Raw genomic sequence first — 144,179 nt, forward strand, 5'->3', positions numbered from 1 at the left:
GAGGCGGTTACCCCCCCTCCCCACCAACAAAGTCGACCGCCCCCTCCCCCCCCCCCCTCTTCCCCTTCTAGGAGGGCAATTTGACATGGGTGGACCCTCCGGTGCACACGAAAGAATGGGAGAATGGCATCCTTACAAATTTTGCGCCCACCCCCCTCCCCCTCTTCCCCTTCCCAAAAAAAAAAGAAAAACAAACAAACGGAGTTCTGGATCCGTCGTTGACCGATCCTCTCTCTCTCCATATTCTAACCCCATTTTAATTCCATTTATGCAAGGAGCTTTCACACTCTTGGAACGACTAACCACACGCTTTTCCTCTGCTTCGTTCATTTATATTTTATTTAAACTTTTCTTGCAATGAGACGATAGATGAACAAAGAACATATTTCATCCGGCAAATAAATGTCCACTTCAGTGTCGTGTTTTGCTAACAAGAGGAAATAAATATATGTAGACGGGTGCGGGGAAACGTGATGTCTGGTACTGCGTAAACCACGTAGGTTGTTTCCCTCCTCGCGATTCTGTGTGTTTAATTTTTATTGAAATCACCGTATTTGTTTAGGCTTCGGGCCTAGCAATATTTGCGTTGTGTGATTTCTAATATTTTTAACAACCCGCAGAAAATGGCTTATCAGAGTAAAAACCTTTCGAGTTTCCTGTCATCACTGCATGTGATGTGACTCATACAAATAGGTCTCAGCACTCGGGTCTCGGCCGGACATTTTTGTGTGGGGAAAGTTCGTTTTAGACACTGGCAGAATAAAAACGGCAGTGCGTGTCTATTGAACTCCCGGCCTTTAGCACACGCCCCATGCCTTCCCCTGTGCTTTGGATGCGCGTGCGCGCTCGAGGTGAACGAGACGCCGAAGAATTATCGAAGGAAGGTCGTTCGCACTGGAGGTGGGACAACTGAAGCTTCTCCTTCTGTTTTCACGTTGTGAGCGACTACAGCATTCTTGGGACTAATACTTTTAGTTTTGTCTTAGTAGTCCAGCCCTTGTCGGTCATCCTGTTTTGTTTCGTCTACACGACAAGTACATTGCCTGTGGAATTTTCAGGGTTAATTTATCATCGAACGTTGACTACAACAACAAGAACGGCAAAAGTATGTGCACCAACAATTGACAGTAAACCGCAAGCATGCGCTCATAATCCAATTAACGTCGCCTAAGTTGTGCTGTGTTTTTTCATGAGCACTGCATTAAAGGCGATACTCTAAAATTTATATTGAGAACAATTGAGTCACTTAAAACAACGTTCCGTACCAGTGAACCGCAGATTTAGCAGTAGAACGCACGATACATCTAAGGCTTGTGTAATGACATCAATATACTCACCACTGACATTTCCCATATAGTGCGAGACGATTTGGAAAACACACTATGAGTAAAGTCATTTTACGTCTTTCTTCGTCTATATTACACAATGAGAAACGCGCGAAAAAATTACACTTGTCAGATTTGGGTCGACACTACAAACGGACATTAGATTTGAGAGCGGGAATGCCAAAATTAAATAGCTTGTGTATGGACAAGTGAATTAATATGTACAGTGCCGATATAATTTTAAATGGTATGCCTCTATTATTTTAGAACAGAGAAGGCTACCATCCTCACACAAACTTAAAGTAGCGAGAGTTCAATAAAAGGGCCGTTCCTGTCTCTTAGTGAAAGGCTAAACCTCAACGCACTCAGTTCAAAACACATCGGACATTCTTGAGTCCTTCCTGCGCCCAGCAGTCATTGAAGTCCTTGTGTTTGACAACATCTTGCAAGATCTCTCTTGCCTGGAACTGAACTTTTTAGGGCAAAAGCACTTGAGCAAGATAGCTTTAAAACCCATCCTAAACTTGCTGTTGAAGAAAGCGTACAGGATCGGATTAATGCAGCTGTTTGACGCACCCAGCCATTGAGCCACTGGCGCAGCGACCTCGATGACGGCTTGCTCAGCACTGCCATCAACCAGAGGTTCTCCAATCTTTAGACGGGCGAAAATGGCGTACAGTGGAAGCCAAGATATGGCAAACACAATCACCACAACGAGTAGCATCTTGGCCACCTTGACCTTGGAGCGTTGTATCATATTCTCGACACCAAAGTCGTGGGCTTCGCCGGGAGGTCGTCTGCGCCAAACCTTGAGCCAGATGAAGATGTAGCACAATGTGATTACGCATAATGGCAACAGATAGCACAGTATAAGGTTGGCCACGATGAAGTATAGCATTCCCATGCGCTCGGTGGGCCAATCTTCGCGGCACACCTGGAGGCTGGAGTTGCTCTCACTTAACATGGGCATGAGACGAAAGAAGAACGTCCAGGGGAGCGTGATGGTCAAGCTGAAAGACCAGATGACGGCGATGATAACTCTACAGACGCGAATTGTGATCTGCCGCTTCATGGGATGGCAGATGGCGAAGAACCTGGGTCAGAAAAAAGAATATTTACACAAGCTATAGCACATGTCTGCGATTAGAATAACTTGCGTTTTATAAGATGTGCATTATTACTGACAGAAGCATAAAAAAATTACTGGTATATTTACCATTAACTTTTTTTATAACAGCAACAAATACGTGCAACATTGAATGGAACAAGAAAAGCCAGTCATTATGGCGTTACCAACTGCAACAGCAAGGTCATTTTGGGTAAGGAAGAAAAATAAAATATATGGGAGAAAGAGGGGTGCGAACACAGTAAAAAAAGCTACGCCACCGTATCGTAGATCGAGCCCTAGACAGCGTAGAAGCAGCTATTGTTAAGGTAAAATGTTGCAGCCATCGAAATCAAATACAATCAAGGAGTGCAATCCCCCAGCTGCCGCTTTATCTTTTGAGACCTACGTGCCACAGAAACACCTGGCATCAGCCATAATAAATCAAGCGCAAAGCGAAGAATCTTAAGACAAATGATATAAAAAATTCAGACAAAAAACAAGCCATTACCTCCTAGAACAAGCAAACAAGATAGAAGATCCAAGACAAAAATAAGTGACAACCGCGATTAAAACGCGAGCACATTGCCGCGTCGCGGTGAGAACAAACAGTATTTCCCCGCAAACCTTGATCCCTTGAGCCACCCATTCAAGATGGCCACGGTCACCTAGAAAATTTCAGAACTTCTGATATCAAGCTTTTAGCCGGTGCCATTTTCAGAACCCACGCGCACGGTGCTCTCTTTCTTTTCTTTGCGAGGCAACAAATACGTAATAGGGCCTTGGATTTGTACAAATTAAGACGTGTATCCGGAGGAACCCTTACCATTTGCCAGGATAACATGAGATTCTTGGGAAACCGTAAAATAAAGGGCATGAGGAAACTGCAGGTGATAATGTTGAGATTCTTTGATATCAGCGCCGAGAGCGATCATTCTCTGCAACAGGTCTTTCATCACCAAATTTGTTTCCCAATGGGGTTCGGAAAATGGCCGCTGTTGTGCGTTCTACTAATAATGATGAGTCTACAGTTCACTCCTCTTTTCTATATTAGGGGGATGAGTTATTACTTGACGGCCATTCCAGCTATAAACGAGGCTATGTCATCTTCAAGAACCTCAAAGAAAGAAGGCATGTATTATTACATCACCGTGAAGGACTGATGTCACAGATGTTTGTAATGCGCTATTCCAGCGACCCGTATAGGGTCGGTTCCAAAATGTTTGCCCTATTTTTGTTTAATATAGTCTAAAATCCTGCGGCGGTGTATTATCGTAAGGTCGCTTCCAGGGTCTTAACCTTCTTTGGAAAGCGATGAAAGGACCGCCTACTGTCCTTCTATTGCACCGATAAACACCCTATGTCTGGTTTACGCGGTTATGTAGGTTGCGTTCAGAGCAACATATGGAGCACTCTGATACGACTGTAACAGCAGAGTTACTGGGACAGTTGTTAGCGCTACACAGCATGACAAGCAATGCGAGGCGCTCCTAGTTGGTTAGGCTCTTATGAGTTATAGTTTTCCCGTGGCCCGGTCGTTGCTGCCGTTTTCTGTTGCGTTGGACTGAGCCAAGGAAACATTTCTCGCTTTATAGCTTACTTTGGTGGGAAGCGCGCCAACCGCCGCCAGCAGGCAATCGCGGAAGCACAAGAGAGAAGCAGGACTCGTGAAAAATGTTGTTCCGGCAAGTTTAATGTTTTTCCACTATGTTCCGTCCGTTTTGCTGGAGTCGCGAATGGGGAAAATTATCGAATACGGAGAATCTTTAATTTCTTACCATACGCCAGTTAGCATGGGTCCTTCTAGATACATAATTTCTCCAGTTCTTAGAGCCCACACAGAATCGTTCAGTGTAGGCACTTTCACTGCTATTTTCTCCCGTGAAAACAACTGTTTTATTCTTACATCTAAAACCGCCGAAATAGTTCGGTGATAAGTTATTGTTGAGCCGGAAAGCACTCAAGGTTTGGTCAATTGTATGCAGACGTTGGGTCTGAGATACTGTACCTAATGAGAGTGACATCAAGTACATAAAAAGGTGCACAATAAACTCTGAAAGTGTGAGGTGTGTTCGCCCAGATGACCCTTGAAATGAACTAGCAGACTTCACTCAACACCTTTGGTATTGCGTTTCTGGTCGTGCTACCGCAGCAATACGAAAGAAAAAGAGCCGACAAGATCCAATTGCGTGTGAAGAGAGTTTCGTCGCCTAGCCCCGATTCCTACAAACGGCCATGAGCTTAGAGTTGCGGAAATATAATGTGGTATCGCTGTCATCGATTTGAACATAGAATTCGTTATATCACTGCTATAGACACTTGCCAGAAAACAGGAAGTGCCTGGGTCGCCTCCTGTCGGCTCGACTGGTGGCCAAGACGGGCAACTTTGGGCAGGACATGCCCTTCACCGATTAGATACGAACAATGTTCAGGGAACTCATACGGGTTCCTCCTGGCTGTTTGTTTTATTTATAACGCACGAGGCGAAGGCATTTTTCAGGACCTGGGAAATGTTGTAACTTTCGGGTCTCAAGCAATCATTAATAATAATATTGATAAAATATATTTATTGTTAAGATAATCGAAAACACCCTGCACCGCTAACTTAAATTTATAACTCGGAGACCGGAAGTGTTGGTTGCAAGGCATCAGTCGTCGCCTTGTTCTTTCATCTGACTCTCAACATGGCGGCACCATAAGAAAAGCGGCGACAATTGGGATGAGTATTATTGCGACTGAAAAGTTTGGGTTTTCCCTCGCTTCGCCTACCAGAGTGTGCGACAGGTTTTTGTCCTTTTTACCTGTTTAAAAGACATTCCAGGCCCACTAAACAGAATACCACTAAAATGAATGGAAATGAAAAGTGACCGGCCGTTTGCAGAGAAAGTACACGCGGCGAGTGCACAGCAAAATAGGCTTCCAATTGGTCGGTTAGCAGACGCGAGCGCCCATGATTGCTGTGATCAATGAAATGAAGAGAGAGAAAGTCAAATGAGACATCCGATTAAAGTCATTCAAAAAGGCAAGTAAAGGACCTTGAATAAGAAAAGCCCAGCGGCATCTCCTCCCTTCTCCACTGGCGCGCGCACCTTTCATCTTCGTTTTTTGCTCTTTCGCACTCGGGCAGCAACGGTAGTGCAATCTGTTCCAATCTAAGATAGCAGGTGGCCTTCCTATACTCGATTTAAACTCGAGTTCTAGCACAGTCAAAGGCTAAAAGACACGCAAACACTTACACATGGGCTAAAGGCCTATACTGTCACGGTGCATACCTTCTGCGTTAAATTGGATGAGCCGCAGAGATTATGCCAAAAGAAAGGCGATGGAAGGCGTGATGTTGCGCAGTCGTTGCTACTTGATTGGCGACATGGCTTCTCGTGCTCTGCTTTCTTCTCATCCCCCATGCAAACTTTTTCACCTTGATTTATTTTTTCTTTGTGCTTGCGCGTTGACGGTAGCGCCGCCCGATCGCTTCAAGATTGCAGGCAGCATTCTTCAAAGGACGTTGTTACGTTTCCGTATAAAAGAGCTTTAGCAAGAACTGCATCTTTATACTATCTACGTCATTGATTTGGGTGGGAGCTTCCACTACGCTTTTTTTTTTTTAATGTTATCCCTGAAAATAAGCCCCTTACCAAGCTTAACCATCAATTAAAATCTCCAGGGATTATTTGCGGTCATTTTAAATAAGGTATAATGCATGAAATGTATTATAGGGAATTGGTCCGAAAATCTGTGTGTCACTTGAGGTATATTTCCCCGCCAAATGTTTCGAGGAAACGGAATGGTTGTATAGGTCACGTGACCTATATTTTCTCGCTAACTTTAGAGGGGAAACTTAATCGTTGTATAGACGTCAACTTTCCGCTGAAGTTAGAAGGAAAACTGAGCTGCCGTTTTGGCCATAAAACGTTTATTAATCCGCTTGAATTTGGCGGGGAAACTTAGTTGACTTATACGTCACGTGCCGTTAATTTAACCAAGAATAGGTCACGTAACGCCACTTTCCCCCAGATTTAGCGGGGAGACTGAATTGGTGTATAGGTCATGTGATGTAAATTTTTCCGCTATATTTAGCGGGGAAATTGGCTTGGTCTGTACGTCCCGTGGCTTCAGGTCACGCGACATCAATTTCCCCGCTACATTTCTGGGGAAATACACAGACGGACGGACGAAAAAAATTTTGGTACTGGGGGTAGTGTTAAAAACCATTTCATGCTTTAAAATACCGATGCTAGGGTTTAGAGGGGCCCCTTAAGTAGCACTTACTATTGATAAAAACTTCAATGCCCGGACATAGTCGGCGCGTTCTCAGAGCTTAAATTTTTTCGCTAAGCAGATAAAAAAAAAACAAAAAAAACATACAAACATGTTCGGTGATAAACGGCATTTACTCGTTGAGCTTCAGAAAATGCTGATTAAGCCGCAGCGGGAGTTTTTTTCTTTTTTTTCTGCATACCACCGTGAGCTCACTTCCGTGATATTACAAGGTAAATGGATTTGTGAGCCGCCGCGGTAGGCGGCGTCACTGTAATTATGTATGTAAAGCGTCAACAATACCCACACCTGTGAGCACACTGTCCGTGTTCTTAACACTCCCCTTACTTTGGTGCACTCTAAATTCATCGCTACTAACGTGCCCTCTGTGATATCACACGGGGAGCACACATTTTTGTTGCCTTCCATATGACGACACACATTGAAAACACCATATTGACGGCTCATATCTGCATTAAGTGACCTATTTCATAATAGTGTCTATATCTTCTCTTTTTTTCTGAATAACAAAATAGCGTAAAGAAACGCTTGGTGCAAAAAGCGTAAAAGATAAAGGCGGGCGGTGTGGTAAGCTTTCAACATCATGGAAATTCGAGGCCGAAGAATAAAAAAGGGAACGACACGTCAGCAGCACTGTACAGATTCTATGCAAGTGGTTTACCTATCGACCGCCTTTTTCTAACACCTTGCATTATAAAAAAAAAATGAAAAAAAGGAACCGACTCACAAAATTTGAGCATCTTTGCATAGAAAATGCTATAGAATATAAATGTTTGCGCGTCCCGCAAGTTTATAACTGCGCGGGCAGAAGATGTCTTTGGAACGCTTTGAAACGCAGCGGCAGTCTTTATTATGTGATATATATATATATTCATCCGCACAAATGTATTTCCACTGTAGCATGCCAAACCCACAGCCAAGCCTCGCAGCTGTTGCGTCAACGTCGAGCATTTACAAAGATTCAAAACACAAGAAAACAAAATAGATCCGATATTACCGTTTCTGCAATTTCTTAATATCATAGGTGCCTCTTCGACCAAGGAACCGCAAGCACAATCCGCGAAGGCGTCTGTTTTCTATTCCCATTTTTGTATGCAAGTCCGCGTAGAATCAAAACCTAGACAAAATTATAAACATTGGAGCGAGCCAACATGCGCCTTCGTCTGAGTTCAGGATATGATAGAACTTGTCATTCGCAAATCCTATTACCGGTTCGTAGAAAAAAAAAAAAAACTTTTGTATAGGATGCTGAATTCGGGGAGCTGTGCTGTTTTCTAGAGTCTAGCGTAATTCCAGCTTTTTTTACACAATATCTTGCACCATTTCGCGCGTGATGTGATGGCCATTGATACTATATATATATATATTTTTTTTTATTTGGCTATATAATATATAAAAAAATATCGAAATTTAAAAACAAATTTGCTTCTTTTTAATCTCCCTTTAGTACCTCAACAAAGATTAGGGACACCAAGGACACCAGTCCACTTCTCTCCGCCATTGCAAATATTGTTTGTAAGGGGAAAAAAAACACGAAAAACCTCATCTGAAGCGGCCACCGCTGGAAGATGGAAGCAACTTCGTTCGACCGGCGCAAAGAGTCTCCTGGATGGCATTGCCTTGTTTGGTTGAATATTAACGAGTGTGCGGGCGAGTTCGTGATAATCAAAGTAGCACTAAAACTATGATGGGGAAAAATGAGGAAACTTTCAAGTCGAACTTGAACTTCAAACTTCAAGCTTTCAAGTCTAGCGAGAAGTTCAAACTTTAAACTTTTAGGTTTTTCGACTTAGAAGTTTCTTAAATTTTGCGCACTACAGCCTGATCTGTTTTATTAAGAGTGGTTATTCGGCTGTTTGTTTTGATATTGTTTTTGACTGCGCTAAGTGCTTATGTGAACATCGCTTTGTTTTATGTATACTAATCGGGCAACAAAGTTGAATTTTGGCAGGTAGCGTCATCTTACGTAAAATTCTAGATAATCTGAGACGTGCAATGGCCACAATTCTTAAATCCGACCTCGTGGTAGAAAAATTTAGTGCCCAGCCAAAATGTAACGCAGCGCTCGTGTTCCATTGCTTGAAGCACGTACAACCCAAAGTGTCCTTTCTTGGTCACCAACTGCGTTGACTAGCAGCCTACTGACGCACATACAATTCCTTGGCCTAGAATTAATAGGGTTCTAATTTCATCAGCGGTAGACTTACGATTAGTTCAGTGACATACTCAAAGGTGAGCGGTCGCTAAATGAAGGAGAAGCAAAAACTGTAACAGTCACTAGTAACTTTATTTATCCAAAAAGTGCATCATAACCTGTGTGATCCATACGTGGGAAAGGTACTCAAGCAATTATAAAATTCGTTTCAATTAAAAACTTTTTAGTTATTATTAGCAAAAAATTTAGTGCAAATAAATTTATTACTTACAAGGTGCGACATGATGTGTTCTGTATGCTTCCAATACGGAATTGTCCGATATAGCAAGGAGGCGTGTCGTACAAGTTCTGCTGAAGCCGCCCTGGTATTCTGAGTTGTTAAAATATAACTCTAGTTCTTCCCCTATATGTTCTCTGCCACTCCTTTCTCCGGAGTCACTCTTATCCAGATTATCAATAAATTATTGAACTGAATAACGTATAGCCTGAATGGGAAAACTGCGACTTTTAAGCAGCATGCTGCTCTTCTTAGTGATGCAATTGTGACCTCAATAATTCTGCAGACAGAATTGACGGTAAAAAAAAAAAAAGAACAAATATTCCGTTTTTTAATGGATGGAACTTTGCAGTGAGCGACATATTCGCAGAAAAGTAAATGAAAATATTAACTACAGTAAACCAACGCGCATAAGTTGACAATCGGACGTTGGGTTTTTAAATACGCCCACTGACCGGCATTATTTTTCTGTGCAGACACTGCAGGCTATTCAATTTTCGAGCTCATTTTTTTGCGCCTCGAACTTCAAATTTTTAGAGATTTAATTAGTGAATTCTTTTATTTACCTTTTTCTGATTCATAAAATGAAGGCTTGATTAGCTGGGTGTTCAGTATGGGGAGCTAAGAATAACGACGCCAAGGTACCATGCACAACAGTTCGTAATCGAAAAACCTATAAGCTGTGATTTTCAAATTGAATGGTAACGTATAAAACATGCCGGCCGGCGTGAATAACCTGACGTCTCCACCAAATTGCAACAAAGTAATATTTTCTAGGATTTTTTTCCAAAATATTTTTCATATAGCGATATGAACACACATCTCCGTGTCTTAGCTACATACGAAGGTACTGACCTGAATAACAAATAATCTCTGATTCACTAGTCTTGTGCAAAACTGTGCTCCAAAAAGCGGCTTAAATGGCAATCGTTCGTTTCATGTGAAAACACAAGAACCCAAAAACGGCACTGGTATATCATTAGCGAGAAATATTTAATGGTGAGCTGTTAATTTGTTTTAAGGAACGGCAAGTGGAACGTTGTTTTTGTTTCTTTTACGCAAAGGGCTATTTCGAAATCTTATTTTATATAACAAATTTTATAAGAGCCATTGTTTTTAAATGGCAGGTTTAAAAGAATAAATATTAATTAAATTAAGCCCTATTAAAATTAGGTTTCTATTATACAGATTAAATTTTGCAAAAACAAATATATATATATATATATATATATATAACAAAACACGTGTTTTTAGAAAAATATATCGCTTGAAGGGGCCCTGCAATCATATTTAAGCGTTTAACTTCTTTTGCGGTTTCCACATCTTTTGGAGTTCGGGCAAGCCAGCGGGCACGGAGAGAGTAATTAAATATCATTTCGTCATATTTTAACCGGACGTTGTGAAGACCTCCACCAACGAGGGCGACCCGCCGTGCCGAAAGCGCGCGATATGTGAAGTATTTTGTCCGGGCCTTACTACTCGTCAGAGTCGCTAAAAGCTTCTGTTTAGTCAAAATACAAAATATAAGTGGCGCGAACCGTTTCAATTATTTATGAAAGTAGTTTTTTTCTTCTTCAATATTTCGGATTAGAAAAGAAACAAATGCCGTTTATAAGGTACTGAAACAAGAAATGACCCGTCGACATACCCTCCACCAAGTGGTGGAAAAGGCGGCCCATACTAGAAAGGGGTAGTGGGATTAGGCACCGACGAGTGGCGAGCGTAGAAATGTCAAAGATTTACGCGGCGGTGCTGCGGTCGTATACAGGCTTGAGGATCCGACCGATTCCGAGCGTTCCGACGACCTTCGGCGAGCAGGTTTGGCTTGCGGTTTCGCCGTTTGGTGGTATGGCAGCGCGAAGTGGCTCTCGTTTCGAACTGATCTTTACACCGTGTTTGCTGTCGTTTGTGGCCAACGAAGTGTCATTCCAAATTACTGTTTAATCTCGCAGCAAATGCAATTCCAGGCAAGAGAGAGGTTAAATGAAAACGCTCGCTTTTGTCCTTGAAACTACACCGCAACGAAGGAGTTTCTTGGCCAACGTCGTTGCGTAGAGTATCTTGAGTCCCATAGTGCCAGTAAGCTCGTGTAAAGCGAAAAATATTCCAATGGAATATTTCTGCTCCTCCCTTTTGGAGCACATTTCATTAGCTAACAAAAAACCTCGAATTATGCTTTTGATGGAATTCAACGTCACTGAAGTTGTGAAAAGATCGAGGGCGACGTGACACAAAAGGGCGTACTCGGCACCGTCTGGGAAGAGTCGAGTTAATGTTGTGTACGTCGTTTTTGTTTCCGTGTCTCCGGTTTCATTAGGCTGAGAAAGTGGTGAAGGTAAAAACGTCCCTCATAATATTGGTCTGACATTCGGTTAAAAAAAAAAGAAAAAAAGAGAATAATGTGTGATGTCTTCTTTCGTTTTTTTTTTTTTTTCTTTTTGGTTAACCTACACGTATTTCATACTTCGTAAATGCATATAGAGTAGAAGCTGTCAGCACCATAATATAATGTACAACTTAATTTTTACGGTATTTTGGACGTTCTGTGGCATGTTTAGCCGCGTACCATCAGGCTGCGTTCGTGTGAAAGTATTCAACCACAGCTACTATTACGAATTTAAAACGCTTAGATGCTGTATTGGTATTTATTACAGTCAGTTTCCTTTCTTATCCGATTATGCTTTAATGCTATTCATGGTCATCGTATTTCTGTAGTGCAGCTTGGTACAAAAACCTTTTCTTGCGGATTTATTTTATCTACACATCACCCAGTGCATAATGTTATTTAAAAGTCACAACTAAACAAACGTAATATTATGCTCCGATTTGAAATTTTAAAGAGAAAGGTTTCTTTCGTCCTTGTGCCTAAAATGCAATTGTAAGGAATTTCCACAAAAGACAGATCCTCTCGCGTTACACTTTTTTTATCTTTTGAGTTATTCATTTGTTATTTATGCATGACGCGCAAAAGCTGCGGGGCGGTTTTCTCACCTGTCTATTGAGATTGCAACCAGGGTGTTTACAGAGGCGCAGACCGAGACTCCTTGCAGGTAGGACACACCCTTGCACACAAACAGACCCAGGATCCATGCTGCAAAGAGAACAACTCGATTAAGAACAACATCTGCATTGAGATCAGTTCCGGTCACAACATTTCATGTGACAAAATAAAGCGAAGAATAATTTTTTTGACTCTCATTTCTAGTTTGAGGATCGGTGTTTTTGTGGTTTTGTTTTCTCTCAATGGCCACCTATCCTTATACTTTTCTGGCATTGTGGAACACATTAGCAGGTGAACATTTGGAAATGGTGATGTGTGGAAAGTCACCTCTTTTTAAGTGCATCATAAATATTAATAAAATATGTTCTATGTTTATCCAGTGTGAAAACGTTTTGTTATCTCAGTGTAGTGTAAAACATGAACTGCAAAATGAAACGGATCTGGCTCACCTGTTTCAACTATAGGGGCCGTGAGCCAGAAATATTGTTTTGAAAAGCGGCTATATCTAAATTGTTTGTGCGTATTTTGGAATTTCTACAGTTACATTTATTTGACCCGATTTCAAGCATGACCCTTCAAGTGCCCTATCAAACGGTGGCGTAGCGCTCGTGTCTGAGCGCTCCCTATTATAGTGAATGGCCACCAAAAAAAACGCCAAGCGTGCCGAGTCCCTATCAACTTATTACCCCTCCGAAGTCAATAAAGGTTAGCCGTTTTTGATAAGAGCAGCAAAGTACGAATTACGAATCAAAAGGCGTGAGCATGATAGACCACACCTGGCGTATCTTAATTGAAACTAAAGCAAGAGTGCAAGCGAGCTGGTTTAATTATGACATGGTAACCCACGAGTGGGGGAAAACCGACGGAGAACACAACACTCTATTTGGAACTTTGCTGTTGTCCGTTCCGTTTTTCCCCCGCTCCTGGGTTAAGGAGTCCGTCTGTTATTGTGTTTTGTGGCTATATGTACTGCTCATGTCTCCCTCTTTGGAGCCACCAGCCTCGCTGACTCGTAACCGAATGTGGCAGCTTTAATCACTTCTCATTCGCTCGAAATGTGCAATCGTTCATTTAGGACCTCGAGCTTACCCGCCGCTGACTAACGAAAATCGCACAACGAATCGTGCTAAAATCATTGAGCTGCCGATTTTGTGCCCGAAACCAGATGCTTGGAAACGCGAATTGTCACTACGGTAAAGTGCTCTTCAATCACAATGAGGAACAAAAGATAATTCCACTTTTTGCTAAAAATTGCACAACGCATGAGTGGTCTACAATAAAGCTGAAACTAGCTGAATCCTGTGGGTGTCTTCTGGTTTAAATATCTCCGTCACCTCCGTGAGCGGCAGAGCAGAGAAAGAGAGGAAACAAAAACAGCACTATACTACCGAAGCAGGCGTCAAACTCATGGTATCACGCTCTTCTAAGCCGAGTATTTTTGGTATCGATTTCCTTAACGAATATGACTGTCCCTGGTCTCATTACTTTAAAGGGATATAAAGAAGTGATTTGTTACTGTTTGTCAGCTTTAAGAAGAAAAAATAACCTCTTTAGAGGAGTGAGTCAATCACTCCAAATAAAAAAAAAACACAAAACCTACCACATATTTTTTTTTTTAACTATTGTGACTGCGGTGAAGTACTCCATTTATCTATATTCGGAGATTTCTACAGGCATGCTAACATGCCTGTAAGAACGACCCGCCAAAAACCCGTGAAAAAACATCCTTTCCCACGAAAAATTTAGTACTGATTCATAGAAACGTAAACATAGAAGGAAAGAAACCACGGTAAAACGCAAAAATGAAGCCTCCCATTTCGCACATTTGGTGGTGCTTTTTATTTGCGTGGCGGTAATAATGGGGCAGGTAAATAAAACGTTCTCACTTCGTTAGTAACAGAACATAAAAATGTGGATAAAAAACGTATGCACAAAGAACTTTCGATATGTTTAAGCTTAGAGGTAATGAACGTGTACAGGCTATGCTCTGATTAAGTACTTTAATACCAAGCTCACATTAGCAATCCACAAGTAGTTGTGCGTGTGTGTATCTGTGTGCGTGCTGGCGTGAGTGCGTACGTGTGAGTTCGTGTGTGCGTTTATGCGTGTATGTGTGCGCATGCGTGTGCGTATGCTAGCTTTATATTTTATATTTTCAGTTGGTGCATAGAGCACCAGAAATTCTCAAAGTGCCTATTGACGACCAACCTTACTTCAATCAAAAAATCGACTGCATCTCCACGTGGTGAATGATTCTGATAGGGCGAAGCTCTGGTGGTGCTGATTCTACTGATTTTGTTCATAGGTAGCGCTGATGGTGCTGATTTTTTTTCCATGTCAGAAAGAGAATGTGTGGTGTGGAATGTGGTTACATGCGCATTTGAGCATTTGACCGCACTACCCTCTCGTCTATCAACGTTGAGCCAATGCATGCAAAGTTCAACGCGATTAATTACGCATTTGACCGTAGTGCCCTCTCCTGTATAGACGTTGGGCGGCTACATGCAACGTTTCATCCATGACAGAAACCCCAGCTCTTGAGTTACTACCACATCTCAGAGCCCCCTACTCGTCCCGCAGTCGTGGCCGAGGGATTAAGGCGATGGACCAGAAATCTTGGCCCCTAAAAGCGAACAGAGATTCAAATGCTATTTTAAACTGAAGGGTTGACGAAAAAGGGCACGCACTACAAATGCACCTATTCAGTACCCAAGATGGGTTTAAGGTTTTTATCAAAAAGGTCAAGGGACGCTGAGCTATTTTCAGTTTGCGCTAAAAATCTAATTTATTAGAAATTTGTGTTGTTTTGTTTTCAGGCTTAACACTATGCTACCTCTTATTTATTTACTCGACTATTGAAAACTAGTTTAAACTCACATTTCTGAAAAAAAAAAAAAACGATATTAAAATTTTTTGACGTGCCCGTTGCTTCCAAGCGTTTTTCCTGTGTCTATATGAGCCCGTATAAAACGAATTGCTCTACCCTCTAGCTAGAGTAATGCACTATAATTTTTTCTTCTTATTTGTTTCAATTTACATACATCTTTGAAAGAATCGGCATTCTAATACAGAGTATTTGCATTCCATCACATTTATTGCAGTTTTTTTCGATGACTTATTTGTATTTCTGTGAGAGTGTTGTGTCCCTTCATTGAGCTCAAAGCGCCCTTCTCCGCCCACTGATTTCCTTCCTTGCTATTGCAAACACTCCTGAAAACAAGTCGTGTCCCTTGTGATTCAATCATTCTAAGTGCCCCTCAAGGATGTCATAGGAAGAAATAAGCGTCTTATATATATATATATATATATATATATATATATATATATATATATATATATATATATATATATATATATATATATATATATATATATATATATATGTGTGTTTTTTTTTTTTTTTTTTTTGCGAACATGGTCCAGTAGGTTTCTAGGTACCTTTTATCTTTCAATCCAGGAAACGAAAACAATCGCCTGATTCTCAGTTCATGAGGAGTGTTTGTACTAAAACTTCGGACAAGTGGCGCCTCTACCTGTAAAAGGTAAGTCAGTGGTGGAAGGAGGAGGGGAAGAGGAAGCAAACAAGGCTAAAATATTGAGACAATACTTTTATGCTGTGGATTCTGCAAAAACGAATTCACAAGTATTTTGCAAGTAAAAATACATGATTCCAACTTAGCCGAAGAAAGAAAGGTACAATAAATTGGGAGATGTTCAAAAGAATCATATACTTAACGTGAAATATCAGTACACTGATAAATGGATGTCCCCGAAAAATATCTGCAGTGCCTAAGAACATGAAGCGCTCACCAATCTCTGTCGCAAATTTTGTTTGCTTAATACAATAATAAACTACAAGTCCTCTTTGTCGCTAGCATTCCACAAACCCCTTTTTTGTAGCTTCCTCTCTTAAATTTAATTAAAAAATAGCTTAATGCAGCCGGAGCTGGGTCACGTCAAAGGGGGGATTTCTTTAGAGCGGAAAAAGACCAAGCGAGAGGTGAAGACAAAAGTGAAAAAAGAGAGTTATGGGAATGAATGAAAAAGTATGTCCACAGTGTTTGAAAGTTTCGCTCTCCAACCAGTCAAAATGGAAAGCAGATCTTTCTTTCGCCGAAGAAACTCTTCACATACCGGAGCGTATATTCAGAATATGTCACGTGGTGACCTTGAATTCAAGTGTAGTTGTTTTTTGTTTTTCTTGTTTTGGCACAAGCACTTTAGAGATGGGATAGTTTTTTTTCTTTTTTTCTTTTTCTTTTTTTGGTTTTGAGAAGCGTTCAGCACTGGGAAGTCAGCTATTTCTCGCATTTTACTTTTCTTTTTGTTTTTGTTCTTATGAATTTTTCTATAGAAATTGCCACAATCTGATGAAAGTCTGGTGAAACAAAATCATCCACACTTCCGGCATAGACAATGTGCTCTTTGCGTTCTGATGCCGCTCACGTGCCGCACGACGATTTAAGATAAAACACAAACGACCTGGTTTTTTCTAGCTTCTGCTTAGCACTGCACTCTAAGAAATGCCTGCGTGTCTAGTTACCCGCAAAACACTTTAAGAGCCAATCTCTGCGATATACGAAATCAGCTCAGCGAACGATGAGGCGGAACATCTGTTTAGACCTCAAAATTAAGTGTGCGCTGTGGCATAACGCAATACAAACATGCCACTTTGTATTGCGTATTGCCACAGAGCAGACTTCATTTTTAGGTCCAAACGGATGTTTCGCCTCATCATTTGCTGAGCTGATTTTGTATCGCAAAGATTGGCTCTTTGAGTGTATTGCGGGTAAGTAGACGCGCAGGCATTTTTTAGAGTGTAGAGGCTTTGCTATGGTTTCACAATATTGCGCATTGTATAACAAGCTGCACGTGACCTTGAATGGCGCAAAAACGCAAACAACTTTCTGCTGAGCTGCAACTGCACGCTGCTGTTTTGAATGAGCAGGAAGTTACGAAACGCCGGCAACCACCTACAAGCAGCATCAAATGATTGAACCGTACAAATTCACAGGGCTGAAGGATATCTATAAAGAGCCAAAATGCACACGGCCAGTGTGCACACTTGACACGAGCAGTGGGAGTCGAAAGATGCCCTAAACAATCAGGACGTCTAATTTCCCTCAATACACGCCGAACAGTCTATCACTGCAACCAATCACGGCAAATGACGAGACTGGAAATGTACTAACACCTAAAACAAGTTTGTGCAGTGACACGGAGCAGTACTGTCCCTGATCAATATATTGTTTCAAAAATAAATAACGAGTCACGGTTTTTCGTCATTTGTGCTCTAACTCTCGCGATGCTAAAATTAAAATTAACCGTGTCAAAAATACTAGGACAAATAATTGTAAATGCCATTCCCGTGCTGCAGGCTGGACCAATGGCATGAAGAACGAAAAATCTGGCAATGAAGAAAATCTAGTTTGGTTGTTTAAATAAATACACGCCGCGACCCTCGTTGTTTGTTTAAGATCAACGAAGGGAGTAAGATAGGCGTGATTGAAAACGAAAATGGTAAATATGGGCAAGGTGCATCTGGCAGGGAGGGCAACTGTGCTCCCTGCCCGATCAGGAAAAAGAAGTAACTGCACAAATCAATGACATTGTGGTTACTATTTTGTTTATTGCAACTTCTGTGTCATACTGTCTGCGAACATAATTCCACTAATCATTATTATCTTCATTAGATATCTGGCTTTTCATAAGCATCCAGCAATCCAGCAAAGTTGATAAAAAGCTTTCCTTGAAATGGCACCGTATTCCCTAGTTTTAAAAGGAGTAACTTTAACAGGCATCACGCATACAAAAATGCATGCCGGCATAACGCCCGTTGAAATCAAAAGTTCCGAAGGCGCGAAGCATATTTCCGGATGGAAACCATTAGTTCTAGAGCTACGCAGCAAGACACTGCGCACATGTATCGCGCGACGAACAGATATGCGTCTCTGGATATCTGCATCGCTATATGTACAACCCAGGTTCCCAAGAAAGTGAACGCTCTAGTTCGTTGGGACGTCTTCTTGTGAAATGACTACATATTTCCTGATCACTTAAAATATTCAAGGCATTTCGGGTCCTTATTATAGATCAGCGTACGAGATCCTTGCCTCCAGCGATAAAATGGGAAATAATAATCTCAAGCGCAGGCTCTTGTGAAGAAGAGAAGGGCTGCGCATAAAACAAGATACTTGCTTTTTAAAGCACTCCTGGTAATCTGTGTTTTTCTTGAAACTTTGTGACTATGTATTTCTCACTTTCTGGCACTACGATATTAGCGAAGGTTTCTAAAAAAACTAAGACTTGCAAAAAGCGCCACCCCCCCCCCCCCCCCCCTTAAATGTGTCATGGCGTCAGCGTAAACAAATATGGCGCTGCCTATGAAGAGAGCAGACACTGGTCTATATGGCGTTTGAGCAGAGGTTCGAAGCGAATAGAGCAGCGTCATCCCTGGCTTCAACGTGCAAAGAGCGCTGGCACGTCGATATGCACCTTTTCCCTGCGAAGGATAGGGATGACGCAGGGCTATTCGATTCGAACTACTATGGGCCCATTCCTTGTACTCAGCATCTCATTCTTGCTTCACTGTTAATAGGATCCTGGTCTTCGGCGATAATAACGCTCAAGAACGAATTAATAAACAAAAAGTGTGAAAAATTTAAACCCCGCTCTGCGCTTCTTTAAGCTCTCAAAGACTGTGCACCACCGAGATTGCAAGCCGAACCGACAATGATTAAGCAAAACGATCAGACTGTGGGAATAATTTTGCGGCGAATTTTCATATTGGCCGTTATGAGATACATGTGACATATATTTTAAGTAAAGCTTGCGTTATAAATAATGGCAACACCACAATACTGGTCGATACACGATGTTTATAATGTCTGATGTTCCGATGCGATAAAAATAAAATACAATCTTTAAGCAACAAACACAAAAAAAAGGAAACCTGGACAGTTCGTCGACTGCCAGCCGTCGCTGCGTTCCCAAACAAAACAGGGGGTCCCTAACGCTTTGGGTCTTCAACACTTTGGGTCCTGCGGACAGCTTGGGGAAGTCGCACATCTAAAGCGCAGAGGTTCTACGCATGGGCACTGCAACGCCTCAAGCTCCTCCGGGGCGGTGAAATCGTTGGGGCTTCCTATTCCAAAGCTCTCTATTCATAAAAAAAGATAAATCAGCGATGGATTAAATCCGGTCCTATATGCGTGGACCTAGAACCCCACAGAAGATTGGAAACAAAGACAAAAACCGCAAACAAAAAGAAAACAAGACTGTGGGAGGGAACTGCAAAGGAACACAGCGAAGCGTGTCTCGGTCGTATCTGGCTACGCACGAGGAAGCAGTCTGGGTACGCGACACGGATTATGATGAATGCTGGAGGAAGCAGCCGCGTAGAAGGCGTCCGCGTTGATGCCCTTGTTGTCGTCGTTGTCGACGGGAGAAAGTAAACGCCCACAGAAAGCGAGCAGAGTGCATGATATGTGTCAGTCCTCCCTATGAAAGACTTCCTTTTGCCGTGTGTTTTGCTTGCAGCCTAAAAAGAAAACGTGGTCATACAAAACTCATGCAGGCCACGCCTGTGATCCTTCATCAAGACAGTGTATTAGGTCATTCCGGGAAAGACTTATTCCATTAATGTTATTTTTGTACGTAATACGCTGTTAACAATCCAGTAAGCAATTAACAAAACAAAGAAAGCTATACTTTTTTCATGTTTATATGGCCTGCAAGTTTGTCTGCTCTTTGCGCGCCTCGTCCGTTTGTTCACCCCCAGATGCACCACGTACTTTTGTTTACCCTCGACCTGAACAAATGACGGAACGTGCTAGGAGCCTTGTCATCGTGCGTTTACTACACATTATTTATGTTGTCCCCCTCGCGTTCCTATGAGATAAGACGCATTTTGAAACACTTGCTCGCCGTACACAGTAATATAACGGTCTGGTCTTGAGGTATGGGGAACCTCATTAAACTCGTTAGAAGAAGAATTTAGCCACACCAGTGCGACTCTTTGCCTAGGGTTTTTCAAGAGCATCGCGCAGTACTGCACTCTAAGAAATGCCCAGCGGGTCTACTTACTCGCAAAACACTTGAAGACCCAAGCTCTGCGATCTACGAAATCAGATCAGCAAGTGATGAGGTGGAACATTCGTTTAGACCTCAAAATTATATCTGCGTTGTGGAATTACGCATTGCAAGCATGACGCTGTGGATTTGCGCATTGCCACAGCGCAAACTTCCTTTATGTCTAAACAGATGTTCCGCCTCATCATTCACTGAGCTGATTTCCTAGATGGCAGAGATTGGCTCCTTGAGTGTTTTGCGGGTAAGTAGACGCGGAGGCATTTTTTAGAGTGTGATTACACAACAACACGCCGGTATGAGCCTTGTCCACATTGGAGCAGGCAGGGGCGGGAATCGATCACAAAGATCCACCATTTGCAGGAATCGCCGGTTCGGGGGGTTCTGGAAATGAATGTGCATGCGCACCAGGAGTACCGCAACGAACTTTTGGTTGAATCACCTCTTGGCTCTCTCTGTAACGCGAGCGTCATTTTAAACAAGAATCTCTGGAACCACACATTCCTAAAATGGTGGAAGGTTGTTGTTGCTGTTGTTTTGTTAATTCTGCAGCACGAAGCTCCGCTCCGCGTACTACAAGCTGCAATGCGAAAATGCAGTGCGCAGTTGAGCTGACGTACGCTCGTATAACAAAATATTTTACGTAACTAGTGGTTCCATAAGACAATCTTCAGTCAAACAAATTATAGGAGAGTGCCTTGGACAATTAGACATCGCCAAAACAACATCAGAAACCGGGCCCTTCTTGTTATCTCCAGTGTGAGACGCCTCCGATTTAACTCGAATGGCTGGCGTATTGTTCGATACCAGACTTGCTTTATAACTTAGTTTGAACCGCAGTGGCTCTGAATAAGGTTATAATTTTGTTTCAGACTCCAACTATTCTCCTGTTAGACTTTAGGCAGTCACTCAAATGGAAATGCGAGAATGGCGAGCCAGTACGCGCGCACTGACGGCATACAACTCGCTTCAAACTTTCTTTTTGTACATATTAAGTTTTATGTCATTTCTTATTGGAGCCAGACGGTCGTGGGTATAAACGTTCAACGAGTCTTTGTGATATCACTGCTGTTTTTGAATCTTTGGTTAAACAGCTCTGCCTAGAGTAGACAAGGCCGAAGCGCATAAGTAATCTTTCCAGTAAAGTTATCATCGAAAACATCTCTATAAAGGGGATTAATTATCACACGCCGAACGAGAGCGAAGCTGACGGTAAAATCCCACTGGCGCGTCTGGCGTAAAGTCGAAGCGCTTTCTTCTTTTTATGTACGTGAAAGTCCAATTACTGGTAATAAAAGTCCAATCATACGATGATGTCGGAGAACTCCAAATCCCCCGACGCATTGGGTCTATTTGAAAGAGGTTTTGCAAGAAGGCGGAGAGGAAAGGAGAGTGTGTGCGACTATGGTCACTGACGACGTAAAAAACACAGAGCGTGCCGGATCCCAAGCATCTCATTATGACTCCGCAACGAATGGCGTTGCGTCGTTAACCAATATTAAGGCCTAGGAACGAACCAAAACGCCAGACGCCTTAACATAATAAACCTCGCCCTGCGTTTGTTGAGCTGTTTCTGACTTAACACCCGCTGGGTCTTTTATTGCATATTCTTATTCCTCAAAACTTCAAAATAGAGTGTTTGTCCATAACTCTTTCATTGCAAAGAGGTTGTGATAATCAGATTTGCATGTCTTGATTGTTCGCCTATTTTCGTTTTCTTTTTTCTTTTTTAAAGGAGTAGAGGTTTAAGTTGGTAAGTTCTATTTGGCATCAACATCCAAGTAATTTGCGAAAGGTATTCTCTCATTTTCTGTTTTAGACTAGACAAATTTTTTGCGTAATGATTTAGCCCATTTCATAACTGTGTTACTTTCGAAGTTAAAAAAAAACGCGCAGCCATAATTAGTCAGCGCGATAAATATGAACTGTTTTACTGTCCTGGTTAATACGGCGTTCTGCATTGGGGACGCCAGTAAATACATTTGAAAATCGACGTAATTCCACGAGCATGCAAACGCTTTCACATAATATGGCCTTTCGTGATAATTTGAAAGCACCACAAATGGTGACTCCAACGGCAAATTTAACTAAAATGTTCTTAGCAAAACGTGCTAACACTTATCAAAAGGTCAATAATGTGACATGGATAAAAGAACACAGAAGAGCAGTTTACGTTTCAAAACTTATCTGACATAAAACGTTCTGTAAAAGGAAGGTCTAAAATCAACTCGTGTTCAATGTTATAACATTGTTAATATACAATGTCTCTCGACGGTTCGACGGGAAGAAAAGGAAAATGTGATGAGTCATTTTGTTGTCTTTTTACGCCTTCCTACGTCACTTTTTTATAGCGACAGATAGAGTGGCAGAAACATAATCCGATTATGCCTCATTGTGCATTATTTGCACACGTGTCACTAAAACCTTGCTCTCCTGGCCTCACGTGAAAATTAAAGGTAAAACTAACAAACGTGCTTTTCTCCTTCTAGAGTAGAGAGAGTGCGGAATGGCGTTATTTGTCAGCGAGTCCCCGACACCTGTAATATTTACGGACATGCCTATTTTTTTTTTGGTTCGAAAAAGATTTATACTTCCTTAAAAGGTTCATGAGACGCAAAATATACTACAAATTTAATTAGGCGCCGCCGGCATCGATAACATATGCCAAAAAAAAATGTATATCAGGACTTTTCAAACCCCAATCGTCATTACTAATCTTGCAGTGTCTCGCCGAGCAACTTGGTCAAGATAGATGTTTGACTTCCTTACGACTAGAGCCACTGAATGAGCTCTTTTGAGTATCGGCACTTCGATCCCCGATTGTATTGCTGGCGCCACCATTTTGGTCTTTATTTAATGCCGGCACAATTGGCGATAGTTATGATTCAAGAGTGTAACTTCCTGAGTTGTAAATCCGGTGTCAGGGAGCTCAGTCAATAGATTTTTCATCGTCGGAGATTGTCCTAGCATTTCTGGAGGACGGAAAAGCGTTTTTTGTCATTCTAAGTAAACCTTCAAATAACTGGCAACGACGATATTAAGCACCAGGATCACTGAAGTATCGTTACCTTGAAACGTATCTTACTTAATTGCTCCATAACTACCACTACGAAGCCGACACTACAAGCTAATGGAACCAATCAAGCAGCGTCAAAAGTGTAAGTCGCTAGGCCTTCCCTGTACATGATTGGTCCAGCGAGGATAGAACTTGTAAATAAACATGATGGACATCAGGTGGTGAGCTTTTGACGTTTTATGATTTGTCCTATGAGCTCGTAGCGTCGGCTGATCGAGTCTCGACTTAAGTTGAAACAAAGTACAGTTACGACTGCGAGTGGCTGACACATTCGTGATTCGTATGTCACTCACAAACCTCTATGCACCTCAAATTGGTGGCCATGCGGCATACAAAGAACGGATGTCCCGGCGCCTCTCGGTCGCCACTCAACGAACACAATGTGGTGAAACTTGATCAAACGTTACAGTGTTCTAGAGTCTTGCGACTTTGGTGTCAAGAATTTTTATTTTCGTGTGACTGTATTTTTGTATTAAAACCCTTTTACTTTAGGTTGAACCTCATCGGATGATACAAGCCAATAGAACCTATCAGAACACTGAGAGCGTGCCACGTGATCTTCTGTTTGGGCGGGAGCGGCGTGCGGAATGTGAAGTCGCGCTTAAAGCGCCCGATTGGCTCCCTGTAGCATCAGTTGCGGCCTATCTTATCCTGCAATCTAAGAAATCTCTGCGCGTCTACTTACCCGCAAAACACTCGAAGAGCCCATCTCTGCGATCTAGTAAATGAGCTCAGCGAAAGATGAGGCAGAATCTCCGTTTAGACCTAAAAATGAAGTCTGCGCTGTGGCATTGCGCAATGCAAAGCGTCATGCTTGCATTGCATAATGCGCAGACTTAATTTTGGGGTCTAAACAGATGTTCCGCCTCATCATTCGCTGAGCTGATTTCGCAGGTCGCAGAGATGGGCTCTTTGAGTGTTCAGCGGGTAAGTAGACGCGCAGACACTTCTTGGGGTGTGAGACGGATTGTAAAAATTAATTGAAGTGACAAACCAACAAAAAAGAAGGCATTTATTGCTACGTCTGTGTCCTACTTCCTGATATGTCTCTATATCCTTCTCTTTTGTGTGTGTAAGCGACATTTTAAAGTCTTACAAATATTGATTCACTTTTACCACGGATCCCTCACCTTCAACCAGAGAGGCGGCCAACAAACCTCTGAGGCTCTGACTCAAAAAAAGTGAAAGCCGTTTACAACTCCCTGAAATGCCGAACTGGAGCGCAGCTCTTGAGGAGGAGTGAAGGGTACTGAGGGGAGGGTAGACCCCTCCCTCCTCCTCCTCCTCCTCCCCTCGTTCTTTAATATGCTCCGGGGGGGGTCACGAGACCTCGGGGGGGGGGGGGGTCACGTGACTTCGGGGAGGGGGGGGGTCACGTGACCTCGGGGAGGCGTGACCTTGGGGGGTCACGTGGCCTTGGGGTGTCACGTGGGGGGTCACCTTGGGGGTCACGTGACCTTGAGGTATCTTTGGGAGGGGTCACGTGACCTTGAGGGTCACGTGACCCTCCAGGTCACGTGACCTTTAGGGGGTCACGTGACCTTCAGGGGGTCACGTGACCTTAAGAGGGGTCACGTGGCCTGGAGGGGTCACGTAACCTTGGGGGTCACGTGACCTTGAGGTGGCCTTCGTTACGCCGACGGCGACGGCGACGCCGCTCAAGCCGGAAACGGGCGCCTAAGAGCTGCGCTCTAAAACCAGTGCTTCAACGAATTTCGCGCCTTGTCCGGTGTGTTGCTCGTTGATAACCGGTACAAAAATGTATTACGAGAGCAAGCAACGCTTGCTTTCGTAATACACTCTTGTCACCACTTTCGCACCTGCAGAAAGTATGAATTTGTTTGTCACCACTTTGCTTGTCACCATGCTTGTCACCATTTTTGTACCGGTCAGATCGTACAAATTTGCCTTCGTCGAGTAAACAGAGCACTCATTTTCATATGTGTAAAGGTTGTCGCAGGATTATTATCCCGAGGATAGCGCTTCTTTGAACCAGTCTACAACAGGCAGCAATAAAATTATTCAGACCGCGCAATATCAGCTCACATAAGAGGACAAGAAATAAGTTTCAGAACAATGATTAGCGGGACAATAATATCTGTTTCTGCTTCCAGCAAAAACCGCTTGGTAATTAGTTGCTAACTAGAAGACAGCGGATTTATGCGCAGACGTCTACAAAAAACGAAATACATTACACTAACTAACTGCCAAGCTAATCCCGTCTCTGCGCATAATGATACACACCCGGCTATCTCGCTCCCTGGTGGTCATTACGCCTGACAAATTAATAACAACATCATAAATTGTCGCATAAATACGAGAGTAAAAATAGCGTACGCAAATACTTTGTTAGAAAAAATAGCGCCGTCGCCACTGCCGACGTGCCGAGCCCAAACCGCGTTTTCAATTGGCGCATGATGACGACGCTGGTTCTATGCATACGTAAAACTCTTGAGTACGCTTTTCTAAAACTCGCTAATGATTTGTTAAGTAATCGGTTCCTCCAACAGTGTATTATCTGCTGACAACATATTCGATAATTCCAGATTCATTCGTTCATTCAAATAAAGGCGTTTAAATGTAGGATGATATGCAAACAATGCATATCTACACATCTTAAGTATCTAGAAAACTTGCTCCTCAGCTAAACATTTAAACAATAAATTTCAGCGGAACAACTACGAAAATTATTATATTACCAAGACAAATACAGATGGCGATAAGCAATAATTTATATGAATTAAAACCTCAGGAAATTCCTCTTTTGATGTCCAACGTTCTCTCCATTGGGTCTTTTGAACAACGTTTCCAAAGTCATGAATGTCGGACCACCGTAATGAAGAACTAAAATATGCCTCAGGATTCAAATATTGCCGGACATATAGCACGCATGTGAATTAAATTCAACCTTCATCCGGTATGAGGATAGGTGCTATATACAAAGAGATGGCGCTCGCATTGAATCCTGCGTTGCACCTGTGCTCTTTTACATTTTTGGGGGCAAATGTGACCATGCGATATCGACAACTTGGATATTGCACGTGCTTGCCAAGTGTTCCGTTATGTCAACGAGTTTCTTCTTTTGATGGAGAGGTCCGGAAATGCCTCGGAAGACAGTGTTCTTAACGTCGTTGTGAATGTCTTCTCCCGAAATTCAGAAGGGCGCAGGTTGATCCATGAACTTCGCGGTGGTTGTGACGTAAAATTTTTAGATTGGAAGTTAAAATTCAATAGTGGACACGTTTGTTGGTCCTGTCACCCGCGTCCGATGAAAGGTCTCCTTCCGTTTGGCTTGTCACACTCGAAGTTGGTTAAAAAAAAGTATTGCATCCTCATGTATGTGGACGGCTCTAGATAAGTCGTGCCATCATTCGATGTCTAAAAATTTCGGCAGGCAGGTCGAGAGGCTAAGGTCGGCGGGATTTCCGATGGGTGCTTTGTTGCCTTTGTCAGAAACCTTGATCAAGAAGTTGTAGGGGTGTCCTCAAGCGTAAAAAGAAAGGCCCAATGGAGATCACTGGTATTTCCACACCTTCATTAGGTCTCACACAGCATTAAGAAAGTAGCACTGACGTATGATGTACCCATAATGTTTTCGGCATAGTGGAAGTTGGCATAACTGTGCCCCAGAGTTGCGAACAAGAACGGCAATAAATGCAGATGTGCAGTGAACATTAAAAAACAGTATGCAGAATCTGTTGTAGGTGTTGTTTATAAGATATCGCTGACCTGTGGATGAGCGTACATCGGCCAAACAGGAAGATGTGTGAGCACGAGAATGAGAGAGCATGACTGGACCCTCCAATCAACTGCGGGGGGGCCACCTTCCTCTACACTGCGCAGATTGTGAGTGTTGCCCTGATTTTGATAACGTAATCATCACGATGACGTAATCATTATCTGAAGTGGCGGGGATCAAGTGGCCCGAGAGGTTCTGGAAGCTTTCGCCATCAAAAAAGAAGGGGGGAACCAATGTGTCAGCCAAATATCGCTTAATTTACATTGGAAGGAGTCTGCCTTCCTTGAGACGTGTTGATTGACAATGACCGTGTGATTTGTTTTTGTTTTTGGCCGCTGTTAGTCTTTTGTGTTCTTTTCATTAAATGTTTCAATTGAGAATCAGCGCTTGTACTGTGTTTTTTTTTTTTTTTTTACTTTGTGTACTTCTCTTTTGCGCGCTGTGTTACAATTTTTGAAGATATTTCCCGTGATCTTATTGATTTCCCAGGTGCCTTGTATATTTAATCGTCATTAAAAAAAAAATAGCGCATCAACCCCAAGCTCCGATTTTAAAGGAATTAGAAAGAAAGGCTGTCTATTTGGAATGCAATGTTTCTGGACAATCAACTGACGTTGGTTTTTGATACGTAATGAACCTATTATGATAAACCTTATGTTTGATTTAATACAAAGAACTCCAGATGTTTATTTCACTTTTTTTTTCTGCATACTAGTAATTCAAGACTCGGCATAAGTAGCATACAGTCATGTTTCCTTTATATGGACACCTCCGCCCTCCCAAAAAATCTGCCATAATATGGTTTGTCTAAATGAACGAGACAGAAATGCATGTATTTCCCCAGTTTCTTCCTGCAAATTTTATTTATATTACGAGGTAGGGTAAGGTGGGGTAATATGAGACAGAAATTTTTATTTCAAAAATTTTTTTTTGCTTCAACATTAAAAAAAAAACACTACATGGGGATATTCTTAGGCGACTTAATTGACTCTCCATGCTCAGTAAATATTACTTAACTAGAGTAAGTGAAACAATAAACAAAACTACAATATAGTAAAGTCACAAAACGTCTTATTTTGCCTCGCCCTGTGGGGCAAAATAAGACAACGTAGTGGGATACAATGAGACATACATTAATAACCTGATATGCGTTCAGTTTTTGCACTCAAAACACTTGAAATGCACTGTGTGATCCCCAACGTACTCTTTATGATCCCACTCTTTGCATTTCATGCACTCGATCTACACTGAATGCGGGACTGTTTGGCTCCAAAGTTCTTTGCATACCAGGCACTGCCAGTCGTTTGTGGTGTGCATTGCACGGTCTGCAGAACGCTGGGACACTAAGCACTTCCCTGGAGACCACTAATAATCGTCTCTTTGGTTTCCTTTCTTTTTTTTAGGGGGGGGGGGGGGGGGTCATTGTAACGCTGGTCCCTGGTTGCTTCCACCAACGTCAGCTTTGCCTTGTGGGGAGATGATGTTAGAGCAGTCCTGCTCAGCGACCTACTTGTTTTTTTTTTCTATCCTACGAGGTACAGAAAAAATCTACTTGAATCTTGAGGGTTGAAACGTAGGAAAGAACGCACCTCGTGTCGCCCAAACATTTTTCTTTTCTTTTTTTGAAGAACCGGTACTTTGCACATTTTCAGAGTTGTTTAGCTCGCCTTCGAAGCACAGCCATGGTACGCCAAAACGTGTGGCAGCAGTGCGAAGGGAGTGACGCTGTTGCTTGACACTTTCAAGAGCTTTGTCCATGTTTGTTCATGTCACTTTCGCTCTATGAAGCCTTGTTGCTTCCTTTTATATGAATGGGCAATCCCAAGCACCGACAGAGAAAGAATATGGCTAAGGACTTGGGAGCAACCAGGAGGCTCGTGCGTTCTTGACATGACATGTCATAGAATTCCAGATTATCGCGTTTTTTCCCGCCTATATCTCCTCTACGAAAGTACGAACTTTTGTTAAAAAAGCAATCACGGATCGATGAAACTTGGTCCGCATGGAGCTAATAAAGCATATTACTAAAATTAAAGCTTATCTTGACAAAATAGACGGCGCTAACCGGGGTGCACGTCTCTAAGCGAAACCTCGCGCTGAATTTTACGCATTTTTGGGCTGGGGTAAACATATCCACAGTTCTTATTTTACACACGCACTCTAAGAAAAAATGGAGGAAAAAAGTAGCAACAGCGCGTCTTCCTCCCTTCTACCGACGCGCCCCCAAGCGGACACGAGAAAAGGGAAGGAACGAAACGCTGTTCTCCTTCTCCAGGCAGATAGGAGGAAGCTTTCGCCCTCCCGACTCACCTTCTTTTGGTTTCGTTTCTCGAGCAGGTCGCGCACGTTGTTTAATAAATAGCTGTTGAGTTTATTGAGCTTCAGCGGCAGCGAAGGCCGCCTGTAATTCCGTCTTCTAGTCTAAACGTGGAGAAAATTTCGGTTGCATTGACGTTTTTATCACTAATTTTATCAAGCGAGCAAACGAAGTCGCTACAAACAGCAAAGTTCCGGAGCAGTGCCAGCAGCGCCGCGTACACTGGGGGATGGCCGTCTCCGGATTGCGGGACTCACGCGGCACGGAACTACAGTAGCGAAACCACGCGGAACTGTGTCGACGTTTTCGACGTTATGGAAACCGCAGGAACTGCGTCCAAGACAGGCAGGTTTTGCTGCCGTCTGCCTGGGTGCCTTCCCCCCGGAGTTCGGTTTAGTTTTCCGATGCCGAGTGCAACCGGCGTTCAACGTGGTTCTGTGTTTGTGCGTGTCAGCAACATAGCTGCAACATCGTGATGGCAGTGTTGTGGGTTGTGAACAGAAGACAGGAATTATCGCCGATGTGACCGTGTGTTCGCGTATCAGTGGTGTAACAAGAAGATGAGATCGTTAACTGTTGGGCATTGATGCCGCTGGTCGGGCCGTGATCGGAGGGGGCGGGGTGTCGGAGGTTGACATTCCGCTTTACATTAAAAAGTTTAATACCACTTGAGGGATTACGTAAAATCGATCAACGTGCGGATAGTCATGTTGGAACGCTGGTCTGAACACTAGAAGCTCCTATTGTACAGTGGCCAATGTGACTGTCGGAATTGTCTCGTCCCCGAGAGTGATTGCGCTCTGGGGCAAGGACTGAACAGTACGAAATCGTGACGGAAAGTACGTATATTTACAGTATGGAATTTCGGCATTAAAAAAACAATAGTAGGTAAAATCGAGAAAAAAAAAAGCTACCCTTTATTTTGCTGTTTAAATATACTACGGTTCCTGGAGAAATTACCCTCCGTGGCGCGCTGGGATGAGCGCTAGAAGTTTTCGGGCTCGCCACGGCGTAGCTCCGTACACTTAACACCTGCCGCAAGTCGCGGCTTTGACTGCATTCAAGTTGATCGAAAAGCGATTTCTCAGCCCGTGAAGCATCACTTCCAGCTGAGTGAATATCCGCTCTACAGAGATTAATTCAAGACGGCAATTGCAGCTTTGCAGGAACAGCACAAATAGAAAAAACAATAGAAATACAGGCTACGACGTGCCGTGTGGGGAAACAAACTCATGGCTTCGAACCGCATTGGAGCGGCTTGATTTATTGGCTTTCAAATAATTACGGCATGATTGAGCGTTTACTTTTCAATAAGAGATTCATCCCCTGAGCCATTCGAAATACTCTCAAGGGTATGACATTGCTGGGAAAAAATGAACATGCTGGGAATATTTTTTATTGCTTAGGGAGTCACCGAAAAGTTCCGTACGTTCAAAACGACCAGTATAAAAGACGGAAACGCAGCGCACGGGTATAGTGTTCGGGTTAGTGTGGTGTTCCGTTGTATTGATATTTGTGTGTGCCTTGTATGTGCTTGATGTATGTTCACCTGGTGCTTGTAATAAGCGTAATGTGTGTATAGTAGGGGACCCCCAGACGCAGTAGTGGCCTGAGAGAAGCAAATTATTTTTTGTAGAACATGAATTGGGCGGTACCTAGCGCCACCTAGCCTAGCTACTTGCAATTACTCTGCTTGACCCCGGCATCTGGTGGCTAGCAATTTAATCCTTCTTTCACGCTACGCGATAAACAGCGGCTTCGAGTTTGTTCTTTCGAGAGCGGCTTTTGGTTTCGCGGATTGAGTTTGCCCTTCTCCGTGATGTGCGGTTGACGAAGGAATTGTGACTCGAGGAACACCAAAGGTAAGACGCAAAGTGCGCGAAGTAACTGGGTATCGGTTGTCTCCGTTTAACATCGCAGTGCTGTCGACGAGAAGACTGAGTAACTGCTTTCGAAACGCAAGTTTCTGTACCTGTGGGTGGAATCTGGCTTCGGAAATAAACACAGTTTGCGGAAAGCTTGTGTTACGCTTTCATTTGCTGCTGCTCTCGTCCCGTACAAGAAACGTAGCGTCCTCGTCAAGCCTTATTGGGCTCGATTTGCTCGATTCGGGGCCGCCATATTGAGATGCAAGCGACGGAAGAACTTTGCTCCCCTGCTTCAGGGACGAAAGTTTCTCCCTTTCTAAAGAAACATAGGTCACAAGACCGTTCCTCCCCTAAGGGAAGACTACCCATACCCTTTTTTCTAAGAGTGCGGTAAGTGTAGAGATCCCGCACCCCTCTGTGAAGTTTGAATGTACTTTGATTGCTTGTCTAGGAGATGGATGGCGCTAAAAACAAACTGTCGCATTTTGTCCCATGTCTCATTTTACCCCACGTCACCCTGCACTCTAAAAACAAAAAGTGTAAAAGTAGAGTAAGCGGGTGAAATTACACTGCCCTAACTCTCCAACGGGTCAGTACTCTTTCCCCCCCCCCCCCCCCCCCCCCCCCCGTCCTTGAATGCTAATCTCTCTTCTCGGTAAGGAGTTACCCTCAGACCTGAAGCTCCAGAGTAACTCAGCACCCCCGAGAGCACCTGTAGCGAGAGTTACAAACTGTGGCGACAGATGGCGCCTCAATGCGATCTTTTCGGTGATCGGGGCAGATTCGCTTACTATCGGGAAGTTGGAATGTCTTTTTCTTGTCAAAGCTGATGGGTCCATTTAGCTGCTTGTGTACTTATCTGGTGCGTGATAGCTTTCTAGAAATTTGAACTTTTTATTATAGTACGTCGAAACTCAAGAAGAGTACCTTGAAACTTATAGTTGCTTTGCCACAATCGCGCTAACTAAACGGGCAGAAGTCTTAGTGTGTCTTTGAGCTGAAAAATACTTGTAGGTGCAAAACTTCTGCTTTTTTGATCCTGGCTGCCAACTGACCCAAAGTCACGCTCTCGAACAGCTCTTGTGCTCTGTCCTTAGTCTGTTTCAGTACAACATTCACCTGTCTGAAGTTCTTATCGATGGCGGCATCGGCTTTTTGCCAGACATACATTCCGGCAACAGCAGAAGTTTTGCACCTACACGTGTTTTTTTTAGCGCAAAGACACACAAAGATTCCTGCCTGTTTAGGGAAAGTGTGACAGAAAAGGGTACCTTGCAAAAACAGATGGCCTTATACCTTCAAAAACTGCTGTTCTGTTTGGTTATTGCGGACCCGTTTAGGGTTGCCAACTTTTGGTCTGTGTTCGGCACAAGTGCTGCGTCAGATGCCGCCGTGGCTTGGGTTTAATAATAAACCTTGTCTTGTGAGCGATGCCCAAAATCATAAGGATGGCCAACACTTATGTATGGAGTGATGTAAAAGGTATAATCCCGTATATCGCCCCGAAGTGTAAGTAGAAGAAATTAAAATTTATCGAAGAGGAACATGCTTAGAGCTGCTTAATGGTCATTGCATGATTCACTTAGTAGGGGCAATGCAAACTTGTATTTTTGATTTGGCACGGCAACCTTGGTTCCAAATTTCAAGGCACAAAATTATTGTGACTCACTTATTTTTTGTCGTTTTTATAAGGGTGCTGAACCGGGTGCTACGGTAGAGTGAGAGCGCCCTTCATGATTGAATTGCGTCTGCCGCACTGACACCCGCTTCAAACAGCTTGTTTTAGCAGCAGCTATGTCGAATATACTATATTTCCTGTACCAATCATTTATGCATGGAGACATAGTCTTTGGACTAAAATATATTATGCTCTACGCGAAATACTGGCGACAGCAAAGTAACGTAGGTGTCACCCAGGGCTAGGCAGAGATACTCCAAAAAGTATTCGGGAATACAAATACTGATACATATATTTTAAGGCCCAAAATGCAGATACTAAGATACATGTGTTTTTCATGTAACAAGATATCCCTGAGATACTTCTGCAAAACTGGCCAAAAAGTGTTTGAGAATACAGATACAGATACCTATAGAAATACCTTTGTTCCCGAACGGTGCTGCGTAAGAAGGGTGTAGTTCGCGGCGAATGAAAATAGTAATTTATGCTTGTGGTCCTTTTTTCGTGTCATTTTATGCACTTCAGTCTACTTCGAACTCTTTATTTATAATAAATGCTGCTAAAAAAAAAAGAAAAGAAACATCACCGGTGAACCACATAGTTACTGAACGGTAAAGACTGCGTGCCGACCGTGCTTGACAAAATGCGTCTGCACGAAATGGACGCGGCTTTGCCGTGGGGGAGCGTCTCAAACTGCGATCTATATATGCCTCTGAGTATCTCAATAGTTTGGGGAGACTGGACAACAGAGCCATGCCTTTCTTCACTCAACTCCCTTACAGCTTTCGCTCTGCTAAATTGGAAAGAGTAAAGGGTCCTTATTCTGTCATTCTTGCAAATAACTTTGTTTAACCCCCTTTTTAATGTTGATTACTGTGATGAATCATGTTGTAGGGCGGGTTCATATTATAAATGATGAAGCACTTTGCACCAAAGAGATATTTTATCTTTGAAATTTATCGTAAAAACAACAATTAATGTAACGGTATACCTAAGTCTGGCAAAGCATCACGGCAGAAGCGATACATCGTAAATATATTTCAGTACTGATATACAAACGCATTTTAATGCGAAAGCATTAACGGGTCCCATGGAGCGAGCCGACGCCATCAGTTTGAAGCGCGAAAACGGCACCTAGTTTCCCTGATCCCAAAGGTCGCATTGGCTGGCGAGCGTCGACGAGACTCCCATTGGCCGCTGCGCGCGTCACTTTCAACGACCGCCGCCAGATGACGCTGCGTACACGTGCCGCCAACGCGCTGAACATGGCGCCGCCTCTAGCATCCACATCGTCGTCGGTGCTTCTGCTCGTTTCGACGGCGATGAACATGGCGCCGCCTTAAGCACCCACATCGTCAGCGGCGACCACCTCGACAGTGACGAAACCTGCCCGTCCACGCAAGCGAACGAGCGGCTTGCATGCATTCGCATTCACAACTTACACATTTTCCGTCTAACCTCGACCCAGCGCGTAGCGTGCGTAGCCTCGACTCGGCGACTCGGCGCACAGCGGGAATAGTTCTTCCGGTTCTAACACTTCCGGTATGCGGGAGCAGGCCTAGCTGGCTGGCAAGATGCTGAAGTGGTGCGCGTAAAATGGGTTTTGAAGCCCTTGACAGCGAAGTGAGTTGTAATAAGGTGGGTTAATACGTCGATGTATCATGTAGGCGCATATTTGGTCATCGGGCTGCCACTGCTCAGTCGTTGGCTGCAGCAGCAATTTCCGAAAACGGAAGATAGCGCGCGACAAATTGTGCACCGAACACAAGAAGTCGCAAAGAGAATGCGGCTGTAACGTATACACTTTGCATCGCTTCCCCGCTGATATCAGCGGGGAAGCGATGTAATATCAGCACATAAAAAAAAGCAAATAGGCAGTATAGAAACGGACATCTACAAGTGCAATAATAGGCCTCGGCAAATCGAATGTAGAACGAATTTTGCAGCTTGTGGTGCAAATGTAAGACCCTGGGTGTAATGATTGTTATTGACTTCTCAAGTTTTGTTTTTTATTCCGTTCATTCCTACGAGGATGTGCACTACAATCTTGTGTGTTGCTCGGTAGCGACGCCCGTTAAAATACGTCAATGGAAACAATACGAAAAGAGGGCGCAAAATCGTCGTCGTCCTCCCCCTGCCCCCCTTTCACCCCCATCTCCTGAATAGTTCCGACGCATCTGGGCGTCATACGAAGTAGAGATGTCCCGGTAACTAGCGATCGTACCTCGACGGTGCACCATAACAATAAACCGTTCGGCCCGCGTCTCCAACTCCCATTGTGAGTATATCCACGATTAAACGATAATACTTCTATGCCCAGGGTCGCCCTCGCTCGCGCATAGAAACACTCCGTTAGCCATTCGCAGAAGGCTGTCATTCTTCACAAACAACAACACGCGAAGAGTAAACACTGGTAAACGTCCTCAGGAAAAGTGAACATGCCTCCCATTTTGATTACCGGCGACGCTGGTGACGAACCTCACGGCGCTGTTGGCGCAACAACGGGCGCCATGAAGGCGAATAAACACCCCAGAACACAAGAATAATTCACACTTTCAATAACAAAAAAATTAAGAACTCACTAAAGGGAAAACAATGAAGATACGATGCACGGGGTCAATGGGGACAACGCGGGAGCTAGGAACAACGCTGCTCTCCGCATACCAAAATGGGCGCACAACAACCGTACGCCAGACGGCGCGGCTGTCGATGCAACACGCAAGATGGCGACGATTACGCGGGAAAGGTGTATAAGAAGTGCTTAGGTGTACCTTGAGTTTTTTTTCAAATGTATCTCGATACACAGATACATATACTCGAAAGTATCTTTAAGATACTATCGCGGTACATTTGTATTGCTATACTGCCCAGCCGTGGTGTCACCTTCGTAATTGCGAAGACGGTCACCTGCGAATTAGTGTATTTCAATTGTCAACTATATAAGGCGGTGGAGCAATTAAGAGGGTCATGATTTTTATGTCTTTTGTGATTTATTGCGTCTGTACTTGCTGTTTCTCTGCATTTGAGGACTGTAAGGTAAAAGCATCTCTAGAATGCTGCTAAGATTTACAATAACCTATACTTAGGCTCTTTACCAGCGTCCTGAGGCTGCTGCGTGAGACTAGCTAATGTAAACCCTTAAGGGTATAAACCTTTAGAAAGCAATCTCTGAAAAATGCACAATCGTAGAAACCAAAAGAAAGTAAAAGCGCGTACTGAATTATAAAAGTTAGTGATTGAAACGCCAACCCCTAACGCCGTTATTGCTGCGGTGTTAAACGAAATTCTGAGCTTATCAATTCAAAGGTTCAACTTGAGATAGCGAGTTGCTGCGTTCCGTACAGTGTTAGATTTTCAATTACCCCCATACTCTTTTTTCATAACAAGATAAAAGCTTACGGAACGAAACTCCGAATCCGCGAAACCTTATATTTCAAAGCGCGCAAAAGATAAAACGAAACGGTGACACTTCAAAACCTGCCTGCAGTAGTAGCAGAGAAAGAAAGAGAAATGCGTCTTTCTGTCACATTTTAATGTAGTGAGTGTCCTCGTTAAACCGGAAGCCTTTCCAGGGAACGCTTTTCCCGAAACAGGAAAAATTTCTTTCAGCAACATTTCACGTTTACGCTCGACTGATATTCATAGAGTTTCAAAGAAAGTTCCACCGGTACGGTCTCGGTTTTATCTCTTGCTCTCTTCCGTCGGTTTTAGCGAAAATAAAATGTATAAGACTCAGTAGTCAACTTCGCAGACACCTGAAAAAATCGATCAGACTTGCTTCCGTTTTGCCTTTTCTTTGCTTTCTTTTATAAAAAAAAAATGGAAAAGCAAGCTAGGTTTTTAGACATATGATAGCTCAGTTAGGACTCGGTAGAGAGAGGTCTGGAATAAGTATTTGATACTATGGCTACCAAGCTTTGCCAGAGGCGTCTGCTAACAAGGAGGAAGCGCTTACGTATCCTGGAAGGTTCGAGGTAAACGAATACTTCCGGTGGCGACTGCACGAAAACGGAAACGGGTGACATCCAGAGAACGACGTAAGAACAGACGAGACGACTTGGTAGGAATAGCCGGGACGTGCGAAAATATTGTTCTTAGCTAGACGCATTGCGCGTCTGATAATTTCCTCATAGATTATTGTTACATTGCATCTGTATCTATATTTGCCAGGGATAAAAACTGTATAATCGAGCACGCAAACGCTTCGTTTAATTTATTCAAAACTGTTATCAATTTTCAAATAAGAATTCGAAACTCAGGTAGCACACCAGAGAAACGCCCAACATGTCACAAGCGTGGCAATCTTAAGAGGTCTAATTTTGGCTAAATGTAGTTATGCTATACAGCGTTAGTTAACACCAGAGTATACTTTTTTTGGCGTCGTTTCTATGACTTTTCTCTGGCTCGCCACATAACTTCCAAAACGCCAGGGTTGTGTGAAAGATTTCACGTATGAACCGCAGAACGAGTTGTGAAAACTAAATATGGCACTTGTTTTGCAATTTGGGACCCAAGGTTGCCACATGAAAGCCGAACAAATAGAAATGAAGCATAACTGCCGCACTTTGTTTTTTGCGATTTAGTTTCAGAAATGCAAGATGCAGCCAAACTACCAGCAGCAGCAAAGCCCAACTTTGGCACTCGTTTGGTGAATTAGGGCTAACATGCCTAGACTCTGACCAAACTAGGTCAAGTTCGACTCTCCCTTGGCTTCTTTGGGATTTTTTGAAACTATAAATTCTCGGACAAAGACCGAATTTTGTATCAAATAAGTGTGCTACTGGGAAGTGTGTTTGTAACAAAAAGTATATTTTCAAACTTCACTGATTTGTACTTAGTGTTATAGTTCTACTCTCCGTTCGGTTTCTATTCCAACGAAGTTAAAAATACTTTTTCTGTATCATGTCAAAATATGCAATCCACATGTGCACAGAGTTAATGCAGCCACTTGGAATACGACCTATCCTTATTTGAAAAACTGCGCATATACATTCAGGGAAGTCAGAGTAGAAGTTCTACTACACTGTTTTTGGTGGTTCACACCCAGTTCTGGTATGCCATCTGCAGCTAGATTTCTTTAATTCTCCGAATTTAAATGAGTATTTCATGCAGTTTCACAAGTACTTAAAATAGTCTTCAGATAATCAAAATCGAAAAAATAAAACACGGAGGACCAGCACAGGACAACCATGCACGTCCTGTTATTTAGGAACAACGTTAATATTAGGCAGAAAAATTGCACCCTGAACAAAATCCCAACTAAGATAGGGTGATAAGGGGGAAGGAAAAGTGGGAGATGAAAAGAGGGAGGGAGAACCACGAGGCACGGGCAGACCTACAGTGATGGTCTGGTTTTTACGGGGAGTCGCGATATTTTTCAAGTTCAGGTCTGATGAATTCTATTTCCCGTCTTGATAAGGTGACTGAGGCCGATGAAACGTTGCTTTCTGCGTTCTGAATGAGGAATGATTCCATGATTTCACGTCCGTAGCGATTGTGGTGTTCCCCCTTTGTCTTGGGTCCTGCAAAATCAGGTTCGCATTCAATGCATTCGTTCGCGTGAACCACGATCAGATGAATGGAATTATCAGTTCTTAAAGTGGTTAAAAATTAAAACAGCGCAAGGACGCGGACAAGGACAAGAAGTTAGACGAACAAGGCGCTGACTTACAACTAAAGTTTATTCGTGCTAACATCAAGTATAAATACTGAACGTCTTGACAAACAAACAAAGGTAAAAAAAAGATAAAAAACATGTAATGGACGCCACGTGCTCCTTAGCCACCGTTATGCGCTGTCACTTTGTGTCGAGAAAGCAACATTCCTTTTCGGATAAACATACGGAAGGAGTGCTGACCGCAGCTTTCCCCCAATTTTCCAATTTCCCGCGCCTCATTGATTTCTGGAGTGAGCTTGTCCTTATTCTTTCTAATCACTTCACACTTGTCGAAGACAAGAGTGCAGCAGCAGTCACGACAATGCAGGCCAAGGTGACGTGACACAACTCTAAAAACGTTATACTTGTGTTCTCGCAAGCGATCATTGAGGCAGCGCCCCGTTTGCCCGACGTATCTCCTGCCGCACGACAGGGGAATAGAGTGCACCACTCCCTCCACACTGTTCACGAATCGGTCGTGGTGTTTTTTGGTGCAACCCTGCTTTTCTTTAGAACAGGGGTTCACTTTTCTGCACAGCCCAGACAGCTGTTCCGGAGCCAAAAAAACCACATCAACACCAACCCTTCGGCCAACTTTCTTTACGTTGTGCGAGATCTTGTGCAGGTATGGTAAAACAGTTACTTTTTTGTTAACCCTATGAGCCTGCTGGGTCGTTTCCTCACGTGCTTTCTGAAGTAGGCTCTCAGCAACTGACGTTAACAGGCAAGACAGATATCCCGCATATCTGAGCCTTGATGCTTGTGCGTCGAAGCTCTCTTTCACCCTGTGGGGGCAAGACTTGAACAAGGCCTTTCTAAAACAGAGGTTAACAATTCCCATTTTTACTAGTTTGGAATGCGGTGAGGAAAAACGCAAGATGGGTTTCTTAGCCCTCGGCTCATATACCCAGCACACATGGCCATAACCAAGTTGGAGGCTCAGATCCAGAAACCTAATGGCCCCATTTACAGGTACTTCATGCCTCCGCACTAGCGGTTCCAGACACTCCTTAAACGTTGACAGGACAAACGACACAGCAGAATCCATATCTTCCTTGTCACAATCTAGGAGCACCAAATAATCGTCTACAAATCTACAAATTTTTGCCACCTTTCTTCCTTCCAGTTTGCCTGACAGGACTCTATCGTGGAACGCAAGAAATATATCGCTAAGTACTCGGGCTATGCACGATCCTATGCAAACGCCATTTCTCTGAATAAAAACACCGTCATTCCACGTCGCGAACGTCGACTTGAGATAAAAAGATAAAAGTTCTAGAAAGTGACACACACTAAGTCCAGATTCATTTTGAAACGCCACAGTACCATGATTGTCAATACAGTCTTCAACAGATACTAACAGCTCTTTAAGGGGAATCGAATAATACAAATCTTTAATGTCAATAGAGTAAGCCAACAGGCTACGGTTTGGGTGGTCTTTAAAAAAATCTATTATCTGATCAGAGTTCTTCACCCGAAAGGGATCATCAATCTTCAACATATTCAGTTTTGTTTGCAAAAATGAAGACAGATTTTTGCCATGTCCCTTTCTCTGACACAATCAGGCGTAGCGGGCAGTCAATCTTATGCGTTTTGGACAAAAAAAAAATAAATCTAAACCTAAGCCTTTGCCCTGATCGATCGCTTGGCCCAGTTTATCTGAGCTTAGGCGTTTGCAAAGCCTACGTGCTTCAGTTTCTACCTTCGAAAGTGACACGTCATCCCTGCGCTTAAACGTGGCCGTTATGGCGTCTAACGCTTTAGACATAAACATCCCCTTAGGCACCACTACGAAGCCTCCCTCTTTATCTGCTGGTAATAAAGACAGGGAATTTTGTTTTAAGTAGGCGACAGTGGTTTTCAGCGGAACCTTGGACCCCGAGGGTCTGCAATGTAACAACACGTCCACGCCCTCAGATGTACATCTGTCAACTTCAGACTCCGGAGCTCGTCCGGAAACTTGTCTCACCATCGCTAGCAGCTCGGGAGGCGATTTTCTTGGTTCGACTGCGAACTTCGGGCCTTGGCTCAGGACTTGTTCCACTTTACCTGGGAGTTCAACGTCCCCCAACTTGTGAACCAGGTTTCCCGCAGCCGCCGTCGTCTTTGGGATGCTGGCTCGAAGGTGCGTCAAGGTTTGACGCCACAAGAATTCAACAGTTCGGTCGATTGTGTGGGAGAACTCCCGCCAGCTTGCCCCTCTGCCAGACGAATCAGCTTCATCAAGTAGCCGAAGGTACAGGCAATCCCTGTACAGCCGTATCTGTCGTTGATACTCAGCTCGTAGGATTCTGCATATCCTAGTTCCATGGCCTGTTGAGGGTTTCCAACCACCGAACAAGGCCCGAACATCGGGAGGCAGGATAGCCCGGCGGATGCAGAAGGCCAGCAAACGAGAACGACACACAGTTCCAGCGATAACAGCCACCAGAGCACACGTTGAAAAGGGCCCGATGTATTAGAAATGAAGTTGACTAACGTGGAAGATTGGGCTAGTTGGTATTTCATGATTAAAAATTAAAACTGCGCGAGGACACGGACAAGAACAAGAAGGTAGACGAACAAGCCGCTGACTTACAACTAAAGTTTATTGGTGGGAACATCAAGTATAAATACTGAACGTCATGATAAAAAACAAAGATAAAAAAAGATAAAAACATGTAATGGACGCCACATGCTCCTTAGCCACCGTTATGCGCTGTAACTTTGTGTCGAGAAAGCAACATTCATTTTCGGATAAACATATGGAAGGAGTGCAAGCATATGGAAGGAGTGCAACGACGGCGGCTGCGGGAAACCTGGTTCACAAGCTGGGGGACGTTGAACTCCCAGTGAAAGTGGAACAAGTCCTGAGCCAAGGCCCGAAGTTCGCAGTCGAATTAAGAAAATCGCCTCCCGAGCTGCTAACGATGGTGAGACAAGTTTCCGGACGAGCTCCGGAATCTGAAGTCGACAGATGTATATCTGAGGGCGTGGACAAGTTGTTACATTGCAAACCCTCGGTGTCCTAGGTTCCGCTGCAAACCACTGTCGCCTACTTAAAAGAAAATTTCCTGTCTTTATTACCAGCAGATAAAGAGGGAGGCTTCGTAGTGGTGCCTAAGGGGATGTTTATGTCTAAAGCGTCAGACGCCATAACGGCCACGTTTAAGCGCAGGAATGACCTGTCACTTTCGAAGGTGAAAACTGAAGCACGTAGGCTTTGCAAACGCCTAAGCCTAGATAAACTGGGCCAAGCGATCGATCAGGGCAAAGGCTTAGGTTTAGATTTATTTTTTTTCGGCCAAAACGCATAAGATTGACTGTCCGCTACGCGTGATTGTGTCGGAGGAAGGGACATGGCAAAAATTTGTGTCTTCATTTTTGCAAACAAAACTGAATATGTTGAAGATTGATGATCCCTTTCGGGTGAAGAACTCTGATGAGATAATAGATTTTTCTAAACAACACCCAAACCGTAGCCTGTTGGCTTGCTCTATTGACATTAAAGATTTGTGTTATTCGATTCCCCACAAAGAGCTGTTAGTATCTGTTGAAGGTATTGACAATCATGGTACTGTGGCGTTTCAGAATGAATCTGGACTTTTACTTCGTTTCAGCATCGGTCCGAGCGCGGCCGATGTTATGAGCCGAAGGGCCAATGAAACAGCGAAAGAGGCACAACGTCATGGCGTGCTCTCTGCAGTTGATAGGACCAGCCGCTATTCGCCGTTTATTTGTGCCCGCTCCTCCGCCGGCTAGTCCTATCAAGCGCAGAGAGAACGCCATGACGGTGCGCTTTTGGCGCTGTTTGAATGGCCTTTTGGCTCATAACATCGGCCGCGCTCGGACCGAGGCTGAAACGAAGTATAGTGTAGGTCACTTTCTAGAACTTTTATCTTTTTATGTCAAGTCGACCTTCGCGACATAGAATGACGGTGTATTTATTCAGAGAAATGGCGTTTGCATAGGATCGTGCATAGCCCCAGTACTTAGCGATATATTTCTTGCGTTCCACAATAGAGTCCCGTCAGGCAAACTGGAAGGAAGAAAGGTGGCAAAAATTTGTAGATTCGTAGACGACTATTTGGTGCTCCTAGATTGTGACAAGGAAGATATGGATTCTGCTGTGTCGTTTGTCCTGTCAACGTTTAAGGAGTGTCTGGAACCGCTAGTGCTGAGGCATGAAGTACCTGTAAATGGGGCCATTAGGTTTCTGGATCTGAGTGTCCAACTTGGTTATGGCCATGTGTGCTGGGTATATGAGCCGAGGGCTAAGAAACCCATCTTGCCTTTTTCCTCAGCGCTTTCCAAACTAGTAAAAATGGGAATTGTTAACCTCTGTTTCAGAAATGCCTTGTTCAAGTCTTGCCCCCACAGGGTGAAAGAGAGCTTCGACGCACAAGCATCAAGGCTTAGATATGCGGGATATCCGTCTTGCCTGTTAACGTCAGTTGCTGAGAGCCTACTTCAGAAATCACGTGAGGAAACGACCCAGCAGACTCATAGGGTTAACAAAAAAGTAACCGTTTTATCATAGTTGCACAAGATCTCACGCAACTTAAAGAACGTTGGCCGAAGGGTTGGTGTTGATGTGGTTTTTTCGGCTCCGGAAAAGCTGTCTGGGCTGTGCAGAAAAGTGAACCCCTGTTCTAAAGAAAAGCAGGGTTGCACTAAAAAACACCACGACCGATTCGTGAACTGTGTGGAGGGAGTGGTGTACTCTATTCCCCTCTCGTGCGGCAGCAGATACGTCGGGCAAACGGGGCGCTGCCTCAATGATCGCTTGCGAGAACACAAGTATAACGTTTTTAGAGTTGTGTCAGGTCACCTTGGCCTGCATTGTCGTGACTGCTGCTGCACTCCCGTCTTCGATAAGTGTGAAATGATTAGAAAGAATGAGGACAAAGCTCCACTCGAGAAATCATTGAGCCGCGGGAAATTGGAAAATTGGGGGAAAACTGCGGTCAGCACTCCTCCATATGTTTATCCGAAAAGGAATTTTGCTTTCTCGACACAAACTGACAGCGCATAACGGTGGCTAAGGAGCACGTGGCGTCCATTACATGTTTTTTTATATTTTTTTATCTGTTTTTGTTTGTCATGACGTTAGTATTTATACATGATGTTAGCACGAATAAACTTTAGTTGTAAGTCAGCGCCTTGTTCGTCTACCTTCTTGTTATTGTCCGTGTCCTTGCGCTGTTTTAATTTTTAATCATGAAATACCAAATAGCCCAAACTTCCACGTTAGTCATCTTAAAGTGGCTTCAATTTTGTGTCAGTTACGTCGTCAAACGGGAAATAGAATAACTCAGGCCAGAACTTCAAAAATATCGGAAATCCCCATAAACACCACACCATCACTGTAGTTCTGCCCATGCCTCGTGGCTCTTCCTCCCCCTTTAAATCCCCCAGTTTTCGTTTCCCCTTATCACCCTATCTTAGTCGGGGTCTTGTTCAGAGTGCAATTTTCCTGCCCAAAATGAACGTTGTTGCCAAATGAAAGAACGTGGTTGTCCTGTCATTGTCCTCCGTGTTTTATTATTTCGATTTTAAGTATTCACGTTCAACTCGCTCTCCTTTACCAGTCTTCAGATAGCCGTCAATTAGTCAACTTCCTCGTCCTTGCAATAAGTTAGAACAGCTCGTTAGGAGGCCTTCTAATTAATTAGTTTTTTTTTCGACTTGACTGCACGAGTCACAACAGATCGCACCCGTTTACGATTTCTGCGCTTCGAACAATGTTTATGTGAGAACGTTTCGAGATGTATGTTTATCATATGAACCGCGCCTGCAGAAAACATCTTCTTTCTTGCAAATTACATCGCTAACAGGGCATCACGACAGAAAAGGCTCGAGGTACACCTAACCAATTCTTATGAGTTGTGAATGCGAAACCACGCACGCCGCTCTTCTCTCCTTCTTTAATCTGTGGCGTACAACGCGCTGACCTTGAACTGGAAACGGTGGAGACGCTGCCTCGCGTACACGCAGCGCCATCAGGTGAGCGATCGTTCAAACTGTCGTTTGCTTTGAGGCGCGAGGAAGGAACAGACAGCAACGTAGTTCCTAGCAGAACGAACGCCTTGTTTTATTCCATGTGCCGTATATAGACCAGTGTCCGATATCCTAGCCCCCAGCGATAAATATGGGAAATAATAATCTCAACCGCAGGCTCTTGTAAAGAGGGGGGGCTGCGCATAAAACAATATTTTTGCTTTTTACAACACTCTTGGCGTCGGTGCGGTTCTTGGTGCTTCGTGACTGTGCATTTCTTACCTTCTCGCAGTATACTTCGTTTCACCTTATGACCGAGCGCGGACGATGTTATGAGTTGAAGGGCCAATCAAACAGCGCAAAAAGCGCAACGTCATGGCGTGCTCTCTGCGCTTGATAGGACCAGCCGGCAGAGGAGCACGCACAAAGGGACGGCGAATACCGGCTATTCCTATCAACTGCAGAAAGCATACCATGACGTTTACCTTTTTCGCTGTTTGATTGGCTCTTCGGCTCATAACATCGGCCGCGCTCGGGCCTAGGCTGAAACGAAGTATAGGATACGGGCAAAGGTTTCTAAAAGAAACTGAGCCTTTCAACAAACGCAGCACCCCTTCTGTGTCATGACGTCAGCATAAACGAACATGGCGGCGCCCATGGAACAGAGCAGACACTGGTCTATATTGCCACGCGCCGTACAACCGTTAAGAGGCGAGCGAACGCGGCGATCAGTGATAACACAACAGTGTGATAACACAGTCAGGATGACACCACACAAACGGACGCGCAGCGGCCAGTGGGAGACTCGTCGACGCGCGCCAGCCAATGGGACCCAAGTGTAAACGGTGCCGTTGGCTAGCATTGCGCGTGGTTTCATTAAGGTGCCGTTTTGCATGGTTTCAAAGCTGATGACGTCGACTCGCTCCATGAGACAATAATGCTTTCGCACTACTATCAATCAGCGCTCTATCGCTGCGAAGAAGCAATGTTTCTCAGGTTTAGGCAATAATGCAGTGTTTTTTTTTTTAGTGACCCACAAACTTGTTATATTTCAGCTGGATCGATTAACAGCATCATTCGCCCCCCCCCCCCCCCTTATCAGGGAAATGTAGGTCGGTAGCACGCGATGGGGAAACGATAAGAAGTAAACACCAATTTTTTATACCTTGTTCCATAGGTAGACATCAATCGCACGGTCGGCAATAAGATATGCTATGCCACCTATAAATATAGCCTATAAAACATTGCGCTGTAATTGCAGAACTCGATGCCCAGTATTCAAACGAACGAGGAAATATTTTTCCTCTTGCACAAAAAGGCAGCGCTGAAAAACGATCTTACATTTTTTTTTAAGAGACAAAACGTTTACCTTGTATTATGAAATTATATATACAAAATACATTTGTAAGTTTAAAACAATTAAACATATGAAGCTTTTTATATCTGTATTAACTGAAAGTTAATGAAAAATTTGCTAATTCTAATCTGCGAACGGATTTTATACTTAACAATTTTCTCCCTCAGGTACTGTGCTGTTTTGTTCTGGAGCTTCTTATAGCATTCTTAGAAGATTTGACTTCTTTTTATTTCTAGCGGCTGCCTCTCACGTATAAAACACTAGTCGCCTCGAGATCGAACAGGGTCGCCCCCAAGCGGCCGATGTTGGAAACACGACAAGTGTGGACACCGTCGCAAGTCGTCTGCTCTCGGCGCACGTTGAAGCATGGATCCTCGCAACGATGAAGGCTTTTTTTTTTTTCGGCTAAGCTGCGATATTAACGTGGTGAATGCTTGGTTCTACGAAGAGATTGTATCGTTTTACGAGCGTCGAGATACACGAGGTAAGGAATGCCAAGCCGGATACTTACATAATGTTGCTACTGTGGTTGGTGCTGTGATCCGGTTCCTTGTTTCAATTTCAGTGCCATTGCGTACAATCATGGAGTGCAATGCCGACGGAGAGCGGTGCCTCGTCGAAGTCGATTAACTTGCGAATGCCGGGAACATTATTGAGAGCAGCGTTGCAGCCCCGACGACCACGTCGATGGATGTGCACGGGCGGAGTTACGTGCTGCAGAATTGGGCTCTCAGCAAGGATACCCACACTGTGAATCTGAAACTCACGAATGCTGCCACGATTGATAAACCTGAGTGCACTTGCTCTGCCGGGGAACTATTGTTTACAACTCCAACCGCCGGAAACGTCTTTGAGAGAACCGCATGATTTGTCCACCCAATTGTTTTAAACGCTGCATGCGTATAAACCCTTTATTTTTGCGATCTCAGTTATTCGCAAATTAGTCATAGGAACCTGCTCGCGGCCACTAACACTCGCGAATTCTAGAAACTTGAATTCTGACCTAAAACTGAAGAGACATTCCCGTGGCTTTATTTTTCCCTAATTTTGTAGTTCTCAAAATTGGGGGCTCGCGAAAGATCTTGCAGTAGGTGGTGTAGTCACTTCAAAAAAAGAATCACTCCAACTTAATACATCGCACCCATGTCTTTTAGTAAGCTGGCAACTTAAATATAATCATGCCGTTTTCATGTAGCGTGATTTGTCGTTGAAAATTCGTATTTCAAGCGAAGTAACACGAAACCTTCGTCACGCAGCGGGTAAGCAAAATTAATGGAGTGTTAACGAGCAATTGATTAGGGCCAAAAGTCCGCGTGGCTCCTACGATAGATTGACCAGTTCCCATCAGCCCTATTTACCGCGTACTTCCAACCGAACTTGAAGAAGAAATTTTATCAGGTGAGCCCGCCGCACACGCAGACCCTGAGCGAGTCACTTCCGCTGCAGTCGATGTCTACTTTACGGTGTCATAATGGCTCGAAGGAGAGACAATTCTTCAGTGTTTCAAAAGTCGAATTGTCACGCACTAATAAGTTCGTGGCATTCACATCCTCTCCAAAAACACCGCGGAGGGAGAACCCCACACTGAGGACGATCACACTGCCCAGCAGCGAGCGAGTATCAACGCGCACGCTTTACGCGCATTTATAGCTTGGGCCACTCGTGACACTTATTTAAACGGTTTTCTTGTCCCACTTACCTCGGTTGTCATGCACAGTTTGTTTGAAGTCTTCGGCGGTCAAATGTATAGAGCAAACCATAGCGTGAATTAAATGCTCCTTCGCAGACCTCGAATTCGAGAGCCACTCTTTCTTCAGCGCGCAGGCCATTGGATATCGGTGAAACCTGCCCCCCACCTCGGTGTAGTAGGTATTGCGCTGAGATACTGAACAGTATCGGACCATTTTCTGTTAAAATTGCTTTCACAACGATATTGTACGATGAAATAAACGCGATCTTTTTGCAGCTCCTTGGCCGCTACCGCAAGCCGCCTATGGGGCAGCCATCTTCCAATCCACACACGCTGCTGATGATAGTGACGCGAAATAGCGTCACCTTCAGTTCGATCTCAAGGCGAATAGCATAAATTGTCTTGATAGTTCAGAATAAACTTTGTATTCTGTAACTACAAGATATTTTATAAATCGTTGCTTCCTGCGAATCGATATTTAGGTATTAAGTTGGCTTAATACTTCCTTAGTTAACAAAATCGAACGTTTTGTAGGCAATACTTACGACATTACGCTGATAATATACCCAAATATATCCAGGTTAATATGTGTATTCTGTGCGGTCATTACAAAAGTATAATGCCGTGGGAGCGCAAAATGTGTCTCAATGAAAGATTGCTACGCTTTTGGCGGAATATTTCGCCGAGACATCTCTGTCAAGAGTACAATCTGCCATTTAATAAAAATACTTGCCCTTAGCCCGGCACTTTACGCTTCTATGGATTTTAAATTGCGAGAAAAAACGCCAGAGCCAACATTTGTATTGTGTGGACACGGAGACTATAAATCATTCCTGGCGCAATTTATTCATAGGAAGTCATTGCTATTCTAGTTATTATCCAAAAGTTCCTCTGCAAGGCAAAATATATTTTTTGCAAAATTTAGTATTTCAAATGTTCTATAAACGTGTGTCGCAAGCTCACGTAATCAGTAGTATTTACCTTGGTTAACCTTTCGTCTTTCGAAAAAACGAATTCTTTTCTAAATATTTGCGGAAAGGTTTTTGAAGAACTGATATTTATCTGTTCGTCAAATGAATGGGTCTTTTATGATTAGCTGGTGCTCACTCATGGTTTTAGCTTAATTTTTGTGAGCAGTTTATCTTAGAGCTTATCGTATATTCAAACCTTTTGTTCATTTTAGTTATTCCTACCCACAAAAAAAAATATTTTATGGTTTATTCATTGCTTATTTTCCGGACACAATGCTACAAGGTTGAAATTATAAGCGTAGTTGAGGCCCAGGTCTGCTCTTTTACCTCATAGCATTTTCTGCATACTGTATTTCTTCAATTAGCTTATGGCGCAACTACTATAGTTTTTGACCCAGTTGTTTGCCCACAGGTACTATACTTCTGACAAAATTAGTTTTAAGATGCATGCATACCTGCTGCTTGTTTACTTATTTTGTGCTTTGTACGAGATGGTGCAAGTTTTGAGTAGTTAATAGCAATGTGAATAAATTAAGTAACAGAGATGTTAATTGCAAGCTTCTTCTGACTGAAAAAAAACAAAACAAAAACTACCATCGCCGCACCGTTAAAAATGACTAGAGCACTAACGATATGGTGCAGAGTGATGGCATAAGGGATTTCGAGACAACTTGCAAAACGCATCAGAAGCGGAAAACTAAAAGACGGTCATCCTAGGGTCAGTTTATTCATATAAGTAAAGAAAGGCACTGAGCAGCACAATTATTTTTCTGTTCACTTTACCTCACGCCTTGGTTTTTTTTCTTGAAGCTCTCAGTGACCATAGAGCACGGCATGTTGGGGCTAAACGGATTTGCCTCTTGGCAGCGCCGTTGTATTTGGCTCGCGTAAAAGAGCACGTATATACGAAACGCGGAGAGCGTCTGGTAAATATCGGCCACGCGTTGGGAAGGACGCGCGAGATCTTCGATGTTGAAACTTGCTGCCCCTTTGTTTACTCGACTGATTTAAGAGCCCGCGCTGTCCGCGACTCAATATTTACGGAACTGCGCTCATCGCATTACAGCATCCCGATTTGTTTACGCCTAATGTTTGCAATGATTGGAGCGATCGAAAACTTTCTGTAGTTCCTTAACGTAAAGAGGCACGTAAAATAGTTTTAGCGGTTGTTCGTTGAGAGGCGGTGAACGAACTTGCATTCTAAGAAAAAATGGAGGAAAAAGGTAGCAAAGGCGCGTCTTGCTCCCTTCTACTAGCGCGCCCCCAAGCGAACACGAGGAGGGAGGAACGAGACGTTTTTCTCCTTCTCCAGGCAGACGGGAGAAAGCTTTCGCCCTCCCGACTCATCTTCTTTCGGTTTCGTCTTTCGAGCACGTCGCGCACATTGTTAAATAAATGTTGTTGAGTTGATCGAGCTTCAGCGGCAGCGAAGGCCGCCTGTAATTCCGTGTTCTAGTCAGTGTTGTACGGAACGGCGTTCCAGGGAACGGCGTTCCTGGAACGCGTTCCTTTTAGGAGGAACGAAGGAACGCCACCGTTCCATTTTGCATCGCTGGAACTGGAACGGGAACGCGTTACATTTTTACTGGAACGGAAAGAGTAACGGCGTTCCTTTTTTTCGTCCAGTGGGGTAATTTTTATTTTATTTATAACGGAAATTTTGACAGTACAAAAACCATATCTTTACGAAGTGCAGGATCTCGTTAACTTTTTGGCTGCTAATCTTATAGATTATTTTGTGTGGTCCTCGCTCGCTAACAGTTTCGGGTACAGGAAAGCTGGTGGTCATTGATTCTATTTTGAGTGTCCGAAACTGCGGCACAAAAAGCAAAACTTTTAGTCGTAGGAACAGACAAAGAAAGGGGGTCATTTCAAACTCAGCTTTTTTGTTTGGTTCCCTCGAATCCTCATACACCTCCCACATACACGAATCCTCATACAGCCATTTCTGAACTTCCATAACGAGACCTACACTTACAACAAGATCACAGGTTGCCAAACATTGAACACACCCTTCTATCCCGAACTTTGGTCACTTAAAAGATACACAAAAAAAATAACCTTTATTCCTCCTCTTGTCCCCCACCTACAAACTGAACAACAAATCCAACCTTCCTGTCTATCCCGCCCTTTCTTCCTTGTTGTTTTGCGCTATTTTACTAATCACAAAGAAGTATTTGTAGTTTTCAAGACTGCCCTTCAAAAAGCCCTACCCTCTCCTGCACTTGCTCATCTTGCGGATAGCAACACCGAGAAGCAACTGTTGTTAAGTTCTAACAAGGGACTTCGTTAAATTGAAACATGTGAGGTTGTTAAACGCTTGTGCAATGTGGTTACAGTTGGCTTGTCTCAACCGTCCACTAGAAACATGAATATGGTTCAAAGCTGAGATTTGTAACTTGAATATTGCCGCGCGCAAGGTCACGGACTTGTAGAAGGTTCTCGTTTATTCTTACTACTGACATAACTTCTATCGTTTATCCCTGCTCTTGTTTTTCCAGAATGTGCATGTTCATTCTCGCCCCGAGCGCGCTACGCTCGAACCTTCTCCGCCGAAACTTCGAGATAGCGCTCACTCTAGATAAGAGGCCGCCAGCGACTTTGTCGAGTCAGTCTCGCCCCAGCGCTCGATTCTGCTGACACGCCGACTTCGACGCCCGCGACGCTCTGCTTTCTTCTGTTGCCTTCTTTATTTTTGGCACAAGTTCGCCACATTAAACGTTCATTTATTTCTGTTTATTTCTGTTTATTTCTTGTTTATTGGTCACCACCCGTGACATTCTGGTGGAGGTGCGGGGTACCGCATGTTCGTGCAGCGCAGCCCTCCGAGTTCCCGCAGTACAAGTCGGAACCCAAGCTCCCGAGGACCCAACGAAAACCAGATCGAGACTCGATCAAGTCGCCGCACCCAAGGGCTAAACCCGGAATACGGACTTCTACCACCCAGGACCAGGCAGCCGACGATGGCCAACCAGTCGCAGACCCCCGCCGCTCCTGCCGTCGTCTACCTACCCGTCGCTCCTCGGACACCGGCTCCGTTCCACGGCGAACTCCACGAAGACGTTGAAGATTGGATCGACCAATTCGAACGCGTCGCCCGCCACAATAGCTGGACCAACGAGCAACGGCTGCAAAACGTGTATTTCTCGCTCGAGGGGACTGCCAGAAGCTGGTACGAAAATCACGAGTCTTCGTTGACATCCTGGGACATTTTCAAGAGCCAGCTGAAGGCGACATTCGTCAACCAGCATCGCCGAGAGAGAGCCGAAGACTTACTGCGTACCAGGACTCAAGGGCCCAACGAGAGCATCACCGCCTTCGTGGAGGATGTCCTGCGCTTAAGCGCCCGAGCCGACCCGGAGGCCACAGAGGAAAAGAAACTTCGAATCCTCATGCGAGGCGTCATGGCAGAAATTTTCGGAGGCCTGGTTCGGAATCCCCCGACGACCGTCGATGCTTTTGTCAGTGAAGCCACCAACATTGAGCGCGCACTGACGGCCCGAGCAAGCCACTACCACCGACTCGCCGGCGCGCCTACTGCTCCAACCGTCACAGCTTCCCTACTGGACCCGAATACAAACGGTGTCGACAACCTCCGGGAGATCGTCCGGGATATCGTCCGGGAAGAGCTCCGCAAGATCCTACCTGCTGCAGATAGCCCGTCTTCTCTCTCACTCGCCGAAGTCGTACGAGAGGAGGTCCACCGAGCCTTCCAGGCGGAGACTCCTGTCATCGCAGCAGCACCCGAGGAGCCCAGCCTGACCTACGCCGCAGTGGCCCGAAGGCCACCACCTCCTCCTCGAGCCTATGTCGCTCCGCCCCGACGTCGATCTCCTGCGCCGCAGCACGACCGCCACCGCGACGACCAGGTCCAGTATGCCGGCCAGGAGCCCAGCGCACCTCGGAAGACCGACGTGTGGCGAACACCCGACCGACGTCCTTTGTGTTTCCACTGCGGGGAAGCGAACCACACCTACCGCCAATGCCCACACCGACGACTCGGGCTGCGCGGATTCCACCCGAATGACCCACGCCCCCGTTACGGTGAACGCCCTCGGGAGATCGACGAGTACCTTCGACGACCTCAGTCCCCCGAGCCTGCCTCCCGCCGAGAGTTCCGGTCGCCATCGCCACGACGTCCGGCTTCGCCGATGCACCGACCCCGACGTGAAAGCCTGTCACCCCTCGCTTCTCGCCGGGGAAACTAGGCGCGGCAACCCCTGGAGGTGGAGTTGCCGAAGACGACCGACGTAAAGAGCCTCCAAGAACGACGGAGCGCTCCCACTCTCCCGACGCCACGCATCGCAACGAAGCTTCTGCATCGGTGTCCAACAACCTAAACGTTGTTATCGACGGCCACGACGCATCAGCACTCGTGGACACCGGAGCAGACTACTCAGTCTTGAGTGGGAGGCTCTCCCGCCGTCTTCGAAAAGTCACGACGCCGTGGGATGGACCTCAAATACGAACCGCCGGAGGGCACCTCATCACGCCGGTTGGGAGATGCACTGCTCGCGTCGAGATCCACGGTGAGACGTGCCCTGTCAAGTTTGTCGTTCTGCAAGACTGTTCGAGGGACATTATCCTCGGAATGGACTTTCTCTGCGAGTATGGCGCCGTCATCGACCTCGGAGCAAACCGGCTGACGCTACGAAAACCTGCTCCACCGCAGGAGGACCCCAAAGCGACGTCATCCGCGGTACGAGTCCTCGCAAACCACGTGAACCTAACACCGCGGTCAAGTGTTTTCGTACCCGTCGGGGTCGATGAGACTTTCTGCGGCGATGTTTTGCTCGAAGGAAGCCTCCAGTTGCTTCTAGGAAGAGGGATCGGCATCGCAAGAGGCGTCACGGAGCTCCAAGACGGACACACTGTCGCACTCGTAACGAACTTCCCACAGGAGGCCCAGCACCTTACAAGAGGCACCGCCGTGGGTCACGCGGAGGAACTCCCGGACTCAGCCGCAATCGCCGGAATATCAGAAGACCTCTCCTCGTGGCCACCCAAGACAACGCCGCCTTCGCAGTTTGACATCGATCCAACCCTGCCTACCCCACAACGACGACAACTCAGTGACCTACTCGTCGAGTTCAACGAGTGCTTCTCCACGTCGTCAAAGGTGCGCCAAACGACCGTTGCGAAACACCGAATTGTCACTGAAGACAACGCGCTTCCTGTTCATCGGTCGCCGTACCGTGTCTCTGTCAAAGAGAGAGAAGTCATCCAGAAGCAGGTCCAAGAAATGCTCGATGACGACATTGTTCAGCCCTCAAGGAGTCCGTGGGCTTCACCGGTAGTCCTGGTGAAAAAGAAAGACGGGACCCTTCGGTTCTGCGTGGACTATCGCCGACTTAACGCCGTAACAAAAAAGGACGTCTACCCGCTGCCACGCATCGACGACACCCTGGACCGGCTGCGCCACGCCCGATACTTTTCGTCGATGGACCTGAAGAGTGGGTACTGGCAGATCGAGGTGGACGAACAAGATCGTGAAAAGACCGCCTTCGTCACGCCGGACGGGCTGTACGAATTTAAAGTTATGCCGTTCGGACTATGCACAGCACCGGCGACGTTCCAGCGCGTAATGGACACCGTTCTTTCCGGCTTGAAGTGGCAAAGTTGTCTCGTCCATCTCGACGACGTCGTGGTATTCGCCACCAACTTCGACGAGCACCTGAGACGCCTGCGAGCCGTGCTACAGGCTATCCAGAATGCCGGACTGACACTGAAGCCGTCAAAATGTCGGTTCGCTTACGGCGAGCTCAAATTCCTGGGCCATGTCGTGAGTGCTCAAGGTGTAAGTCCTGACCCTTCAAAGACATCCGCTGTCGCCGAATTTCCGAAGCCATCAGACAAGAAGGCCGTGCGAAGATTTCTTGGGCTGTGCGCATACTACAGGCGTTTCGTTCGCGATTTCGCTAAGATTTCTGCACCGCTCACACATCTGACGAAGGACGACGTGAACTTCCAGTGGGGGGAGGAGCAAGAACAGGCGTTCAACGAACTGAAGGAAAGACTCCAGTCTCCCCCCATTCTCGGACACTTCGATCCATCGGCGGAAACGGAAGTTCACACGGACGCCAGCAACGCCGGACTAGGCGCGGTACTCGTCCAAAGACAAGACGGAGCAGAGAGGGTGATCGCTTACGCAAGCCGGGCACTGTCCAAGGCAGAGAAAAATTACTCAACAACCGACAAGGAATGTCTCGCTGTCGTCTGGGTGTTAACCAAGTTCCGTCCGTACCTGTACGGGATCCCGTTCCGCGTTGTCACGGACCACCACGCTCTCTGTTGGCTCGCCAACCTTAAGGACCCGTCAGGACGCCTCGCTCGCTGGAGCCTTCGACTGCAAGAATTTGACGTAACCATTGCGCATAAGTCTGGCCGCAAGCATAATGACGCCGATTGTTTGTCTAGGGCCCCAATTGAATCTCCACCCGACAGCACCGACGACGACGATGACGCCCGTTTTCTCGGAGCACTTACGGATACTGACATGGGAGCACTTCAACGAGACGACCCCGAACTTCGCGCCGTGATGGGCCACCTCGAAGGTCAAGGAAGTTCAGTTCCGCGAGTCTTGGCCCGAGACCTGCCAAGCTTCGTTCTGCGGCGAGGCGTGCTCTTCAAGAAGAACTTCGGAACGAGCAACACTGCCTGGCTGCTGGTTGTTCCGGCCAGCCTGTGAGAGGAAATCTTTCAAGCATGCCATGACGACCCGACGGCTGGACACCTTGGATACAGCAGGACGCTCGCCCGGATTCGTGAAAAGTACTACTGGCCGAGGCTACCGAAGACCGTTCACCTATACATTCGATCATGCCATGAGTGTCAGCGACGCAAGAAACCGCCGACGAAGCCTTCAGGACTTCTGAACCCGATTTCTCCCCCGTCTATGCCGTTCCAGCAGATCGGAATGGATTTACTGGGCCCTTTCCCGCCGTCAACGTCGGGAAACCGCTGGATTATCGTCGCCACCGATTATCTCACACGGTACGCCGAGACGAAAGCCCTTCCAGCAGGCACGGCTGTTGAAGTCGCCAAGTTTTTCATCGAGTCCATCGTCCTCCGGCACGGCGCTCCAGAAGTTTTGATTACAGATCGCGGATCATCGTTCATGGCGCAGCTGACCCAAGAAATCCTCCGACTCAGTCACACCAGCCACCGTCGTACAACTGCGTACCACCCGCAGACCAACGGGCTGACGGAAAGACTGAACAAGACAATCGCCGACATGATCTCTATGTACGTCGACGTTGAGCACAAGACGTGGGACGAGGTGCTGCCCTACGTCACGTTCGCCTACAATACGGCGGTTCAGGAGACCACTGGATTCACCCCTTTCCAGCTGGTACATGGTCGGAAGGTGACGACCATGCTGGACGCAATGCTGCCCCATGAGCCATCTGACAATCAGAGCGACGACGCCCAAGTGGTTGCTCAACGCGCCGAAGAAGTCCGCCAGCTCGCCCGACTCATGATTCAAGACCAGCAACGCGTCGACGCGGGCCGCTACAACCTTCGTCGCAGGGACGTTCACTTCCAGCCCGGAGACAGGGTGTGGGTGTGGACGCCCATCCGTCGCCGCGGTCTCAGCGAGAAGCTTCTGAAACGCTATTTCGGACCCTACAAGATCATCCGACGGCTCGGCGATCTGAACTACGAAGTCCTCCCCGACGGAACGCGTCCATCTGCAAGACGCCAGCCACGACCCGAGGTGGTGCACGTCGTCCGGCTGAAGCCGTATTACGAACGATAGCACTTTCCACCGTCGTCGACGTGTGAACTGTGAACTGTGAACGGTGAACAGTGAACTGGTGAACTGTGAACTATGGCTCGCAATTCTACTGTCCTTTAGTTGTGGATTTGTTTTTCGTTTTGTGCTGCATCGGGACGATGCGCTTTTAAAGGGGGGGGATAATGCCGCGCGCAAGGTCACGGACTTGTAGAAGGTTCTCGTTTATTCTTACTACTGACATAACTTCTATCGTTTATCCCTGCTCTTGTTTTTCCAGAATGTGCATGTTCATTCTCGCCCCGAGCGCGCTACGCTCGAACCTTCTCCGCCGAAACTTCGAGATAGCGCTCACTCTAGATAAGAGGCCGCCAGCGACTTTGTCGAGTCAGTCTCGCCCCAGCGCTCGATTCTGCTGACACGCCGACTTCGACGCCCGCGACGCTCTGCTTTCTTCTGTTGCCTTCTTTATTTTTGGCACAAGTTCGCCACATTAAACGTTCATTTATTTCTGTTTATTTCTGTTTATTTCTGTTTATTTCTTGTTTATTGGTCACCACCCGTGACAATATATCAACAAATAAAACCCTGCTTCCGCTTGTTTTCTCCTACTGGTGCCCTTCCATCGCGACATACAAACTCGTATGTTGCGTGTTGATGGGATAGATAAAAAAACAAGAAAACAATCTTTGCTTGATTTAACTAAATATGGTAATTAGAAAAATGCAAATGTAACGTATATGTAACGATACGTTCTATTTTTTACACTGTAACGGGAACGAGTTCCTTTTTCACAGATGGAACTTGTAACGGGAACGCGTTCCAAAAATCAGAAGGAACGAGGAACGAGCTTTCGCTCCTTTTTTTGAGGAACGTGTACAACACTGCTTCTAGTCCTACCGTGTAGAACATTTCGGTTGCATTGAAGTTTTTACCACTAATTTTATCAAACGAGCAAACGAAGCCGCTAGAAACAGCGAAGTTCCGGAGCAGTACCAGCAGCGCTACATACACTGGGTAGATGGCCGACTACGGCTTGCGGGACCCACACGGAACTACAGCAGAGGCTAGAAATGGTTTCCGTAGAACTACAGTAGTTGAACCACGCAGAACTGTGTCGACGTTTTCGACGTTAGGGAAATCGCAGGAACTGCGTCCAAGGCAGGCAGGTTTTCCTGCCGGCTGTCTTCAGTGCTGAGTTCGGTACTGTTTTCCCGTGCCGAGTGCTAACCGGCGTTCAACGTGGTTCTGTATTTCTGCGTGTCAACAACATAGCAGCAACATCTTGATGGCAGTGTTGTGCGTAGTGAACAGAAGACTGGAATTATCGCCGATGTGATCATGTGTTCGCGTATCAGTGGTGTAACAAGATGAGAGTACGTAAACTGTCGGGCATTGATGCCGCTGGTCTAGCCGTGATCGGAGGGGGCGGGGTGTTGCAGGTTTACATTCCGCTTTACATTAAAGAGTTGAGACCACTTGAGCGATTAGGTGGAATCGATCGACGTGCAGATAGTCATGTTGGAACGCTGGTCTGAACGGTAAGCTCCTATCGTACCGTGGCCAATGTGACTGTCGGTCCCCGAGAGTGATTGCGTTCTGGGGAAAAGACTGAACAGTACGAAATTATGACGGAAAGTACGTATATTTACAGTAGAATTTTAGCATTAAAAAAAAGGTAAAATCGAAAAAAAAAGAATCTATCCTTTATTTTGCTGTTTAAATATACTACGGTTCCTGGAGAGACTGTCCTCCAAGCGGCACGCTGGGATTTGCGCTAGAAGTTTTCCAGCTCGCTACAGCGTAGCTCCCTACACTTAACACCTGCCGCAAGTCGCGGCTTCGACGGCATTCAAGTTGATCGAAAAGCGATTTCTCTGCCCGTGAAGCATCACTCCCAGCTGAGTGTGTATCCGCTCTACAGAGATTAATTCAAGACGGCAATTGCAGCCGTGCGCGAACAGCACAAATAGAAAAACAAACACTACAATAGAAATACTGGCTACGAAGTGCGATGCGGTGAAACAAACACATGGCTTGGAACTGCATTGGAGCGGCTCGATTTATTGGCTTTCAAATAACTACAACATGATCGAGCGTTTTCTTTTTAATAAGAGATTCATTCCCTGAGCCATTAAAAATTCTCTCAGATGTATGACATTGCTGGAAAAAATCAACATGCTGGGAATATTTTGTATTGCTTAGGGAGTCACCGAGGAAGTCCGTACGTTCAAAACGACCAGTATAAAAGACGGAAACGCAGAGCTCGGGAGTGGTGATCGGGTTAGTGTGCTGTGGTATTGATGTTTGTATGTGCGATGCATGTGCATTCACTCAATGTATGTTCAGCTGATGCTTTTAGTATGCGTAATGTGTCTACATGTGTGTATGATAGAGGTGCCTGAAGATCCGAAGCGCAATGGTGGTGAAAAAAAATAAAACTGTTTTTGTGAAACATAAATTGGGCGGTATCTAGCGCCACCTAGCCTAGCTACTTGCGATTACTCTGCTTGACCCTGCCATCTGGTGGCAAGCGATTTGACCTTTTACGCTACGCGGCTCCGCCATAATTTCGTGTTACCGTGCTGAAATCAGCCAAGAGGCTGCTTCGGATTTGCTATTTATGAGAGCGGCTTTTGGTTTTGCGGTCAAATGGTTTACCACTCCTCCGTGAGGTGCTGTTGACGCAGCGGTGGACGAAGGAATTGTGGCTCGAGGAATAGCAAAGGTAAGACATAAAGTGGGCGAACTAGGTGCCGGTTATCTCCGTTTAACATCGAAGTGCTGACGATGAGAAGACTGAGTGACGGTGTGCTTTCGAAACTTAAGTTTCTTTACCTGCGGGGAAGCCGGCTGCGGAAATAAATACAGTTCGCGGAAAGTTCGTGTTACGTTTTTATTTGCTGCTCCTCTCGCGCCGTACAATAGAGTTAGTGTTCTCGTTAAGCCTTATAGAGCTCGATTTGCCCGATTCGTGGCTGTCATAATGAGATGCTGGCGATGGAGGAAGTTTTGCTCCCCTGCTTTTAGGGACGAAAGTTTCTCCTTTTCTGAAGGAACATATGTGTCAAGAGTGTTCCTCCCTTTAGGGAGGATTATACTGACCCGTTTTTTTTTTAAGAGTGTATAATATTGCCGCGCGTAGACTTGCAGAAGGTTCTCGTTTGTTCTTGCTGCGAACATAACTTCTATCGTTTTTGTTGTTCTAGAAAGTGCGTGTTCCTTCTCGCCCCAAGCGCGCTACGCTCGAACCTTCCCCGCCGAATCTTCAAGATAGTGACTCACTCTAGATAAGAGGCCGCCCGCAACCTTGTCGAGTCAGTTTTTCGCCCAGCGTTGGACTGTGCTGCTACGCCGACTTCGACGCCCGCGACGCTCCGTTATTATCTTTAGTACCCTTTTATTTTTGGCACAAGTTCGCCACATTAAACGTTTATTTCTTTCTGTTTATTTATTCTTTATTGGTCCCCACCCGTGACATTTTGGTGGAGGTGCGGGGTACCGCATGCCCGTGCAGCGTTCCCCTCCCAGGGCCCGCAGTACAAGCCCGACTCCAAGCTCACTGAGAAGACCACTCAGCGCGGAACCTGAAACTCGGACCAGCCGCCGCACCAAGGGAGAGGATCCGGAGTACGGTTTCCTCCTGGACAAACCCAAGCCGAAGAAGACGACGATGGACAACCACTCGCAGGCCCCCGCCGCTCCTGCCGTCGTCTACCTACCCGTCGCTCCTCGGACACCGGCTCCCTTCCACGGCGAAAGCCACGAAGACGTCGACGACTGGGTCCAACAGTACGAACGAGTGGCCCGTCATAACGGGTGGACACCGGAACAGTGTCTGCAAAACGCTTACTTCGCCTTGGAAGCCACCGCCCGGCACTGGTTCGAGAACCACGAAGCTTCGATCACTTCCTGGGAGCAACTCAAGGCTGAGTTGCGAAGAACGTTCACGAACCAACAACGAAGAGAACGCGCGGAAGAGCTTCTTCAAGCGAGGGTTCAAGTCCCTAACGAGAGCGTCGTTAGCTTCGTGGAAGATGTCCTGCGACTGAGCAACCGCGCCGATCCCGAAGCATCCGAAGCAAAGAAGCTCAGAGTCTTGAAGCGTAGCGTCAAGGAAAACATTTTCGGTGGTCTTGTGCGGAGCCCGCCTACCACCGTCGAAGGCTTCATGACGGAGGCCACCAACATCGAACGTGCCCTTCAAGCACGAGCCACCCACTTTCACCGAGTTCCCGACGTCGGTTCCTTTTCGCCTTCCGGCTGCAACACCATGGACATCCGCGAGATGATCCGAGACGTCGTCCGGGAAGAGATCAAGAAACTTCTACCTGCCGCCGCAAGCCCAGCTTCGCCCTCAATCGCCGAGATTGTAAGGAAAGAAGTCCAGCAAGCGCTGCAGCCTGAGGTTCTCGTCAGCACCGCTCCGGAACCACCGACGTTGAGTTACGCCGCAGTGGCCCGACGGCCACCGCCTCCTCGTCGCACCTATGTCACGCCGCCCCGACGTCAGTCTCCTGCGCCGTAGCACGACCGACGCCACGACGACCAGGTCCAGTACGCCTGCCCGGAGCCTCGCGCACCCCGCAAGACCGACGTGTGGCGAACGCCCGACCGACGCCCTCTGTGCTTCCATTGCGGGGAAGTGGACCACACCTACCGCCGATGCCCATACCGACGACTCGGGCTACGCGGGTTCCACCCGAACGACCCGCGCCCCCGTCATGGTGAACGCCCTCGGGAGATCGACGAGTACCTGCGACGACCTCAGTCCCCCGAGCCTGCGTCCCGCCGAGAGTTCCGGTCGCCTTCGCCACGACGTCCAGCTTCGCCGATGCACCGACCCCGACGTGAAAGCCTGTCATCCCTCGCTCCTCGCCGGGGAAACTAGGCGCGGCAACCCCTGGAGGTGGAGTTGCCAAAGACGACCGACGTAAAGAGCCTCCAAGAACGACGGAGCGCTCCCACTCTCCCGACGCCACGCATCGCAACGAAGCTTCTGCATCGGTGTCCAACAACCTAAACGTTGTTATCGACGGCCACGACGCATCAGCACTCGTGGACACCGGAGCAGACTACTCAGTCTTGAGTGGGAGGCTCTCCCGCCGTCTTCGAAAAGTCACGACGCCGTGGGATGGACCTCAAATACGAACCGCCGGAGGGCACCTCATCACGCCGGTTGGGAGATGCACTGCTCGCGTCGAGATCCACGGTGAGACGTGCCCTGTCAAGTTTGTCGTTCTGCAAGACTGTTCGAGGGACATTATCCTCGGAATGGACTTTCTCTGCGAGTATGGCGCCGTCATCGACCTCAGAGCAAACCGGCTAACTCTGCGAAAACCTGCTTCACCACCGGAGGAACCCAAAGCGACGTCATCCGCGGTCCGAGTGCTCGCAACTCACGTAAACTTACCGCCGTGGTCGAGTGTTTTCGTACCTGTCGGGATCACCGAAGCTTTCTGCGGCGAAGTTCTGCTCGAGGGGAGCCTCCAGTTGCTTCTAGGAAGAGCAATAGGCGTCGCAAGAGGGGTAGGAGAACTCCAGAATGGCCGCACTGTGGTTCTCATGACGAACTTCCGAAACGAAGCGCAACACCTCACGAAAGGGGCAGCCGTTGGCCACGTCGAGGAACTCCGAAACTCCGCGGAAATCGCCGCCATTGCTGACGAATCCTCGCCACCTAAGCAAGACAGTACGTCGCCAGCGCAGCGCGACATTGACCCTAAGCTTCCGGGCCCGAAACGACGTCAGCTGATTAACCTCCTCGCCGAATACCGCGACTGCTTTGCGACGTCGTCGAAGGTGCGCCAAACCGCCGTTGCGAAGCACCGCATCGTTACCAAGGACGACGCGCGCCCTGTGCACTGATTTCCATACAGAGTGTCCGTCAAAGAAAGGCAGGTGATCCAGGAGCAAGTTCAAGAGATGCTGAACGACGACATAATTCAACCCTCAAGCAGTCCTTGGGCCTCCCCAGTCGTACTGGTTAAGAAGAAAGACGGGACGCTTAGGTTCTGCGTGGACTACCGGCAACTGAACGCAGTGACGAAGAAAGATGTCTATCCACTCCCCCGCATCGACGACACGTTAGACCGGCTACGCCATTCTCGATACTTTTCATCGATGGACCTGAAGAGCGGCTACTGGCAGATCGAAGTCGACGAACGGGACCGAGAGAACACAGCCTTCGTCACACCGAATGGGCTGTACGAGTTTAAGGTGATGCTTTTCGGACTATGCACGGCGCCAGCAACTTTCCAGCGTGTCATAGACACCGTACTGGAAGGACTGAAGTGGCAGAGCTGTCTCGTCTACCTCGACGACGTCGTAGTGTTTTCCGGCGACTTCGACGAGCACTTGCGACGACTCCGAGCTGTTCTCCAAGCCATACGGACCGCCGGACTCACCCTCAAGCCGTCAAAGTGTCGGTTCGCCTATGACGAACTGAAGTTCCTAGGTCACGTGGTTAGTAACGAAGGCATTCCTCCAGACCCAGAGAAGACTCGCGCCGTCGCAGCATTTCCAGCGCCAAGAGAAAAGAAGGCCGTGCGAAGGTTCCTTGGGCTATGTGCCTATTATCGGCGCTTCGTTCGAGATTTCGCAAGATTTTCCGCATCGCTCACAAACCTCACGAAGGACCCCGAGAAGTTCGAATGGGCCGAGGGGCAGCAGCAGGCATTCGACGAGCTGAAGCGACGACTGCAGACTCCTCCTGTCCTTGGACATTTCGACCAGGATGCGGAAACCGAGATTCACACGGACGCAAGTAACGCAGGACTTGGCGCGGTACTGGTTCAAGTACAACAGGGCACCGAACGAGTCATCGCCTACGCAAGTCGGACATTGTCCAAGGCGGAGCGAAATTACTCCACGACTGAAAAAGAATGCCTTGCGGTCGTCTGGGCGATCACGAAGTTTCGTCCGTACTTATACGGAAGCCCGTTCCGCGTAGTCACGGACCACCATTCACTCTGCTGGCTTGCGAACATCAAGGACCCGTCAGGACGCCTTGCGCGATGGAGTCTCCGACTACAAGAGTTCAACATGACCGTAGTATGCAAGTCAGGCCGCAAGCACAGCGACGTCGACTGCCTGTCCAGAGCTCCCGTCGAAACACCCTCCGACAGCAGCGACGACGATGACGACGAGTGTTTCCTGGGCGCAGTGAACACCGACGACATGGCCCGACGTCAACGAGACGATCCTGAGCTGCGCGCACTAATAGAGCACCTGGAAGGGCGTAAGAGTGCCATACGTGTTTTTTCACGAGCCCTGCCGACCTTCGCCATTAGACAAGGAGTTCTCTACAAAGAGAACTTCGGCAACAACAACTCGACGTGGCTGCTGGTAATCCCGGCCGACCTTCGAGAGGAGATCTTCCAAGCCTGCCACGACGACCCGACGTCCGGACACCTCGGTTACAGCCGGGCACTGGCCCGTATTCGTGAAAGGTATTACTGGCCCAAGCTCCCCAAAACGGTCCACCTATACACACGATCATGCCATGAATGCCAGCGACGAAAGAAACCTCCAACGAGGCCGGCCGGACTCTTGCAGTCAATTCCTCCGCCAACGGCACCCTTCCAACAGATCGGAATGGATCTACTTGGCCCTTTTCCGCCGTCGACGTTGGGAAATCGCTGGATCATCGTCGCCACTGATTATCTCACGCGGTACGCCGAAACAAAAGCCCTTCCTTCCGGAACTGCTGTGGAAGTTGCCAAGTTTTTCATTGAATCTATCGTCCTCCGGCACGGCGCTCCCAAAGTCCTGATCTCAGACCGTGGATCCTCGTTCATGGCCCAGCTGACACAAGAAGTCCTTCGTCTCAGCCACACCAGCCATCGTCGCACCACGGCGTACCACCCTCAGACCAACGGGCTGACGGAAAGACTCAACAAGACCATCGCCGACGTGATTTCCATGTACGTCGACGTTGAGCACAAGACATGGGACGAGGTGTTGCCGTACGTCACCTTTGCCTACAATACGGCCGTGCAAGAAACCACCGGGGTTACACCCTTTCAACTGGTTCATGGTCGCAAAGTGACGACAATGCTGGACGCAATGTTACCCCACGAACCGGCTGTCGACGGAAGCGACGACGCCCAGGTGGTTGCCCAACGGGCAGAAGAAGTCCGTCAGCTCGCCAGACTCCGGATTCAAGCCCAACAACGTATCGACACTGGCCGCTACAACCTTCGTCGCCGGGACGTCCACTTCCAGCCGGGAGACAGGGTGTGGGTCTGGACACCGATCCGTCGCCGTGGTCTCAGCGAGAAACTCCTGAAGCGCTACTTTGGACCCTACAAAGTGCTTCGTCGACTCGGGGATCTGAACTACGAGGTGATGCCCGATGGAACACGGACTTCATCACGCCGCCCTCCAAGACCAGAAGTCGTCCACGTCGTGCGCATGAAGCCGTACTACGCTCGATAGGACTGTGGACCTTATGTGTTCCAAATGACTCTCGTCTGTTGCTAGTTGAAAGATCTGGTTGTGTTGTCCCTGTTTTAATTGTTTTATTCTTTCTTCATCCATGACTCTTTAGTTTACCGTTATTTCTGTTTACTTTGTTTTCGGTTTGTGCTGCATCGGGACGATGCGCTTTTAAAGGGGGGGATAATGCCGCGCGCAGACTTGCAGAAGGTTCTCGTTTATTCTTGCTGCGAACATAACTTCTATCGTTTTTGTTGTTCTAGGAAGTGCGTGTTCATTCTCGCCCCAAGCGCGCTACGCTCGAACCTTCCCCGCCGAATCTTCGAGATAGTGACTCACTCTAGATAAGAGGCCGCCCGCAACCTTGTCGAGTCAGTTTTTCGCCCAGCGTTGGACTATGCTGCTACGCCGACTTCGAGGCCCGCGACGCTCCGTTATTATCTTTGGTACCCTTTTATTTTTGGCACAAGTTCGCCACATTAAACGTTTATTTCTTTCTGTTTATTTATTGTTGATTGGTCACCACCCGTGACAATATTAGTCCCGTACTGTGTTTTTATAGACATCATCCGCTGTAAAAGTAAAAAAAAAACTATAATTGTTTTTGCACATCAAAGATGATGATGCAATTAAATGCAAAGGTGCAAGCGAGCGAGACAAGAATGACGAAAATAATCCCAGGCGGACATGTTGGCCAAAGAACAAACACAAATCTCCAAAAACAGCGAGGTGACCGGTGTGCGACCGAAAAGATCCTCCTGGTCCTATTTTCTTTTTATTTTAGTCGCGGAATCTCCTAAGCCATCACTCTGCACCATATAGTTCGTAGTCAAGTCATTTTTGACGGTGCGGCAATTATAGTTTTTCTATTTTTTTTTTTACTCACAAGAAACTTATGATTTACATCACTTTTCCATGATTTATTGACATTGACAGATAAGAGCGCGAAAGCAGAAACCCCGAAGAAAGGCGAACACAATAAGCCCCGTGTTTTTTTTTTTTTTAAGTTTACTATGGTTTTCATAAAAAACATTAGTAAGCACCAGGCGTGGCATGTGGTCAGGCTTTTTGTTGCTTCCATTCTCTTCCGGCTCCTCTAATGGCTAATGGCGTCATCCCGTTGGTTGCGAAACGACGTAATAGTATGGTGCTTGGAACGCGTCTCCGACTTGTGTGTTTAGCGCGACCCCTCAAAATGGGAAACATATAATTAAAACAGCGCAAAAAACACAAGAACAAGTAAAAGAAGGGACAGGTACACGCGCCGTCTGTGCCCCTTCTCCTACTTGTCTTAGTGCTTTTTGCGCTGTTTTAAATATATAGATACTATGCACCACCGACTAGCCCACCTCCAATCATAACTGCGAAAAAATGGCTCCTCGATTTTCGCCAGAATACGTCATAGAAGTGTATTGCTGGCGCCAGTTGCGATCGTGGCGGCGTCCCAAGAGCTGGGGTGTACGTGGCAGAAGCCTGTTCCGTTGCAGGTCGCTCTCCAGTGTGGCAGTTTACGGAAGCTTCGGCAGCCAGAAGTAGGGACGCCGTGACGACAGCGACACTCGCGTTCAGTTGTAATACACGCAGCTTCTCGTTACCATTTCTGCAACCAACCGCCAGGATCGCGACATGCAACAGCATGGCACTTCGGTTTCTGTGACGTCATTTGTTGCCACTTCAGGACCACTTTTGATGTTAGGGCAGCATAGGACGCTAAACACTCCAGTCAAAGACGCGCTCCAGGCACCATAATAATAGTAAGTTCTAGATGAGCGTCGTCGCCACCACCGCTCATACGCGGAGCCCAGACTGCGTCTTGGATTGGCGCATGGCGACGACCCGCATGCGTAGTGTGGAGCACACAACGATAACGCAAACGCGGTGTGCTTGCGCTTGCTTCCTTACACTACCACTGAAACTCTCTGCGCTTGCTTCCTTACACTACCACTGAAACTTTACAGATGTAAAGTACACGCGAGGCCCTGCCTGTGTGAAGCAGTCGGCGACTATGCGCTCTAAAAAATGAGCGAGCATCTAGTTTCACGCAGAGGATTTAATGGAGCATATCGCTGTAAAGCTACGCTGAGAGCTCGACGAAGGACGTGGCTGCCAATGTTTAGACCTAAAAACAAGTACGGTGTGAGCAACGACATTAAGCATGACCTTTCACTTACGTCATTCTCGGTATAACAGCGGAAACTTTTTTTTTTACTTCGAAACACGTTTTTCACCTCCTCGTTCGTCGAGATTACTCCGTAGATTGCAGGGATTGATACCATCAAGTGTTTGTGGTTCGCTACATATTTCTTAGAGTGTGCGTCAGATTTCGGGATAGTGCGCTTTTTTTGCACATCTAGGAGCCACCGTGACTTTACCACGTCACAAGCACCCTACGATCTATCAGGGAAGGAAACATAAGATAAGTTTTCATGTGACGTTTTCCTTAACGCCCCTCCCTTCTAAACGCTGAGGGTTTTTTGTTGATTTTTTACTATGATATTGTTATTTAAACGACCAAGAATATAAGTTCAGATCATTACACAAATGCGCGCAGGCTCAGATTATATCATGTTCCTTAGCCCATCTGCTCAATGCAATTAATACCCTTAGCTTTATGCTCTGACGAAGGACCCAATATCACCTGATCTAATATAAATTACAATATCAGCATTTATAGACTATTTGTGATTACGAGCGATGTACCGCGCAAGAACTTTCTCCCAGATTGTACCGAAGTAAAATAAAATGACGCCGGAAAGAGACGCTTTTATCTTAGAGCCTTCCGCTTCTCAATGAAGTCTGGTTGTGGATGATAAATTTGGCGCATCATACGCTCTCCAAAGAGCAGCGAAAATGAACGCCGGGCAGCTATCCGAATATGTTTAGCCGTTAACACATAAAAACAAAAATTATGGAATTATTTGCTCTACTTCTGTGTAGCGGTCATGTTGTCTCCATATCCGACACCGACAAGTCAAAAACAGGACAAATAGATTATATAAAGTTTGACGGACAAAGGGCGACGAAAAAACACAAAAAAAAAGCGTTCATTTACTTTTCCGCACAACACTCGGAGAGCCAATCACCGCAACTTATAGAGGCAGCTCAGCGAATGACGATGCCGAAACATATGTTTAGACCAAAAAAACTCAGTTTGAGTTCTGAGTTGTGTTGTGGTTTGTGTTGTGTTACCGTACTTACTCGAGTAATAGCCGCACTGTTTATGAAGAAAATCTGAGGGTTCGCTTTTCCGCGGAGCATGCGGCTTGCCAATCACCACGATCGGCATCATGAGCGGTTTACAGGACAGAGACAGCGTCTTCGCGCAAAGATACCATCTGTGAAGATTGCATTTGTATGGAGAATCGTGTTCTCGATCTAGTTATTCGCTGTTATTTATGCGGAACGCAATGATTGGCTGTATATCTGTTCTCCGGGAAAGCAGACATAAGGGCCTTGTTCATAAATAGTACGGCTATTACTCAAGTAAATACGGTATTTTTTTAGTCCATCAGCGAGGTCAACGAGATACGTGGAGAAGCCTTCTTCACAGTTCGTAAAGAGGTCCGCAAAAAAACAACAACAACGAAATGGCATTGCAATGAACTGTGCGGTTTTAAAACGTCTCAGTGACAAGATCACTATACCAAATGTTTGGGAGAATTTTTTTTTTTAATCTCACTGCGAAAATCAACTACGTATTGCCGAATCTTCCGTATTCACCCAAACCAAAAGCTAGTGGTTTCGACCATCTTCCAAAGTTTGAAATCTTATCGGTGTCTTATTCAAATATTATAATGAGCACTTTTCGGAAGTTTTCAACAGGAAAAAGGGGCACGTTTCCGATGGCAGACGCCATCCACATCCATGTTTTCGCGAACCTGGTTGGCCGTCTCCTCGTAAGGCCGGCAAGTCTTGTGTGACTCTGGAAAGTACTGCTGCCATAAAATAAAGACAATGCGATCTGATGCCAGCTCAGAATAACAAGCGTGACGAATTCAAATTCATCTTGTTATTTTTTCGAAAACGTTTAAAACATTTTTATTCATTGCACGTTCAGGCGCGTTTTCTTGATGGTGGCAGCAATTAGGCACGGGCGTGCCTCTCAAGCTCTGTAAAAATGCTTGTTCGCTAAAACTCTTGCGCAAGGTAAACAGCTTTCTAAAACTATGCACTCACGATCATTTCCCACACAAGCCGGTAAACACAAGATGCTTAAATTAATTTTTAATATATATATATATATGCCGCCATTATCCAGGGAGTTACGCTCAAGTAGACCGCAAACAAATCTGAGCTCTGAAAACAACTATAACAAGGAATTAAAAAAAAAAAAAAAAAAACACGCAGGCGTTTGTTTGGAGCGGAACTGTATTCCGCTCGTGCAACCACAAAACGATCCTTGAACCTATATGACACTTGAGACCATCTTTCATATTCCCATGCGTAGCCCCTTAAAACCGAAGTCGGCTCCTGGGGTATTCAATTTCTTTTAACGAAGTTCGCAGCGTCCTTAAGCTCTTTCTTCATTAACGACACGTGCTGCCTGCCACTCCTGCCCAGTCAAGCGTTCGCAAAATTCCATACATTCTTTAATGACGGGTTTAAGTTACTAAGTTCAAGAACCCTCTACGATGAACAATAGATTTGATGCTACGGTGCTCAAGACAAAGGAAGCAATAGACGTCGTATTCCTATCTGACGGTGGTAGCTGGTGGATACAATGACATTTTTAATCTAGGCCTTGTCTTAACTTCATGAATTTGAAAAGAAGCAGCGGCGGCAGTCTTTGCTGTGAATTTGGATATATCTATATCTTATACTCCTGTTACATTTCAGGCGGATCGAATGCCTAAGCGAGAACAAGGGAGAAACCAAATAAAAGTAACAAAAACTCGAGATGCCAATTTCTTTTTTATATTAGTGCTAGAAAAGATTATCAAATAAAGAAATCGAAAATACGAGAAGCTAGAACAAATTAAGCAAAAACAATGCACTATGGAAGCCATGAGATTACGAGTAGCCGGCTATTCTCTTGCAGCTTCCCATGCTGCCGTTTTGTTCCTACTGCTATTTGTGTTGTTGTCGTTTTGTTTTGTTTTTTAGTATTGTGATCAGTAATATTGCGCTGCCAACGACCCGTTTTCTGGAAACCAAATCAGCAAGCTACTCAAAATAAACTGAAACTGCAAAATTGAATAGTTTGAAATAAATGCCATTTTTACTGTATTTACTAGCAGCTTAAATAGCGCAGGATGTTTGTTAAGCTGATAAGAACGTAAAAAAAAAACGATCACAAAGCAAGAAACGTAAACTGCGTTTCTTAAATTATCGATGACTATAGTTTCATCATGCGTAAATGGGTACTGGCCTTTTTTATTTATTTATTTATTTATTTATTTATACATACTGCAGCCCCACTGGGGCTATGGCAGGAGTGGGAGTTAAACACAGAAGGTCCGGACATCACTGTGGACCACTGTCAACGGCACACAGAAATTCATCTGGTTGTAGTGATCGGATGTTTCCTGGTAATAAATTCCAGCGTTCAATGGTGTGAGGAAAAAAACTGTATTTAAACATATCAGTACAAGGATGAAAAGGTAAAATGTTTAATTCATGGCGGCTCCTAGTTCCAGTTGGCTCGAGAAACTTTATGTAGTTATGTAACGAGTCAAAACGTGATGAGTTAACCATGAAATACAGAGACTTTAGGCGCTCGATACCGCGACGCTCAGATAGAAGTCTTAGGCCTAACACGGAAAGATTAGAATCTTTGTTGATCTAGTGTTGGCGGTAACATGTTACTAAGAGAGCCGTGTATAAAGAAAGTTTGGTCAATTGGAGGCGCGGGCAGTGCCAGGGCGTGCACCAGATGCGAAGTGCGCTTGACATGCTCTCTTGGCCAGTCAGAAGCCTAAAAGAATTCCCTAGCGGTGGTAGCGAGAAACTGTTTTAATCAAAGCTGTTTGTTGATATATGGTTTTAATAAGCGCGTAAGAGTAAAGTGTAGTAACTCTTCATGGTTGAAAATAGGCTGTACGTGATGTTTCGATCATGATCATGCAGAAAGATGTAAGAAAAGAATGTGCCGCTTAACTTTGTTTTGCTCGAACAGAGTGTGACCGCTCGGACGGCAGATTCTCAGCCCTCGGTGCTTGGCGTACGGATTATGTCGATCGTTTCGCTAGTCGCACTCTTTCACCATGATTTTGGAAGACCGTGATTGAAACGTCATGTGCACCATATTTTAAGTCACCGAGAGTTACTCCGACGCACTTATCCAGTTTGTTTCTCGCGACTGCCGCCAGGGTATTATTTCCGGCTTCTGGTTGGCCGCATTCTAATTTGTGAAGACGCCCTGGAACACGCCCAGTCCGCTTTTGGCCAATTGCGCCTCCTTCTTTGACACCTATACTTCCCAACCAATGGCCAAATTATCTTTATATACGGCTCTGGTTATTAGTAACGTCGTTATTGTTAACGCGTTACTTTTATTGATAACTAGTAACGTACTCGTTAAAGTTTCAAAACAGTAACGGGTAACCTACATACGTTTCTTATTTCGTGTAACGGTTAACTTAGTTAGGTTACTCGTTGCATCATCGTCATAAACCTGAAAAGGTACACTTATTTCTTTTCTATATTATCTTTTACCTTAAGTCAGGACGCAGCCGAAGCTACGAGCTCATGGGACCCATCAGACATCGTCAAAAGGGCAACATCATGGAGTTCGTCATGTTTGTTCACGCGTTCTATCATCGCTGAACGAAACATAAACAGAAAAGACCCAGCGACTTGCGCTTTAACTTAATTAAGCTGAAACAAAGTATAGACGCCGTCATTATTATGGCGCTCCTTTCACATACCTTCAAAAATTGTGTAGGTCTTTACCCAACTAAAAAAATCCCACTTAAAAAAAAGATCAGCCCCCCCGTCTTTTGTCCCAATGTCGAAAAACGCTGTCGCCAAAATAAAAAAAAAAGCTGTTACGGTCAATTTATAAATAAAAAGTAACGCCAGAGTAAGGTATGTTACTTTTTATCCGTGACGGTATCGGTAACGCGTTCCTTTTATTTTGAGCTAATATAGATCGGCAGCGCGTTTGTTTTATTTACAAGTAACGACTACCGTATTTCGTTACTTTTTTCGGTAACGCCTACAACACTGCTTGAGATGCATGAGGCGAAATTCAGATTGTGGTTAGTTTTAATTTAGAAACTCATATGAACCAGCTGTGAGCCGAAAGGCATGTCCCACTGACGAGTTTACTGTAGCTCCAGAGGGCATAATGACAAAACCTGGCGTCTAAAATATCGTTCACGTTATCAGTGTATTATAACTCTCTGTGCTTTTTTTCTTCTTTGCACTGCTTGTGGGTGTGTGTTCGCTTCAAAGTTTGTTGGGCTATGATTTCTAGTTAAGATAGATGCCCATCATGCGGATTCAACAAAGAATACACACACACACACATGCTATCAAAGGCGATACAATTGTAGTCAAAATAAATTTCTACTTTTTCCACACCGAATTTGCAGAGATGCATATGACTCGTTTGAGTGATTCCGTTGATTGAATGCGTGTTGGAAAGAGTGAGGCTAGGCGGACAGCATAACTTAGGAAATAATATATAAGCGTGGAGCGGTAGAACTTTCGGTTATTGTTGGCGCTCACTGCCTAAAAGTGTGTGAAGCTAACTCAATATGCCAGCTTCCCATGCTCATAATATTAATGACAGTGTAACATTTTTTGATAAGACAACAAAACTTACACCTATGTGATTATAAAAAAAATTTAAAATAAAACTCTTTGTAAACGGAATTGTTTAAAAAGAAGTTTTTTTTTTTAAGTTTAAAAATAAGTTTCGCGAGCGTCAGTCTTTCCATGGGCAATCTTTTTTTCTTTCTTTCTTACGCGTTTTTTTTTCTAATCTTGGGCGACGAATGGAAATGCCAGATATTTTAGCTTAATAAATTCTATTGCATTAAAAGAATATCTTAAACGCTCGCCTCATCTAGCACTTCAAATGTTTGCTTCATACACAACGAAAAAAAATGAACGGGGGGGGGGGGGGGGGAGCGTTCGTTTTATTTTATGACCTTGTTTTACGGTGAGAGTAAAGTTGCGCGCAAGTGCAGAAAGCGCATTATTCGGTGAGGAACACGAAGCCACGGCCATTCCAATTTACCACTCCTCTGCACATAGGTTTTTGTTTTAGCTCACTTTATTTTACCTAGAAAATAAATATATACGCGAAGTCACATGATGATAAAACCGTCGCAGGTTGCCACGATTTGTGTTTGTATGGCATCCTAGGCCGCAGGCTACGTTTCTTCTGCTGTCGATGTCGATAAGAGGTGCTTGCGCAGAGCGCCAGCCGGTATCGACGATAGCGCCTCTCACTATATGTTCAGTTGATTTTAGCCGGCCTTAGTATTAAAAATAAAATACAGTTCGTGCGTTTTGCTGTTTTGACGTGCAGTGCTAAATAATATGGGTGCACTCTTAGCTTTTTTTATTATTTTTTTTTATTCTATCATAGGTCAAATGAAGACGAGTGATATAAATATAAAGAACAAGCAGTGGAGTTAGACCTTTCAACACTTTGAAAACTCGGAACTAAGAAAAATGTTGGGCAACAGACTTTTTTGCTCACTTTGTTTATTGTTTCTCTTTACTTTTTTCTTATTCTCGGGTTTTCTAGATTTTTGAGGACAGGGGGTTTGCTAGTTTTCTAGAATGGGTAGACGCACCGTCCAGGTACTCAACGCCGGCACGTGATTGTTACCTTTTAGCGCTTCTGACTCCATACAGCACCTACATACAAAGCAACCATAGGGTAACTTCTCAATCACATTTGTTTCTGACCAACTCAGAAACACACGTGTTAGACATCACTGCAGCCATTTAAAAAAAGTTTGTAACGCACTAACGAATAACTGATACATACTGGCTCAATGCTTTCTTTTGCTAAAGGGCAGGGGCGGTGTAGGTTGTTTAACATAGTTGTTGTACACTCTAAGGAGTGCTTGCGCGCTGCTCCTCTACTTACCCGCAATACACTCGATGAGCCAATTTCTGCGATCTACGAAATCAGCTCAGCGAATGCTGAGGCGGAACATCCGTTTTGAGTAGACCTAAAAGCGAAGTCTGCGCAAACTTTATTTTTAGAGCTAAACAGATGTTCCGCCTCATCATTCCCTGAGCTGATTTCGTAGATAAGAGTGATTAGCTCTTCGGGTGTTTTTCTTTCGTAGACGCGCAGGCATTTCTTACACTGTAGAAAAACTTAACAAAGCCGAAATGAGGGCTGGGTAGTATCGCGATACAAATGTATCGCGATTGTACTTTACAGATACTTTCGAGTATATGTATCTCTGTGTTGAGATACATTTGAAAAATACAGGGTGCCACAAAAAAAAAAGTTTACAATTATTTTTACCGCAAAAATAAACTAGGCATCGCCGAACGCTCATTCTCCGCCTAAAGGTAGCGCTAGACGTCAGAACCAGATGCCAAAGTTTCAGCCCAATCCAATACCTAATTCAAAAGTTATAAGTTATTTTCTGAAAAGTTCAATGGGAAAATGGCGGCAGACACAGTTTTCGAATACATGGGGCTCCATGCGCGCCAGAAATCGAAAACGGGCAGAAACGGGCTTTGTTTTCCCATTGAACTTTTCAGAAAATCACTTGTAACTTTTGAATAAGCTATCGGATCGGGCTGAAAGTTTGGCATCTGGTTGTGACCTCTAGCGCTACCTTTGGGCGGAGAATGAGCGTTACGCGATGCCTAGTTTATTTTTGCGGTGAAAAAAAAAGCCCCGTAAATCTTTTGTTGTGACATCCTCTATATTTGTATCTCAGTAGTTAAATACATTTAAGATGTATCGCTTGTATCGCGATACTTTGCCAGACCTAATTATCTCGTTACATTTGTTGTCCTTTTTAAGATACATTTAAAAGATAAAAAACATCTGTTTGGTGCAGGTTACTTCGTAATTTATAATATGAACCCGCCCTATAACATGGTACATCTCAGTCACCGACATTTAAAAAAGAACTGTGGCTTAAAAAAGGTTACGGGCCAGAATAACGAAATCAGCTCCTCTCACAGAGCACTCCACTCCTTCCAATTTAGCAGAGAGAACGCTGTAAATGAGTTCAGTGAAGAAAATGTATAGTCATGTTGTCCGATCTCCACAAACTATGGAAGCTGATAATACGACAGTTTGAGATGCCGCCCCGGCAAAACAGGGTCAATTTCGGGCAAACGCCTTTTGTCAAGCATGGCACGCAGTCTTTACTGTTCTGTAACTACGTGATTCAGCGGGGGCGACTTGCTTTTGTTTTTTTAGAACATTAATAATCAGTAAAGTGTTCGATGTGAGGGAACAGCATAAACTGACATAAAAAAAGGATCAGAAGCATAAATTGCCGCTCGCATTCGCCACGAACTACACCCTTCCCACGTAGCACCGTTCGGGAACAAATGTATTGCTATAGGTATCCGTATTCCGGAATACGTTTTCGCCGTTTTTGAAGAAGAATCTCAGGGATATCCCGTTGCATAAAAGACCATTGCATCTCAGTATCTGTATTCTGGGCCTTAAAACACATGCGTTTCAGTATTTTTATTCCCGAATACTTTTTGGAGTATCTCTGCCAGGTCCAGGCCGAAACATAGCCATGAAAGAAATCTTATATAGCGTGAACAGCATTTCGTGCCTTGGCATATTTTTTATGTAATCCCCCCTTGATATAAGACAGATTGTTATCACTAAAAATAATAATAATAATTAATAAACTACTTTTATACGTCTCAACAGTAGACGATTCGGTCCACCTAGTGAGCGTGACACCAAGGTGTAGACAAACCGTACAATGTGTACAAATTCACAATAATTAATTTCGCTGTACGAAACGACCCTGTTAAACAAGGGGAAAACATTTAAAGGTCTACACAAAAGAAACGTAGCAAGATTGAATGTGGTAATTTGCCGAGAGTTGTTAGTTCTTTGAATTTGTGACCACAACTTCCGGCCCTCGGGACACCTTCGGCAGACGACGGACGCAAGCGGAACGACATAATCTTGAAGTTTGCTACACACGGCCTACACCACCGTTTTAATCGTCGTTGCAATATCGACAAATGTTTGTTACTGTATTTATCGGGAACCCAACTCATAAATTAAGTTCTGCAAAAAACGTAAATGAGATAAATAAAAACTTCGGAAGTACATACATTGTTGTCACTCCTCACTAGCGTAAAGGTGTGGACAAATAATTCCGCGAAACAAAACAAATAGGTATTAACGGTGTTAGACCTTTTCCATTTCATGCTTACCTTCCCGTCAAATTTATAAGCAATACGCCAATAAATACTTTAGGTAACCTTTCCTCCCACACGAAAGCCCGTAACATCGCTGTATTTGAGGGTAGGAGATGAGGGAAGGAAAGAGTAATTCAATAAAAACGTTGCATCAGTAAAGATATAAAACATGCCGAGAAACAGAAACAAAGCGCTTGTGATCGATCTTCTTAACTGAGGCACGTTACTAGCCGTTGAGATAGAACCCCGATGTGTTGCTATTTCTCAATCACTTTTATGACACATACCCCCTTCTCCCCTCCTCCTCCCATTCTCTTTTCTACCCTTCTTCTACGATTGTTACCAACTCCCTTGAATAGCTGCAGTCTCCATCATTCCTCTTTCTTGCACACTTAACGACAGATTCCAGTCGTCGAGAAAGTGCCAACGTACCGTGCAATCATTACGAAGCCTAAACCAAAAAAACAAAAAAAAAAAACAAGAAAGTATTTCCTCACAAATGTGCGCAACACACTCGTTTATTGCACGAGACTAAATGTTAAAAAAAAACTCAACTCAAAACAAACCTAAAATTCTGGGAGTCAAACTTACGCGAGCAAAGCCACCCCTATATTTAGCGCTCCAACATTGCGCCCCACCCATTCCATTCTGGAGCACCGACAGAGCGCACGCCTGCCTTCATAAAGCCAACACCCCGACACATACCATGAGCGCCAATCCAACGGACGCAGATATATGTGATGAACACTCGGGAGGGCGTTTACCCACATTAACGCGAAAGTAGACGAAGCTGAAAGGATAACAACTTGCCGAATAAAAAGAGAGACGAACGGGACTGGATGGAACTCCAGCAGTTAAAACTAGACTAAGGGAGCCTTAGCGCCGATTGTATCGCTTCCCTTCGTTTGCAGCGTTTTGTATGGCCTGCTCCTTAAGGAGAGGCGGGAGAAGCGTGTCACAGTTATTACGCAAGAACCTTTCACGAGCAGATACTCAACGGCGTTACGAAGTCGGTACGGACCTCGCGTTTCCGACAAAAAGGAGAAACAAACGGGAGGACGTGAACACGTTTCCGAGAAATATGCTTCGTCCCACGCGAGCCGGCTCATGCCTCGATATCAGGCAAGTTGGGAGATTGCATTACTTTTCTCGTGTTGTTTTTATTCTTAGGTTCGAGTGTTGTACTGAATGTAGGAAGCACACAAGGAGGGGCGTGGTTTTCTCGTCAGTGGGGCTCAAGCACGCTTTCGACACAGCTGGTCTCCCTGTCGCTTCCATCGCGGAGTTCGAAACTAGACGAGGCTGAGTGTGGTATTCAAGCGAGTCGGGTTTTCTTTCGAGCTTTGAAAAGAACGTGAATGGGATACATGCGCGCAACCGGCAAAGCGATAATAATAAAAATAGGATGACAAAGAGGGATCAAACAAGCCTAGCGACGCGAAATAGGATAGCAAGGACGACCCAGCTGAATGTTGCTCGCAATGAAATCTTGATAAACGCAGACCAATGGTGTAACTTTCAAATGTCTTCAAATATGTGTCTGTTTTTTGGTTTGTTCTTCTTTTAAGGTTGAAGTTGTTGTTTTCAGGTTCAAGGAGAAAACTTTAGTAATTGAAGATTGGTAATTTCATGTCTAACAGTTGTATATCTGCAGGGAGCGGGCTTCGGCTTGCCGAAGTTGTGACATATTCAAAAAGGGCTGTCATTATCTAACAATAAAATTTCTTATTATACACCAACACCCTTAATTGTATAATTATTTAGAGCGTTAGGTGCCCTTAAAACATGGGCATTTACATAATACCTTGGGTGTGGGGCGGAGTAGCGAAGCTTCATTGACACATCAACATGTGCTTCAATCAAATCTCATACAGCAGATAAAAATATTTTTTAGGTCAAAGCACAAAAGATAAAAATGCTTACGTGGTAGCTAATGTAACTACCGAATTAAACAAAAACTGAAATTTGTTATGTGGACTTTCAGAACTGAAAGTAATACACTTCTCACACGGGCCTTTCAAAGCTCTCTTTGAAGTCACGTAATTTAAATGTAATTATATTGCGCGTAAATCACTACCAAACGTGGTATTCACGCCAAATAACAATTTCATCGCATGAAGTTTATAAAACTCTTTGGGCTCTTCAAACGTTTTACGTTTCAACCGCGCGCACTAAAGATAGCGCTGAACAAATGCACGTTTAATTGGAAAAATACATTTTCTTGTCTACGCGCGTTCACTTTTAACATATTTTGTGGCACACTCTAATAAATGCCTGTACGTCTACTTACCCGCAAAACACTCAAAGAGCCAATCTCTGCGACGTACGAAATCAGCTCAGCGAATAATGCGGCGGATCATCCGTTTAGACCTAAAAATAAAGTCTGCGTTGTGGCATTACGCAAAGCAAAGTGCCATACTTGCATTGCGTGATGCCACAGCGCAGACTTAATTTTGAGGTCTAAACAGATGTTCCGCCTCATCGTTCGCTGAGCTGATTTCATAGATCGAAGAGATTGGCTCTGAAAGTTTTTTGCGGGGGAGTAAACGCACAGGCATTTCTTAGAGTGCACTATCCAGAGACATGACTTGGTTTGAAAGTGTCAAAAAATTATGATTTCTAACACGTATTAACAAAGACTGTCAATAGTTTTTTTTTGCAATGCAATTAGACGTCAATTACAGTAGAGCGCTGCCGATCCGGTGGAGTAAAGCTGAGGCTGAAGCACTTTTTATTCGTTCTGTTGACAAACCAGTGACCGACGGCACTATGAACCTACACCTACGATCTCCCCTATTTCTTTTTCTGACTACATCGCCTACAACAACAGCATCGTTCTCTGGAGATACATCAACTGGAGCCCCGCGCCACTAGCCTTCAAAGAGGGGAGTTCCGGATTATTTGGTGTCCCGGCTTTTTGTGAACCGTAATATATGCTATTATTATTATCATCGTTAAACACGTCACCAAAAATGCCGCAAACTACTCGATGCAATCTAAGCACGGCCTTCATCACGAAGCTCGCCTTAACACTTCCTTTTTTTCGGTATCTTCTTTAAATCGCACGAGAGCTAATTATTATAATGCACATGTTATTTGCAAATCCCAAAATTAAAAAAGAAATACTGGTAAGAACCCATTTGTGACGTAAACAGGTGATAGACACCAACGACTGCTCAAATTAAGTGCATTGTCAAAACTTGCCATGCTGGAAGCGAGAACAGCAAAAAACAGCAAGCACAATATTGTGTTCATATATGTTTGAGATGTGACGTAAATTCGTTTTAAACCCGGCCTAAAACGAACGAGAGTCGAATGCGACTCACGAAGTGGACACGGGCACTGGAAAGCCGTCAGGCTTATTTATAAGCGAGATCGAACACTCACACGGAAGACTGGCTTTTCTGGAAAACGTGACCAGGTTTTCAAAGATGCAAGTCTCATTCCATCAGCATTGAGCAACAGCCGATATGTTATTTTATAATCCTATTGAGGTAAGTAACAAATACTTACAAAAATGGTAACGCCCATTTTACTTTGAGATAGCGATGTTGAAGAAAAAAAATAAAATGAAGTCAACTAAGAACACACGATTAGTGTCAACACTCGATCACATTCAGTAGTCCTTGTAGACGGTCCGCGCCTAGAAAGTTCCCGAACAAATAATTATGTTATCATGTTTTCTACACTCTCAATGATTGCGAAATCTCGGATCGAACTGTGACAAGTAAGTCTGCCGGCATATAGTTTTAAGATTCTAAATTGTGGCTCCGGTTTGCTGTTTGGGGTCAATTATCGGGGTGTTGCATATGCATGTAGGAGCAATGCACGATTTTATTCTAGCATTAAAAAACAAAAGATAGAAACGCTTTAATGATATACCGCAGACACAGACATATTCGGCACTTTAAAAAAGACTTGTGCGTCTGCTTTCCCGGACAACACTCGGAGAGCCAATCGCCGCAACTTACGGAGGCAGCTCAGCAAATGACGATGGCGAAACATATGTTTAGACCAAAAACGCAGTCTGAGTTGTGACATTACGCAATGCAAAATGTCACGCTTCCATTGCTTAATGTCACAACTCAGACTGCGTTTTTTGGTCTAAACATATGTTTCGGCATCGTCATTTGCTGAGCTGCGTCCGTAAGTTGCGGCGATTGGCTCTCCGAGTGTTGTGCGGGAAAGCAGACGCACGGGCCTTTTCTTAGAGTGCACGAGAACACTAAGCTGCCTTTAATCAACCTTAATCAGATATTAGAAAATGCGCACCCAACGTGCAAAAATATTAGGGAAATTTCAGTACGCGCTCGAGCGCACACACATATTTGCGACACGTACGCTGCCGGAACAATGATATACGATAAGTTAATTGGTGCTAAACGTTAACACGAGTATTAAGTGGCATCTTGCATTGTTGCTTTATATTTAGCTTATTTTATATTTTTAAAAGGAGGTCGGTAAAGCGTCATTCATTTACTAGTTTAAAGAAAGGACAGTCCTTCGAACATGGCGGAATATGACGACAATGAACGCACGCAGGCGGCTTAGGTCAAACATCATTTAGCAAGTGCATTGCGCAGTTTTCTAGTGTTTTATTTTTAGATGTTCAATATGCGTTTGACTTATTGATGTTTTATATTTTGAGACAGAACTGCTTAACAAAAAGTTCCACGAAAAGTGGTGCAATCTGTGGAAAAAAAACTAAACATATATATATATATATATATATATGCCTCAGAAAACGACCTTACATTTGGGTTCACTGTGATCAAGCAGCTTCCGTGAAGCACTTGCCCAACCCAGTCCACCAAGCAAGGAAACTTTTGGTAACTTTATCATTAATAGCATGTCCAGCTCGTTTAGTTCTAATCTTTAAAAAAAAAATGTAGCTAAGTGTTGCGTCGAAGAAATCTCAGAATGATGAACACATCCACGGAAATACGTCTCGTAAAAATCAAGACGATACGCAACACAACAAAAATAATAATATAGTTAGTGTTGGAAACGATATCCCATTTCCTCGGCGTCAAGTTCCCTTCACGGAGGAAATCCGGGACCATGTTATTACAGCGAGCCTGTGTTTGGCAACTTTGTTGTCATTGCACCCTTATATTCTTGCTTTATCACGGGCATGCCAGCAGCATACCCCGACCACTGAGTCCTGATAAAACGCTTCAAGAGAAAATAAAACAAAAATAATGGTTCGCACATTTATCCGTTGAGTCTCGTAACCAAACAAGAAAACGAGGCCGTTCTTTCCAAACACTTCCATAGATTTTCCTCTAAGCCGTTCCAAAATATTGCGCAGTTGGAGCGTGAGAGAGCCGTTTCAAAGATCAGATATGGCTCCAACAGGGTCGTTCAAGCGGTCCAATTAGGTATGACGTAATCCAGACTCTTATATATGTTGTTTTTGCTTATAGTGCGGCACGTAGCTAGAGAAGAAAAAATGTTGGAAGAGGAAGACAGGGAGATTAATCTGGGGTATTTCTTACAGTTCACTACCCTCGCAGAGAACGTGAGACGAGGAACCTATAGTAAGGCTCATATTTCACACCTTCCGAACAAAGAATGTTTCTTGCAATAAATTCCTGTCTGCGAAAAAAAATAAACAGTACCATGGGTTGCCAGTATCACACAATATTTTCCAAACTGTAACGTTCGTTACGCGATGACGAAACATATATCTTTATCTTTTTATTCTCGTAGGGATTACCGACTTATAATTGTGTTGTCTTTATGTTTATACAGCCGGACGTTAGACGGCCTAAATGGACGTCTGATATCTCAGCTATAGACGAGAAATTTAGCCGGTGCAGTACGACCTCTAACCTGGGGTATTGAACGTGCACCATGCAGTAGTGGTACACGACCGTACACCGGTAGCATTCTCATTGAGATCGAAACGGGGAGGGGCGTGTATTTAACCGAGGATCCGTGGGTTCTGCAGCGCGAGCTTTCGGTCCACGCGCTCCGAGCTGCGGTACGCTAATACACTCCGCCATCGATCGCCCTGGTCACTGATTTGCCTTGTGCACCGTGTCAATAATAATAATTGCGTCATACGTATATAAACATACATAGACCATAAGTATTACTATTAAAGCCAAGTCAATTACGCAAAACAATTATGACTTTCTAATTGTCCTAGCAACTCCCCATTTGTAAGCCCCACACTTTTATTCTTTATTCTGAATTCAGTTTAATAGACCTTTTTGGGAAGTTTTAAGGGCCTCTCGTCAACCCCAAAAAGCGCTGCGCTGCGCTGCGCTGCGCTACGCGGGGAAGGTGACGCCGTTCCAATGTGCGCTCGAGCCTGCTCGTACGCACCTTACATCCTGAGGCTAACTGAATTTCTTCTCTTACCACTGCAAGCTCGTAACACAAAGAAAACAAAGCGAGCAGGTCACAGTGCGTATACGAGCTTTGTTTTGCTATCTACACGTTCTCTCTTTATCTCTTTGTTTTTTTGCGTTCTGAAATATCGAAATGCTAAACAAACATCCTTTGCTCCTGCTATATATGAGAATTCCCTTCAGGCACCATACATCGGATTGCCGTAGTGCGTCGAAACAACTGTGCGTATATACCGAATATTCTATTTTTCCCTGTATTCAATAAAAACTGGAAAACAAATATTATTTACTTTGTGCATATCTCAGTCAATGATTTTGTTACCCAGGAGGCTAACACTGGAGTAGAATTAAACATGTGCTAGCTGGAGCCATCAAACCTGGACGTATGTGTATGTGTAAAATATGTGTAAAATATGTGTAAAATACAAAATAATCTCAGGTCTCACCGAGCGCCGTATATAGATCTCGGAATTGCAGAATGCGGCAGCGCGAAGCCCACCGCCAATATATCGTACAAACGACGGTCTGCAGACACTAGAAAGTTTTAAGGAACCGTTTTCGCACGTCCGACACGGTAGGATAGGCCCTCCAGTACTCCAGTATGAATTGCGCATGCGCAAAACTCGTGCGGTAGTATATGTGCATTTCGTACCTGAGGGCCTATCGTGCCGTATCGGATGTGCAAAAACAGTTCCCTAAAACTACCTACTGTCTGCAGACCATGCTCCAAACCTACATATATGTATATAAAGCAAATATACTTAGAAAATGCTTGAGACGTGTTCGCAGATAAATTTGTCATCATGTCTGCGGCGAACATTTTGTCTTTCGAATGATGTTTACGAGTAGTGTGACCGCCCCTGCTCATACAACAAATCCAGTGTATCTACTTTCCCACAAAGCACCTCGGAGAATGCAGTAGTGCCGCGGATGTGCGCGAGAGCCTTTTTGTTGTCTGCGCTCCTCGACCGAGTTTAAAACGTGAAAGAAAACAAAACTCCGAGCCGCACTCACGTCCAAAGAGATGCCCGACGAGCGTCACCGGCAGACAGAACACAATCACCATGAGGTCTGCGACGGCCAGGTTCACCAGGAGCATGTGGAAGGCCGAGTTTTTCATGGACGTGTTGCGGCTGACTACCTTGAGCACGCAGCAGTTGCCCACGATGCCCACGACGAACACGACCGAGTAGGCGACGCAGTAGGCCACGGCCCATGGTGCCGTGTGACGCAAGAAGCAGGCGTCCACCCAGTCTTCGCTCACCAGGGTGTCCGGCGGTTCCTGTGTGACCAACAGAGGCACCGCGGCGGTAGCCAGCATGGGGAAGGCGGACCCGTTGCCGGAGTCGCTGGACTTCCCGGCGCCGCTGGTGAAAGTGCCCGTCAGGGCAGGCACCAGGGTCGACAACGTCCAGTGATAGAGGCCGTAACAGTTGAACGTCAGGTTGGCCCTCCGCATTCGAAGAGGCCGGTGGGGACCGGAAAGAAGGGCGGCTGCTGGGGTGTGGTGGTCCGTAATGGAGCGGCTGCAGGGCCACCGCACTGCGTAGCTATAGGTAGTCAGAAAGCAGCATGTTTTTCCTAATTGATGTTGATGATGCTAAGTGACACAGCAAACCTGGTTCTTCGGAAGTATTGGAACTATCAACAGCAAAAATAGGTCAGCTAATGTGTGAAGTGCATGATTACATGTTGACACTGTGATAAACAAAGAAAATGTTAGGATCACTGACAGCTAAACGCAAGACGCTTATCACTTCGCAGTCACTTAGATCGCGGCATGAGCCGAAGAAAACACCAAATAATGAATCACTAAGTGGGCATAATAAGTCACGATCTGGGTTCCAAAAGCTCTCAATATGAATGAAACCTCAAATTTTGGGCCCATCGCGTCGGCAACTGACGCTGCGGAAATGTTTCACCAGGTGTGTGTGTTTCTTTCTCACGCCTAAACTCACTATAGATGACAAACAGGTTACCCTTGCCCAACTTCGGCGATTTGGGCACATGTCATGCCAATGACGTTAGAAAAAACAGCGGGGAAAACAAAAAGACCCCCTCTGAGGCTGTCGGCACTGCGCGTCAACCACCATTCTGAGATGACTGCTTCTGATAAAGTATGTAACGCGATATCTAGAAAAATATATTATAAAAAAACGTCGCGACGCTTTGAACTGATTTTTTAACAGCCTAGTTAAACGGACAAAAATATAAAAACAGAGTGAATGAATGGTCAAATAACGTAATATACCTTTTAGAGCGCTTAGGCTCTGAGGCGTTCCTTTTCGCGTAGAGCGGCGTTGCCGTCGCCGTAACCCCGCTAACTTTAGCGGCAAAACTGACGTCACATGACCTTGACACCAATTCAGTTTCCCCACTAGATTGAGCGGGAAACTGAATTAGTGCTAAGGTCGTGTGACGTCAATTTTCCCGATAAATATAGGGGAGAAACTGAATTCATTCATGGGTGACGTGACACGAATCTCATGGGAGGTGATTTTCCCCGCTAAATTTAGAAGGGAAACTGCATTGCTCTTGAGGTCACATGGCTTGAATTTTCCAGCAAACTTTTTGCGGAAAACTGTGGAAAGGGGGTAATCAAAAGGAAGAGGAGAGGGTAGGAGGAGGAGGATGGGAGGGTATGCAGGAGAAGGAGGGGAGGGTACGGAAAAGGAGGCATGTATATCTTTGATGAGGAGGAGAGAAGGACAAGAAGGAGAGGAGGAGGAGGGAACCCTCCCGCGTACCCTCCATCCTCCTCCTCCATACCCTCCCATCACGATATATCGCAAAATCAAAATACCTCAAGAGCTGCGCTCTAATTTGCAGTTACAGAGATTTGTAAAAGCATTTTAATTTTTTTAAACTGAAAATTGCACCCGTGAAGAAATAAAACTACGTCAATTGTTTTGAGAATGATTAACTAAATTTGTTCTAAAACGGACGAACAATTTGTGGTAAGAAAATTTGTTGTACAGGCGAACTAATTAGAAATTTAAAAAAAAAATTGCGATACAACTCTTTCTTTTAATAAACAGCTTTGTAAATAAGTAATGCTGTGGGACATTATACAAAAACGTGCAAGTAGTCATCAAATGTAATATCTGTCTTATAAAGGCTTTTAATGTTGTTAATGGTGGTCAAAGCTAAAATATGAGGAGGAAAAAATAAATCATGACCCGAAGCTTTTATCTCAATTTCAAACGTGGCCTCCTCACACTTTATTCGCAACACGAAGCTGTCGCAATTCCATTCATTCTCAATGGCAAACGACTTGACGGAGGTTTTGTGGAAAACGTTTTGGTATACTTACAAAAAAGTATAGGCTGTTGCTGTTTTTTTTTTTTTTAAGCCACCTTTTACGTGTGCAAAAAAGAAGAAAAGCAAATCCGAGACTCCCTTTTTTAAACATTTTGTTTTCTTACCTAAAATGCGACACATTTGCTTGCAAAAGAATTGTAGGGATGCCTATTTGTGTTTAGAGAAACCACCCGAAAAAAGAAGGAAAATTATTCCTTACCCTCTTCGCTGAAGTAGTTGCTACTCCAGAATCGGGCTGCGTCGCATGTGAACGCACGATTTACGCCGAGACGCCGAAACAGTAGAACGCCGACCAGAGGTTGCTGAAACAGGGCAAGAGTCTTTGTCGCAACTCACGGTTAAACTTTAGCGGGCCCACGTCAACAACTTCTACAAAAGAAATGTTCAGCCGATATTAAAACGAGTTGCGTACTTAAAGTGCATTGGGCGGCTGCACAGAAACCATACAAAACGTTTTGAGGCTGTAAACACGTGTGCACGTGTAAAAGCACGTTTGCAAATTGAATGAATGCAAGACATTTATGGGGTTTCGCCGGCGCGATGTATTCTAAATCCAGAATGTTGCCAGAGTAAAATGTGCGCATACAGTTTGTGGCAAGGTTCTATTTTCTTTTTCTAGTGTAAAGGGCAATCGAGCCGTAGTTGACTCACTTCACTTTCATCGAGCAGCCGGTGGCCGAAAGCAAATTACTATAATGAAGTCTTTCTATCGGGTCGACCTTCGTGTTTACAGTATTATCTTATCGCTTCTTTTTCGGCAGCTCAGAGCTCAGCACTTTTTTATTTATTTATTTAAGAAAAGACTGCGTCACCGTCGAGTTGTCTTGCGCCCGGGGAGCGGGGGGGGGGGGGGGGGGAAGGGGGGGGGGATGAGGTGCTCAAGACTCAGCCCTGCGTTCCTTAAGCAGTGACCATATATTAAAAAGGGATTATCTATAAACGTAATGTATTATACAAGAGCTATTATCGATTCAACTTTATGTGGACTATGGAACTCACAAGCTGCAAAAATCGTGATCAAACATATTGAAAATTTTGTCAAGCACGTCCTCGGGCAAACCCCTTACAAATGTATATTTGAAAAATGTATCAAGAATACATTTAGGCGCTTTATCCTACTTTGCAAACTATTCTCGAGTGGGAAAAAGGGAGATGAAAGCAACAGCTTTACTAGAATAGGGTCAGGTATTGTGTAGGCGGGCCGCTATTCTCAATATTCTCAATTACAAGAACCATACAATGGTTCTTGTAATAACCTTTCGTTTTTAATGATTAACTTAATGATATAGACAACAAATAAAATTGTTAACCTCAAATATTTCCTGCGTTTACAAAGAAACACAGAATATTTACATGACCTCATTTGTACGGGAATCACACCTTCTCAATTTATAATTATTTAATGCTAATCTAGAACACTAGTTTAGTTTCTCCTGTTTTTTTAAGTTTGTATAATAACGAAAAAAGTAGGAGAGGGGGGATCCCCGGACAAATCACTTGATTACAATGATTGAACTTAAAAAAACAATTCATATTCCCTTTGTTCCTTGTTTATCTTCAAATAGCTCAGCCGTAATAATCGTAAGTAGAGTTCGGTGTTTAAGGTACATACCAATAAAGCCCGCAAAGTAAACCCCGAGCCGGATTCATAAAAGTCAGGGGGAAACAAAAAAAAACAACACTCAAATATGTCCGTAAAAAATAAAACAAATATTCTTAAGTTTCTTAAAACTAAAAATTCATCTACAGCACCCATAGCAAACCCAAGACAGAAAAATGAATAAAAAAGAAACTGACAGTACAACGTGGTTAGTGTCTATCCCTTTGTTCGCGCCATGTTCTTTTGTGTTTCGGTTTTCGTTGGTGGGATCCATCCGTATTATTGGAGGTTAGGGCACTGAGTTTTTGGGAGAGGAGTTGCTTTGTGTCTGTGAAGAAGGTAATGACGTGTATATAAGGTTACTTTCTTTTTAATAAACTTCAAGGCTGCATTTGTGACCTCGTTGTATTGTCCTTTTTGTTTTGGTATTATTATTTCTTTGTTTCAGGTCTACTATGAATGTCATTCCCCAGCTCGCTTGTGTTTTTATTCTTCATCTACGATCTTATTTTGTGTTCATCTGGAACACAACTCATACTGAACACTCCTCAGTGCTTCTTTCGTCCGGAGCAACATTTCGCATTTCGATTTATTCTCTTATCGATACCGGGACACTTTTCCAAGTTTCGTGTCACACGGGGGTTCCCTGGAGGCTAGGGGATCAAAACTTCACACCGGAAACGTGGTAAACTACACTACGGAAAACACACACACACACCGAAATACAGAAAAAATATCCCCTTTCCCTAGACATACACACACGAAAAATAAGTTCTCTATATAAGGCGATCACTTTGAAAGTTCAAACGGAAGGAAATATATGTGCCATACGTCAGGGCATCGTTTTATGTCCAGGTTCGGAAACACGTTAAATAGCACCTAAGATATCTGCGTGACGCACGCCGGACGTATTTGTGTTTGCATCGTTCAATTTTCGACCCCGAGCCATAAAGGTGTTCTCGGCTCTACATAAAGCCCGTCGAATGCCGGGCTTCCGTTTTTAACCTTCCCTGGGTGGCGCCTGTTTATTGTCCTTGCATTCACACAAAGACACCGCCGGGAGCATAAAAGATAAAAATGTTGGCGGGGCGTGTTTTTACAATGTCCGAGATGGACTGGCGGCTCGTAAAGACGACCGTATATACTGTCGACGATAACAATTTTAACGGGACCTCTATTTGTAGCGTGCGATAAGAAAAATTACCCCCCCCCCCCCTTCTCCCCTCAAAACAAAAATGCCCACCCTAAAACAGCTCCGAGCACTAGCGTGCTCTTCAATGAAAAATACGTGCACCGGGCATATTGTTACGAGGGCAGGAACAGAAAGCAAGCTCAGCTTTGCGAGCGAGTTAATTCCGGGGCGCGCTTCTATAATGAACCATTTTGCAAATGTCAACGCTGCCGTTAAGCACCGCAAAAAACCGTGGAGCTGCGACCCAGCCTACATGGCTTAGGAGATTGCGTTTTTATTGCTAACCACGCGTAAAACGGGAAAGTATAATTGAAGTCACGTTTACTAGCCCATATCACACCTCCCCTGTGAGCGCATGTACTATAACTTAAGAACTGCAGGAGGTGAGTGATTATGTTCTCACTTATTTAAGCCATTCGCGACCATAACTATAGATTGACGACCAAATTTCACAAGCGTCGCCCATCTTCCAATATGATTCCGGCAGGAAGCAGGGGACGACTGAACAAATTTCTTCGGAGCATCCATGCTGCCTTGGATGAGCTGTTTGACACGAATTAAAATTTTGATAAGTAAAAGTTTGAAGTACAATTTTTTTCTTGTGATGTTAAACTTTTTTATTTTACTGTGCGTTTCTTACAAAGGAGAACAGGTATATAAATGTAAAAAAAAAAGTTACGTAATTCGATTTCAGTCAAACACATGGATTTTGAGCCATTGACTGTTACGGGATGACGCAGGAATTTGGAACGCGTTCAGAGGAAGTTCTTGAATTTTCGTGTTATAAAGGGTCTGTACTAAAGAAGTAAGAAATATATAAACACCCGAAAGGGAAAGAGAAAAATCATAATCAGAAAACAAGCGTGCTAACTCTACCTTTTCCTTCTCTCCGTCAAAGAATATTAATAAAAACACCGTCTGGCAAAGAATCATTAAACTTTCATAGGAATGTTTGAAAAATGCAATGTATATAATCCGCAATATTAACGAAGAAAAGAATAATTTATACGATGTTCAATGGTATGAAAGTAGGGCTAATTACAGATAAGGCATCAGTAATATCTGACATAATAAACATCAGAAATAATGCATTCCTGAATCAATCGTATTTCGAAAGTTTCTATTCAACCAAGTATTTGTTAGCTGATAAAAGATTTCATGAGATGAAGAAAGTAAAAGGGCACCTACCAAAGGCACAGTCTGTTTTTTTGTTTGTTTGTTTTTTTTTGCAAATTACTCTATTTTATTTTGTTGTTTGTTAAAATTGCCTAGTTTCAATACCTACTGTCCTAACTAGCTCGTATGACAATGATGATGAGACAATGTGATTATGCCCTCTTGTGTACCTATCCTTGTGATTCTTAACGTATACATATAAGTAATTGCAGATTAAAAAGTCATGTTCAGGTATTTGTACTAACATTTCAGTAGATTATCACTTTATTTCACAAACTCCCAAAACCTACTCAATATTTTGGAAAAGTCTCCCGACAATTTCCAGACTCTCTTTTCTATCTAAATGTCAAAAACTCCAACATTCGTCTCAAAAAAAAATCTTGCCTGTTCATAGCAATCTAACGTGACTAAATGTTGTCAAAGCATTGTAATATGTTTAAAAATTGAGTGTCGAGCCTCCGACGTTACCAGGTAACGAAACGTTTGATGTTAGGTTATCAATTAAAGACAGAATGTATACTGTAACATTATACATTTTCCACCGGTGTTACAGTGAGACCTATAGAGGTGTAACAGGCAGCTGAGATAAATAGATTTGAAGTGTGAGTCGTATCTTCTTACGTGAAACTAGCAACGTCTAGTGGCCTTAGTTTCCGTATTTTTCTAAAAGAACGTTTTCACAAATTGGAAAACACATTTAAAATTAAACTAATTTATTTCTCATCTTGATTGTTGTACCTCCAAAACTTGGAAGATGTAATTTTCGATTTGAACAGTAACTGCAGATTTTATTTTAAAACGTTTTGACATAACAAAGATGCAAAATATGGACATTTTCTTGCAGCATAGAAAGCTCTAAGGTTCTATAATTGCTCTGAAAAAAATTAATATGATGAATTTTAGAAGAGTATGGGCTCACTTTCAAAGAAAACTGAATAGACAGATTTATTTATATCCGCAAAATCGGAACGCTTTGGAAACCAAAGTTCTAATATACCGCCGCTATTCAGAACCTTAAAAACTTTCTCAGTCTGGTCGATAAAATAAATTAGTAATAAAACTCACTTTCGAAGTCCAGGGGCTTCGACGTCTAGTCCCAACCTCGTCCCGAGATGGGGCTTCTGCAGGCGTCCCACGACCGTGGCCGATCCAGCCCAGCGATTGAAAGCAAGTGAGCCGCGAGAAACCCCGTGTTGGCGGCAACGCAGGGACGAAAGAAGGGAAAGAAAGCGCCGGGGATGGTGTTCGGAATGGATCCCTGGTAGGAGGAGGGAAAGCGGAATAAAGGTCACGTGGTTGTGATGTCACCGTGCAGCGGAGAAGGAGGCGCGGGCATTGAGGGAGCAGCAGCGACGTCGCATTCCAGAAACGCTGAGAGCAGAGTAGTGAGAGTGAAGGGAAAAAAAGACAGTGAAGGGCCCGGGGTATTGTTTTCCCGGTAACCTTTTATGGTTGTTTTAGTTTTCTACAACAACAGAAAAGGAGGTTTTTTGTTTGCATCGCTGCTTCTTATCTGTTATGTACTTGTAGGAGCTCCGTGGGGGTGAGATAACACTTGACAACATGAGGAGCTTGGGAAAATTAATGGTTCTTTAATACCTCGGAATGCGTTAACCAAACTCTAGTATCGTTGCCTTTTTATTCTGACTCCGCTGGAACTACTTGTTTTGCAAGGTTTGCAAAAGCGTAGCAATGGTTGTCGTGGTTTTTTTTTTTTTTTCTTACGAAAGTTTATTGTAACAGAGCCCGACCCCAGCGATTATTTAAGACAAAAAAAAAACACGAAATTGAATAAAAATTTTAAAAGTCAGTATTCCAGCCCTTTTGATAAGCAATTCACTACCGATTGACAGTGCTGACTGTGAGGGATAGTGATCGCATAATAGCCGAAAGTTCTATGGCCGACCTTTCATTTTTATTTCTTCTTAAATGCTTCTAATGTTAAAGCAGAGCGACAGCCCCAGAAGCGACTACGCTGGCTTGTCGCACAGATCAAATTCTAAAAATATGCGTAATATGACAACTGAAGTTCAAAACTCATCGTGTTAATTTTTACATATTTACATGAATACAAAACAAAGCTTAGCAACTCATAACGTTTCCTTTGAGAGCTTGAGGGGGAGTCCGGCCTTCGTCAGGAAGAACTTCCTGACGAAGTCCGGACTCCGGCCGAAATGTTGAAGATTTAATCGTCCGTTGTTGCTGTTTTCACTAAGGGTTCTTTTCTTCTTCTATACTCACGCCTTAGGCCCCCCGCCACCATGCCCGTCGTATATATATATATATATATATATATATATATATATATATATATATATATATATATATATTCTTTACTTAAACTTCTATAAAAAGAAAGCAAAACTATGTATGTTTATTACCCTTTATATCCATTACGAACATTTTTAACGGTACGAGGGGAACGGAAAGAATGTGAATTTGGTCTTTTAAAATATTGTCTGGTGCAATAATAGAAAATATGCACATAAATTGGAAGATTGAGCGTGGCTTCCAAAAACAGAAGCATTGGCTTTAAGATTTTTTTTCTTTAATACATAGGCAACTAGCTCAGGTGAGTAGCATGTTTAGTTAGTTTGAGAAAACGTTCATAACTGTAAAACGGCCGGCGGTAATAAAATATTGACTTTTTAAAATAATTTGGGTTTAATGGACGTCTGTTGTCGTTAGAAAAATTCGCACCGATAGTTTGAGGCCCCTCTCTGAGTTGTTTCGATCCGGGAATAAATAGTATTATGCGAGATCTGAGTGAAATTCACCCGGTTACTCGAATATATACTGCGAAACAGACATAGAAGTAATTCGTTGGAAGTAACATAATTAACTGCAATACATTGCTTTTGCTGTAATTTTGTAATTGATTAGTTACTTTTTGGAAAACGTAATTTGTAATGGGATTCCATTACATTCTAAATAACGTACGACTGAAATTACTCGTCAGATTTTTCCGTCCCGTCAAAGAAAAAGATAAAGTGTAAGAAGGCAAATGCAATGGTCTTCGCTCTTTTAGTGCGGTGACACAAGACGGGGATCCGCTTGGGAAAAGAGTGCTGGCGATGGAAAGGAAAGGAATTTACTCAAAGCACGACAGTCCAGCCCTAGCCCGTTTATGAACTCGTTCGTACGGTCAGCCAGGATGGGAGGATTTGACTGTCTGTATGGAAAAAAAAGGACTCGACTTCTTGCAAAACGAATGAATCGCTTCGAGCGAACTGAAGATAAGGAAGCTAGTAGCCCATAAAACCGTCGCGTCCGGTTCGTGAGGAGTAGGGCCGTGGTTCGTAGTACGCCTCCCCCTCTTCCCTCGCTAACCCTTCCTGCTCTCTCCCCACCCATTTGTACACTCGTCTCCAACAACTAATCTACGTTTACTTTTATTTTTGTCACGAGATACCGCTTTTTGCTTGTTGATGTTTCTGCGAACACGTGCCCTTACCCCGCACACACAGAAAAAGCTCTAATGAGACCTCGGCCCTGCTAATCCTTGACTGCGCTGTGAAACTAAATACTGGCTGGACCAACGAGCCATGTGGCTTCTGCCAGATGACTTCGGGCTGGCTGATACGTAAGGTAGAAACATAAGGGGTGCAATGGCAGCGGTTTATTGAAACAAAAAAAAATGTAGCATCAACTCTGCAGTCTGTTTAAGCAGTATCGTTCCACAGCAGGCAACAATCTGGCCGGAGAGTAAAACCAAAACAGCTTGGGACTTCGAAGGTGAACTTATATTTTTGGAAACAAGAATTATGTGGTCCTCGTTAGTGAGTTGTGCCTGCAGGGACCTAGACCGATATCTAAAGGAAAAAGGACATAACCCTAGTTTTCTGAGACTCAACACTGACTGACTTGGACGCTGCAATTGAGACAGCGTAAGACGGCTGTAAGCGCGTGAGAGACACAGAATCCGGCTGATCACTCACAATCGATTTTTTATTTTATTTCTAAACGGCAAAACTAGTTCAGCTGAAAATTTGTGTATTTATATTTTGTGTGAAGTTTTTGTTCTGATGATTTCAGTGACCAAGAAAAAAAAATAAAATCGGTCATTCGGTCCGATAGCATTCTTCATCAAGCAAAAGTCTTCGAAATGTACGCAAAGGCTAGTACTGCATCTTGGACTCATATCCAGTCAGTTTTAATGGGTATAACAGCACTTATTATTAGGAAACATTAAGGAATCATATAAAACCAGATCTTCAGGGAAATCGTGGTTTGAAGCGTGCCGATGCCAAACTTGGATTTCTTGTCGAATGACGTGCGTACCTCGACCGCCCCAGTGCATTTGTCGACTGTCCATGGGATTTAGTTCCGTCCCGGTTGGATATCACAATACTCGTTCATGTCAAACGCCAGTTTAAGCCCTTCAAAACGTTACAGATTCCTCCTCAAAAAATTATTAACCTAAAATAAAGGGCAGGTAGCACGGGATGTATTTTATTCGACTTTTATTTTTAAAGGGGAGTAAACTTTCGCCCCTAAAATACGCAGTAGATATTGCATGATTTTTGCGTGTTTCTTTCGAGTAACGCACAAGTAACGAAATAAGAAACCAAGTAATTATTTAGATACTTTTAACGGTAAGTAATTTGTAACGCTAATCTGTTATATCTAGAGCAAGCAATTGTAATTATAATAAATTACTTTTTGGAGCAACGGGCGCAAATCTGCAGCGACGTGCATTAGAATTCGAAGCTTCATTAGAACCATTTTTTTATGGAATAAAAAGCTAAGCGGCTACCCAGGGTTGGTGTATATCTCGTATGAGTTTCCTATATTTTCTTGGCTGCTGTTATGTACTATTTTTAACGATGTGCATGACCAAACATGAACATTTTTGAGCGTTTACGATCCCCATTTATGCAATTCGAAGGCATCTGTCTTGCATGTGACGCCTTCGAATAGATTTGAAGGTGATGTAGTGTCATGACTTGCAATTTCCTTGCTTTCGTCTTCGTTTCAATTTCACTCCTGTGTCTTCACGTTCTGATTTCTATATTTATTTATTTTTTGTGTCATTGTGTTGAATGAAACGAGCGGGGCAAACCGCTGGGGTGGTCGCTGAGCAGACCGCCGTGTGCGTGAACCAATCAGCTTTTACCATGTTACCGCGATGCCATCAACGGCGGTGGTCATGGCTGCGAAACATTGACCAACCTCAAACGTGCAAATATTTGTGGAAGCGAAACGACCCTTTCAGTTTGCGTGTATTGCTCGATCTGTTCCAAAATAGCCCCTCAAAAAACGCTCTTCAAAAGCTCGGATAAGCTAGGCCCGGGATCGTTCCAGGCTACACACTCGCAAACTCTGCTGGACATCTTCTCAATGTTAACGCGTAGTTCACTATTTGGTCACTGCGGAAGACCCGGAAAAATGTTGGCTGCGTCTCTAATCTTGAAGCGACGTGACAAGAATAAAAGGGTTCCGCAAAATCATCTCGTCGCAAATATAAAAATAAGAATGCACCTGTAAAGTTAGCTTTTCCCATTTCAGCGCTGTGAAAGGAGAAGCCGACTGCTACGAGTGGCAATGGGAGCGTTCCTAATGTGTCGTTTCAGAAATCTGAGAGATAACGTTGTGAGGGCTCGATACAGGCCCGTTTAGACGCATAGAAACGCTCTATCGGAACTAGAGAAAAATCGAGTCGATCACCAGTCGAAGGTCTAGGACACGATCCTTTCCAAAGGCATTCTCTTTCGAAGCACTGTGAGCTAAAATCGCCTATTAGGTTTATCAAATTATATTCGAAAACCAATTTCCACTTCCAAAGCGCACTTACCAACATAATTTAAAGCAGCAGCGTAGCTCTCGAGTCCAAGACGGTTCTCGGAAAGTACGATTAGGAGAAGCTATTCGATATCAACGAAAACGTTGCGTGCTGAAAATCTACGATAATTATCTAGCGCTGACGCTAGCTTCGTCAATGTATTTCTTCAGACAGTTAAGAACTGCCATATCCGCCTTGGGTCATAGTTTAACATATATCATTCGAACGAAGTGGCAGATTGCTTATTCTTGATTTTACTTTAGTGTTGCACATCCTGATATGCTGCTCGCAATACGAATGACTAATTATTGTGACCGCTAAAGTGCTTCTTTTATTATTTCTGCGTTCTGTTGAATGGCTTTATTCGGCAATTAATCATTCTCTAGCATGGCGCAATCCTAGTGGTATCCTACACAAAAAACCTTCGTCTTATTAATGGTTTTTAATAAGCCTTCACGCAGTTTCTATTTAGATGATGTGACGCAGCACTGAATGTTCCCGTTGACCATTAGTCTAAGGGTCAATCAAGACGCGCGCCGTGGCCACCTAAGTAATTTATTATCAACACATAAGTCGACAAAAACCGCCCACGTTTTATTTGAGTTACTGAAGCGTTTGTCCCTATGGGGTAGTTGACTTTGAACGATGTCTTGATCAGCTTACAACTCGCTTCCATAGAACCCTTGTTTTCACGTTTGAATTGGGCGTTATCTATACATCGGGAAGTTAGTTTAGCCTTAGGTATAGCGAATAATTTCTCCGCTGTAGAGCGGTAACTTTGCCACTGCATTGCGACTGCTGTAGTGTAGAGGGGTCTTAAGACAGCAAATTCCATACAACTTTTTCCTATCTCACTGATCAAGCTTCCGTGACGCTCCTATGACGGGAATATTGAGTTTCAAGTTCCTGAAGGAGATACGTTATGTGGAGTGCACATTCGTCTGCTTTTTGCGCAGGGGCTGCGGTGACGTCAAAACGCCGAGCTCTGATTGGCTCTCATTGGATGAAAGATCATAAACCTCAATGCTAGCTGCCTTGAGATCTACCCACTATCCTTTCGATCGCAGCCAATCAGGGCTCAGCGTTCTGACGTCACCGGAACTCCTGAGCAAGGGGCAGATGAGCTTGTGGCACCGCATTCACCTTGCTACTTAAACTTGGCCCCCATCCTTAATACTCACCTTCTGCGCGGTGCCACCATCTTTGCATACTGGGCTGTAGACCGTGTTTTGGGCATATGCATTAGCTCGCTTCTTCGAACTGTATCAGACGCCACGGGTGTGTCCCCTGCCCGGTGACTCGGCATTTTTGGCCTGGGTGGTAGCTCTGGAAAAGTGTAAAGTCTTTGACGTGCAAAGTCCGAACGCCGGTGAACATCTATATGTGCAATCCACTTATAACGATTCCACATATAACAATGCATACTGCTTATAACGATTAGGTTCTAGAGTTTGTAGACTAGGAACGCTCAGGTCCTAGTCAAGATACAGCAATAATCGATTATAACGATTACATTTTTGTATTTTCTTATTGTTATAAGTAAATTGCATATATATATATATATATATATATATATATATATATATATATATATATATATATATATATATATATATGCTGTCCCAGACAGATTACCCAAAACTTTACAAGAAAACAGAGCGCTCTGCGAGAGTGAAACCAACTGTATGCTGTTAAAAAGCGTTGTGGAAAAATGCACAACTTTTTTTTGTCCGGCTAGTTATTTAGGTAATAAAATTTATTTTGCTATATTTTAATTATTTTTAAGAGCCGAAGTTCGAATTGAAACGTTATAGAGCGCGTTCACGAACACCCAACTAAGATGTTTTGTACGTCAAATACTTTGCGCGCTTCTTTTTATTCGCCTAGAAAGAAAGTCTGCTAAGTAAAAAAAGTCATATTTTTCGCCCACTATGTGCGAAGAAGCGAAAGCGCCCCCCCCACCCCCGGTCGTATATTTTTACTGTTTATGGGCCGAACTTTTGCCGAATCGAAAATTCGGCGCAACTTTTGCCCTACCTTTCCAAAGATTCGGCAATCATTCAACAAAAATACACTGTTACCAGTCTTAATATTCATATTTAGACTTTTGTGACGAAAGAAGGTTTTTTTTTTTCTTGACTTAAATACAACATGTAGTGCTTATTGACACACTTATGACTAAATAAGGTGATATTCTACAAGATAATTGTATCGCTGTCGCTTTTGTGTGTTTACCGCCAATTTTAGTGCTTCCTTGCAGAAAGTGGCCTGACAACGAGGTTGGGTAGCAGCCCGCGCAGTCATGAACCACGCTACGAGAGTTTTGATCTTGAGGCTTCAATAGCGCACGCCTGCAAGTAAGTGTGTTTGCATTGTTCAAATAAAGGCGATCACTGCATTCTTACTTTCTCTGGGAGTCACCGTTTTCTGCGCCAGAATAAATCCACAGTTGCTGAGCCTTCGCCAGAAGAGTTAACAATATTGTAAACATGCATGTTTTTCGATTTGAGTCACTTGACGTCAGCCTTGCATGAAAGTGTGCGTTTCATATTCGCAACGTGCCAGCCATTTTTAACCTTGAAAATTCCGGTTTCTGGTGTTAGGACACACACGGACGTTTATGAAGTTGGGGAGATTTTGGAATGTCGGATATGCAACGTCGAGCATGAGAGTTTTGTTTACTTTTATGCAGATACATGAAAATCGCGAAATAACGCGAACTAAAAAGCATTATTATTCCGTTTTGGAAAAAAATACTTGTGAGCGGAAAACAGGATTGTTATAATAATAATATATTAATAATATTAATAATAATAATCATAATAATAATAACTTTATTTGCCCGTACTGGATGGGGCCCAGGCGGTGATGTGCGGGGCTAGGTAGATAGGTGAAAACACTTACGCAGAGCGCCTGCCAGTGCCAGCCCCCCACCACATATGAAAAATAAAACAGCCAAATATATGTACAGAATACACACACTACAGAAAGTGCGTAAAAAGGAGAGAAAAAAGGGAGAGAATATGTATCACATTATGACGAGGATGCCAGCTGCATTCCATACATTCTGGCAAGCTCTCGTGACTCGGCCCCGTTTGACGGCAGTGGGCTGCGCACACTAAGCGTAATTGTCAGTTGTCAGTCAATAGGGAGTTTTCGTAGACCACGCTACCCCCTCCGCTAAGCGTTCCACAACGAAGAAGTTGCTACTGCGCCTGCGCGCCGATAGCCTTGACTTTGGAGGTCCCGCTATCGTAGCGGGTTGCGGAGGGCCTCGCGGGACGGCGAAATGATCTACGAAAACTCCCTAATGTTTCAACTCCATCGCTGCATCAATGGAAAGGTCAAATAAAAATCACGTTATCCAGAATGCACCGCATCTTTTGACACTTGCGCAGTGGACTGCGTAAATTACTGGTCGATCTTCTGTTCTTAAGGCAGATAATATTGAAGAGAACCATACACGCAAAAGCGCACAAACCCACGGTTACCGTGTCGCCTAATCCACACCTCGCCATAACCGCTGGATGTACTAAACTGTGCGATGGTAACTGCGCGACTGCGCGGCATCCATTTACTATCCATGGCCCCGTTGCGTTCACGCGCGTGCGCAGACATTTCCCAAAGTTTTGCCGAATCTTTGCCGAACTTTCTTTCAAAATTTCGGCATGTGCGGAACTTTGCCGAATCTGAAGTTCGGCAGATTCGGTCCATTACTAACTTTTACGGCCGGTGTCTGTGTAGGCGTTGTAAAGGAGGGGCGGGGGGGGGGGGGGGGGGGGGGCGAGAGGGCCAATTGTGTATGCGCACCGGGCGCTTTGGTCACTGGCTCCTTTTATGGCGGAGACGATAGACCCCCTAGCAACGACGCCCACGCTGGATTGGCTGCTCGGCAACGCGCGAAAACTTAAATTTCGGATTTGGACGGCGCATGTATCACTTGAAGCGCGTTTAGCCATCCCCGCGCCTTCGTTCAGGCGCTTCGCGGCGACAGTGTGGGGCTGCTAATTACTTGCCCCCCTCTCTGAGAACACATGCCTTCCCCCCACTCTGAGAACTGGGGGGGGGGGGGGGGGGGAGGGGGGGGGGGGCAAGCGCCCCCCTTGCCCCCGGTTGGTACCCCCATGATTGTTTCTCTGAGTTGGGCATGCAGCAAGGCAACTTTAAACAAATTAACTAATTAACTTCTTAATTAATTAAAATAAATATATAGTTCCGACGAGAAACTTGCCAGACATCATTAAAAACCACTAAATCAACTCGTTTCAAAATGATATAAAGACAAGAACAACGTTTTCCGCCGTTCCAAAAAAATAAAAATACGCTCAATTTGGAAGCGTTGTTAAATGTAGGGAAGTACTGCGCATGTGCTTTCATGTCTTGGCCGCCGGCGAGCAGAACCGCTGGTGCAAAGATGCGCCTCGAAAAAACATAAACCAAGAAACGCGTTCCAATTTAGCGTTTTTTTCAGAACGCTGTAAAATACTGCCCATGCTTTATATCTTTCCATAATTACTTGGTTTAGTGTTTCCGTTTATGCAGCTTGTTAGAATCATAGTTTTATTTTTACAAATTAAAAATATAATTACTAAATGTTAGTTAATTAGTTACCTAATTAGTACTTTTTTTTTGTTGCAAATCTCAACGTCCACCGCGGGTAGTAGTTTGTTCCCGGAAAATTTATTTTCTTCTTAACAACCCTAATTTTAGGGACTTTTGACATCCTTCGCTTAAACACCGTCTATAGAAAGGCTTTTTCTGAGCATCATCTAAACAACGTACAACGCTTGTTCGACGGTCTTCCGTTGATCATCATGTTCTATGAGCTCTTAGCGCTCGGGCTGCAACCATAGCTGTAGAAGAGGAACGATAAAAGAAGATGACTTGCTCGTGCCCTCGACCTGGCTGGTCGTGTTTCCTTGTACTCTCGCCCGGACACTAAATACCTGACACAATATGGTGGCAGCGTAACTACCTCACCCTACCACCCACCACACGTCGTTCACTTCAAAACAAAAGAGCCAGGGACTCCAGGCGAATCATCCACGCTGAGCCATCTGAACCCCCCGACTGTTCGAAACAAGATGGGAACTACAATGCTAATCTGCCAGCCACCGGAAGAGTTTGACTTCTCAAAGTCGGAAAACTGGTTCTGGTGAATCCAGCGCTTTGGAATATTTAGGATGGTCAGCGGACTCCTAAGAAAAACAAGCGTGAACAGACAAACGCTGTCATTTATTGCGTGGGAGACAAAGCAGACGACATATTGCTTGCGTACAGCTTAAGCCGCAACTAAATGACCCAGTACGAAACAGTACACAAAGCCTTCGATGACCAATTCATAGGTCGACGAAACCTGATCTGTGACAGATCGAAAGTTCATACAATAATTTAGGAAGACGAAGAGCCCGTTGAACACCTTGTGATCGATCTTCATACTTTGGCTCAGGACTGCAAGTTCAGGACTTTACACGACGAGATGATCAGAGCTTGCATTGTGGTCGGTGTTAGAAACCGAGAACTATCTGAAACAAAGGGAGGTTATCATTTGAGCCCGTTCTCGTTTCGCCCTTCTCACTTGGCCCTTCTCAAAACAACCATTCTCAAAAAGATCTTCTCTCTTGGACCTGGCGCATTTGGTCCTTTCCCGTTTCGTCCTTCGCACTTCAACCCTCCTCATTTGAGTCCGTTCTCGTTTCGCACTTTTCACCTGGCCCTTTTCAAAACAGTCATTCTCAAAAATATCTCGCTTTGACCCGTCGCACTTGACTCGTTCTATACGAAAATCGTTTTTTTGGGGGGGTTATATTAATAAGTACATTGATATATTTTGTGCGTGCGTGTGTGTGTGTGCCACGCTACAGGCATACTCTCTCTGCCAAGGATTTTAGCAGTGCGTCGAGATCGTCGTGAAAAGCTACTAGCTGACAATAAAACAGACCAAGTATTTATCGCAGCCAGATCATATTCCGAAATGTCACGTTTTTTGGGGTCTCTCGACCTGGGACAATGCCACCACTTCTATATTGCAGTGTTTCCCAAATGGGGGTCGCGAAGGCATCTATAGGGGTCCGCGAAGCCATGTCTTATCAGTCAAGCACGACAGTATTAGTTGTCTTTCTTCACGTCGTTAAGAAACGTTCCAATTTTTGGGTGAGTACTCTCGTGCGTGTGTCAATGAGATAAGTCTACTTCACACTAGCAATTAGTTATATACATTTATTAAATCATTATCATGATAGCCTATACCTTTCTATTCCCCTCACCCCGAGCGGGGTCCTCCATCATCTCCGCCTTTCTACAAGGGGTCCGCGAAACATCAGTGGTTGAGAACCACTGCTAATATGTATGCTATTTCTGTTCAAACAAAGTTTCCAAATTAAATGTTCATCGCTTTTTTTTTTCGTTTGCTTAGAGGAAGGGAAGGACGCGTCATTGTACGATTCTCAGTGCGCACCTCTACACATAACATATACCTAATGGTATGTTGGGGGCCCAAGCAAGGTAAGGCTCATCAACAAAACCGCGAGGGCATAACAACGTTAGAAGCATGCCGAAGTAATGCCATTCGGTCGTAGGGTGAACGGGCAAAATGAGAATGGGCCCAGTGGCGAAAAACACGATTCGGGCCTTATGAGAAGGTTCAAACGAGAAGGACCAAATGAGAATAGGACGAAATGTAAAAGGTTCAAATGCGAATGGGACGTTTTGAGATACACCCGAAACAAAATGCAGTTAGACGTTAATTTAACCCTGGAAATAGCGATCACTATGGCTCGCCAGTCAGAAACTGTCAAAAGACAACAAAGTGACCTTCGACCGGAATCCGACAACGTTAGTCGAGCCAGGGCAGCATTTGTGTCAGAAGCCCGTTCTTCGCAAAGACGACCTATTCAGTACACTAGAAGTGTCGACCACAGCCGCCACTGCCTTGAAGGGGGGTATAGCCGACACGCGCGCAATGACGGTCTAGCCAAGGCTGCGATATGCCAGAACTGAGGAAAAAGAGGACACTTCGCGAAAGTTTGTTTGGGCTCCAAAGCCGTCCAAAAACTTATCGCCGAAGAAGAAGACCCCTCTTTTTTGGGGATTGTTAATGCCAGAGGCAGTGACCCCTGGACTGTTACTGTGGAGCTCCAACAAGTCGCTCTGTCATTTAAGGTTGACAAAAGAGCCGACGTCACGGTAATCCTTGAAACCGTGTACATTTAACAATTTGAACAAGTGTCTTAGACATACCTGACAGAGCTACTAAAAGGACCTGGCCAAAAAATATTACGCGTCGTTCGCGTTCTACATGGCGGTATAACCTATAAACCGACAGCCACCAACATGTGTCTATATTCTGAAAAACCTTGAATATCTGCTATTGTCAAGACGAGACAGCGAGAGGTTACGTGTTGTCAAGATACTTAGGGAGTGGTCACGTCAAACTCCAAGACAGTGAACGATAAAGCTGAGTTCCCTTGGCTCTTTGCGAGTCTTGGATGCGTGAACATGCCATACACGATAAGATTGCACCAAGACGCTGTGCCTTTTTCTTTAGCCTCCCCGAAAAGGATTCCGATACCTCTCATGCGAGAAGTAAAAAAAGAGCTTGAAAGCATGATTCCGCTTGTCGTTAAAGAACCTGTGGACGAACCTACCGATTGGTGTTCCACTCTGGCAGTGTTTCAGAAACCAAATGGAAGCTATCGTATCTCCGTAGATTTCACATCATTCAACAAGTACGTTGAGAGAGAACTTCATCTTCTCCCTACCCCAGATCACATTCTCTTACAACTGGGGAATGCGAGGTTATTCTCTAGGCTTGACCCCAGTTCTGGCTTCTGGCAGTTTCGGCTGTCAACAGAGTCGCAGATCTTGACAACTTTCACTCCCTTTGGGAGGTACAAGTTCAACGGGCTTCCATTCGGCATCACGTCCGCACCAAAGTTTTACCAGAAGATGAGCCAGCTGTTGAGCGGCATTAAGGGCCATGTATGTCACATGTACGACATCCTCGTCTACGGCTCTTCCAAGGAAGAACACAACAAGAGGCTAATACCCGTGCACCATGGGCAACTCGAATGTCATTTACAACGAATGAAATTCGTGTGATCAACGTATCGGCTCGCGATCTGTTGCGCGTGGAACGCCCCTCGCTCGGAGTGTCGCGCGCTGATGGGCCGATCGTTCACATGTCATTCGTTGTAAACGGCATCCGAGTTGCCCGTGTGGCACGGGTATAAGAAGTCCTTATAAGGCTACAACAAGTGGGAATCACACTGAACGGCACCAAGTGTTTTTTGAAGCAACCCCAGTGATGTTCCTAGGCCACATCATAGACCACGCCGGGGTACACCCTGCTGAAGACAAGCTTGCGGCAGTCAGGAAAATAAAGAGACCAGTCAACGTTAGTGAAGTGACGAGTTTTGTGGGAATAATAAACTATCTCATCTGACTGTGCTTTTGAGCTCCAAGACCGCTTGGGTCTAGGATTGTGAGCTGCAGATGGCTTTTGACGCCTTGAAAGTAGCACTCATTTCAACTCCAGTGCTCACCCTGTTTGATCCCAAGAAATTAACAGTGAACTTGGCAGACGCCTTATCCTATGGCATTGCCGCTGTTCCGCGTCAAACAGAAAGCGACGACACGTATCGTTCAGTCGCCTATGCATCAAGAACGCCCAACAACGGAAAGAGGCGCGATGCGCAGATCGAAAAATAAGGGTTGGTAGTGGTGTGGGCTGTGAAAATGTCTGCGACCTTATCACGTGATTGGAATTCCCAATCGAAACTTACCACAAGCCTCTGGTCTAATATTCTCCACAAAAAGTTTAGAAGATATCCTGCTGAGACTACAAAGCATGTAGCTATGCATGATGAGATTCTCCTATTACATCAAACATGTTCCAGGCAAAAAAAAGACCTCATTGCCTCTAACGTCATGTCCAGACATCTCGAAGTCTCAAGCCGTGAAATGGGAAAAGGGGTTGATGCGCACGTTCATGACGTCAAATCTAAACTCCCCACAAGTGATATAATATTTCAGAGGGTCAAGGAGGAACAAGAAAAAGATTTCACCTGTCAGCTATTGGCCAGTTGGTGTGTTGAGGGCTGGCCTATCAAACGTAATGTAGATCAGACGTGTAAGGATGTTTGGCAATACCGAGCCGATATTTCTATGAATGACAGGTTTCTAATAAAAGGGTCAAGAATCCTTGTACCCTAGTTCATGAGACAAACGATGTTGAGTAAAATACACCATGGACATGAAGGCATCAAGAAATGCCGGGCATTCGCACGCGGGTCTGTCTGGTGGCCTGGCATATTGACTCAAATAGAAACTTTTGCCCGAGAGTATCACCAGTGCATCGAAGAAACGAACAACAGATGAGAGTCGTTGATGCCAACGCCTTTCCTAGGAAGACCGTGGCAACAAGTTGGTATGGACCTGTTTTACCCTTCAAGAAAATTGTATCTGGTTGTCAGCGATTATTATTCGAGATTCCCATAAACTGCAACACTCATGAGCCTGTCAAAAGTATTCATAATCGGCCACATTAAATTTATCTTTGACAGGCATGGCACAGCAGAAAATTTGTTCAGTGGCAATGGCCCACAATTTCAAAAGGTCTTCCACCCCGAAGTTTTCGAAAAGTAACGGTTGTGTAGTATGTGCTGTCAAAATAATCAAGCGCAGTTGGAAGAAAACCGATTACGCCTATCGAGCGCTTCCGTCGTATCGAGCCACCCCTCTTAAAAACGGCAACAGTCCCGCAGAACTTATAATAGGATGGCTACAGTCTGATCTTGCCTAAACCCAAGGACTCGAATCCCGACCTCCTCAGGAAATAGGAGAAACAGAAAAAAAAGAAAGAGATGCACTTCAACTGAAGGCACGGAGTATACGCGCTTAAGCCACAGCACACTGGACAACGCGTGTGGCTCTCAAGCCAAAGCCAAACTGGTGACGTCATGTCACATTCAGGAGCGCCCCGTTCATACACATAGTTGAGACCGACCGGGAAGTCGTGAGACAACATCAAGGACACTTGATTCCGATGAACGGGTCCACTACAAGTAGAATCCGCACAGAAAAAATCACCCTTTGCTACCAAGAACATGCCTTCCTTGCCTACAACATCTACAGGTCCTCTAATCACGCGGTGTGGACGTATTGTGAAACTTGTCGACAGACTAGGTTTTTTTATCTTATAAGGGAAAGATGTTTTAGGAGCCCTTAGAGCGCACCATAACTGTAGAAAAAAAAATAAAAGGGGATGACTTGCTCGTGCCTGCGACCTGGCTGGTCCTGTTTCCTCGTCCGCCTCGCCGGGATAATAAATACCTAAAATAACATATCATAGACGGATGTGTTGTCTCCGCTAATATAAAAGACCCGCTTGGAGCGCGTTGCGAAAAGCGCGAGCAGTGTCCCACCCAGCCGCCGTCCCGGACACGCACTCTCATATGGTTTTTATAGTGATGGAGACCGTAGAACGCTCATTTCTATGCATGCGGACAGTAGTTTAATATGAACTTAGAGTGCCCGAGTCAGCAGCGCGCCAGCTTTTCGACTTTTGTCCAACCGAACTGCAACGCTCCAGCGCACTCGACCACCGAACTTTCCAGATCCGATACAAGCGCACCAAAGAAAGGCAAAAGGAGGCAGGAAAAAAGAAGAAAGAGTCGCTAAAATAGTAAAAGAAAAAGAAGAAATGAAAACCCTGTTGTCAGCGGAAGTACGATATTGCGTCAGCGTGGATGCCCCGATCTATACTCCCTCGAGGCAATGCAGTCCCAGTTGCCGGCTTTGGGCGGATGCGGTTTCGGGCCTCAAGATTTCCAGTTTGGTGCATCAGATTTATCCGCGCTCGGAGCTGAATGCGTTACTATGGTTACTGATAAGTCTTGCCGCATTGTTCTTCCTTCTTATTTTTTTTTTCACGTGCACGGGGTTTTTAGTCTTTGTTAGAACGTTTAGTTTGGGAATCACTAATGACTCTGTACACACAGAGAATTGGTTGGTTTACTATATTACAAGATTCACCACGCCAGGCGGCGGTACATTTAATGGGATCTTATTTGTCCGGTAAATTTAATGTATCTTAAACCTAGGTATTAATCTGGGAGGTAAAGAACGAGCAGCGTGTTTCGAGCTGCCTACGAGCTTTTCTGAACTAGCCGTATGAATTTCGACCTTCGTACATAAAATACGTATGACGGTCCCGTGGGTGCCACCACAGTGGTCACCTAGTCACGCGATATCACGTCGTGATTTCTCGCGGCGTTACGTCGCGTGACGCAGCGTCACGAGAAGTCCCAGTGTCACATAACGCCATGTGACATTACAGTGACACGCGAAAGCGTTACTTCATGTGACGTGACTTCACAGTCTCACATGATGTAACGTCACGTCACTGACGACACAACCTGAAACCCTGACGTAATGTGACTTAGCGTCACTTGGTGGGGTCACGTGGTTGGTGTCACGTGAAGTGGTCATGGAGTGAAAGTCACAGGCGCGACGGCGTCGCGTCGTGACGTTCAGGACGTCTTGTCGCGTGATTATATCATATTGAAGACGTCAGGCTGATGCTGATGACTTCACGTGACCACCGTCACGCACACAACGTCACATGACTACCGTCCCAGAAATTTTCAAGATAAGTTTAGCCGCGAAATTTAGCAGGGAAACTGCGTGTCACCCTTTTTTGTCATTTATCCGTCACACTTTTTGAGACACCCTTTTCCTGAGACATGAACCCTAAACATATCCTGCGTAAAACACCAAACCACACTAGAACGAAACAAATGCCGCTTGGTTTCTTTTATGTAATACACTCTTATGTACATTTTTACGGCTTTTCAAACCCGGGAGAGGGGGGGAGGGGGAGGGGGAGGCATTATTTTTGCCGCACCTTTTGGCTCATTCCTGAACATTTTTTTAAGTAAATATTGCCGCGAATTAAGGCGACGAGCGGATAAAAAGTGAACTGTAAATAAAGGTTTTATCGGCGAACTTGTGCCAAACAAAATGAAGAATGGACTTCGAGGCAACAGAAAGCGGGCGGCGATGTGGCGGCGTAACAGCAGGCGAGAGTGAGACTGAGTCGACAAGGTCCCGCGCTGCTTTTATCTAGTGTGCGTGACTCTCTCGAAAATTTGGCAAAGAAGTTTCGAGCGTCGAGCTTTCGGGGCGAGAATGAACAGGCACTTTCGATTACAACAACGCATGAGTGAATGATAAAAGTTACGTCCGGGGCAAGAATCAACGCGAATCTTGTAGAAACCCGTAAGCAAGCGTTGCTTTCTCGGCCCTGCGGGCGGCAATATTCACTTCGCCAGAATCCTATATCACCGCAACACTGTTTCTGGGTAGCCTTGACATTTTTCAAGCAAAACAGATTTTTAAAATTATTACACGAGAAATACGAGTGCCGTAAGCAAGCGCCACATACCGAGGTTGTAGCAATCACCAGGGGCGGTTTGCTGGTAATGCAGGTATCTCTAGCGACGGCTAAAACCTACGGAAGGTGATTTTTTCTGGTCACATGACCGGCTTCATGGGGACAATGAGCCTTTAAAAAAATGAAAGACGTTTACAAAGCTCTGTGATGCGAAATTAGAGCGCAGCTCTTGAGGAGGAGAAAGGGAAGGTATGGAGGGGAGGGGATGCCTCCCCTCCTCCTCTTTTCATCCCCCTCTTTCTGCGCTCCCTCCCATCCACCCCTCCTCCTCCTCCAAAACCTCCCCTTCTCCCACAGTTTCCTCGCTAAATTTAACTGAAAATTTGACACCCCGTGAGCTGAATACCAATTCAGTTTCCCCGTTAAATTTAGCGGGGAACATGACGTCACGTGACTAGGTGTCACGTCACTTATAAGCAAATTAAGTTTCTCCGCTAGATTTAAAGGGAAAATCGACGTCACGTTGGAGTTGAAGTGGTGTTGAGGTCACGTGACGTCAATTTTCCCACTCAATTAAGCACGGTTACGCCGACGCCGACTCCGACGCCGCGAAACCCGGTAACGGGCGCCTAAGAGCTGCGCTCTAGAAGATTCTGAGGACATCTAAGCACTTCTGAGTTGTGAATGCGAATGCATGAACATCGTTCTTCCGCTCCCTTAGTTCGTCAGCGGTGTACTGGCGTGGACGGCCACGTTTCGCTGCTGCCGACGTTGCAGCCGCCGACGATACAGATGTGTAAGGCCACGATGTTCCTCGGCGACGAAAGTAGCAGAAACAACCGCCAGCCCCCACCCCTCCCCTCGACGACGATTGACACGAGAGCGACGGCCGAGCGTGCTCCTTCCTGGCGTGCGGGCCGAAGCGCCAGGTATTGGGCTTCTCTGTGGGTGTGGCGTTGCTTGGAACTGTACGCATCCCGGCCAGTGGCTATCTAGGGAGCCGTTTCGCTGGGAATTTCACGTTTCTCGCAGTTACAGCAGTCACAGACGGCGGCGTCTGCTCCGCTCCATGGGACAGTTAATGCTTTCGCATAAAAAATGTCTCACCAACTATTGTCTGCCACGTTGTCAAAACTAGCATAATTTTCACAGTGATTCAGCTCAGCAGAGTTTCGAGAACACGTAGCTTCGTCTTGCGTCTCATTCGCACACACTTTGTCGCGCAGAAGATACGCCATACAAAGCGACGCGCTCGTCCGAGTAGCTTAGAAAGTATATCTGTGGAATATGCGCCAACCTTAAAGCGGTGGTGCAACAATATTCAATTGAAAGTTTCTTCACTTTACACGAGTTTGCTGGCACCCGTGGAACCCAAGTGCACTCGCGCACGAGGCCATTGATAAAGAAACTATGTTGTTGCTGTGTAATTTCAAGGATAAAAGAGGGGGTTTTCTTTCAACATCTTTTTCGCAAATCTTGATGACGTAGCGGTGGGGTTGCACTATCCCCTGGGACGATATTTGAATGCGGCTTATTGATTGGACCCAAGCATTGCGTAAGCACTAGATTCCGGCTCTTCATAATCAATAGCTCGACAACCATTCGGGTAGCGCCTCGTGTCCAATCGCGGTAATGACGACAACAGCAAAGCCTTACAATGTCTGGAACTTAGTGCGTGTCCTGCACATTGCCAACCTCAGCGCGTAGCTATGATCAACATTGGCGGCATATAATCGGCTCCAGATCGCGTAGACGCTCGTTCTGGCTGCGAGTTGAGGTGGTAAATTCTGCTCGTTTTTCTCAATTTTTTTTTTCTGCGACGTTTACTGCGTGGGGAGTAAAACGACCACCTGTTTCATTGATCATAAACGTCAGGGATATGTTCTAAGCGAGATTCGCGCAAAGTACAAAAATTGGTGCACCGCCTCTTCAGCTATGCATCACAAAAAAGTTGACGCCGAAAAAGGCAAAAAGGCTGCCGTAATTCCGTCCTCGCTTCTATTATTCATATCCGCGTTTGCGCGCAGAAAAAGGTGGAATAAGCTTGAAATGTAAATGAGAAGGACCATGTCTGAAGTGTGCTTATATAAAGCGGCATGTAAAGTCACTTCTGGGGAAGGCCGCGTTAGGCAAAAATTAAAGAAAAAGACAGGTAAGGCTTACATATTGAAAACAGAGCCGGCTGGAACGCTAGGCACTTCCTGCCTTCTGAGTCGGTCACGTGACCAGAAAATCCCTCTTGCGGCTGTATTTTGGCTGTCGGGAAAGATGGCCGCATTCACCAGTAAATCACTCCGCGGGTTCCGAAAGGTATATAATTATGATTCGGAGTTCTCGGTATTTACCGACATATAACAATAAATGACCGCATAGTTTAACCTTAGGAATTCGCTATGAATCTGAAAAAATGACGAATTACGGAATTTGTTTTTGAATCCTTCTTTCATCTCATTCTCCTTAAAAAGTGAAGAAACTGTCTCCGCTTTCTTGTCGCCCATCTCAACACCACGGTGGTAGTCTATTATTTCAAAAAGGAAGATATTCACTATTTGATGATTCAAACTAGTTGAGTTTACAAGCGTAATATGCTCTTTTACTTTGGCAGCACATGTCCTAGCGACCTTGTTGTCACGTGAGCGAGACTAAAGCGCGCCGGTGATTGAGCTATTGATCTACATAACTTTGAAAGCGAACTCGGTGAAGGAAATGAGCACTGAGTTTGCGGGTTCTGCAGGTGACTTCTGCGTGTACAACGCACTATTTTGCAAGGTGGCATCGAATGGAGAGCATAATCTGTTTAACGTTGACGAAACATTTCCAAAGTGCAAGCGCTCCGCCATCCAAGAAAGCCACAAAGGGGATTCCGTTTTCAAAACGTTATCGCCCTGACTTGTCCTTACTGTGCGAGGCAGAACTCAGGATACTAGCGCTTTACTAAACTGAACGCCTCGCAGATGCTGGATTTCCCTCCAACATGTTTACACATGCGCTGCGCAGGTCTTGTTATCATAAAATTAAACATAGCTTTGACAGGCAAACTGAACGCCTCGCAGATGCTGGATTTTCCTCCCGCCCGCCTACGCGCGCCTTCGTTGGACTCGCACAAAAATGGCGGCGTAGCGCGGAAGGAGGGTGAGGAAAATTGCTCTCGATGTAAAGGAGGAAAACGCGGGGAGAGGAGGAAAAATGGTGGAAAGGTGGGTGAGATGGTGGTATATGTTTAACAGAAAAGCAAACCAGCGACGAAAAAGCGGAGGACAAGAAGAAAACAGAGCACTGACTCTGAACTGATTTATTGGAAGAAAATACAAATCGACAAGCATCAACGATCATGCAAATAGGAATGCGAAAGCATTATAGTCGGTCGGTGACTTCATGCTCCCCCACTGCGCAGGCGCGGCCTAAACGCCGGCTTCACTGCTTCCGTGATGAAGCTTCTACGTTGCTGCGCTTTTCTTTGTGTTTTATTTGTCAGGCGCGTCTGCATTGACCTTGAGCGGCGCGTGCTTGAAAGCGTAATTTTCTGGCCCCATGAGGCAAAGTAGAGTGGATACTGCACGGAATATTAACCTTTTTTCAATGTAGAACAAAATGGGTATGCAGCAAAACACGTTCCACATTCTGTGTCCCTAGGAATTAATTCTTAGGATTAAAATGTGGTTATATGGTCGACTAAAGGAGGTCAACATATTTTGGGCATGCGATTTTAACGTACATTGGACTCTAGTGTTCCGTCACCACTCGGCGCATATTCGGGTCCAAACATATTCGATAAGAGTACGTCAGCGATCGGTGTGAACTCGGATCCAACCACACGCCTCGCGCAGGAATCGATAAAACAAAATATGGCGGCTGCCGGTGTTGGGTCTGTCGGCGGACTCTTTACGATAAAAAAACCGGTGGATCGCCCGTTCCCCAGTGTTACAAAGCACACAACTTTAGGTTTGTGGTAACTATAAATTCTCGCCCGTGTTATACCAAACAAGGGCAAACATAAAGAAATATGTACCACGGTACGGTAAATAAAAACGCCGGTCTACTTTTAGGGAGACACCCCGTCTCAGGTAAACCGCGAAATAGATGCACGGAAAAACAAGGTATAACCATAGACGCCTGCTTTGCTGCTTTCGGTCGCTCTTTTGAAGCAGCAGTGTTTCTGGATTCGCTTCCGATGAGACCGTATTGTCATGGCCGGTCCCCCCAAAACACATAGAAGGCTTCGAGAAGAAAACGGCGATAAACATTGAGAGTGTTCTCCCCTTAGCCCATTGTTTCGTATATCCGTGAGCGAGTGTTATCTGCACCTCAACACCGTAGCGCCCCGGGTTTTTTCCACAGCGTCCTTCACTGCTTGTGCGCTTTGAAATTCGGTAGTCGCGCATCTGTGCACTTGCGCCTACGTATATTTACATTCCTGCTTTTAGACAAACGCTTCCTTGGGAATTGAATCCCGGACAGAAGCTCACCGGACAAAAGATCACCGGACAGAAGCTCACCGGACAAAAGCTCGCCGGACAAAAGCTCACCCATATTTTCACAGACCCGCTAGCTCACTAGGAGAAAATTTTGTGTTGGTCTTAACACGTGTGCGGACAACTTAGGTGCATGCGTGCGACACTAAAATGCAACGATACATTAAATCTGACAGGCGCATGGTTTGTTGCTTGGAGTAGAAACAAGTTTATTTATCGGTTGGTTAGAAGAGAATGCAGTCCCTCACTAGCTCCTGCAGTTTTGGTAGATCTGGGTGTACCTGTAATCCCTCGAAAGTATTTTTTGCACGATTCTGCAGGCACAGGGTTGTTTTCTGCACCCGCTTTTCTGAGGGTTCACCTCTGCGGGCTTGTGTCAATGCCGTGGCAACGAGCACCTGTTTTTCCTTTGGGCATTCAATCAGCATCCATACGCTTGAGTGGGCGTGGACGACAAACTTCTGGAACCCGGTATTGCATCCTTCGCCGTTGTATGTACGGTCTTTATCTTGATGAGTTGCGTCGCCATATTCCATCGTTCCGGGGGATACTCCGGTCGTCGTCGGCGCACAGTCAGGCAAAGGGAAAAATTCGCTCTGGGTACCGCCAAAGTTCATGTTAAAGAAAAGTTGATGTTAAAGAAAAAATTCTTTAACATCAATTTGTTGCAAACTGCTTCAGCACATTTTGTATAGCCAGATAATGCAGCATTTTAGTTACCATAATTTTTTCATGGATTCTCAACATGGTTTTAGGAGAGGTTATTCTTGTACCACACAACTAATCGAGCTCTACCTTGAACTTGTCATGTCCGTAGATAAAGATGAACAGACTGATTGTGTTTTTCTTGACTATAGGTAGGGTTCCGCGTTTTCGGTTTTTATTTTTTCAAAATTCGGGCATACTTTTTTGGGTGTTCATTTTAAAATTCATTTTTCGGTTTTTTTTCGGTGCATATTTAGGCCCACAAAAGTTTACCATCTTTTTTTCGCTGAATATGAAATAAACACCAACGGACTCAGGATTAGATGATCATTGCAGCTCTGATATTTATGATCACTCAGAGATTAACGTCACAGATACATTTAAAAAGAAATGAACACTTTTGGCACATGTGTGCAACAGTAAAAGAAACAAGAAAAAAACAACAGAAGTACAGACAAGTCAGATATGAAGCCTATGCCCAAAAAACATGGAACTTCACCTTCCGTACATCAGGATAACGTGATCTTATTATAGTACACACACATGTACTTTCCCAGGTTCTCCTCGTTGATCCGCACTCTTTCTTTTCTGTTCATATGACCCTGGGCTTCGAGAATGCCCTCTCAACGCTAACACGACACTGGCAGGCTGAGGAGATGAAGCGCTGCCTCAGCCAAAATCGGCCAATCAACCAATTGTGACCATTAAAAGAGACACGGTGCGACGTTTTGAAGCACAACACAACATGCAGAGCTTGCATCAAGTCAGTCTTCCTTACAGCGAGTTTGAAAACACGCTCGTACATGGCGAAGTCATGGGGAATTTCGGACTTCACGTTCCGATCGATGATGCGCACATTAAATCATAACGTCGAGATGGCATACGTGTATCCCCTACATTCGGACACGTATGGACAGACACTGTCGTTCCACTTTTTCTCCATGGCTCGGTGGTACGACTGGAAAATCAAAGTGGCCTTTTTCGGTTAACACCGAATTTGAGAAAATGGATTCGGCGTACTTTTATCGGTTTTTATCGGTTTGAACCGAAAACTCCGAACCCTAACTATAGGAAAGCGTTCGACACAGTGTTCCACTCGTTCTTACTTCAGATATCAAATTGTTTGAAAATAGATATTACCACACTAAAATGGATTAAGTCATACTTGAGTTCGCGTCAGTAATGTGTAATTTTAAATGGCGAAGCGTCTCATTTTGTTCAAGTTACGTCTGGCGTACCACAGGGATCGGTTCTGGGGCTGTTGTTATTTTTAATATTTATCAACGATATTCATGTAAACGTAACTTCCCAGCTGAGATTATTTGCAGATTGCGCTGTGTATACGCGTATAAAGAACGGGGAGGGTTCCGGACATCTGCAGGCTGACCTAGATTGAATAGGACATTGGTGCGGTGAGTGGGGGACACAACTTAATGTTAAGAAATGTGTTCACGTTAGCTTCACTCGTAAAGAAAATTGAGATACAGTATTATTTAAGCAATGAGCTAGTAACGAATGAGAACAAAGTAAAATACCTCGGAGTCATTTTTCATCCGACTGCACGCCGGATTCGCAGATTGATGATGTCATTATAAGGGCGGGGCGCGCTCGGCTTTCTCCAAGGAAACCTAAAAAACACTGCCCAAAAATGAAAGAGCTTGCATATCTTGCCTATGTAAGGCCACTTCTGGATTATGCATGCACTGTGTGGGACCCTTCCAACAAAAATCGCATTGATGGCTTGGAACAAATACAAATTCGTGCAGCACGCGTCGTCCTGGGCCAGTACGACTGTTTTTCTAGTGTAACTAACATGAACCAATCACTAGGATGTTCGTGATTGGATCTTCGGCGGAACAATTTACGGTTGAAATTTTTATACGACATTCATCATAAAGCCACTGGTATTAATAGCTTAGCATACCTCCTAAAGCCAAATTATTTTTTCAAACGTAATGATCATGTCCACAATATACGCGAATACTGTACTAGGACGGAGCTCTGCAAAAATTCGTTATTTGTGAGGACGGTCAAGGACTGGAACGCTTTGCAGGAATGTATAGTTTGGGCTGCAAATACTGAGACGTTCTTTTCGTTATTATTCGCCCCCTGCAATAATGCCTTCAAGGCGCAGCAGGGGTTCTCTGAATAAAGAATAAAGACGGCTGCTACTGAGAAAGCGCACCGCTAGCTTTGTTTAGAGAATTCCAGAGATAATTTCCGGTTACCGTAAGTTAGCCAAATGGTGGGTATAGTTGCAGCTATTGCTGCTTCGTCAGCTTACAGGTGGACGGAGTACACCTACATTCTTTCTCTTAAATACAATATTTTAGTTTTACAAGGAGTACCATAACGCGGGCTTATGAGAAATTAAGAGTAATATTGCAGAAATTTTTTTGAGAACATCAATATTGACTCTATTGTTTTCTTAATAAGTTTACGGGAAAAGTAACGTGAAAGTAAGTTATAATTAGGGTTCCGCGTTTCCGGTTTCTGTTTTTTCAAAATTCGGCGTACTTTTTTCGGTGTTTACTTTAAAATCATATTTTCGGTCCTTTTTTTTTTTTTGGCGTATATTTATTTCCACACATTTTTATCGGCTTTTTATGGTGAATATCAAATAAACACCAACGTACACCGGATATGATGATCCTTGTAGGTCTTATATTTGTGATCACTCAAAGAATAGCGGCACAGATGCATTGAAAAAGAAATTGACCCTTTATTTGGCAAATGTGTGCAACTGTAAATGAAGCAAAAAAAAAACACAGAAGTACAGACAAGTTATATATGAAGCCTATGCCCAAAAAACATGGAATTTTACCTTCTGCACATCCGGATTGCGTGATCTTATTATAGTACACAAACACGTACTTTCGCATGTTCTCGTTGATTCGCACTCTTTATTTCCTGTTAATGTGACCCTGAGCTTTGAATACGCTCTCTCAACGCTAACACTGGACACGGGCAGGCTGATGAGATGGAGCGCTGCCTGAGCCAAGATCGGCCGATTAATCAACCAATTGTGACCACCAAAAGAGACACGGTGCGACGTTTTGAAGCACAACACCACATGCAGAGCTTGCATCAAGTCAGTCTTCCTTACAACGAGTTTGAAAACATGATCGTACAAAGGGGCGGGATACGGATGTCCTGACCCCCCTCTTGATATCTGCATGTGTAAAATTTAGGGCGTAAAACGAAGAAGAGGGGGGGGGGGGGGGGTTCCTAAACATATGCTACGCTGATCAACACCTGACCCCCCCCCCCCCCCCCACCTCCTCAGGAAATTCCTGCATTCATGGCGGAGTCATGGGGCATTTCGCACATCACGTTTCGATTGATGATGCGCACATTAAACCAAAACGTCGTGATGGCATCCGTGTATCCCATACATTCGGACTCGTTTCGATAGACACTGTCGTTCCACTTTTTCGCCACGGTTTTGCGGTACGAGTGAAGGTCAAAGTGACCTTTTCCGGTTAAAACTGAATTTTAAAAAAATGGAATCGACATACTTTTATCGTTTTTTATTGGTTTAAATCAGAAGTGCCGAACCTAAAAACTGACCTTTTTCGGTTAAAACCGAATTTCCAAAAATGGATTCGGCGTACTTTTATCGGTTGTTATCAGTTTAAACCGAAAACTCCGAACCCTAGTTATAATGTAACGTGTAAAATAATCCGTAACTTATCAGCAAAAGTATTTTGTAACTATATTCCTCTACATTTGGGGCTGGGTAATTTGTAATTCGAATCCATTACATTTTTCAAGGAACGTTCACAAGTCTGACGTATACGTAAAGTTCTTCTATAGTGGTTAGGCTACCGGGAAAAGTCGTCCCTTTGTTATTTCACCGTAACAACCGCGCATAAGTTGTTGTAAAATATTTTTTTTTTCCTTTGACAATTTCGCAATATTTTGCCTGCGCATATCTCGTCACACAGCTTCGAGGCCATTAATTCTGGAACTTAGATGCCTGGCAATCCGTTTGTACGGCCCATATCATTTTATAGGGTAGCTACAGTCACATACGTGGAGTAGAACCGGCTTCCTTTGCAAAACCACCAATCGAGATTCCTAAGAGTGAACCTTTCGCTAGACATCTACCTAGTTGAGAGAAATTTGAAAAGAAACATTTTAACCATCAGGGCCCGTTTGCTCGAAGACGGTTAGCTTTAGCCGCGGCAAAAAGTTAACCGCTCTTCCACACTCTAGATGCAGCTAAGTCCTGCCCCATAAGCGGCATAGAAATGAATGTGTTACTCTTAAACTTGGTTTGAGCTATCAACGCACACCCTTGAATATTGTTCAGAAGTCAAGCTGTAACGGCCCCAGTCCTCAACCTGCTACACTTATGGTGGCGAAGGAAGGCTAGCGCACACGCGCAGGGGGAGTCTAGGACAGTTTAAAGTAGGTAGCTGGGAATGCACTTACCTAAACAAATACACAAACGCCAACTTTGACTCTCGAAGTTAAAGGTAATATTATTTCTAATGCGATAATTCAACAACTAAAAAAACGTTTCCAACGAAAGCGCTCCCATTCAGTAGAGTGCCTTACCTGACGCCGAGCACTCACGCAACAGACATTTCTGGTGCTGTGCTTGAATGAGTCTTGCACGCCTCTTACACCGCAATTCCCAAACGCCTCGTACACGACCAACAATCTTTACAGCACGTTAACAATAGCATATAGTTTAAAAAAAACACTTAACAAAGCAAAATAATGCGAGACGCACTGTAACATTTAATCTCTCTAGGAACAATTCAATTCTACATAGAAAATACATTGCTTGGAGAATACCCTAAAAAATGTTGCGGACGAACACTTGGCATGGTTTGACTAATCTGTGTAAATTAATCACTATCACATCGGTATTCGCTTCAATACGCTATAAACCGACAGACACGAAATGGGGCGCCATATGTGTTTTGCTTCTAAACAATCAAAAGACTCTGCTCCGTTGAAGACTCGATGGTGACCGTGATTTGAAACGCCGAGGAGTATCGAGCTTTGTGGGTTGGGGTGCCGAATCGCAGTCACACTCCGGCCGCGTACGGGACGCTATCACCAGGAGAGGCAGTCCATAAATAAACCAGCCAGCACCTCTTGCGACCACCGCCGTTTTCGCGCAGCTTCTGTTGACAGCTGCCATTTCATTTCTTGTTTCCGGTTCGCTCCGTCAGACGTAACGACCGAAGCCTGAATGAACAAAACAAAAAAAAAAAAAAAAAAAAAAAGCTTTTACGCGATACATCAAGTGCAGCAGCTCGCAAGATCGCCCACTCCACGAGGAATCTCCTTTCAAGCTCAGAAGCAGAAGACGCGTAGAAAGGCGTAGGATGGTAAGAAGCGCGTAGGATGGCGCGATGTGGAAGTGACAAAGACACTTCCTATCGCACGGGAAGAAAGTCATGAGAGAGCCTCTCATGACTTTCTTCCCGTGCGATAGGAAGTGTCTTTGTCACTTCCACATCGCGCCATCCTACGCGCTAGCAGCGGAAGATGAATAAAATTTATTGTATCTTTCCGCACATCTTTTAGATGGCGAAAAGTGCGCTTTATACGGTTGCTGCGCTTTACCCGCAACGTTAAGTTCCCCACTACAACGATATGGATCGGGAAAAAGGAAAGACTGGTGTCATGACGACTGGCGGAGGTAAAGAACCTTTTTGTGCAGAATTTCACTCACTATGTTAACCAGCATGGTACCTAAATATCTCAATTGCGGTGTATTTCCAATTTTATGCATACACGCATGAAACCTCAATAGACCTCCGCCGCGTATAATTGGCTCGTTGAGTATTGAAGACAAAAAAAAAAAAAAGAATAAAGCCTTTTTATTACGTGCTACTGCTGAAGTCGTGCGCCTAGGTTCATGCCTCAAGGATGTTAATCTATTGCACTAGCCTTGGTAAAACAAAAATAACTTGAAAATATACATTCAAGTGCCTACCATCAAGTACATCAACAAATAAGCGTGCTAATATTGACTAAAATAATTATTAACACAACATGCACATGCAATTATCACACGCCCAGCTTGTTTCATGGGACTGTGATAATCATAAAAATGGTCTCTCGGCACACGAAAATTCTGTCCATGTCAAGTTATTTTCAAATTCAATACCTGGGCTAATTAGACAACAAACCTTCGCACAGTTGAAAGCAAGATAAAGACACGCGTGTAAGTAACCTTCTTGATACAACAGAAATAGAACATGAAGGGGACGTAACTTCCAAAAGTCTTTATATGTACCTTCACTCCAGCACCAAAAATAGGCTTATCATTACGATTAACCGCGCTTCAGCAATCTCGCATTCAGCGTACGAGTGCCGCCCCCTATGTACTTTTTTTTTTCAGTGCCTTTAGAAGTTTTGGGTTTCTGAGTTCTTTAGAAACATACCGTCAAGGAGCGATGGTTGCGTGTCTCATTGTAATGGCTCAGGAAGCGTGGATCGTTAGTGAAGGGCAACGCTTGTGATAGCAGTGCTTCTGCTCGACTACTACCGGTGCCGGTTTATTATCAGTATTTTAGGCGCTTCAAGGCACACCGTTGCCAGACGCATGAATCATACCAATACACCTTCCTTTCTTTCAACAATGATGCTAGTAATGCAATTCAAATACTTGTTTCAAAACAGAATCATAGTAGAGTATTTGTGGGGTGCCACACCTTCGAGTAAACAAACGAACAGCTGTTGACCCAGGTACACCAGAGTTGACTGAAGCGCTGACGTCCGCGTTGGACGGCGGTGATGGCACAGCACTGCCGTGGTTTTGAGTGGGTTGTGCTCTTGGCTCAAAGTCCTTCGAGGCTTCGGCTGAGGTGTCCGTCACCAATGTGTCCATAGGGGGTTGTTTCGGCGCTTGCGGTGTAGCCCACTCTTCAGGAAGACAGTTCATGTGGAGGGCTACTGGAGTCGCCCGCAAATCTTGTCCGTTCCCGGGGAACACCGCGCCATCCTCCGCGACCACTCTGTACGACGGTAATGCAACTTGCCCCTAAACTGTGGTTTTTTTCGTCCACCCTCTTCCGGTTTCCAAGCAAATGATGCCTCCTAGGCGAAGACCCGGTAGCGATCCTCCGGTGGTACTAAGTTGCAGCCTCTTCGTACCTGCGTCAGCTGTTTCTGTGGGCAAGTAAGGCAGACCACAGCACAGGCGACGTACGATTAGCAGCTCCCTTGGATTTCGTCCACACTCGAAGGGTCAAATTATGAAGTACATATAAAAAGTATCTTCCTGCAGAACAAGTATTTTTCAGAATACATTTAACTATTGGCACTACCTTCTCGGCAAGCCCAATCAAATGAGGAACGATAGGATTTGAAGTAACATGTATGAAGTCACAATCTGCTGCAAATGTCGCCAATTCTTTTGAGCTGAACTGGGGTCAATTATCAGACAAGACTTCATGTGATATACCATGTCTAGCAAATATGAATGAACGTTTTGAGGCTACCACCGCGGCTGTAGTGCTCTTTAGCTCTTCCACTTCGGGGTGATTAAAGTGGGTATCATAGACGACAACATACATTTTGCCTGCGTTTTGGCACATGTCTGCTTCCACCCTTTTCGAGGGAGAACCCGGAGGTTGTCTCATCAAAAGTTGTTCCTCTGGTTAGGCGTAAGAGTGAACATTGCAGATTTCGCATGGCCAATCATTTTCTTTGATATCTTGCGAGATTCCTGGCAAAAACATTAAGTGACGAACTTTTGCTTTTATTTTGTTCATCCCCAAGTCGCCCGCGTGCAACTTTCTTAGAATTTCAGCTTGTAGTGTTCTCTGTATTACCCATTTGGTTTATTTAAATAGCAAGCCATCTATGACCGAGAGCTCAGATGCAAGTGGCTTGTACTGGCCTATGAGCGGTTGATGGTCTATAAAAGCTTCTATTCCACTTGACAGAGCAAGATCGTCTGCAGTCTCTTTCATTCGCTTCATCCTTGTTCTTTCGCTTACCATACTGGAACGAACTGAGACAGCGTGGACTTCAATGTCGTCATTGTCGTCTTGCGCCGTCTGGCTGCGGGAACTTTGTGTTCTGGACGGCATGTCTGCTAAAACATTAAGTTTTTTTCAGTTACGTAGCTGAAGTGGTAGTCGCACTTCCTGAGTTGCAAAAAAGGGACTTTGTTATCTGAGAGGTATGTCATCCAAACATTTTTTATTGCAATGTGAGGTTGATGGTTAGTCTCAAAAATCACCTTCCGGTCACGAATGAAGTTCTGAATTTTTCACAGCCATAAACAGTCCCCAGCACGTCTTTCTGAATTTGAGAATATATAGTTTCACGCTCCGTTAGGCGTCTTGAACTATACGCCACACGACGCCATTCTGGGCCATGCTTCTGGAAAAGTGCTGCTCTGGGGCCATACTTTGAGGCGTATGTAGACACCTTCGTTTCCTTCCTAGGGTCGTGTACCGGCAGGACAGGAGAGTTCGCGAGGGTCGCCTTGAAGCCGTCCAGCTCCTTGGTGTGTTCATATTGCCATATGAAGTCATGGTCATGCTCCAGAAACTGTCAAAGCAGGGCTGTCTTCTTCGAAAAATGCGGCAGGTATTTTTGAAATGCGTGACCAGGCAAAGGACACGCTGCAGCTATTGTAGGCTCTGGCATATGCAAGACGCTGTTGACTGAGTCGGGAGAATGCTGAAGGCTTTTCTCGCTGATCCTGTCGGTAAGAAAAATAAATTCCCTGACGCCGATCTCACATTTTGAGGAATTTAGGGCGATTCCGTTTCGTCTAGCAGCACACAAAGCTGCTCGCAAGCGCCCCTCACGCTCTGAATCATTCGAGCCCCACACCAGCACACCGTCTACATAGACTAGAACACCCGGAAGGCCGTCAGAAAGCTTGAGAAATTGTTTTTTGGTGGACTTCAGGTGCTGATGCCAAACCAAATGGCCTCCGCAGAAAGCGGGAGCGCGCGAAAAGGGGGCTGAACGTGCATATGCGTGAGCTGTCGCTGTCGAGCGGAATCTGGTAGAAACCAGAATTGGCATCTAGTTTTTAAAACACTCGCGCATTTGTCAGTTCTCACTATTTTTACGCGCTTGGACATGTCGAAATGCTCGCGTTTTATGCATTCTTTGACGTTTCGAGGATCCATGCACATTCTTAGTCAACCGTTTTTCTTCCGAACCAGAACCAGGGGACCCACCCATTCAGTTGGTTTGTCAACCTTTGCGGTGATGCCCGCCTCTGTCATCCGATGAAGTTCTTCCTTCAACTGTTTCTTTAAGAGAGGGGGTACCCAGCGCAAACCAATTCACAATACCACCAGTGGCATACATCGTGCCAAGCATTAGTGCCGCATGTAGCGACAAAATGTCTTAACTAGGGAAGCAAACCTAATCGATCCTGTTGATTAAAGCACCTATATACGGGGAAAATTATCAACAAAAAAGAGGTCACTCGAGAGGGAAGTTTTCTGGCTGAACAAACCTTACTTTTTATTGGACCTCACAGAATGTAAGGCCGAAGACATTCCCTCCGTGATAGATACAGAAGCATTTGCTTTGTCGTCGTCATCCGTGATAAGAACAACAACAAAAACAAAGTGGATTAGAAACACGATAAATTCGCCTTTACACGGAGTACTTACACCTAAAATCGTGTCAGCATAAAGCGACTACGGCCCACCTTGCTAGCAGCAATATTAAAATGTATCCGTGTAGTCGTCACACCCACCAACCGAGAGCGTTGCTGCAAGGCCCTCCGCCGTCAACTTTCAGTCGCTGTCGAGTCTGAAGAACTGCTCTTTGAGGTCCATATCCAGCTACTGAGCACACACACAAGCACAGGAGAAACGCTCGGTTCCAAGCATAAACGAAGAACCTGGGCGGAAAGCCCTGAGTGCCAAACGAGCAGCGTCGGGTGACGGCGAGTGACTGCGTAGCACACAGGTTGCGCTCCTTCGACGCCTGCATCGCTACGGTGGGTAGTCGTAGCTAGTCGTAGCAAATCGTGTTAACTCTGTTGCTCGTATACTAGGACACCAGAGTTACCCAGTAAATAAATAACTGACATTCCTTTCAGTGGCTAAAATATAACCTTTTTGCCAAGTCACAAAGGAGAATGGTGGAGACATAGGAAAACGCCGAGTGTGCATGAGTCGGCGTCTGCAACAATTCCTCTTGCAGATGCCGTGTGTAAATGCACTTCCAGCATGCTCCTTGGTGCTTGGCAAAAGGTCTTCTGTTCGAGGAGGCCTGGGCATAGTCATTCAGCTTTGGGTACTCGGCTAAAACTATTTTCATCTGTTTTCTTATAGGTTAGCACGGCATAATAGATGTTATTATAATAGGTTGAATCTTTGTGAATTAGTGAATAATCGAGAAGAGGCAATGTTGGAGATTAGGGGAGGGGGAGGAGGGACGGTGGTGTAAACTGGAAAATATGTTTGCCTTTGTCAGTCTAAATGGCATTGAACTTGTGTCAAATGTTTGTGCTGTCATGCACAGTTGCCCAGGTTTCGTTTTTACAGTTCCAGTCTACATCCTCGATGAAAGCCCCATTTATTAAAGAGGAACTGGAGATCTGCTTTTCCAAGGTTTAGCCTCCTCGGGATATCACTGCGACAGCACATGAAAAGAAAAGTCAATACAGTATTACGTGTGAGGGACATAAAAAATATGTGGAGAGCAAGTATTTCTAAACTCGTCTTTGTCGCATCGGAACAAAAGGAGGAGCACACCAAGTAATGCAGAGCATAAAAAGCACGAGGAACATACTATGACAAAGAAAGCAAGCACTATCATTGGGCAAATTAAAGGGGGCACAAGCATGTGGGCGCATGCGGGGGGGGGGGGGAAGGTAAACCAATGCACGATACGCGCAAAGAACAAACAAACTTGTAAGTTCCAGGCGCGCGTACGCATAGCATACCTATCGAGACCTTTGGCAGTGTAGAATGAAGAGTATGCCGCATCAGAGTCTGGCATGCTGCTGGGAGCAGGATATGCAGTTGTATGGCACCTCGCTGCTGCAGTAGGGGGCGGCAGAGTCGAAAGTGTCCAACGGTACTGTCTCCTTCACGACCAGGGAAGCTGTAACCCATCCAGGGAGATTGATCTCGACAGTGCAGTCCCTAAAGATCCTTTCTGCCTTCCAGGATGCGGCAGTCCAGCTGCTGAGACTTGGGCCTGCAAATAGCACTTTTATACTACAATGTTTTTCATAATGCTCGAATGATTCAATTTGGGCGATGGATAGTTTCTAACACTTAGAAGAATGGATAGTTGGGCGAGTTGGTGGGAATTCATCGTAGGAAACAGCGCGGAAACAGACGAGAACGTATAAGAAAGACGGGATGAGCGCGTCGCTCATCCCGTGTGTAAAGGGGTATTCACACGAGGGAGAAATCCCGGGGATTTCTCCCCGGTGAGCGCATCACGAGACAAAAACGCGAGGCTTTTGCACATCGCAAAAGCCTGGCGTTTTTGTCGCGGCATGCGCGTGGCGTGCAGAAATCCACTGGATTTCTCCCCCGTGTGAATACCCCTTGAAGCCCCTTCATGTTTTAAAAGTAACGCAAGGTGCATCGGTGCACGAGGCACGTGCAACGTGCAGCCCTTGGGAAGATCATGGCGGCACTGCGCAGCACTGAGCTCGATTTCAGACGCCATGTTTTTTTTTCAGAAATGGCGCGCGGCACATGTATCGAGCATTTCCACAACAATGAATGGCGCCACTTTTCCCAGGATAAAGGGGCTTTACCCGTGTGTTTCTTCTACGTCCTCGTCTGTTTTTACGCTGTTCGCTCCGATAATTTTCTAACATTTTGGCGATCGATAGTATCTAACACTTAGAAGAACCGATAGTTAATTGGGCGAGTTCGTGGGAATTCATCGTAGGAAACAGCACGAAAACAGACGAGGACGTAGAACAAACACACGGGACGAGCGCTGCACTCATCCCGTGTATCTTCTACGTCCTCGTATGTTTTCGCGCTGTTTCCTGCGATGAGTTTCTAACATATGTGTGATAGATAGTAGGTACTTAGGCGTGTTGCTGGTAATTAATCGTGAAAACAGACGAGGACGTAGAAGAAACACACGGGACGAGTGCTGCGCTCATCTCCTGTATCTTCTACGTCCTCGCATGTTTTTGCGCTGTTTGCTGCGACGAGTTTCTAACATATGGGCGATCGATAGTGGATAGTTAGGCGAGTTGCTGATAATTCATCGCGAAAACAGACCAGGACGTAGACGAAACACACGGGACGAGCACTGCGCTCATCCCGTGTATCTCCTACGTCCTCGTCTGTTTTAGCGCTGTTTCCTATGATGAGTTTCTAATAGTGCCACGAGCACAGCAAGCATCCAAGACACTATGCATCCCTGCAATTTTATAACTCTTGCATGCTTAGAATATTTTGCATTAAAACAAAAACTGACTCTGTATAGAAGTGGCCCTGCTTTTATATCTGCTTTGCAATTGTATAATTTGTGCTTTGTTACTTGCTACAAAAGATAATGAGCAAGCACCCACTTAAAATCTGAAGCTAATCACGTAAAACTGGGAAATGAACACACTTTAGGCTCACAATTTATAAAAATATGCCCTTTACATATTATTTTAAATGTTACAATATTAAGAAGTTGGCACGTGTGGAATCGGCAGATGCTTGCTATTTTGCAGTAACCGAGCAATGTCTCTTCGTTCAAATAAGCACATGCAATTGCGAGCCTGATAAAGCCGCTTTCATATGCACAATGAATGTGGTTGCAAGCGTGGGGTACCACATAAAAACACTGTGCTTGCTGTTGTGTGAAATATGTTGCAACAAGATCTTCAAAAGAGGCTTCGTATGCAGAAAGGAGGCCTTCATCCTCACAAAAGAGGCCTGGTGTTCCCTGGACTAACTCTATATGGTGTGCCCGTAACACAATTTTGGTATAAGTGGAAGTAACTAATATCATCGACCTCACAATAAGCAAGCGATTATGAGACTGCATGTTTCAGTGTTCCATTCTGCAACGCCAGGAAAAAAATGGTACATATGTATGGTATAGAGCATTTTTTTCTTCTGCATATTAGGACGCAGAGCTCCTGCAGAGCAAACGGTTAATTTTTTGGCAGCAGTGATTGTTCAAGTTTTACGTCAAGTGCACAGCTGCCTGCAAAATCAAGATAAAGTAGTAGCAGAACCTTTCAGTGTTCTTAATAGTGAGGGGCTACTGAAAAACAAAAAAGGCAACTGATAGAGAGCGTCTTATCCTTGCATATTTATGGAAAACACTGCGTTTCGTAAGAAAGTCCTTTTCATAAATAAAAACAAGTTGTGGCTGATTCTGTTCCCAGGGGCATGCAGCGTCTGGCACTAATAAATTTGGGAATTAATTCGCTATCTTGAACGCTTCTGGCACGAAATCGTGCTTGCGCACCATTTCGTGCCAAAAGCCTGTGCTTGTGCTTACGCACAAGCACAGGCACATCGCAGGGTGTCTCATTTGAATGACCGGTTTTCACATTTGTTCGTTCCGCCGTGCTTTGGCTGTGCATACACGCTCCAAGCTGGCGAGACAAAGAAGCGTGTTCCAAGTTATGAAGCTCGAACCATGAGGCCAAGACGAGAAAAGTATTCCTGCCGGTGACTTGCCAGATGTAGCTCCTATTTGAGAAAACAAGGCCGTGAATTTCAGTTCACGTGAATAAACTGCACCCAGGACATGACGGCAGTGAGTGTGCAGGCGAGCTGGTGGATGCTGATGATGTTTGAAAATTACCAGAGTCTGTGGTAAAAGATAGAAAACCTAAAAGAAAAAAGATCATGACATTATTAGGCTTAGGTGGACATATCTTGTAGACAAATTTGGTCTTGCTTTGATGTACACAAGGCATTCCGGTATGGGCAGCACTACGTTTTGTGACCCTATACGCGTGGGTAAGCCTCCCCCACTATGTACAACTAAAGCATTAGTATCGTTTTGATTCAGGTAACGTCATGCTCGTAAACTTTCGCATTTTGTTGACAGCACTGGCGTCTCAGCGATATCCAGCTTTCTACGATGCGTAGTTTATTTGCGCGGGTCAAAAGCACCGTTCTCTTCTCTCGAACACCCCCAGTTCCGAACACGTAAGTCACGCAGACTGCTGCACAATGCGACGTTCAAGAAACTCACACATATTACCAAAACACTAACCAGGAATTTTTCGGGGGTTCCTCGCTCAGTCCCATCGGCGACGGGAAGCAGAAGCGTCGGTACACTGTAAAAAATGGACCGTAAAATTTACGGTCAAATACCAGGCAGCTGATGCTGCCAAACTTGTACAGTAAAAATAACGGTGCACTGTAAATCTGGTTTACGGTAAATTTAAACGGGGACCGTAGAAATCTACGGTCGACCTTCAAATTTATGGTAAAAAAATTTCCAGCGTGCCGTTATTTTTACGGTGCAATTTAAACGGCGACCGTAGGTTTCTACGGTCACCGTTTAAATTTATCGTAAACCAGATTTACAGTGCACCGTTATTTTTACTGCACAATTTTGGCAGCATCAGCTGCCTGGTATTTGAGCGTAAATTTTTCGGTCAATTTCTATGCGACCGTAAAGTGCTGAAAACTATGGCTCTGGATCACACCATTATAGTCATTTGAACAAAGTAAAACATACAACGTAAAAAAAGGTCGGCCGAGTATTTTGGGGTTGTTGCGTTGCACTGTTCAACTGACTTTAATCGCGCATATCTAAAGTGAATAAGCAGTTATGCACAGAAAAGTTTGTCTGCGGCGAGGTCAGCTGCTTTTGCAGCACCCGATGCATTAATATTCGTGACCGTGCTGATCAAATAAAAGTAAAAAGATGTTATATCTAGTTAAAAAATAATGAGACAATAAATACCTAAATTGGCCAGTGACTGGAGCTTTTCAAACACTGATCTTTTGAATATGCCTAAGTAGCCTTGCTCTTAATCTTGTAAGTTAATAAAACTCCCCCATATGAACTTCTAAATTCACATAGACTCTTTTTTACTAAACTCATACCAGGCTAAGGACCGAACAGCCATTCACCGAATTGCATATTTTGTTGACTTGAAAAAAAAATAAAGAGCGAAAGGGAATATCTGCCAGTTCTCAACTATACTCGTTTATAAAGCAACACATTATAACATTTTACAATTGTAGCTAAGGTTGCTATATAGGGAACCGCATTCAAAACTGTATAATAGATCATTGCTTCTTTTTTTTCCCTCGTTCTGCGCTAATAAATTACTCTCAAATTAGTTGTCTTTATGTTAAGCAACTTGCCTATCTTGGAATATACACACTGCTATTATTATGTAACAACAATATTCAATCGAGCCACTTTTAACAAGACCTTTACATCTTCGGGATATTGAAAATGTTTAAGTTCAGAATATATATCTCTACTGGATCCAAAGCTGCAACAGCAGCCCTTTGAACTGATTTATATTTTTGTTCTGTAAAAATTAAAAGTGGAAATAAAAGCCTTGTTATTTTGAATAAATATTTTAAGACTTTTTGAATAAAGACTAGTCATCAGTGGCGTCGTGAGGCAGGTACAGTCATTTCTTAGAGTATATAGCTCATCCTAAGTTATAACGAAGACAATGCTATGAAGAGAAAATTATATTTGAATTTTTTAAGCGAAAAGTAGCACTCAATAAAATATCGTTTGGTAGCATGCATTCGCACACTACAAAATATATTTGAGTAAGCAAAGGACAGGGAACACGAAATAAAATAATCAGATTTGCTTTTTATTCGACAATATCTCACCATAGCATGCCTCTAGCATTGATAAGAACTCTCGCTGCACAAGTTTTCATGCAAGCAATGGACATTCTAAAACAAGGAGCTCAGTCTGGAGCCATTGCTGAAATATATGTTAGATCAGATGAAGTATACAAAGGAACAAACAAAACAAAAACACACCGAATGATGCCAAGAAGCACAAATGAGCTCAATACCTTTGAATAAACTCCAAGGCGATGCAAATCTCCTCTGTGTGCGCAATGTTGAAAACGTAGTACGCGCTGAATAGTACAGCCAGTGCGTGGTCGAATATGTGAATTTCGTCCATCACAGTTTTTCTGTCAATTGAGATCGAGTACATGCTGGCTGAGTAGATTTCCCTAGAAAATGAAAGGATAAAACAAAGGGCGTGAAGGCAGATATAAAATGTAGGAAATTGCAGAACTATAATTGTAGTTTAAAATCGTTATAAAATTATAGGCAATATTGATTACTTTGGGTTCGGAAAGCGGTCAGTGAATGCTCACCATGAACTAGAATGCATGGGGAGATGGGTAGTGCATCTTGAATCATGTCAGTTACAGACTGGCCTTACTGACAGGCACTATCACAAAATTCCTCCAAAACAATGGGTAAGTTGGACTCGCTGCGAGGCTCGGTAAATACCTGGCCCATAGATTTGTTTTCTAGGGGGTAATGTAGTGCATCTTTAACGGGGACATGCGGAGCAAACCGGTCCTTTTGACCACAACTACGTCCTATGTACTATCGGGGAAAAATGAAATGCGAACAGAGGAGCGCGTGGCTCGAGGTACAGGCTGCGCCGCCTGGAAGTGAGCCCAGGAGCGAGGGTGCGCGGCCTACTCTGACGTGTTCACGACCCTCCCTCTGCGCTCTCCTAGCTTCGGCAGTTCGCCTCTCAGTACGCTGCAAGCGTCACCGCTATATTTGCTGGCTCAGCGCGTGCGGTGCAAAGAAGCTCGCCGCACTCGCCGAGCAGGCAAAGATAGCGGTGACAGCTTTCAGCGCACTGAGAGGCGCACTGCCGAAGCTGGGGGAGCGCCAATCGAGGGGCGTGAACACATCGAAGTAGGCCACGCACCCTCGCCCCTAGGTTCACTTCCAGGCGGCGCAGCCTGTACCGCGAGCCACGCGCTCCTCTGTTCGCATTTCATTTTTCCTCGATAGTACATACTCACCGTTTCCACACAAGGAAAGTGCTTTCTCAAATATGCAGAATTCATGTGTTCTGGAAGAAAGGTGGTAGATTTCAGGTTCGTAACATCATTGTATAATGATGTTATGAACTCAATATTGTTATGAACCTCGACTGAACCAAACACGTTTTGAAGGCTTTCAGCAAGTTTGCCGAACATGTATTGTTTGTACAAGAAATGCCGACGTTGAAATTCATAAATGGTTTTTTGAACTGTTGATACCGGCATAAGAAGCTTTCCGTTGAACTTCAGGCACAAAAAAAAGAAAAAAAAAAACAAGGTCGTATTTTACGGCCGGGGTCCATATCACATGAGCGAATGACATTTTAGCGAACAGCGACGTTTGAGCGAATCGACGTTTTAGCGAATAACAGGGGCGCGCGTTGACCCATCCGCCGCGCTGCGCTTTACGCCGCTTCGCGGCGACAGTCTGCGGCGGCTCGTTACAAAAATGTGAACCCATTTGGCCCACCCGAAAACGCCGCTTCGCGGCGTCCGACTATTCGCTAAAGTGTCATTCGGCGAAACGTGGGCGTTCGCTAAAACGTCATTCGATCAAGTGAGTGCCTCCCCACTCCTCTAAGCATGCTGGCAAAGTGCACTGAAAGCTTTTCAAACTCCTCGAAGCAAACCCTACTTACCCTTAGGCCTTCAAATGCCTATGTCTTCTCAAAATATGACACCTGAGAGCATCATACGTAACGAACTAGCGACAGCACCCTTCGTCCACACACAGAAGAATTCGAGAGCTGAAAACGTGCTCATCGAATTGCGCAACCATCAAGCGTGCTTGAACAGAAACTAGAAATTCTGCAAGTAAATATCTTTTAGGGTGTTGTATTTATGCCACCGTTACACTATCCTTGCCAAGCAAGCAGCAGATTGATAATGAAATACCTGTTTCGAGTATCCAGTTGCCTTCCGCTCCAAATTTTCAGGTGCACAAATATCCGGGAATGCCACGAACGAACGAGGACAAAAATATAAGAAAGACGGGACGAGCGCGTCGCTCATCCCGTGTGTAAAGGGGTATTCACACGAGGGAGAAATCCCGGGGATTTCTCCCCGGTGAGCGCATCACGAGACAAAAACGCGAGGCTTTTGCACATCGCAAAAGCCTGGCGTTTTTGTCGCGGCATGCGCGTGGCGTGCAGAAATCCACTGGATTTCTCCCCCGTGTGAATACCCCTTGAAGCCCCTTCATGTTTTAAAAGTAACGCAAGGTGCATCGGTGCACGAGGCACGTGCAACGTGCAGCCCTTGGGAAGATCATGGCGGCACTGCGCAGCACTGAGCTAGATTTCAGACGCCATGTTTTTTTTCCAGAAATGGCGCGCGGCACATGTATCGAGCATTTCCACAACAATGAATGGCGCCACTTTTCCCAGGATAAAGGGGCTTTACCCGTGTGTTTCTTCTACGTCCTCGTCTGTTTTTACGCTGTTCGCTCCGATAATTTTCTAACATTTTGGCGATCGATAGTATCTAACACTTAGAAGAACCGATAGTTAATTGGGCGAGTTCGTGGGAATTCATCGTAGGAAACAGCACGAAAACAGACGAGGACGTAGAACAAACACACGGGACGAGCGCTGCGCTCATCCCGTGTATCTTCTACGTCCTCGTATGTTTTCGCGCTGTTTCCTGCGATGAGTTTCTAACATATGTGTGATAGATAGTAGGTACTTAAACGTGTTGCTGGTAATTAATCGTGAAAACAGACGAGGACGTAGAAGAAACACACGGGACGAGTGCTGCGCTCATCTCCTGTATCTTCTACGTCCTCGCATGTTTTTGCGCTGTTTCCTGCGACGAGTTTCTAACATATGGGCGATCGATAGTGGATAGTTAGGCGAGTTGCTGATAATTCATCGCGAAAACAGACAAGGACATAGACGAAACACACGGGACGAGCACTGCGCTCATCCCGTGTATCTCCTACACCGTGAGCAAAAATAACACGCCCAGACGTGTAAACCGTTGTCCCATTGCGGACACGTCGAAACGTGTTCGTTTTACACGAGGCCATCTGTGTTTTTCGTCTACACATGAGTTGCTGTGTAAACTTAACACGCTACACCGTGTCTGCCTTCCGCAAGACCGTTTCGAGCGTGTTCCTTATGAAGCATGGCGGCCAGCGGCCGAGAACAGGCGAGAGACGAGCCCAGCGAGCCGCGCGCCTTTCAGCCGAATTGAAAGCACACACGGCGCGTTAGTTCTCGTTCGATGTCTTTTATACACAGTAAAGTCTCCAAGCGGCGGACGTAGCTACTTGCAAAGGTACGTACGTGTGTTGTCGGCGGTCGGCGGCGTCAATAGCTTCAACGAGCCGCTAGACAAAAAAAGAAAAAAGTTCGGCATACGATCTTGTGTATAAAAGTGACAGTGTTGTTTCTAATAAAATCAGTTGTGAGTTAGCGCCCGTCCTGTCGTCTTCGTGTCTTCATTGTCCTTGTTGTGTTGCGCTTTTTAACCTTTTAAATCAGTATGAACCAACTCGCCCAAACACAAGTTTTAATTCTTCGTGTCTTCATTGTCCTTGTTGTGTTGCGCTTTTTAACCTTTTAAATAAGAAAAAAACGAATGCCGAACTCACATGGATAAATAACTTGAGCAAACTATTTAGAATCGGGCGGTAACTTGCGCCACCTATCGAGAAGCAGCCTGTTTTAAAAAAAAAGACGAGTCTGTTACCACTGGGAACGACCACGGCCACACAGCAACCCTACATACAACGCAGGCAACACAGCACACAGCAACACGGCACCGACATATACACAAACACAACAACCGACACAACGCCCGACACTTCCTACTCGATATCCTAATTAAAATAAGTACACCGACTTGACATAACAGAAAAAACAACTTCATTAGACGTTTCGCCTCCCATGCGGGAGGCATCATCAGTAGTTACACAGCAAATGCAGGGTTCAACCTAAACTCAACGCTATTTATCACGAATGTCCGTGTAAGCTTCGTGGAGAGGGCCGCGGTTTTTGTTGCACACGGATGTGTCCCTGCGAAGAAACCACGATTCTAGAAGCTTTCGGGGCCCCCATCTGTCCTCTCTCGCCAAGGTCGTCGCGGCCGGAAAGTCGAAAGAATGCCCCATTGTCCACGCATGGTCCACCAGTTCAGTCTTCAGTCGCGTCGCGTGGGATGCGTACGTGACGTCACGCTTGTGTTCTTTGAGTCTGGTATCTCTCCTCCGTCCGGTTTCACCAATGTAGGACGCTGGGCAGTCACTGCAGGGGATCTTGTAGATAACGCCTCTTTGGACGTTCGCCGGGGTTGGGTCCTTTGGTTTGGAAACGGAATTTCCAATAGTTCTGTATGGCTTGAAAACAGTTCGGATGCCAAGGGGCCTCAAAGCGCGACTAAGAGGTTCGGAGACTCCTTTGACATAGGGGATGCACACTACATTCTTATCTCTTTCCCTTTCGCACGGTTCCACATTTTGTTTCATTTTGTTTTTGACCTCGTCAACAAAACACCTCGGGTAGTGACGTTTCACCAAAGCTCCCTGTAAATGAGTCATCTCATTTGCGCCATGGAGCTCATTAGATGACACGGTATATGATCTCTGTACAAACGAACGCACTACTGATTTCTTGTGTTGCACTGGGTGATGGGACAAAAAATCCAAAAAATTATCTGTTTCACATGGTTTGCGGTACACCCCCGTTTCAATCCTGTGGTTCGGCTCGCCTGTCCTTATTACAGATACATCTAGGAAGGGCAATTTGCCCTGCTGTTCTGCCTCGCAAGAAAACTGTATCGCGGGGTGAACACTGTTTAGCTCCCGGTGGAAATCATTAGCATGACTTTTATCTAAAATGACGAAAGTGTCATCCACATATCGGCGGTAAAATTTGACCGGGAACAGAACTTTTTTCAGCACTTTCTCCTCAATATGCTCCATAACGAGATTGGCAACACTGACGGATACCGGGCTCCCCATCGGACACCCGTTCACCTGATGATACGTCTCCCCGCGGAAGGCGAAAAAACATTGGTTTAAGCAAAAACGCAAAAGTAAAATTATATCATCAACGTGAAGTGACGTGCGTGCTTTTAGGCTTTGATCATCAAGTAGACGCTCGCGTGCGACATCAATGGCAACATCATTAGGAACATTAGTGAAAAGAGAAACTACATCAAAAGAAAACATGCCTTCATTCGGAAGGAGGGTCTGGGCGCGGACTAACTGAACGAATTCTTGGGAATTCTGCACACAAAGACCATTTTTTATGTCAAGTCGGTGTACTTATTTTAATTATGACGTCTCCCGGCTTTTGGAGTACTTTTGCATTTACTCGATATCCATTTCTCCCCGCGGCGCATATAAGCTTGACATGTGCGGGTGAGCTCCTTGGTCACTGACCATTACAGATTTATAGAAGAATACACAAAACACGGCGCAATGGACAGCCGTGTGTTAGAACTGTTTGCATTTAAAAAGTATGGAGGCAAAATCTATAATGCTAGTCCGTTGCAATAAATAATGATATGTTAACAATAAATCTTAAACCGGTCATGAAAAAGTTCAAATTTTTGTTATTTTCTTGCTTGACCAGTGTTATGAGCAGTCCGACTAGCATGAATCAGATAGAAAAACAAATTATTGGGATTTTGTCACTACGTATACAATAACAAATGAAAATGATCCTTGCGCAAAGCATTTTTTATATATTTTTGTGAAGGACATCCGGACATCCGCCCAACACTTCACTTCCGCTAGTTGCAGCAGTTGCAGTACGGGAGCAGACGCCTTCACTTTTGGGGCGTTTTGATGCAGTTTGTTGTCGTATGTCGTGTCGGTGTCGAGAAGAGCGGTGGGGCTTGGGAGTTTGTGGCCGGTGTTATTCGTGAACACTGGTGTGGGGCGCTGATGCGTCTTTTTTTTATACTGCCACCACCCCGAACTTTGAAGATACACGGGCCCGTAGCAGTGTATTATGCTGAATCGCGAGCTCCTTCTCTGTTGACGTCGCTTTCCTGGTACCACTCGTGGATACTGCAAGCGTTTAAACAGTGTGCACCGTCTCGCCTACATCCCCGGTGACGTACTCGACCTGTTGAAACTTATTGCTTCCGTCATTTTAGAGTACGCAAGGCAGTTATCTCGTTGTTCTGGTTTCGGTTATAAAAGCAAGGCAAAACGCTCGTAGTTCCCGCCCTCAGTACACGTTGGACATCTTCCACACTTTGACACCGGATAACTGAATGAACGAGGATTTACATTCACTTCCGAGGTTACTCTCGCCGCTTCCTCACCGTTGAGCAGCAGGATGAGCTGGCGACAAGCCGCGGATAAAAGGCTTGAGCATCAACAGCCCAAGCGCACTCGGTGCCGATGCGGGCGACGCGGGTTTCTGTCAACCGGGAGGCCAGCACAAACCGTGACCATTCCAGCTCTTCGTCATGACACGGTGTTGCAGAGAGCAGGGTAAAATACAGCTACACGGATCACCGAAGCAAACGACTGCTATCTTAAATCTTGGCTTGTGATTGCGCCTTTGTAGCAGATCATCTTATTCGTTTTGCTGGAGAGACGCAAACGACGGGCGTAACAAAATCGCTTGCATATTCCGCATATCTCACAAAAGCATTTACCCTGTCACCTTGCGAAAAGCGCGAAACACGGAGTCCGCACCGTCCTAAGCTTCCCGTTTTTTACCTGCTTTAGAGCAGTTTCTACCTGCTAGTAGATATGCCTACTGAAACTGAAACAGGGCAGTGCCAGAGAGAAAGAGACAAAGTTGAGAAAGCTTGCTCCCTCTCTAATTTCTCAACTCTCAAGTGATTGTACCATAATAAATGCACCAACGCGTCTTCCAAAATAAAGAAAGAGTACTACGTTCACAACATAAAAAAATGGTCTCAGTACATGCATCTGTGGGCAGGTAGGAAACCTTGCCCTTATTTATTCAAGCCGCATGATTGCCGCAACAAACTCGTTGCAGGACCGAATCATACTCGAGCGGTGTGCGTCGCTATGCAAACGCAGTCCAACACGAAGCATAAAAAACGGCAGATATAAGACAACAATCCGGAGTCCATTATTCAATTAAAACAACGTAATTTTGTTGAAAACGCCCGCTGCTTCTTACTCACGGTATGTGTCGGGATACTTCCACAGTTCGAAACGGAACGAGGGAAGATTTACTTTTAAAAACGCTCGCTGCGTCCTCCCGGACCAGCTGGACCGGATCAGCTGACGACGACGGGACTGTACCCGTTGAACCTCCACCACGCAACAAACAATTTGCGCTCCGTGTTAAAAGCGTGGTTCAAACAGACCCGGAATACAAAGCACCGCACCACACACGACGAATGTTTCAGCTCTTTTTCGCATCGCCGGGTTGCACCAAACAGAACGAGATCGCCGAAGTCAACGCCGCGCTGTCGTGAACCTGGGCTTGTGGTTGCGAACTCGTAGACCCTGTGACTCCCTTCGCTTTCAAAGCACACACGACGATTACGAATGCTACTTTCCGTCTTCCAGGAACATCACAGGGGCACTTCTCCGGTCACGTCTTCACTATGTGCTCGCAAACTCCGAAGCTCTATGCGAAGCTTCTCGCGTCCCGTCAAACCAAAACAGTAGCGGCGCCATGCGTACTTGCCAGATTTTCTCCGGTCAAACAAAAACAACGAAAGCCAACCGGCGCTTGCTTCCAGCGTACATCGGCGTTGCGCTTGCGCCGTGGCCAGATCGCCAGATCGCTTGCAGTTGAAGGTTGAAGCAAAAACGAAACCAACTGCAATGTCGCGTGTTCACATCGAGGACACGCTTTTTATATCCATTTTAACTGTTTGGAACGAATAATTAGACCCATAACTTTATTTGTGGTGTCTAAGAGACTGTTATCAGGACCCCTAAACTAAATACAAACATGGGCGACATGAAGCAAGCCGCATTGCCATCGACCAGAAGATGGCGGCGAGCCCGGTAAGCGTGGGTTTCGCCAACGTCCTGCGACATGGCGCAATTGCTTTTGGTGCATATCTGTCTCCGAGACATGTTTCTTTCCGCGGCATTTGTCTCGACGGTCCTTTCTAAGTGTGTCCCCAAGCATTCCAGTGCTTCGATAGCCGGCAATGCCGCGGTCGTCACCGGGGGCGATGCGTGTTTTCGAGGTCGGCTACACGGTTATGCGTGTATGACCGAACCAAAACACGTTTTTTACAACCTCGCATGATTTCTGAACGAATTATCCGTTACTCATCGTGTAAATTTATGGTAATTTGTGTAAATAGCGTGTTTTTCACCCCAAATATTCGCCAAATACACGGGACTTGCTAACAGTGTACGTCCTCGTCTGTTTTAGCGCTGTTTCCTATGATGAGTTTCTAACAGTGCCACGAGCACAGCAAGCATCCAAGACACTATGCATCCCTGCAATTTTATAACTCTTGCATGCTTAGAATATTTTGCATTCAAACAAAAACTGCCTCTGTATAGAAGTGGCCCTGCTTTTATATCTGCTTTGCAATTGTATAATTTGTGTTTTGTTACTTGCTACAAAAGATAATGAGCAAGCACCCACTTAAAATCTGAAGCTAATCACGTACAACTGGGAAATGAACACACTTTAGGCTCACAATTTATAAAAATATGCCCTTTACATATTATTTTAAATGTTACAATATTAAGAAGTTGGCACGTGTGGAATCGGCAGATGCTTGCTATTTTGCAGTAACCGAGCAATGTCTCTTCGTTCAAATAAGCACATGCAATTGCGAGCCTGATAAAGCCGCTTTCATATGCACAATGAATGTTGTTGCAAGCATGGGGTACCACATAAAGACACTGTGCTTGCTGTTGTGTGAAATATGTTGCAACAAGATCTTCAAAAGAGGCTTCGTATGCAGAAAGGAGGCCTTCATCCTCACAAAAGAGACCTGGTGTTCCCTGGACTAACTCTATATGGTGTGCCCGTAACACAATTTTGGTATAAGTGGAAGTAACTAATATCATCGACCTCACAATAAGCAAGCGATTATGGGACTGCATGTTTCAGTGTTCCATTCTGCAACGCCAGGAAAAAGTGATACATATGTATGGTATAGAGCATTTTTTTCTTCTGCATATTAGGACCAGAGCTCCTGCAGAGCAAACGGTTAATTTTTTGGCAGCAGTGATTGTTCAAGTTTTACGTCAAGTGCACAGCTGCCTGCAAAATCAAGATAAAGTAGTATCAGAACCTTTCAGTGTTCTTAATAGTGAGGGGCTACTGAAAAACAAAAAAGGCAACTGATAGAGAGCGTCTTATCCTTGCATATTTATGGAAAACACTGCGTTTCTTAAGAAAGTCCTTTTGATAAATAAAAACAAGTTGTGGCTGATTCTGTTCCCAGGCGCATGCAGCGTCTGGCACTAATAAATTTGGGAATTAATTCGCTATCTTGAACGCTTCTGGCACGAAATCGTGCTTGCGCACCATTTCGTGCCAAAAGCCTGTGCTTGTGCTTACGCACAAGCACAGGCACATCGCAGGGTGTCTCATTTGAATGACCGGTTTTCACATTTGCTCGTTCCGCCGTGCTTTGGCTGTGCATACACGCTCCAAGCTGGCGAGACAAAGAAGCGTGTTCCAAGTTATGAAGCTCGAACCATGAGGCCAAGACGAGAAAAGTATTCCTGCAGGTGACTTGCCAGATGTAGCTGCTATTTGAGAAAACAAGGCCGTGAATTTCAGTTCACGTGAATACACTGCACCCAGGACATGACGGCAGTGAGTGTGCAGGCGAGCTGGTGGATGCTGATGATGTTTGAAAATTACCCGAGTCTGTGGTAAAAGATAGAAAACCTAAAAGAAAAAAAGATCATGACATTTTTAGGCTTAGGTGGACATATCTTGTAGACAAATTTGGTCTTGCTTTGATGTACACAAGGCATTCCGGTATGGGCAGCACTACGTTTTGTGACCCTATACGCGTGGGTAATCCTCCCCCACTGTGTACAACTAAAGCATTAGTATCGTTTTGATTCAGGTAACGTCATGCTCGTAAACTTTCGCATTTTGTTGACAGCACTGGCGTCTCAGCGATATCCAGCTTTCTACGATGCGTAGTTTATTTGCGCGGGTCAAAAGCACCGTTCTCTTCTCTCGAACACCCCCAGTTCCGAACACGTAAGTCACGCAGACTGCTGCACAATGCGACGTTCAAGAAACTCACACATATTACCAAAACACTAACCAGGAATTTTTCGGGGGTTCCTCGCTCAGTCCCATCGGCGACGGGAAGCAGAAGCGTCGGTATACAGCAGTACACTGATGGCGTCCACAACTGCGGTCACCGCTGGTGAATGCATATGCCTCGAAGTACTTACCTCGCAGTTGCCGCACAGAAATGAGGAATTTGGAGGTCCTCGGGGTCGTTTTCGTGCCCGGTGCAACGTAACCATTCACTTCTTTGCTCCTTCGTGAACGTTGCATCGAGAACGAGATGAAGTGCCAGACTCGGGAAGAAAACCAGTTGCTTATCATTCTCGCGGCGAGATGAGCCGCTGACAAGGCGCTTCCCACGACGGAGTGATGTGCGCACGCGTCGCCACGTGGGCACATCACCAACATCACCCCCGCGTTACAGAGGAAAGAGAAAAGATAGTTTTCTCGTTTTCAAACAATAATAGCTGCATTGCGTCACCTACATCCTAAGATTTGACGTTTCTCTCAAGATATAATATACATTTACCTAAAGAGAGCAATACTAGAAACTTTCGAAATATCCACGAAATTAACTATTTTATTGGTTGAATTTTATGGAGATGGTGGGGCAGAGGATGGACTCCCCAAGAGGCCATAGTGCCTGTGTATTTCTATTACTGTGAGTTTACTTGGGCGTCTTGCCATATAGAACTGGTAATTTTTATTGACTGAAGCCAAATAAACAATATGCTTTCCAAAACAAGCTTCTCCAAAAAGCACTAGAGTGCACCTTTAATGTCGTTAATATCTTGACGAAAATTATTTTTAAGTGCATTTTGTTGCAAGTAAAGAGAGCAAAAGTTATAAACGCATTTTACGACACCTTACACGAACAGTTGGTTGGCAGCATCTCAAGCTAATGCTTATGTTCAAGATTCGGAAATTATGAGGTAATTTCCGCCTATCTGGTAACGTTTGGTTGAAATATAGAACGTGGTTCTACGTATTAAGATTCGTACAGCCCATTTATCTTTGGGCAGTCGCAGAGGGAGAGCAATCTGCATTCCTGCGTCGCTCAGAAATGATTTTAAGGCACGTGGTCAGCACCCCTGATGAAATTTAAGGGTAAATGCGATCAAAGCCAAACTTCTAAGAGTGGCCGTCATGCGCGTAAGCTCGTGGAATGCAATCATCGTTCTAGGCAACGCCCCCGCGTTTGTGGCATCGGCCTTTCCTGCACTCATGGGAAGACAGCGCGTGGTGTATGGCACGGGCTCGATATGGCCACGGTTGCTGTGTAAACACTGATAAAAATCAACACATGGCTATGATACGTCCAAACGTTGCAGAACCTACAAGCACGAGCTCCTGGCTCTGATATGCGTGATGCGCAGGTTAGCACTTGCTAAATTTATCATGTACAGCGCAAACCAGTGTCACCGCGCCTCAAGGGCAGACACATTTTACTCTGTGTAAACGCGAACGTCAAATTTGTTTTGTTCTTGTTTGGGGGCTCTGAACGTCCGTGCCATGCACGCAAGAGTCGTTCGTATCAACATACTCGTGCTTGTACCTTCGACCTCTGCGGTGTTGGCGCTTTCTCCACGTATGACGCTCAAAATGAACATTACGCATGTCCTTTTTTATCTCATTTATTTTGTCACGAAGGAACAAAAGAGGAAACAAAGAATAACTGAGGAAACTGAAACGTTTAATCGGGCGAACTTGTGCCCAAGAAATAAAAGCGGAAACAAGATAACAGCAGAGCGTCGCGGGTGTCGAAGTCGGCGAAAGAGCAGAGTCGAACGCTGGGGCGAAACTGAATGTGGCTCGCCACGCGGAGCCCCTTATGTACATGCGTGGGCTTCCGGAATAATCGGCGTGGAAAGTTCGACGCGTAGAGCATTCGCACCTCGAACAAGCACCAGGATTCTCGAATTCGCCAGAACACTACAATGCAGGGATAAACAAAAGACACGTCGCTCCCAGGAATCGAACCCTGGCCCTTCGCGTGGGAGGCAAGCGCGATAACCGTTAGGCTACGGCCGCGCTGCCTACTTGGCCCGCGGCAACGCAGCTGGGAAGTCTCCGCAGATATCACGTGGTCGCAGGATTGTTTATTAGGAATGAGTTAGTGCATCTGTAATTTTTTGCAGTGCTGAACATGACTGAAATTTATACAACAATACCATCAAATGCTGGAAAGCAGAAATTAGACGCTCGTTACGGCACAAAGAGCCAGTTTCCTATTCCTAACACGCATGAAAAACGGTTTCGTGTTTCCTATATCGGTAAAAAACTGGCGCTTTATTACGTTGTGCTTTTGGAGGATATTGGTGACCATAAAATGTTACCACCTCAGTCAATGCCAGAGATGAGGGCGTCCAACCCCTTGCCTACGTTGACGACAGCCTTTCAGTTGTGAGAAAAAGAGCAAGAAAACTTTGCCGTTTCCTTTTTGGGGCTCTGTCTTGCGCAGTATTTACACGAACTCACGTTTTGTGCTCCGTTCACCCCTAGCTGACAGTACGATGGGAGTTACGGGCTCTCCGGACCAATCGGCCACCTCCCTTTCACCACCTGACCCTGCTCTCCGCGCGTGGGTATGGGTCTGAGTGCAATCACGTGCCAAAAGACAAACGTGTGGCTGGTCTAACGAGCACGTACCTGCCATCGCACTATCAGCTTAGGGGTGACAAGAGTACAGAAGTGTGAACGTAGAACGTTATCGGGTAGCGGTTATCACATCAAAAACAGGCCTTGAAGACTTTTTGTGAAGCTATATCCACGTAAACACAACCCGCGCTTCAGTCAGGCAAAACGGTACAGCGACGACGAACGCCAGGCTCTATTTCCTTGGGTGCTTATATATCATATATATCATATGTGATATATATGATTGGTCATATATGTGATGCGTCTGTGTAGGTCATCATATATATGATGAGTCTGTGGTTATATATCATATACGAAATTATATATATATATATATATATATATATATATTTTTTTTTATATCATATTTCTTTATTAATATATATTTTTATATATTCAGACATACTGCTGGTTATAAGTTAAGATATGAAGCAGTTGTGGGTAATAAATAAATACTAGCAGAAGTAAAAGTAAGTAGAAGTAGAGGTATCACATAGATGTGACAAAATGACAATAACAATACCGGAATAAAATACTAAGATAGAGTATCAGGACGAAGCACGTACTGGCATTCAATATAGGAAGATAGCACAAAATGACAGCATCAGCAAAAGAGAAATATATCAATATTAAATGCTCTAATGCATATCCTTCAAACTCTTGAGACACTCTTCAACACTCGCGGACTGCGACCTGTTACACGAGCATATCCCATTTGAGACTAAGGCTCTTTCAAAAGGATCAGTGGAGTATTATGTCTGCTTACTTACAGTATTTCTTTAATAATGCTTACCTGCTTATAAAACGCAGCACGTGGATCGAGTGTGCCCAAACTCAAATATTCAAAGCTCAATGTGTCAATCTCCCAAGAGAATCCCTCCCGGGAAGCCAAGGAGTCGTATAACACAGGATTAGCTTAGGCAGCGTGCGCGGCTCTCTCCATCTCCCTCTGTCTCTGTCTCTCTCTCTTTCTTTCTTTCACGGCTAAGAAGCACCTTATGTCGAAGGCGGCTTGAACCCTTATCGTGAGTCGCATTTCCTTGAAATTTTAAGCGGCTGTCGAAGAACAGCTGATTTGCTGTTTGTTCAACAAGGAAATTTTATTCTAGCGTTTTGTTGCCATTTCTTCTATTATGGAGTGGGTTCATTACTGTGCTTAAATAACTAATTGTTTGCTAAATTTAACTACTGGTTTGCTAACAGCCTAATGTTTACATAAAAGGGGAAAGGTCAAAATGATTTTTAAACTAAAAGTGGCTGATTCAAAGTTACAATCTAGGTCGTTTTAGAGCAACTGCGATTGAAAGTTATATTAGAAACATTATTAAAAAAAACTTAACAGTTGCGAAAAAAAACATCGGTATCGAAAACAAGGACTGAATGTGCTCTAGACGGCGGGACGGCCGGGACGTCGCGGCTGTGGAGGGAGGCGCCGGCGGTATGTTGACTTTGCTGAACTCCATTTCAGCTTGTGGTGCTTTCACACTAGCGAACTCACAGGCGTGTCAGCACCGGCGACGAGCGGAATTTGGAGCCGAGTGGCGAAATCCGCTCGTCGCTGGCGGAAAATCTAGATCGTTCGGGGACACAATTTTCCCGCCAGGCGAAGCGTTTCTCCTGACACGAGCCAATCAGCGTTTGTCAGAAGTTGCGTCATTCTGTGCGTCCTTCCGTTCTTTTTTTTTCTGTTTGTTTATAGCAATCGCGTCGCTCATGGCTCGGTAAACATTCACCTGCCAGGACCAAGAGGAAGGCAGCATGCCAGAGGTGGCAAAATTACTCATTTATTGTAGTTAAATTATATCAATATTACTTTTTCAAACGACTAAAATTTAATAAATTACATTGCAAATTACCACTACACAAAAATAATGAACTAAAATTACAATTTGCCGCATAAAAGTAAGAAAATTACTTTCAGGTTACTGTTTCAAATATTTTAAAGGAGGAGCTAAACAAAAAGAAAGAACGCACTCTGCTCTGCATTTGCAAAGTAACAACCGTCAATCCCACGCAAAGCGAGTGGGCAAAATCAAAGACGGATAAGGTGAACCAACATGCCATCCCAAAATGAACCGACTGACCTTGGGTCTGTCTGTGTTGTGGGTTCACGTTTTTCCGAAATACCTACTGAGCACGCTGTCGGTCCTAAGATCTGTCTGGGTTCGGATTGCCTTGCTATGGATTATTCCTGTGGGCTGTGTCCTTTTTTTTTTAACTTCGGGGCAAGATAATCTTTAAGGGGGACGAAAGCCATGTTTGGGGAAGCCTATTCTTGGTCACAGCAAGACAAACCCAGCGGCATTTAGGTAGCACGGCCCTCTAATCCGACCTAGAGTGTCTTCAAGC

General features: G+C 44.8%; 1 protein-coding gene across 1 annotated transcript; it reads right to left on the reverse strand.

Annotated features, from left to right (window-relative positions):
* Positions 1-1,695: 1,695 nt before the first annotated feature.
* Positions 1,696-83,945, reverse strand: LOC8031060 (neuropeptide SIFamide receptor). The gene is made up of 3 exons (XM_029973040.3): positions 83,436-83,945; positions 12,132-12,231; positions 1,696-2,419 (listed from the first exon to the last, which is right to left on the reverse strand). Exons 1-3 carry the CDS (start codon positions 83,878-83,880, stop codon positions 1,696-1,698), a joined length of 1,269 nt encoding a protein of 422 aa, XP_029828900.2. The 5' UTR covers positions 83,881-83,945.
* Positions 83,946-144,179: the final 60,234 nt, after the last annotated feature.

This window comes from Ixodes scapularis, unplaced genomic scaffold (assembly GCF_016920785.2).
Source record: "Ixodes scapularis isolate PalLabHiFi unplaced genomic scaffold, ASM1692078v2 PGA_scaffold3__209_contigs__length_174095766, whole genome shotgun sequence".
In the NCBI taxonomy this organism is placed as follows: domain Eukaryota; kingdom Metazoa; phylum Arthropoda; class Arachnida; order Ixodida; family Ixodidae; genus Ixodes; species Ixodes scapularis.

Excerpts from the sequence above, each read along its gene's own strand:
- LOC8031060 (XM_029973040.3), bottom strand. The coding sequence starts at position 83,880 with ATGCGGAGGGCCAACCTGACGTTCAACTGTTACGGCCTCTATCACTGG. Across the intron at positions 12,232-83,435 it reads CGTCGGGCATCTCTTTGGAC|CATGGATCCTGGGTCTGTTT; the intron begins GTGAGTGCGGCT and ends TTCTCTTTGCAG. Across the intron at positions 2,420-12,131 it reads GTTGCAATCTCAATAGACAG|GTTCTTCGCCATCTGCCATC; the intron begins GTGAGAAAACCG and ends TTTCTGACCCAG.